Consider the following 144,179-nt stretch of genomic DNA (forward strand, 5'->3'; position numbering starts at 1 on the left):
ATACGGTGGACGGTGAGCGCCGCTGATTTATCACCAACGCCAGAACTGGTATTACTGGTCAGAGCTGCTCCCAGGAATCCCGTAATGTGGGGAGGGGGAACCCAGAGAGTTGGGGGGTCCACAGAGCCTAAGGCTGCGACCCCACCTTACACCGCAGAGGTGGAGTATACTGCAGTCCGCACATGTAGGCGACCGACCGCAGCAAAATCTGCCGCAAAACCACGTGGATTGTCCTGTACACACTTTAATGGTGAAAGCCACTGAGATGTTCTGCAGACGTCAGAGTCCATGTCCAGCATGTGGAGGTAAAATCTCTCCTAATTAGTGGCTACTGCGCAAATCTGCGCCAATTAGACTAAACGTAGTGAGAAATCCACGTAGAAAGCGGCCACGGTTTTGACATTTTTGTGTTTTGTGTCTTTTTCTTTGTTTCTGCTTCATCTGATTCCAAAGTAATGCCAGTTTCACACATCAGTGGCTCCGGTACGTGAGGTGACAGTTTCTTCACGTACCGGAGCCACTGACACACGTAGACACAGTTAAATCAATGCATCTGTGCAGATGTCATTGATTTTTTGCGGACCGTGTCTCCGTGTGCCAAACACGGAGACATGTCAATGTTCGTGGGAGTGCACGGATTACACAGACCCATTAAAGTCAATGGGTCCGTGTAAAACACGTACCGCACGTGGACGTTGTCCGTGTGCAGCCCGTGTGCCGTGCAGGAGACAGCGCTACTGTAAGCGCTGTCCCCCCCACTGGTGCTGAAGCCGCGATTCATATCTTCCCTGCAGCAGCGTTTGCTGTAGGGAAGATATGAATAATCGTGTTTTAAAATAAAGATCTATGTGCCCACCCCCCTCCCACCCCCTGTGCGCCCTCCCCCCCGCTGTTATTAAAATACTCACCTGGCTCCCTCGCTGGCTGGCGCTGCTTCCTGTCCTGGCCGCACCTTCTACTGTATGAGCGGTCACGTGGGGCCTATTACAATCATGAATATGCGGCTCCACCTCCCATAGGGGTGGAGCCGCATATTCATTACTGTAAATGAGCGGCCCCACGTGACTGCTCATACAGTAGAAGATGCGGCCCCACGTCTACACATAGTATAGGGATATATATATATATATATATATATATATATATATGTCAGTGAGACACATATATATATACATGTATTTATATTTCATATAGCGCTAAATAGCAGAAAAGCCGGCTTCTGCTATCTCCTTCCCAAACCCGACAGGATATTAGACATGGTTTGCATACAGTAAACCATTTCATATCCCTTTTTATTTGCATATTCCTCACTATTAATGTTAGGAGAGTGTGAGTGCAAATTTGGGACTCTAGCTGTTAAAATAAAGGGTTAAATCGCGGAAAAAACTGATGTGGGCTCCCGCGCAATTTTCTCCGCCAGAGTGGGAAAGCCAGTTACTGAGGGCAGATATTAATAGCCTAGCACCTATTCTGGCACTCAGCCTCTCTCTTCCCACTCCCAAGTAGCGGTGGGATATGGGGTAATAAGGGGTTAATGTCACCTTGCTATTGTAAGGTGACATTAAGCCTGGATAATAATGGAGAGGTGTCAATCAGACACCTATCCAATATTAATCCAATAGTAGTAAATGGTTAATAAAATACACACACATTAGGAAAAAAGTATTTTATTGAAATAAAGACACAGGGTGTTGTAATAGTTTATTATACTCTCAATCCAAATGACGACCCTCGTTCTGTAAAAAATGAAAAATAAAAAAACAACAATATCACATACCTTTCCGCCGTTACAGTCATGTCCCACGATGTAAATCCATCTGAAGGGGTTAAATAATTTTACAAGCAGTGCAGCTGCCCCTGCCTGTAAAAACTGGGGAATGAATTGAAAGCAGGGGAACGTAGCTACCTAGACTTGTGGTGCTGCGCCCCCTGCTGGCATAACCTCATATGAACTCTAGCGTGAGAAAATATTCAGAAAAATTCCCACGCTAGAGTTCATATGAGGTTATTCCCCAGTTTTTACAGTCAGGAGCACAGCTGCATTAGCAGAGCTCCTGCTTGTAAAATTAGTTTTACTAAATTGGAAGTTTTCAGTATCAAAACAATTTTTTAAATACTAGTGGGAACGAGGCCTAACATGCTGCATTTTCTGACTATGAGAACTTAGCAGAGGGCCGGGGACACATGAGCGTATGTTGTCTCGTATGAGAGTGGAGCGCCCCCACGTCAGGGCAAGGGGGTTACTCAGAGCCGGGCCCTTTGGTTCTCGTCAAAGATGTCACGGTGGCTAGACCCGGTCCGTGGCCCTTTGAGGGGTGTCCAATAAAAGGACAAAAGTTTATAGGATAATGTTCGTGATGCCACCTGTGGTATTCGGTCAGGGTGACCGACGCTGCTTGGGAGTCTGCTGGGGTGATGTTATGGCAGCTAGGTGGTATACCTTCCCACAGGTGAAGTATGTCCCCAGGGCTTCCCAGAGTGTAGATGGTGGAGGATGTAAGGCGCAGTGAATAACGAAGACACAAGGTTGCAGTCTCTTTACCTTTACTGAAGGCTTCAGCATCCAGAGTCCAGGGTAGGGACCACAGGGCAGATAGAGTCCGGCCGGTCTGAAGGCAAATCCAGAGTCCCCTTATCCAGGTGGAATTCAATAGCCTTCCTCTAGCACCTGGGCATTGTAGTACCTCCCCGCTGAGCAACTCGGTAAGGTCCTCACAACTATTGCAGATGTTAAGTCTCTTTCTCTCTCTGTCCCCCTGACAGATAGGACAAACCCGTATGACTGGTGGCCTGAGGCTTTTTATAGGGACCCTAGAGACGCCCCGGCCCCCACAAGTTGCCACCCTGCCTCCTGGGTATATGGTCGGACAGCCAACGTGAAATCAACTGTCCTGCCAGTCTCTGAAGTAACGGCATAGAGATCCTTACTCCCTCGGTGTTCTGGCTACCTTTACTGCGCTTCAGAAGGAGGCAGCCTGCTTCTAGCTGGTCTCCCGCTGATATCCCTCTCCTTTTGCTATGACTTCATGTCTCACTCACTGCAACACAATTCCTTTCAATGTCTCTTTCGTAGGATGCTGCCGCATGGGATGCAGGCGCAGTTCCGTGTACCCTCGCCTTCCGCAGGCCGCAGTCTGGAGCTGGCTGGAACCCACTCCAACTCACTGACTATCTCCTACTCCCTCCAGTCAGCTTCTGTCTAACTTCCTAACCAACCCACCAGTTTTACCTTAGTGTGAGGAGTGCCCTAGTAGATAGAAGCATGGCTCCCCCTGGCGGACTGGAGTGTAAAGTGTGCATTGTGGTTGTGATACATGGACAGATGATTTCCTTCATTGCCTTCAGACGTAACATCACTCCCCCTGGTGGAAGAATAACATTACTGCAACGACCAGGACTCTGGGGCGCTGCAAACCCGACCCCCCTCCCCCCTTCCTTCCCCCCCTCCTCCCCCCCCCCCCTGTTAAATCCAGCACTCCCGGACTGGGAAAAAGAAAACAACAATACATCAGCAAAAGACATGCAAAATTTTTGAAATGCTATAAAACAAGTTAACCCCTTAATCCCATATGACGTACTATCCCGTCGAGGTGGGGTGGGCCTTAATTCCCACCGACGGGATAGTACGTCATACTGTTTAATGCGACATCGCGACTTAAATCGCGGTGATCGCATTAAATTTCCGGCGCCATCTTACCTGGAGGAAGATGGCGCCGACATCCCCGGGCCTGGCTCCGCCCCCAGGCCTCTGGATCGCTGTGATTGGCTGTTCAATTCTGAACAGCCAATCACAGCGTTCCTCATTGTTTCAGCCAATCGTTGCGGCTGAAACAATGAGGTCGCAGGCTAGGATCGAGTACCGATGTACTCGATCCTAGGGCCGGTGCCTGGCAACGCCAGGCACTGTCAAAACTCCCCTGGATTGGCGCGATCGCCGATCGTATCGATTGCGCCAATCGCAGGGCACAGCGGCGGTATTACCGCCGCTGTGCCCTGCTGTACTGGCCTGGATCGGTGCTGCAATAGCACCGATCATAGTTCGGAGCCTAGTGCAGGCCCAGCAGGGCCTGGAGGAGCTGATTGGCGCGATCGATGCGAACGACGATTGCGCCAATCACAGGGCACAGCGGCGGTATTACCGCTCTGTGCCCGGCTGTACCATACTCCCTGCCCCCTGCTGTCCCCTGCTGTAGCGGCCTGGATCGGTGCTGCAATGGCACCAATCACAGACCAGTGACCAGTGCAGGCCCAGCAGGGCCTGCAGGAGCTGATTGGCGTGATCGATGCGATCGACAATCGCGCCAATCACAGGGCACAGCGGTGGTCACATTGTGACCGCTGTGTGTCCTGCTGGTGACCTGGCAGTGACCTGCCTAGGATTGGAAGGATCCTAGGCAGATGCCATGGTCACCAAGCCCTGCAGGGATTGGTGGGATCGATGTTATCATTCGATCCCACCAATGACAGCTCACAGCAGCGGTGTGACCGCTCTGTGACCTGTCTGTCACCTGCAGGTGACCTGTATGACCGCTTTGCAGGGGTCCTCACTCTAGCTGAGGGACTCCTGCTGAGCGGTCACACAGCTAGATCCTGTCTTGCTGGGCCTTGTGGTGCTACGGAAGCCTGTAACACCACAATCCCCTGCGATACAAAAAAAGCGAAAGAAAGAAGAAAGAAAACCAAAGAAAGAAGGAAGAGAGACTACAAAAGGTAAGTGCTAACAGCCCCTACCCGGTCTCATTTCACCCCCCCATCCACCCATTCCCCCCTTCTCCCTTCTTCCCCCCTCTTTTTTACCCCCTCCGTCCCTCTTTGCACCGCCTCCGTGCGCACGTTTAGCAGCCGCCGAGCGTTGATTGGTGACGCAGTTCACCGATCAACACTCGTGCTCGCTTTTTTTTCAGCAGCCCCCTTTGCCCAATTCCGTACACCCATCCCGCAGCCGCCAAACTTTGATAAGTGACGCAGTTCACTTATCAGAGCTTGTGCCTGCCGTTTTCCTTTTTTTTTTTTCCCACACCTGTGCGCACACCGAGCAGCCGCAGAACTTTGATAAGTGACGCTGTTCAATTATCAAAGCTCTCGTGCCTGCCGTTTTCTTTTTTTTTTTTTTTTTTTACACATCCCCGTGCGCTCACCCAGCCTCCGCATCTGATCCTTGCCTTCCTTTTCTTTTTTTTCCCACACATCTCCGTGCGCTCACCCCGCCGCGTCTAACCCGTGCTTTCCTTTTTCTTTTTTTTTTCTCACATCCCTGTGCACGCACCCAGCAGCCGCTGAACTTTGATAAGTGACGCGGTTCATTTATCAGAGCTCTCGTGCCTGCGGTTTTTTTTTTTCACATCCCCGTTCACACACCCAGCAGCCACTGAACTTTGATAAGTGACGCGGTTCATTTATCAGACCTCTCGTGCCTGCGTTTTTTTTTTTCACATCCCCGTTCACACACCCAGCAGCCACTGAACTTTGATAAGTGACGCGGTTCATTTATCAGAGCTCTCGTGCCTGCGTTGTTTTTTTTCACATCCCCGTTCACACACCCAGCAGCCACTGAACTTTGATAAGTGACGCGGTTCATTTATCAGAGCTCTCGTGCCTGCGTTTTTTTTTTTCACATCCCCGTTCACACACCCAGCAGCCACTGAACTTTGGTAAGTGAGGCGGTTCATTTATCAGAGCTCTCGTGCCTGCGGGTTTTTTTTTTCACATCCCCGTTCACACACCCAGCAGCCACTGAACTTTGATAAGTGACGCGGTTCATTTATCAGAGCTCTCGTGCCTGCGTTTTTTTTTTTCACATCCCCGTTCACACACCCAGCAGCAACTGAACTTTGATAAGTGACGCGGTTCATTTATCAGAGCTCTCATGCCTGCGGTTTTTTTTCACATCCCCGTTCACACACCCAGCAGCAACTGAACTTTGGTAAGTGACGCGGTTCATTTATCAGAGCTCTCGTGCCTGCGTTTTTCTTTTTCACATCCCCGTTCACACACCCAGCAGCCGCCAAACTTTGATAAGTGACGCGGTTCACTTATCAGAGCTAGGGCCTGCTGTTTTATACTTTTCTTTCACAGGTATTTTTTTCCTTTAGCTTTTTCTTTTCAGAGTAGTTTGCACCAAGCACTATCCCCCCACACTTACACATAGTTACCAATAAAGTACACCCAAGCACCACACTTACAAAAAAAATGTCTCGCTCGTCCCGTTCGTCCCAACAGCGCTATTCAGCGGAGGAGGCATATGCTTTCCTTGCCTCCGACACTGATAGCGAGGGAGAGGATCCCACTTTTCTTTATTTTTCTGATTCTTCCTCATCCTCTTCCCACTCCTCATCTTCCTCCTCCGGCCCTGCGGAACCGCCACGCAGACGCCGCAGGACAGAAGATGAGGCTAGGCCCATCGTTGATGAAGATGAAGCGCCCACCATTGCTGAAGACGGACCAGCGCACCCCACTGCGGACCCCATATGGACCTCGCCAGCCGAAAATTACGAGCCACTGATTCCTGATTTTGTGGCAGAATCAGGAATCAAGTTTGACACCACCGGCCTCACAGAACTAGACTTTTTCAAAGTCTTTTTCTCTGAGGCTTTCATCAACCTCATGGTGGAGCAAACTAATCTGTATGCTCGGCAATTTTTGGACCAAAACTCGGGTTCATCATATTCTAACTGGTCTCCTGTAGACGCAGTTGAAATGATGCAGTTTTGGGGCCTGGTCCTCCACATGGGATCCTGAAGAAGCCTGAACTTCGGCAATATTAGAGTGTGGATATTTTATATAACACTCCAGTATTCAGAATGGTCATGACCCGGACGCGTTTTGAGGCCATCCATAAGTTCCTGCATTACAACGATAATGCACAGTGTCCCGCACGAGATGACCCCAACTTTGACCGTCTGTTCAAAGTTCGGCCGGTCATCGAACACTTCAACAAAAAGTTTGCAGAAGTGTACGTGCCTCAAAGGGACATCTGCGTGGATGAGTCCTTAATTCATTTTAAGGGGCGGCTCGGATTCCGTCAATACCTGCCCAGCAAGAGGGCCAGGTACAAAATCAAACTCTACAAGCTGTGTGAGAGGACCTCAGGGTACACCCACAGCTTTAGAGTCTACGAAGGGAAGGACTGCAGGATTGAACCGCCTGAGTGTCCTTCTATCCTGGGAGTGAGTGGGAAAATTGTGTGGGATTTGGTGCACCCACTGCTGGATAAAGGTTATCACCTCTATACCGATAACTTTTATTCCAGCATCCCACTCTACAAATCTCTCTTTGCGCGAGGTACCGCAGCCTGCGGTACTGTCCGCAAAAATCAGAGAGGCCTCCCGAAGACGCTACTTGGGCAGATTCTCAGAAAAGGTGAGAGCAAAGCCCAATGTAGCGACCACCTGCTGGTTGTCAAGTACAAGGACAAAAGGAATGTCCTTCTGTTGACCACCATACACGGTGATAGCAGCGCCCTCAGCACTGTACGGGGTACCTCTGCACAGGTCTTCAAACCGGACTGTGTACTTGGGTACAACAAAAACATGGGGGGCGTTGATCTCTCCGATCAACTCCTCCAACCGTACAGTGCTTTGAGAAAGGCCAGGGTGTGGTACAAAAAGCTGTCCGTGCACATCGTACAAATGGCAATGCTCAACGCTTTCCTGCTCTCACGATGTGCACGCAACACCGATACGTCGTACCTTCATTTCCAGGAGGTAGTGGTTAAGGCCCTGATGTTTGGCACGAGGGAAGGAGTGGGCCCCAGTACTTCTGGAACTGAAGGTGCACGTATCGTACCAGGCCAGCATTTTCCTGGGGTGGTCCCGCCAACTGAAAAAAAAGGTAAGCCGCAAAAAAGGTGCCGAGTGTGCTACAAAAGAGGAATTCGAAGGGACACCATCTATCAATGCGACACCTGCCCCGACAAACCTGGCCTGTGTATGAAGGATTGCTTTAAATTGTACCACACCTCCATGCACTACTAATTTACTTTCCAAGAAATAGAATAATTCCAAAGTTGGCACATCTACGTAAGTTCTCTGGGGGTCTACTTTCCAAAATGTTGTCATTGTGGGTTTTTTTCCTGTTTAGGCACATCAGGGACTCTGCAAACGGAACATGACGCCCGCAGACGATTCCATCAAAGTCTGCATTCAAAAACGTCAGTACTTCCCTTTCGAGCCCCAACGTGTGCCCAAACAGTTTTTTCTCACATGTGGGGTACCAGCGTACTCCGGGCAAATTGGACTACAACTTTTGTGGTCCAATTTCTCCTGTTACCCTTGGGAAATTAAAAAATTGGGGACGAAAGGATAATTTTTGTGGGTAAAAAATAGGATTTTTTATTTTCACGCCCGGGAGCGTTATAAACTTTAGTGAAACACTTGTGGGTTCAAAGTTCTCACCACACATCTAGACAAGTTCCTTAGGGGGTCTAGTTTTCAAATTGGGGTCACTTGTGGGGGGTTTCCACTGTTTAGGCACATCAGGGGCTCGTCAAACGGAACGTGACGGCCGCAGATGATTCCTTCAAAGCCTGCATTCCAAAACGTCACTACTTCCCTTCCGAGCCCTGACGTGTGCCCAAACAGTAGTTTTCTCCCACATATGGGGTACTAGCCTACTCAGGACAAATTGGACAACAACTTCTGTGGTCCAATTTCTTCAGTTACACATGGGAAATTAAAAAATTGGGGACTAAAAGATCATTTTTGTGGGCAAAAAATAGGATTTTTTATTTTCACGCCCGGGCAGTATAAACTTCTGTGAAGCACTTGGGGGATAAAAGTGCTCACCACACATCTAGATAAGTTCCTTAGGGGGTCTAGTTTCCAAAATGGGGTCACTTGTGGGGGGTTTCCACTGTTTAGGCACATCAGGGGCTCACCAAACACGACATGGCGTCCAATCTCAATTCCAGCTAATTTTAGCTTGAAAAAGTCTTATGGCGCTCCTTCCCTTCTGAGCCCTGCCATGCGCCCAAACAGTGGTCCCCCCCCACATATGGGGTATTGGCTTACTCAGGACAAATTGGACTACAACTTTTGTGGTCCAATTTCTTCAGTTACCCTTGTGAAAATAAAAAATTGGGGACTAAACGATCATGTTTGTGGAAAAAATACTTTTTTTATTTTCACGTCCGGGCGGTATAAACTTCTGTGATGCACTTGGGGGATAAAAGTGCTCACCACACATCTAGATAAGTTCCTTAGGGGGTCTAGTTTCCAAAATGGGGTCACTTGTGGGGGGTTTCCACTGTTTAGGCACATCAGGGGCACACCAAACACGACATGGCGTCCGATCTCAATTCCAGCTAATTTTAGCTTGAAAAAGTCTTATGGCGCTCCTTCGCTTCTGAGCCCTGCCATGCACCTAAACAGTGGTTCCCCCCCACATATGGGGTATCAGCGTACTCAGAACAAATTGGACAACAACTTTTCCAGTCCAATTTCTCCAGTTACCTTTGGGAAAATAAAAAAATTGTTAGTAAAAGATCGTTTTCATGACTAAAAAGTTGAATTTTAATTTTTTCCTTCAACATTGCTTTAGCTCTCATGAAGCTCCAGAAGGGTTAATAAACTTCTTGAATGTGGTTTTGATCAGCTTGAAGGGTGTAGTTTTTAGAATGGTGTCACTTTTGGGTATTTTTTGCTATATAGACCCCTAAATGTGACTTCAAATGTGAGGTGGTCCCTAAAAAAAATGGTTTTGTAAATTTTGTTGTAAAAATGAGAAATTGCTGGTCAACTTTTAACCCTTATAACTCCCTAACAACAAAAAAATTTGTTTCCAAAATTGTGCTGCTGTAAAGTAGACATGTGGGAAATCTTACTTATTAAGTATTTTGCGTGATATATCTCTGTGATTTAAGGGCATAAAAATTCAAAGTTGGAAAATTGCGATATTTTCAAAATTTTCACCAAATTTCCATTTTTTTCACAAATAAACGCAGGTAATATCAAAGAAATTTTACCACTATCATGAAGTACAATATGTCACGAGAAAACAATGTCAGAATCGCCAAGATCCGTTGAAGCGTTCCAGAGTTATAACCTCATAAAGGGACAGTGGTCAGAATTGTAAAAATTGGCCCGGTCATTAACGTGCAAACCACCCCCGGGGCTTAAGGGGTTAATATATACTAAGCTTCCCTTTATGGGAGGTGGGAACACTGGAACTTTGCAAACAATAACATATTTACATTGCGCGCGCGCGTCTTCTTAATGGCAAATTGAAAACAATTACTATCTAACTATAAAACACAATTACCCGTACAGGTATTCTATCTTTCTATCTACTTAGTGCAAGTAACCTCTAAGGGTATACTATCATTAACCCTTAAAGTGCAAATCAACATTTTCTTTATCTCTCTTCTACACATGCAGGACTATCTGTCTACCCCCACGGGCCTACTGCATTTCCTTTCCTAAAACCTATCATTTTTATTTAAAGTACATCATTTAACATTTTATTCTCAAAGTACATCAAACGTGCTACTAGGAGCTACAGACTCCCACACCTGTTCAGCTATTCTCCTTACGTACCAGGTCCGCCTAGCTGATGTTTCATGACAAGCTCCACTTATTTTATTCAAAAGTGCCTTATCAAACATTTTACTATTATCTAACTTTCTAGCTACATACTATCAGCTATGTAAACATTATTACTATCTAACTTCTTAAAGCAACATTATCAAAATGCAACAGGTAAACATTCCCTTTAAGGGTATACTCGAGTTTCCTCTGAGGTAGTGCAAAGTATCAACAAGTCAGTCATCGACGATGAAACAAGAACTTTCACGCTGTCATCAGGAACAGTCTCTTTGAAAAGCTCTTCTTGTAAAACCAGTAGAGAGCACCTTTAAGAAGGTGCAAACTATATACAAGCAGTTTGTGATCATGCACAGTTCATGATTCTGCAGTTCTTTTGAAACAATGATGAAACTTGTGCAAAGACTGAGGATCCCCTTAACGCGGGACCCCTTTAAGAAATAACCCTAGACGGGTTTTAAAGCAGCAAAAAGGAAATGTATTTAAGAACTATTTACAGTCTTCAGGTCCTTCGAGGTTTATTTATGCCACTCTGGGAGTAATACCGGTGGGGGTAGTCCTTTTGGATATTGGCTACCACCAGGTACTACGTAGAGTGCGTCTGCACTCCGGATAGGGGTCTGTGTACTCACAGTTCTCCGTGCTACTGAGGTCTGGGTGCACTTCGAACACATGGTGACCGGTGCAGGGGTCACCTGTTTGGGTGGGACTTGCAGAGTTTCTCTGGGTGCTCGATCAGGAATGGCGGCGGTTATTGTTTCCCTCACCTGGCAAGATGAGGGCAGTGTTGGGCAATGTGGAGCCTCTGGTGACAACGGCTCCGAGTCTCTAGGTGGCGATGGCAGGGAGTCGATGGGCACTAGGAGGGTCTCGTCGGTGGCCGGGGCAGGTTCGGATTGCTTACCTGCGGCCGTGGCGTCTCCGGTGCCGGTTTCCTCCTCTGCAGGCTGGGGTTCGAGCGGCCGACTGCATCGCTGCTCCTCGCTGACGGCGGACGCGCGTTGGTACAGGCTCCTGAGCTGACGACACAGCTCCTCCACTTCCGCTCCGAGAACCTCCGGGTTCATACATGGCGGCGGGGCCTCTGCAGCTTCTGATTGATGGACAGCACTGTGGGTGTTCTCCCCCTCCTCCTCTTCTGGAGGGCGGTTCCTTCTTACTCCACCATCCCAGACTAGGAGGTGGACTCCTTTGGTTGATGGGCATATTTTTCTGACGTAGTAGTAACTGTGAGGGGCTGGCTCCATTTTTGTGCCATTCTTCCGGGCTACGCCCACGATGACACGCCCCACTCCTCCTTCATGCCGCATGGCGCTGTAATGGCGGTGGTTTTGGCGGGAATTTTTGGAGGCAAATGGCAGTACACAGTCTTTAAGCAATTCACAGTTCAAATACGATTCTGGCACAGTTCTTAGACGCACATGACCTGAATTTCAGGCTTAAGTAGATCCTGTTTGTGACGCCATAGTTGGAGCGCCCCCACGTCAGGGCAATGGGGTTACTCAGAGCCGGGCCCTTCGGTTCTCGTCAGGGATGTCACGGTGGCTAGACCCGGTCCGTGGCCCTTTGAGAGGCGTCCAATAAAAGGACAAAAGTTTATAGGATAATGTTCGTGATGCCACCTGTGGTATTCGGTCAGGGTGACCGACGCTGCTTAGGGGTCCGCTGGGGTGATGTTATGGCAGCTAGATGGTATACCTTCCCACAGGTGAAGTGTGTCCCCAGGGCTTCCCAGAAGTGTAGATGGTGGATGATGTAAGGCGCAGTGCATAACAAGGACACAAGGTTGCAGTCTCTTTACCTTTACTGAAGGCTTCAGCATCCACAGTCCAGGGTAGGGAGCACAGGGCAGGCAGAGTCCGGCCGGTCTGAAGGCAAATCCAGAGTCCCCTTATCCAGGTGGAATTCAATAGCCTTCCTCTAGCACCTGGACAGAAGATTTCCTTCATTGCCTTCAGACGTAACATCACCCCCCCTGGTGGAAGAATAACATTACTGCAACGACCAGGACTCTGGGTCGCTGCAAGAGAATCGGGTCAATTATGTTAATCATGGTCAGATGAGGGTATGACCAGGGTGTGATCAGAGCGTGACCTGGGTGGGATCACAGCGTAATCACAGTGTGACCATGGTGTGCTCAGAGCGTGATCTCAGTGTGACCAGGGTGTGATTGGGTTGTGACCAGGGTGTGATCAGAGCATCATCACAGTGTGATCAGTGTGTGACCGGGGTGTGGTTGGGTTGTGATTAGGGTGTGATCAGAGTGTGACCTGGGTGGGATCAGGGTATGTGCACACGTTGCGGAAAGGTGTGCGGATTTTTCCGCACTGATTTTGGTAAATCTGCAGGAAATACGCACTGCGTACTTACTACGTTTTTTCCGCAGTTTTTGTGCGGATTCCACTGCGGTTTTACACCTGTGAATTCCTATTGAGGAGCAGGTGTAAACCGCTGCGGAATCCGCACAAAGAATTGACATGCTGCGGAATAAACAATGCAGCATTTCCGCATGTTTTTTTCCGCAGCATGTGCACTGCGGATTTTGTTTCCCATAGGTTTACATGGTACTGTAAACTCATGGAAAACTGCTGCGAATCCGCTCGTGGATTCTGTGATTTTTTTTCTTTGTACAGACAGACGTGTGCACGACCCCATAGGATGATGTTGTTCAGAGTGCGATCTGATCTTCCCAAGTGTGATTTCCCTTTGAAGTGAATGGAAAGATTATTCCGGCAGCATTTGAAGCGCTTCTTCATGTGGATTGTAGAGCAGAATCTGCCCAAACTCCACGTCTAATAACTCCATGTGAACAGGCCCCAGATATCCCTTGTGAAGAAGTTACATAGAAGAAAAGCCCAAAAACAAAAAACTTTCCACCAACACTTTGCTGATGAGGATTTTGCAGTCACTGTGTGGATATAGCCTGACTTTGTAATTTGCTGTGGCTAAGACTGCTATCCCTGTGTCATCACTGAATGGCGGAGATGGGATCACCGCTGCTTGTGGCCCCTGATAGTTACTTTTGGGACTGAAGAAGTGATGCGGGGGCAGGGCTGTGATAACCGGCCATCACGATAAATGACAATCAGAGTGTAATGACGGCATTGTAGGGCCAGGAGGAGCAGGCGATGCGGCATCTGGGGTGGAGTTGCCCTTTAAAGCGCCGTCCGCTCTGTTCCCCCATACTTGTCTGCCTTTTGCAGCTGCTGCAGGTCTGAGCCCTCGGTGTCCTCCTCTGGCGGATATCCTGCGCTGCGGCTGACCTTGGTACATAATCCACCTCCACATCTTACATTTACATGACTTCAGCAGTATGGAAAGTTTACTTCTCGGCCAATCATGGCGTCCTGGCGTTGTATCTCGTGTGCGGTACTCGCAAAACCACTGAAGAGAAAGAAGCGCTCTGTCTGCGCAGTCGGGGGCTTCACTAAACCACGGGGTGTTATTAGAAACAGAGCTGAACCCAGAAGAAGGTTACAGAGACCCTCCAGATCTCCAGATATGATGGAGGGAGAAGTCTGAGGAATTGATGTTGGCGGCTTATGGGAAAAGCTACGAGTCAGCAAAGAAAAACGAAGGTCTGAAGACGAGAACAATACGAGTCTGTTCTGCCGCACAAATTGGAACCAGCGACGCCGGCAAAATAAAACAATGTTCTCCGACTCGCAATGAATAAAATATTTCCCATTTCCAATTACACGTTGACCCTCCGGATCGCAGCCGTCTGCAATGCGGGGGCATCCCAATTACATGGAGGAATGTGCTGCAGGCGATCAGTCCGGGGGGGGCGCTCTGCAGAGCGTTACACAGATCTAATGTCCACCTGTACAGAGCACGAGATATTAGCGGGGGGCACCGGCTCACCCCCAGTCCCAGATACTCTGCCCCTCATCCATTATGCAGGGTGCGATTATCAGGAGGACGCCTCCAGAGGTGACAGCTGTCAGTAATCTGAGCGCTTTCATGTCCCGGATCCCAAGGCGTCCAGAGGAAATATTGTACTTCATAGACATGGAGGATAGTGTGAACGGAAACCTCTAGCAGAGAGACAGTCATCCTCCCTGGGATCTTTAGGCCGCCGTCACACTTGCGAGTTTGAGCCCAGAAAATACGTCCGTAAAACTCGCAAAACAAACGGCCCAATTATTCTCTATGCCCCTGCTCCTATCTGCCGTATTTTACTGATCCGTATTATACGGCTTTCTACGGCCGTAGAAAATCGCAGCATGCTGCGTTTGTCATCGTACTGCGCAGGAAATACGTCAATGAAAGTCTATGGAAGCCTGAAAAATACGGATCACACACGGACCAGCAGTGTGACTTGTGAGAAATACGCAGCGGTGTTAGAGAGAAAAGCCGGTAATTCATTGCGGTGCACAGTAAAATCACACTGACAGCTTACAGAAGAATAGGTAGAATAAATGTGTACACATAGAATAGGTATATATATATATATATATATATATATATATGTCAGTGAGACACATATATATATATTAATATTCCTTCCAGCGCTAGATAGCTTTAAAGCCGGTAATTCAATTACCGGCTATTGCTCTCTCCTTCCTAAACCCGACATGATATGAGACATGATTACATACAGTAAACCATGTCATATCCCCCTTTTTTTGGCATATTCCACACTACTAATGTTAGTAGTGTGTTTATGCAAAATTTGGCCGTTCTATCTACTAAATTAAAGGGTTAAATGGCGGAAAAAATTGGCGTGGGCTCCCGCGCAATTTTCTCCGCCAGAGTAGTAAAGCCAGTGACTGAGGGCAGATATTAATAGCCTGGAGAGGGTCCACGGATATTGCCCCCCCCCCTGACTAAAAACATCTGCCCCCAGCCACCCCAGAAAAGGCACATCTGGAAGATGCGCCTATTCTGGCACTTGGCCACTCTCTTCCCATTCCCGTGTAGCGGTGGGATATGGGGTAATGAAGGGTTAATGCCACCTTGCTATTGTAAGGTGACATTAAGCCAAATTAATAATGGAGAGGCGTCAATTATGACACCTATCCATTATTTATCCAATACTAGTAAAGGGTTAAAAAATACACAAACACATTATTAAAAATTATTTTAATGAAATAAAAACAAAGGTTGTTGTAATATTTTATTCAATGCCCAATCCAATCACTGAAGACCCTCGTTCTGTAACAAAAATAACATAATAAACCAACAATATCTTTACCTTCCGCAGATCTGTAAAGTCCAACTATGTAAATCCATCTGAAGGGGTTAAAATATTTTGCAGCCACGAGCTTTGCTAATGCAACGTTGTTCGTGGCTGCAAAACCCCGGGGAATTAAGGTAAAGTAGGTCAATGACCTATATTTACCTGCATTTGCGGTGAGGCGCCCTCTGCTGGTTGTTCCTAGATCGTGGGAACTTTCCTAGAAAGCTCCCAGGCTCGAGTTCATCGCCCTCTGCTGGTTGTCCTCATATGAACTCGAGATGAAGAGTGAGACAGGCTGATTAATATATATATACAGTGGGGCAAAAAAGTATTTAGTCAGTCAGCAATAGTGCAAGTTCCACCACTTAAAAAGATGAGAGGCGTCTGTAATTTACATCATAGGTAGACCTCAACTATGGGAGACAAACTGAGAAAAAAAAATCCAGAAAATCACATTGTCTGTTTTTTTAACAATTTATTTGCATATTATGGTGGAAAATAAGTATTTGGTCAGAAACAAACAATCAAGATTTCTGGCTCTCACAGATCTGTAACTTCTTGTTTAAGAGTCTCCTCTTTCCTCCACTCATTACCTGTAGTAATGGCACCTGTTTAAACTTGTTATCAGTATAAAAAGACACCTGTGCACAACCTCAAACAGTCTGACTCCAAACTCCACTATGGTGAAGACAAAAGAGCTGTCAAAGGACACCAGAAACAAAATTGTAGCCCTGCACCAGGCTGGGAAGACTGAATCTGCAATAGCCAACCAGCTTGGAGTGAAGAAATCAACAGTGGGAGCAATGATTAGAAAATGGAAGACATACAAGACCACTGATAATCTCCCTCGATCTGGGGCTCCACGCAAAATCCCACCCCGTGGAGTCAGAATGATCACAAGAACGGTGAGCAAAAATCCCAGAACCACGCGGGGGGACCTAGTGAATGAACTGCAGAGAGCTGGGACCAATGTAACAAGGCCTACCATAAGTAACACACTACGCCACCATGGACTCAGATCCTGCAGTGCCAGACGTGTCCCACTGCTTAAACCAGTACATGTCCGGGCCCGTCTTAAGTTTGCTAGAGAGCATTTGGATGATCCAGAGGAGTTTTGGGAGAATGTCCTATGGTCTGATGAAACCAAACTGGAACTGTTTGGTAGAAACACAACTTGTCGTGTTTAGAGGAAAAAGAATACTGAGTTGCATCCATCAAACACCATACCTACTGTAAAGCATGGTGGTGGAAACATCATGCTTTGGGGCTGTTTCTCTGCAAAGGGGTCAGGACGACTGATCCGGGTACATGAAAGAATGAATGGGGCCATGTATCATGAAATTTTGAGTGCAAACCTCCTTCCATCAGCAAGGGCATTGAAGATGAAACGTGGCTGGGTCTTTCAACATGACAATGATCCAAAGCACACCGCCAGGGCAACGAAGGAGTGGCTTCGTAAGAAGCATTTCAAGGTCCTGGAGTGGCCTAGCCAGTCTCCAGATCTCAACCCTATAGAAAACCTTTGGAGGGAGTTGAAAGTCCGTGTTGCCAAGCGAAAAGCCAAAAACATCACTGCTCTAGAGGAGATCTGCATGGAGGAATGGGCCAACATACCAACAACAGTGTGTGGCAACCTTGTGAAGACTTACAGAAAACGTTTGACCTCTGTCATTGCCAACAAAGGATATATTACAAAGTATTGAGATGAAATTTTGTTTCTGACCAAATACTTATTTTCCACCATAATATGCAAATAAAATGTTAAAAAAACAGACAATGTGATTTTCTGGATTTTTTTTCTCAGTTTGTCTCCCATAGTTGAGGTCTACCTATGATGTAAATTACAGACGCCTCTCATCTTTTTAAGTGGTGGAACTTGCACTATTGCTGACTGACTAAATACTTTTTTGCCCCACTGTATATATATATGTGTCTACTGACATATATATATATATATATATATATATATATATATATATATATATATAGACAGTATATATATATATATTTTTTTGTGACACATGGATCCCTTCTATAGTGGTATGTTGTTTTTGCAAGCCTGCGAGAAAAAAACGCTGACACACCCTGCCTACGGAGGAGCTATGGACCACTATTTTGGGGACTTTTCAGCGTATTACGGCCGTAATATACGGACCGTATTGTTTTACGCTGTGTGTGACGCCGGCCTTACACTCATCGCTTATCCATGAGATAGGTCATCAATTTCCGATCAGTGGGGGTGGGACATCTGGCGCCCCCCGCTGACCAGCTGTTCCCAATGCCAGCCACATCCAGATGTGATCAGCTGTTTAGTGGAACTACACAGCTCCACCGACTGCTTAGTGGACATGGCCGGTACTGCACATCTACCTCTTATATCAATAGGAGGTGGGTGTACTGTACCTGGCTGCAGTCACTAAACAGTTGACAACTAATCACATCTGGCCAGCAGCGGTGGCACCGGGAACATCTGATCGGTGCGGGTGCGGAGTATCGCACCTTCTAGAGATCACATATTGATGACCAATCTAAAGGAAATACCTTTGGTATAAAAGTCCCCGACAACTCCTTTAATATTTCTAACAGTTGAAGATTTGTTACAATTGCTACTGTAAAGAATGCTCTGTGAGCTGAACAGCTGATTCCAGACTGATGTATTGTAACGCAAAGAATGCTCTGTGCGCTGAATAGCGGACTCCAAGCTGATGTATTGTAACCTAAAGAATGCTCTGTGAGCTGAATAGCGGACTCCAGGCTGATGCATTGTAATGTAAAGAATGCTCTGTGAGCTGAGCAGCGGACTCCAGACTGATACATTGTAATATAAAGAATGCTCTGTGCGCTGAATAGCGGACTCCAAGCTGATGTATTGTAACCTAAAGAATGCTCTGTGAGCTGAATAGCGGACTCCAGGCTGATGCATTGTAATGTAAAGAATGCTCTGTGAGCTGAGCAGCGGACTCCAGACTGATACATTGTAATATAAAGAATGCTCTGTGAGCTGAATAGCGGACTCCAGACTGATACATTGTAATGTAAAGAATGCTCTGTGAGTTTCATCTGTCAGAGTCCGGAGGCGTGATCTTCATACGAAAGTCCACCAATCAGCACACCGCCACATGGAGTAATAAACAATCCACTGCCAATCGGTTTCAAGCTCTTTTAGGTGTCATATAGCCTAGCGACGCCCTCAGACGAATCACATGTCCGGAAACCACCAATTGGGGAACCTGTAATAGAATCAGCAAAACACTACAGGCCGCTCAAAACATCTCAAGCCACCACCCACTCAAACCAGGGAGCGCCGGCGCCTACCCCTCTAGACACGCCCCCAATCGGGGACCCATCCAGAGCCGAAAGCGTCATGCACACACCCCCCGGGGGGGCGGGGCCAGACCGGAACGTTGCCACAGTAACCGCACCACAACCATGTCCTTAGCCGCAGTGCTCAACAACTGGCTCAGCCCAGCGATGCGATAGCGCGGATGTGCCTACGGAACACCCCGGAGTTAGCGTCCCACCAACCAGTGGACAAACCACCCCAGGGACAACCCCGCAGTATACATACCTCGCCCACCACATCGCATAAGCCACCATGTCGCTAGAACAACCGCAGCCAAGGCACAATGTGTGCAGAACCAGAAGCGATAGGATGGAAAATACAGCGACCTCCCAATTCAAAGTTTATAAACACCGAAAGGGGAACTAACCCTGTAGGGAAAAGAACACAACCTTTTAATAGAAATTAACAAAAAAACACAGACATTAATGCAAGGCCAGGAGAACTTATCACCATTCAATGAGTATCTCACCACCCCTAAATGGCCAATGGAAAACATAGATAAACAGACCCAATAAGGTCTCATATCAAAACTGGACCTGTCAATTATCATCTACCGTCGATTCTGACAGCATACACCCAAATTCGTCTGAAATAAAGGGATACACACATATATATTAACAACGCCTAATAAACCTGAGCAGCAAAGACATTAAAAACAAATACCAACAGTAATGGGACCGACCTCCTACCGAATACACCCATGTAGGTTGAAATCAATATTGAGGCCCTTAGGTTGTAATGACCCCAACATATAGATCCAGCGAAGTTCCTTAGCCTTAAGAATTTGTAATCTATTACCTCCCCTCCTGAGCAGTGGTACACTGTCAATCACCCTAAACCTAAGTTGATTCACAGAATGTTTATTATCAACGAAGTGTTTGGGCACTGGCAATTCCGTAATTCCTGTTCTTACTGTACTCTTATGTTTGGTAATACGGGCTCTTACCTCCATAGTCGTTTCGCCAACATAAGTGAGCCCACATGGGGTTCTCCTGGCCTTGCATTAATGTCTGTGTTTTTTTGTTAATTTCTATTAAAAGGTTGTGTTCTTTTCCCTACAGGGTTAGTTCCCCTTTCGGTGTTTATAAACTTTGAATTGGGAGGTCGCTGTATTTTCCATCCTATCGCTTCTGGTTCTGCACACATTGTGCCTTGGCTGCGGTTGTTCTAGCGACATGGTGGCTTATGCGATGTGGTGGGCGAGGTATGTATACTGCGGGGTTGTCCCTGGGGTGGTTTGTCCACTGGTTGGTGGGACGCTAACTCCGGGGTGTTCCGTAGGCACATCCGCGCTATCGCGTCGCTGGGCTGAGCCAGTTGTTGAGCACTGCGGCTAAGGACATGGTTGTGGTGCGGTTACTGTGGCAACGTTCCGGTCTGGCCCCGCCCCCCCGAGGGGGGGGGTGCGTGACGCTTTCGGCTCTGGATGGGTCCCCGATTGGGGGCGTGTCTAGAGGGGTAGGCGCCGGCGCTCCCTGGTTTGAGTGGGTGGTGGCTTGAGATGTTTTGAGCGGCCTGTAGTGTTTTGCTGATTCTATTACAGGTTCCCCAATTGGTGGTTTCCGGACATGTGATTCGTCTGAGGGCGTCGCTAGGCTATATGACACCTAAAAGAGCTTGAAACCGATTGGCAGTGGATTGTTTATTACTCCATGTGGCGGTGTGCTGATTGGTGGACTTTCGTATGAAGATCACGCCTCCGGACTCTGACAGATGAAACTCCTTTAGACTGTATCGTAGTTCTGTATACTAGTGGGGTACATTTATATTTTGTGCATGCGATCTATACCTGGGCGGGGAGATTTTTATTAGGTACATGTCTGATCTTTGTTTTTATTTTTGTATATATTGTTAAATTACGTGGGGGGGTGGGGCTTATTGATGATTGGTGCCCTGTGTGGCACCTATACTATTTATAGCCGGCCCTTTGCACTGTTAGACATGCTTGATAAAGACCTATTAGGTCGAAACGTTGCTGTCTGCTGTTTTTGTAATGTAAAGAATGCTCTGTGAGCTGAATAGTGGACTCCAGACTGATACATTGTAATGTAAAGAATGCTCTGTGAGCTGAGCAGCAGACTCCAGACTGATACATTGTAATGTAAAGAATGCTCTGTGAGCTGAATAGCAGACTCCAGACTGATACATTGTAATGTAAAGAATGCTCTGTGAGCTGAATATAGCATACTCCAGGCTGATACATTGTAATGTAAAGAATGCTCTGTGAGCTGAATAGCGGACTCCAGACTGATACATTGTAATGTAAAGAATGCTCTGTGAGCTAAGCAGCGGACTCCAGACTGATACATTGTAATGTAAAGAATGCTCTGTGAGCTGAATAGCGGACTCCAGGCTGATGTATTGTAACCTAAAGAATGCTCTGTGAGCTGAATAGCGGACTCCAGGCTGATGCATTGTAATGTAAATAATGCTCTGTGAGCTGAGCAGCGGACTCCAGACTGATACATTGTAATATAAAGAATGCTCTGTGAGCTGAATAGCGGACTCCAGACTGATACATTGTAATGTAAAGAATGCTCTGTGAGCTGAGCAGCGGACTCCAGACTGATACATTGTAATGTAAAAAATGCTCTGTGAGCTGAATAGCGGACTCCAGACTGATACATTGTAATGTAAAGAATGCTCTGTGAGCTGAATAGTGGACTCCAGACTGATACATTGTAATGTAAAGAATGCTCTGTGAGCTGAGCAGCGGACTCCAGACTGATACATTGTAATGTAAAGAATGCTCTGTGAGCTGAATAGCGGACTCCAGACTGATACATTGTAATGTAAAGAATGCTCTGTGAGCTGAATAGCATACTCCAGACTGATACATTGTAATGTAAAGAATGCTCTGTGAGCTGAATAGCGGACTCCAGACTGATACATTGTAATGTAAAGAATGCTCTGTGAGCTGAGCAGCGGACTCCAGACTGTTACATTGTAATGTAAAGAATGCTCTGTGAGCTGAATAGTGGACTCCAGACTGATACATTGTAATGTAAAGAATGCTCCGTGAGCTGAATAGCGGACTCCAGACTGATACATTGTAATGTAAAGAATGCTCTGTGAGCTGAGCAGCGGACTCCAGACTGTTACATTGTAATGTAAAGAATGCTCTGTGAGCTGAATAGCGGACTCCAGACTGATACATTGTAATGTAAAGAATGCTCTGTGAGCTGAATAGTGGACTCCAGACTGATACATTGTAATGTAAAGAATGCTCTGTGAGCTGAATAGCGGACTCCAGACTGATACATTGTAATGTAAAGAATGCTCTGTGAGCTGAGCAGCGGACTGCAGACTGTTACATTGTAATGTAAAGAATGCTCTGTGAGCTGAATAGCGGACTCCAGACTGATACATTGTAATGTAAAGAATGCTCTGTGAGCTGAGCAGCGGACTCCAGCCTGTTACATTGTAATGTAAAGAATGCTCTGTGAGCTGAATAGCGGACTCCAGACTGATACATTGTAATGTAAAGAATGCTCTGTGAGCTGAGCAGCGGACTCCAGACTGTTACATTGTAATGTAAAGAATGCTCTGTGAGCTGAATAGCGGACTCCAGACTGATACATTGTAATGTAAAGAATGCTCTGTGAGCTGAGCAGCGGACTCCAGACTGATACATTGTAATGTAAAGAATGCTCTGTGAGCTGAGCAGCGGACTCCAGACTGATACATTGTAATGTAAAGAATGCTCTGTGAGCTGAGCAGCGGACTCCAGACTGAGACATTGTAATGTAAAGAATGCTCTGTGAGCTGAGCAGCGGACTCCAGACTGATACATTGTAATGTAAAGAATGCTCTGTGAGCTGAGCAGCGGACTCCAGACTGATACATTGTAATGTAAAGAATGCTCTGTGAGCTGAGCAGCGGACTCCAGACTGATACATTGTAATGTAAAGAATGCTCTGTGAGCTGAGCAGCGGACTCCAGACTGTTACATTGTAATGTAAAGAATGCTCTGTGAGCTGAGCAGCTGACTCCAGACTGATACATTGTAATGTAAAGAATGCTCTGTGAGCTGAGCAGCGGACTCCAGACTGAGACATTGTAATGTAAAGAATGCTCTGTGAGCTGAGCAGCGGACTCCAGACTGATACATTGTAATGTAAAGAATGCTCTGTGAGCTGAGCAGCGGACTCCAGACTGATACATTGTAATGTAAAGAATGCTCTGTGAGCTGAGCAGCGGACTCCAGACTGTTACATTGTAATGTAAAGAATGCTCTGTGAGCTGAGCAGCTGACTCCAGACTGATACATTGTAATGTAAAGAATGCTCTGTGAGCTGAGCAGCGGACTCCAGACTGATACATTGTAATGTAAAGAATGCTCTGTGAGCTGAGCAGCGGACTCCAGACTGAGACATTAGACCAATCAGGACAGGAGAGAGATTTGCTCTGATGTGATCACTCTTCAGATGATGCAGACTGGTCGCAACTGTAACAAACCCTCTGCGAGAAGCACCAGCTCTATGCAGATTGTCTGTAGAGAAAATGTTGCGCTTTTTATTTACTGACAGCAATCACAGATCTCGAAAATGGTGAGAAATGAAACCGCGTATTGTAGGGGGATTTGTGCTGAAGCTTCATTCACGTTCACGGAGCCTGCAGACACGTCGCACCGGCCTCCGCAGCGTCTGGCCGCGCTCGCTTGTGGGGTTCATGTGCATGAAGGTGACTTGTGTCCGGATGCTCTGACAGGTCTCAGTAAGAGCCACAGCGCGGGAGCCAAGAAAGAGTCAGCTTAATGTATGGGATTCAAGGACAGAGCCTGAGGAGAGAAAATGGCCGGAGAAGCCTCCACTGTGTGGGTGATAAATACAGAAGTGGTGCATATGTTTCTGTTATACTTTTCCTTTAATTGTTCCACTCCTGGTTTTGGCTACAAATACTGATGTAAAATACTGACCAAATACTGCTGGTGTGACCGCAGCCTTACTGAGGATTACTGGCGCTTCTGGCACCCCACCGTTTGCTGCAGGACGTTCCCCGGATCTTGCACACATTCAGTCCTGCGGATGCAATAATTGGAGAACGATTTTCTGATGACGGACCTGGGGTGATTGGTGGCTTTATGATACTTTTGTATCACTTTACTCTCATATCACTGAGGGAAACGTTCAGTGGGAATATTAATGGCAGCAGGGGACCGCGCTTGCCGCAGCCTGGGGGGCGGGGAAGGGGATCGCAATAATGGGTCATGTAAGGACTCGTCCCCTATGCTGTACAGAACACCTAATTACAAGATCATGAAAAGTTCTGCACCTTCCGCTACACCTTGTGCGTCACTCATTATTAGCAAGAGCTCTGCTTGCTGTCAGTGAACAAAACACTCTTGTCTGCATCCAGAGGCTGAAAACCCAGCCTGGCTTAGTGACAGGAGGATGAGAACCTATATAACAGCAGAATAGTGACTGCAGCTCTGGAGGTGACTGGAGGACAGGTGCCCACAATCAGCCACACCCTGCTAGGAGCAGCACCTGTCCTGTGAGCTCCAGCACTTCCAGCAGGAGGCCCAGAGTCTGCCTCTCTTCTCCCCAGGGAGAGGCAGGCTTCCTGGGAGGCCGGCATGGCTTCCCAGGCTTCTGTTCCCCGGTCTGTGCCGGCGGGGGACAGAGAGCAGCAGCAGCAACCGGCCCAAGAGGGACTGAGGAGGTCGGGACGGGTGAGAAGAACCATACCCACCTACACCAACCCTGAGACGGCTCATCGTCCGCCCAGAGAGGGAGACAGGGGCACCCCAGGCCCCAGGAAGGAGAGCCCAGGAACATCCTGGGGGGAGAGGAGCTCCGGCGAGTCCTCGAGTACCTTCTCCTCCCGAGTGGTCGCCATGCTACATGAGTACGAGGACGCCGGCAAAGCACTGACCGAGCTGAAGGAGAAGCTGCGGGTGGCTCGGGTCCTGAACACCCAAGCCTCTAACAAAGAGAAACCCGCGACCTCCCAGAGGTTCAGAGCCCTCAAAGATGAGATGGTCCGGTTAGTGCTCCTCCAGGAGGGGATTGAGAAAAGCGCAGGTCCCTTCCTGGAGAGGTTTAAGAACCAGCGGCGGTTCTCAGAAATGAAGGGGTTAAATACCTCAGGAGAGCCGCCAGCCGGCGTCCTAAGCGACGAGGAGGAGGAGGAGGAGGACGACGACGTGGCTGTGACTGGAGTCCTACAAGCTGGAACCAGCCGGGAGAGTGAGTCGCAGAGCCGACAACAGGGGAGCGGCCTCCCGGCACGGCAGAGGACTCCGACAGCACAGGCTGGAATGTCAGCGGAGGAAGAGGAGGAGGGCGGTCTGCTAGAGGAGGAGGGCGGTCTGCTAGAGGAGATCCGACAACTGGAGTCTCCAGTGAACCTGGACCGCTTTTCCTTTGGTGAGGACGAGCCAGCAGAGGAATCCAAGAAGAGGAAGAAGACAAGGAAGGAGACCGCATGGGAGGTGGTGAGTTACAGATATGTACTGATGGATGATGTTACACCTACCGCCTCCTGTGTAAACCCCACCAAACCTAAAGGCACGGGCTCTGCAGTGGGTCCGGGGCATAGGCAAGGTGGGGAGAGGAGGAGGACGTCCGGCGGTGCTGCCGTCTGTGCGGGGAACAGTGCAGGGGGCGAGGCTGTGGAGGTACTCACGGCGCCGGACATAGGGGACCCCGAGGAGTTTCCCTCCCTGCCCTCTGCGGCTAAGCTGGTTATCACCGGGGCTGAGGTGGCGAGGGGGATGTCCACGCCGTTGTGAAAGGGGGACGGTGTGGGCAGACTCCATCCCTGCTCACTACAGCTGAGCCGGCCAACGCCGGGGCTGTGGGGGGCAGGTCCGAGAGACTTGGTGCGGCGAAAGGGCGGCGCACTGTTGTGACAGGGGCGCAGTGCGCCTCAACAGAGAAGAGGCATGCGGCTGCGACAGGAGAGCAGCGAGTCCAAAAAGGACAAAAAAAGCAGGACAAATCATCTGCAGGGAACACTGGGCGCCCTACAGTGACGGGAGGACAGAGTGCTCCTGCGCCCAAACGTGACACCAGGACCCCGAAGTCTGTGGATGCGGGGCAGGCGTCGCCCCCAACAAGCAGCAGGCCCAGAATAATAAAATACAAACTGCTGCAGTGGGGGGGCAAGGCGCTCCAGAGACACAACACAGCACCAATCAAGGGAAACCGGGTGTGGTGCTGCACCCCTCCCCCGGTCCAGCAGGTGTGAGTGCAGACAAGCCAGACACAAGTGAGGAAGGAATGGATGTGACTGTGGAAGGTGCACAGAACACTGGGAAAAATGGTGGTGAGAATACTGGTAATAAAGTGACGGGAAGTGGTGGCAATGGTAAGGGGAATGATGGGAGTAGTAGTGGAGTGAATGGTGGGAGTAGTGGTGGAGTGAATGGTGGGAGTAGTGGTGGAGTGAATGATGGGAGTAGTAGTGGAGTGAATGATGGGAGTAGTGGTGGAGTGAATGATGGGAGTGGTGGTGGAGTGAATGATGGGAGTAGTGGTGGAGTGAATGATGGGAGTAGTGATGTTGCGAATGATGGGAGTAGTGGTGGGGTGAATGAGGAGAGCATTACTGGTGTTGGTGGAGGGGAAGCAGGTAGTGGTCCCGCTGTTCCCCCAGCGGTGGCGGGGGCTTCAGCCCCAAGCTATTCAGGAGCTGTCACTGCTGGGGGTAGTAATGCGCCCTTGACTGGTGACCCTGAGGATGGTGACTTGCAACAGCGCTTCCTGGACGCCCTGAGGAGAGGGGAGAGTTCCATCAATGTAGAGGGGAGGGAGGTTGATCTGTCTTTCTGGATAGAGAGACACGGTCTTTCCGCCTTCCGAGATAGAGGGGCAGAGACTGTCTGGTCTCTGCCGACAACTGGGCAGAGGAGTAACCGTAAGAATGTGGCCCGTCTCCAGTGGGTAAGCAAGGATGCCTGTCCTGATCGGTCAAAGGTTGCTGAGCTCCTGCTGGGGATGGGCTTCGCGGCATATGACATCTTTGCCTTGATCCATCCCTATGGGACCTCCTACTTCGATGTCAGCTTCGTGAGACCGGAGGGCCTTGATCTTTTCTGGTCTCGCCACAAACTGGCTTGGGGTCGCCCCGAATGGCGGGGTTTCCTCGCTGTAGCAATATCCCGCCAGAACTCAGTCAGGAAGGTGACCGTTTTGACCAGTAACGAGTCACTTTCCTGTGTCGACATCTCCACCTGGGTTGGACGATACGGCGACATCGTCGGTATTCCCGAGAAGACCCTCGATGAGCATGGTATCTGGTCAGGAGCCTGGACCTTCATGGTGAAATTGAAGGTTTCAGGAAACACCATTACCCATATCCCTTCCTCCACATTTTTGGGGAGGGACAGGATCTTGATTTTCTACCGGGGGCAGCCTAAGGTCTGTCACAGGTGCGGCAGCCCCACACACTTCAGTGCGCAGTGTACCACCCAGAAATGTGCACTGTGTGGGGACCTCGGCCATCTCGCTGCGACCTGTGGCATTATTAGGTGTAACTTGTGTGGTGACCTCGGTCACCCGTTCAGTCGCTGTCCGCGTTCCTTTGCCAATGCGGTCCTGAAAGCGGCGAGTGCGGGACTGGCGAAAGCCGGGACCAATCTCGCCGGGGAAGGGACCAGCAGAGGCGGAGGAGGCAGGGAACCGGTGAGGAGCAGGCTGCCGCCATCCAATATCAGGCGGCAGGAGCAGCGCCATGGGAACAGGGGGCAGGGAGTAATGACCCTAAACTCTGACCCGGGTGCTTCACTTGCAGCTGGGGATCCTAAAGACAGCGAATTGAGCGAGGAAGTCAAGAGACTTGAAAGGGAGGAGCAAAAGGACGCCATGTCTGCCCAGGAACCTTCATCCAGTGACAGTCTGGATGAGGGAGAGGGCGAGTGGTCACAGCAAAAGAAAAAGGGTAACAGGAAAACAACTAAGGATAAGAGGGGGTCCGGGCCTCGAGCCTCCTCCTTGGAGTGCGACCCCTCTGACTCCGTAGCCCTGATCCAGGTGCCATTGGAAGGTCCAGCCGCCCCCCCCCCCCTCCTCTGGTGGATCTCTCTAACCGGTTCCGGGCCCTCCAGGACTCCCCTCCAGAGGGGGGCGATGGGGACCCGGGTCCGAGGTTGCGGACAAGGTTGTTGGGGCTCAGGAGGTCGCTGGGTCTTCTTCTCGGGGGGCAAATACAAAGCCTTCTGGGGGGGGATGACTACCTCAGGACCACCAGACAAGGGCCAGAGTGTATGTAAGGAGAGAATGGATGAGTCTGTTTGTCTTAAGCGCACTAAAAACTCATCATTGTCAGAGGAAGAGAGTGAAACTGTTGGGGGTGGGAAGAAAAAGGCTATCTAATTCAATCAATCATGATGGCGGCACCCACCCAGTTGACGCTGGCAACCATTAATGTTGCCAGCATAAAGTCAGAAGCGGCAAGGTACATGGCCTTTTATTTTCTCGGCCAACTTGACACCGACATTTTGTTTTTGCAGGAGACCAGGTTGACCAACCTATCAACCATGCATAAGGCAAGGCGGGAGTGGAGGCACGGGCCCTCCTACTGGTCTCTTGCGGCCGAGCCGTATAGCGGGGTGGCGGTCCTTTTTAAGACCGCAGCGGTTGAATGCAGACGATTGATCGAGTTAGAAATGGGGAGATGCTTGATCCTAGATGTCTCCATGGGGGACAGGAGCTTCGGCTCATTAACATCTGCGGTCCCCAGTCCAAGTGGGACCGCAAGTGTCTCTTCATGAAGATCAAACCTTTCTTATTTTCGAGCCGACAGGTGGTCTTTGGAGGGGATTTCAACAACGTCACGAGACCCTGTGATAGAGGAGGTTCCGGAGACCGGCTGGCTTACGATTGTGTCGCGCTAAATAGGATAGTAAGTGAGGCACGCCTGGTGGATGTCCACATCCGGCACAACACAGGCCACGCGGGGTTCACCTTTTTTAGAGGTAGTCAGTGCAGGTCTAGGATAGACAGGTTTTATTTGAAGGAGGAGGCCGTCTCCTCGCCGTTGTCGGTTGTGGAGGTGGAATTCTCCGATCACTGTTTGATTATGTTTTTTCTGAGCGTTACAGAGACTCCTCGGATGGGAAGAGGTTATTAGAAGCTGAATTTGTCACTCCTTGAGGAAGAAGCTGTAAGACGGTCCTTTGAGGAATTTCTTCAGAGCCAGGTACCGCTGCTGGGCCTAAGTAACACTAAGTCTGAGTGGTGGGAGATGTTCAAACATCGGGTAGCGAGATTCTTACGGCAACTCTCGAACCTCAGAAGCCTGAACAGGGATCGCCTGTATCAGAGCCTGAGGAGGAAACTCGAGCATCTTGTCTCGACTGGGGGTAGCCGCGAGGCGATCTCCAGTGTGAAATCCTTGCTAAAGAGGTGTCAGTACGATAGGCACGCATCTTTGGTTTTTGAGAGGGACTACGGGAAGTACTACTCACCCGACCCTTACAGAAGCTGCAAGATGTCAGTGAATAGTAAGATAGTGACAGGGCTGATGGACAGTACGGGATCCCTGAGAAGGTCCAGATCAGGGATCTTGGAGGTCGTCAGTTCATACTACTTGCACCTCTTGGGAAGGAAGGAACTGGATCGTGACAGGATGTCAGCTTGCCTGGCTGAAGCTGTTCCAGAGCCAGGGGCTGACCTCTCGCTGGGCGGTTTGACAGAAGCGATCAAAGTAGAGGAAGTGAGACTGGCGATCGATGGGCTCCGGCCCAAAAAATCGCCAGGTCCGGATGGCTTAACATCCGAGTTCTTTAAGACCTTTAGGGACTCCTTGGTCCCCCTCTTGACTCAGGTGTTTAATGAGTGTCTCTCCTCGGACACTCTGCCGAGATCATTAAGGAGGTCGGCTTTGATCATTTTGTCAAAGGGTAAGGATCCGTCACGCATTGAGAATTGGCATCCCATATCACTTCTCAATGTGGACAGGAAGGTTTTGGCTAAGATACTCTTCAACAGGCTGGTGAAGTTTGCGCCACGGCTCCTTTCGGAGGCCCAGCACTGTTGTGTTCCTGGCCGTAGCACTTTCAGTGCTGTTCTGGGTGTCCGAGAGGCCGTGGAGCGGGGCAGGGCAGGCCTTTGGAAGGGGTTCTTGCTGACCCTGGATCAGGCAAAAGCCTTTGATCGGGTCGACCACGAGTACCTCTGGTCCACTCTTTTGAGGTATGGTCTGCCTGGAGGGTTTGTGGACTGGCTTAAGACCTTATACGCAGGGGCTGAGACTTTCCCTCTGGTAAACGGGTGGATTGGACAACCTTTCGGGGTGGGATCTGGTGTCCGCCAGGGCTGCCCTCTTATCCCTTTGCTTTACGCGTTTGCGATCGATCCCTTCCTCAGAAGGGTTGATTGTGGACCATTGGCGGGGGTGAGGATGGGTGGGTTGGCGCCAGAGGCTATCCTGAGGGTAGTGGCCTACGCGGACGACGTTACCGTCCTTGTTTCTTCGCAAGAGGAGGCGATGGTGGCCATGTCAGAAGTGGAGAGCTACTCGGAGGCATCCGGGTCCAAGGTCAACCAGGACAAGTGTGAGAGTCTCTGGCTGGGAGGCGGGGATCCCACGTTTGATCTTCCGGACACCCTCCCCGAACCCCAAGAACATGCCAAAGTCCTAGGCATCGAATTTGGCCAGGGTGATTACCCCACGAAAAGCTGGGAAGGCAGAATCAAAGGTGTCGCCCAAAGAGTGGACCAATGGAAGGGTTGGTCTTTGACCCTGAGGGAAAGGGTTGACCTGTGCAAAGCTTTCCTGCTCCCCTTGCTAATCTACCTGGGCAGCGTCTGTGTCTTGCCGGAGCCTCTCTGGACACGGGTCTACAGTCTGTTCTTCCAGATGTTATGGGGGAATAGACTAAACCTAGTCAAACGGGAGGTCACTTATCGCACGAGGAGACTAGGGGGGTTGAATATGGTGAACCCCGTGGTGTTTCTAGTGAACACCTTTTTGAAAGTTAACGTGGCAAACCTCTGGAAAGAGAGGGCTCCTCCGTGGGTATTCTCCTGCAAAGGATGGTTTCAGCCTTTCTTCCAGGAATGGGAGACAGGGGGAAGATTGAAGGATCTTCGCACACCGCACGGGCATCTCCCGGCTTATGTTACCCCGGTTCTGAAAATGATGCGCCGGTGGGGTCTGGGAATGTGGGAAGTGAGGTCCCTCCCGAGGAAACTCCTCAACATGCGGGTCTTGCTTTCGCATTTTCAGAGAACATTGGTCCTCAAGGACTGCCCGAGTCGGAATCTAGAGGTTGAGTTGAGTATGTTAAATTCTAGCAGGATCCCCAAGAAATATTGGGACTTGACTTGGCGCTGCTTCCAAGGTAAGTTGTATGTGAGGGACAATTTGAAGCACAGGAGCTCCGTGGACAGGAATTGTCCCCGTGAGGCTTGCGCTACCATGCTGGAAAGCATGGAGCACTTCCTGCTTCATTGTCCCTTTAATACTGAGGTGTACAACAGGGTGGGCGCTTCCATTGGTTGGCCGCGGCTGGCCACTCTGTCCTATGCCGAGTGGGCTTTTGGAGCGTTCAGAGACCTCGGGAGAAGGGACCAAGCCACTTTATTCTTAGTCAGCGCAGTGGTCAGGTATTTCACGTGGAACGCACGAGTTTTAGTTTCGATGCAGAGTAAAATCCTCCATGTAGATGAAGTTTGTAGCAGCATCCGAGGTGCCCTGGTGAAGGTGCGTTCTCTGGAGTGCGAAAGACTGGGTGCCCGGAGGGCGGCCCATCTCTGGAGGGGTTTCTTCTTCAGGGTGCCTTAATCCATTAGCGCTCCTATATCCTGGTGGTGGGCTGATGTCTTTACACCCTAGATTTTTGTATTTCTGTTCCCTGAATAGAAGGTTTGCAGGCATCGAACATGAGCCTCAGGTGGTGAGAATGTAGGTTGTGTTCTGTGATGTTGGTTTATGTATATATTGTATATAGTGTATTGTATATATTGTACATAGTGTGTATAATAGAGGGTCTTAGTTAGGTTGGGTGGGGGGATTGGGGGGTTCAACGGCGGTGATAAGAGACTGATCTGGCATGGCCCAGGCCTCGCCTGGGGAACAACTTTGGGGCCTGATCCTAGCTCGGATGATTCCTAAACTTTGTGGCCAGAGCTGGATCAGGGGTGGCGGGATAGTTAGAGTAGGTGTGTGTATATATATTTAAAAAAAAATAAAAAAATAATAATAATAAAAAAAAAACGAATGTTAATGTTGTACACTGTGTTGTGTTTAGGTTTGTTGTAGGGTGAATGTGGTGGTGTAAGGGGGGGCTGTAAGGCAAGGCAGTGGGACCAGCAGGGTTTTGTTGTGTTTGTGGTGTTGTATAGTGTTTGGTTTAGTATAATGTGTTTATAGTGTATACTAGATTGTGGCCCGATTCTAAGGCTGGGTTCCCATTGCGTTATGGGACCGCGTTAAACGGACAGCGTTGCACGGCGAAATTAACGCCGTGCAACGCGGCCGTTAACGCGTCCATTCACGCTAATGGGAACGCGCTTCACTAGCGCGTGCTATGTTCGGCACGCGCTAGCGACGCGCCGGGGATTCCTGGCGCGCCGCGGACGCTGCTTGCAGCGTCCAAGGCGCGCCCGCGGTCCGTTCCCCGCTCTCGCAGATCGGGGATCTGCGAGAGCGGGGACGTTACCGCGACCCCGACCGCAGCCCCATAGAAAACATTGCGTTAGCGCAATCCGCTAGCGCTAAACGGATTGCACTAACGCAGTGTGACCCTAGCCTAACGCATCGGGTATTCTAGAATATGCATGTCCCCGTAGTATATGGACAATGATGATTCCAGAATTCGCGGCAGACTGTGCCCGTCGCTGATTGGTCGAGGCAACCTTTATGACATCATCGTCGCCATGGCAACCATTATGACATCTACGTCGATACTGTGCCCGTCGCTGATTGTTCGAGGCGAATTCGCGGCAGACTGTGCCCGTCGCTGATTGGTCGAGGCAACCTTTATGACATCATCGTTGCCATGCTGTGCCCGTCGCTGATTGGTCGAGGCCTGGCAGCCTCGACCAATCAGAGATGCAGGATTTCCAGGACAGACAGACAGACAGAAAAACCCTTAGACAATTATATATATAGACTAGATATATATTATGTGTATATATATATATATAGTGTATATATTGTATATAATATTGTATATAGGACGGTGTGAATGTAGTTGGGGTTGTATATAGTAGTATGAATGAAGCTGGGCCGGGGGTCTTACATGATTTTATACTATTTATTATTTATAATTTTTTACAGGTATTCACGTAAGTTATGAGTATTTGTTTGTTGTCTTTTAGTTTTGCTTTTTTTTTTATGTTAGTGGAATTTTTCTTTCTCGTCCCTGATTTGTAGGTCATGAACTTTCTCCATTTTTGTTCCATTTCCGGTTTATTTCTTTGTGGCTTTTGTCGTTTGTTGTCGTCTGATTGGAGCTTTGTGCTTATGTTCTGTTCTGTTGTGTTTTATTTGTAATGTATCACAGTTATTGTCATGTAAAGTATTTTTATTTTATTTAACCCCTTCCCGACCCATGACGCCACGTAGGCGTCATGAAAGTCGGTGCCATTCCGACCCATGACGCCTATGCGGCGTCATGGAAAGATCGCGTCCCTGCAGATCGGGTGAAAGGGTTAACTCCCATTTCACCCGATCTGCAGGGACAGGGGGAGTGGTAGTTTAGCCCAGGGGGGGTGGCTTCACCCCCTCGTGGCTACGATCGCTCTGATTGGCTGTTGAAAGTGAAACTGCCAATCAGAGCGATTTGTAATATTTCACCCATTATAACGGGTGAAATATTACAATCCAGCCATGGCCGATGCTGAAATATCATCGGCCATGGCTGGAAATACTAGTGTGCCCCCAGCCCTCCGATCTGGCCGGTACACTGCTCCGGCTCCCCTCCGCCCTGTGCTCCGCTCCCCCCCGTGCTCGTGTCCGCTCCCCCCGTGCTCCAATCACCCCCCCGTGCTCCAATCACCCCCCCTGCACTCCGATCCACCCCCCCCCGTGCTCCGTTCCACCCCCCCGTGCTCCGTTCCAGCCCCCCGTGCTCCGTTCCACGCCCCCCGCGCTCCGTTCCACCCCTCCCGCGCTCCGATTCCCCCCCCCGTGCTCCGATCCCCCCCCCCGTGGTCCCCCCCCACCCTATCATACTTACCGATCCAGCCGTGGTCCCGTCCGTCTTCTCCCGGGCGCCGCCATCTTCCAAAATGGCGGGCGCATGCGCAGTGCGCCCGCCGAATCTGCCGGCCGGCAGATTCGTTCCAAAGTGCATTTTGATCACTGAGATATAATCTATCTCAGTGATCAAAATAAAAAAAATAATAAATGACCCCCCCCCCTTTGTCACCCCCATAGGTAGGGACAATAAAAAAAATAAAGAAATTTTTTTTTTCCACTAATGTTAGAATAGGGTTAGGGTTAGGGGTAGGGGTAGGGTTAGGGTTAGGGGTAGGGGTAGGGGTAGGGTTAGGGGTAGGGTTAGGGGTAGGGGTAGGGTTAGGGCTAGGGTTAGGGTTAGGAATGTGCACACGTATTCTGGTCCTCTGCGGATTTTTCCGCTGCGGATTTGATAAATCCGCAGTGCTAAACCGCTGCGGATTTATGGCGGATTTACCGCGTTTTTTTCTGCGCATTTCACTGCGGTTTTACAATTGCGATTTTCTATTGGAGCAGTTGTAAAACCGCTGCGGAATCCGCACAAAGAAGTGACATGCTGCGGAATGTAAACCGCTGCGTTTCCGTGCAGTTTTTCCGCAGCATGTGCACAGCGATTTTTGTTTCCCATAGGTTTACATTGAACTGTACACTCATGGGAAACTGCTGCGGATCCGCAGCGTTTTCCGCAGCGTGTGCACATACCTTTAGAATTAGGCCATGTGCACACGGTGCGGATTTGGCTGCGGATTCGCAGCAGTGTTCCATCAGGTTTACAGTACCATGTAAACATATGGAAAACCAAATCCGCTGTGCCCATGGTGCGGAAAATACCGCGCGGAAACGCTGCATTGTATTTTCCGCAGCATGTCAATTCTTTGTGCGGATTCCGCAGCGTTTTACACCTGTTCCTCAATAGGAATCCGCAGGTGAAATCCGCACAAAAAACACTGGAAATCCGCGGAAAATCCGCAGGTAAAACACAGTGCCTTTTACCCGCAGATTTTTCAAAAATGGTGCGGAAATATCTCACACGAATCCGCAACGTGGGCACATAGCCTTAGGGTTAGGGTTGGAATTAGGGTTGTGGTTAGGGTTAGGGGTGTGTTGGGGTTAGGGTTGTGGTTAGGGGTGTGTTGGGGTTAGGGTTGTGATTAGGGTTATGGCTACAGTTGGGATTAGGGTTAGGGGTGTGGGGGGGTTAGTGTTGGAGTTAGAATTGAGGGGTTTCCACTGTTTAGGCACATCAGGGGTCTCCAAACGCAACATGGCGCCACCATTGATTCCAGCCAATCTCGTATTCAAAAAGTCAAATGGTGCTCCCTCACTTCCGAGCCCTGACGTGTGCCCAAACAGTGGTTTACCCCCACATATGGGGTACCAGCATACTCAGGACAAACTGCGCAACAATTACTGGGGTCCAATTTCTCCTGTTACCCTTGTGAATCTAAAAAAATGCTTGCTAAAACATAATTTTTGAGGAAAGAAAAATGATTTTTTATTTTCACGGCTCTGCGTTGTAAACGTCTGTGAAGCACTTGGGGGTTCAAAGTGCTCACCACATATCTAGATAAGTTCCTTGGGGGGTCTAGTTTCTAAAATGGGGTCACTTGTGGGGGGTTTCTACTGTTTAGGCACACCAGGGGCTCTGCAAACGCAACGTGACACCCGCAGACCATTCCATCAAAGTCTGCATTTCAAAAGTCACTACTTCCCTTCTGAGCCCCGACGTGTGCCCAAACAGTGGTTTACCCCCACATATGGGGTATCAGCGTACTCAGGAGAAACTGGACAACAACTTTTGGGGTCCAATTTCTCCTGTAACCCTTGGGAAAATAAAAAATTCTGGGCTAAATAATTATTTTTGAGGAAAGAAAACGTATTTATTATTTTCACGGCTCTGCATTATAAACTTCTATGAAGCACTTGGGGGTTCAAAGTGCTCACCACACATCTAGATAAGTTCCTTTCAGGGTCTAGTTTCCAAAATGGGGTCACTTGTGGGGGGTTTCTACTGTTTAGGCACATCAGGGGCTCTGCAAACGCAACGTGACGCCCGCAGAGCATTCCATCAAAGTCTGCATTTCAAAACGTCACTACTTCAATTCCGAGCCCCGGCATGTGCCCAAACAGTGATTTACCCCCACATATGGGGTATCACCGTACTCAGGAGAAACTGGACAACAAATATTGGGGTCAAATTTCTCCTGTTACCCTTGGGAAAATTAAAAAATTCTGGGCTAAATAATTATTTTTGAGGAAAGAAAACGTATTTATTATTTTCACGGCTCTGCATTATAAACTTCTATGAAGCACTTGGGGGTTCAAAGTGCTCACCACACATCTAGATAAGTTCCTTTGGGGGTCTAGTTTCCAAAATGGGGTCACTTGTGGGGGGTTTCTACTGTTAAGCCACATCAGGGGCTCTGCAAATGCAACGTGACGCCCACAGAGCATTCCATCAAAGTCTGCATTTCAAAACGTCACTACTTCACTTCCGAGCCCCGGCATGTGCCCAAACAGTGATTTACCCCCACATATGGGGTATCAGCGTACTCAGGAGAAACTGGACAACAACTTTTGGGGTCAAATTTCTCCTGTTACCCTTGGGAAAATAAAAAATTGCAGGCTAAAAGATCATTTTTGAGAAAATAATTTTTTTTTTTATTTTCATGGCTCTGCGTTATAAACTTCTGCGTTATAAACTTCTGTTTATCTAGATTAGTTCCTTTGGGGGTCTAGTTTCTAAAATGGTGTCATTTCTGGGGGATCTCCAATGTTTAGGCACACAGGGGCTCTCCAAACGTGACATGGTGTCCGCTAATGATTGGAGCTAATTTTCCATTTAAAAAGCCAAATGGCGTGCCATCCCTTCCGAGCCCTGCCGTGCGCCCAAACAGTGGTTTACCCCCACATATGGGGTATCAGCGTACTCAGGACAAACTGGACAACAATATTTGGGGTCCAATTTCTCCTATTATCCTTGGCAAAATAGGAAATTCCAGGCTAAAAAATCATTTTTGAGGAAAGAAAAATTATTTTTTATTTTCATGGCTCTGCGTTATAAACTTCTGTGAAGCACCTGGGGGTTTAAAGTGCTCAATATGCATCTAGATAAGTTCCTTGGGGGGTCTAGTTTCCAAAATGGGGTCACTTGTGGGGGAGCTTCAATGTTTAGGCACACAGGGGCTCTCCAAACGCGACATGGTGTCCGCTAACAATTGGAGCTAATTTTCCATTCAAAAAGTCAAATGGCGCGCCTTCTCTTCCGAGCCCTGCCGAGTGCCCAAACAGTGGTTTACCCCCACATATGAGGTATCGGCGTACTCGGGAGAAATTGCCCAACAAATTTTATGATCCATTTTATCCTACTGCCCATGTGAAAATGAAAAAATTGAGGCGAAAAGAATTTTTTTGTGAAAAAAAATTACTTTTTCATTTTTACAGATCAATTTGTGAAGCACCTGAGGGTTTAAAGTGCTCACTAGGCATCCAAATTAGTTCCTTGGGGGGTCTAGTTTCCAAAATGGGGTCACTTGTGGGGGAGCGCCAATGTTTAGGCACACAGGAGCTATCCAAACGCGACATGGTGTCCGCTAACGATGGAAATAATTTTTCATTCAAAAAGTCAAATGGCGCTCCTTCCCTTCCGAGCCTTACCATGTGCCCAAACAGTGGTTTACCTCCACATGTGAGGTATTGGTGTACTCAGGAGAAATTGCCCAACACATTTTAGGATCCATTTTATCCTGTTGCCCATGTGAAAATGAAAAAATTGAGGCTAAAAGAATTTTTTTGCGAAAAAAAAGTACTTTTTCATTTTTACGGATCAATTTGTGAAGCACCTGGGGGTTCAAAGTGCTCACTATGCATCTAGATAAGTTCCTTGGGGCGTCTAGTTTCCAAAATGGGGTCACTTGTGGGGGAGCTCCAATTTTTAGGCACACGGGGGCTCTCCAAACGTGACATGGTGTCCGCTAAAGAGTGGAGCCAATTTTTGATTCAAAAAGTCAAATGGCGCTCCTTCCCTTCCAAGCCCTGCCGTGCGCCAAAACAGTGGTTTACCCCCACATATGAGGTATCAGCGTACTCAGGACAAATTGGACAACAACTTTCGTGGTTCAGTTTCTCCTTTTACCATTGGGAAAATAAAAAAATTGTTGCTAAAAGATAATTTTTGTGACTAAAAAGTTAAATGTTCATTTTTTCCTTCCATGTTGCTTCTGCTTCTGTGAAGCACCTGAAGGGTTAATAAACTTCTGGAATGTGGTTTTGAGTACCTTGAGGGGTGCAGTTTTTAGAATGGTGTCACTTTTGGGTATTTTCAGCCATATAGACCCCTCAAACTGACTTCAAATGTGAGGTGGTCCCTAAAAAAATGGTTTTGTAAATTTCGTTGTAAAAATGACAAATCGCTGGTCGAATTTTAACCCTTATAACTTCCTAACAAAAAAAAATTTTGTTTCCAAAATTGTGCTGATGTAAAGTAAACATGTGGGAAATGTTATTTATTAACTATTTTGTGTCACATATCTCTCTGGTTTAACAGAATAAAAATTCAAAATGTGAAAATTGCGAAATTTTCAAAATTTTCGCCAACTTTCCGTGTTTATCACAAATAAATGCAGAATTTATTGACCTAAATTTACCACTAACATGAAGCCCAATATGTCACGAAAAAACAATCTCAGAACCGCTAGGATCCGTTGAAGCGTTCCTGAGTTATTACCTCATAAAGGGACACTGGTCAGAATTGCAAAAAACGGCAAGGTCTTTAAGGTCAAAATAGGCTGGGTCATGAAGGGGTTAATTAAAGACCTGCAGGAAACGACACAATGTAACAGCCAGTGACTGCAGCTCTGGTGGTGAATGGAGGATGAGACACGATGTAGCAGCAGAATAGTGAGTGCAGCTCTGGATGTCACTGGAGGATAAGGCAGGTTGTGAAATACACAATAATTACCGCTGTGGATTGCGCTTTCGGTTTTTACACCCAAAAAGACAAAAGTTTTCTGCTTCCTTCCTCCAGCAGCCGAGCAACTCAGCAGAAAAAGGTTCACGGGGCCACGCGCAGGAGGAGATGATTAATGTCACCGGAGATATTTGCATAAGTAATTATTGCCGGGCGGTGACGGCTCTGACAGGTATTGAGTCGGCAGCCAGAGAGGGAAGGACAAGTGGCGGGACGAGGCTGAACGGCTCTGCAGCAGCTGCTCAGGTGTTGTGTAAATGAAGACAAATCCGAGCGGCCGGTGTCTGCCGCCCTGTGTGACCGCGCCGCCACCAGCCTTAATGCCAGCTCCCATCCCGCTCTCATCACTCCTCCTAATTTGCTGCTTCAAGTGTGAATTTACTCAGATACAGGACATTAAGCTCCAGGATAAAGTCGTATTGTTCTGGCGGACAGCCGAGCATCTGCGCCATGAAGAGCGGGAGGAGTGGGCGAGCACTGTAGAAGGAGGCGAGCGCGGGAGAAGAGGGCGAGCGCGGGAGAGGGGGGCGAGTGCGGGAGAAGAGGGCAAGCACTAGAGCAGAGGGCGAGTGCTGTAGAAGAGGGCAAAAGCAGGAGAAGAGGGCGAGTGCTGGAGAAGAGGGCAGGTGCGGGAGAAGGGGGCGAGCACTGGAGAACAGGGCAAGTGCGGGAGAAGGGGGCGAGCACTGCAGAAGAGGGCAAAAGCTGAAGAAGAGGGCGAGTGCTGGAGAAGAGGGCAAGTGCGGGAGAAGGGGGCGAGCACTGGATAAGAGGGCAAGTGCAGAAGAAGGGGGCAAGTGCTGGAGAAGAGTGCCAGTGCAGGATAAGAGGGTGAGCTCGGCAAAAGAGGCGAGTACTGGAGAAGTGGGTGAGTGCAGGAGAAAGGGGTGAGCACTGGGGAAGAGGGCAAAAGCGGGAGAAAAGGGCGAGCACTGGAGAAGAGGGCGAGTGCGTCAGAAGAGGGCGAGAGATGGAGATGGAGGCGAGAGTGGGAGATGGGGGGTGAGCACAGGAAAAGAGGGCGAATGCGGAAAAAGAGTGGGAGATGGAGGCGAGCACAGGAGAAGGAGGTGTACGCCGGAGAAGGGGGCGAGAGATGTGGAAGTGCGTGAGAAGGGGGCAAGAGCAGGAGAAGAAGGTGTGCCCAGGAGATGGGGGTGAGAGCAGGAGATGGCACTGAGCGCAGGAGATGGAGGCGAGCGAGAGATGGGGTGAGCAGGAGAACGGGTCAAGAGTGGGAGATTGGGGTGAGCGAGGGATAAGGGGGCAGGCGCGGAACAAGGAAGCGAGCGCAAGATAACGGGGCAAGTGGGAGATGGGGTCCAGAGCAGGAGATGAGGGTGAGTGCAAAAGATGGGGGCAAGAGCGGCAGATGGGGTTGAGAGCAGGAGAAGGGGCTAATGAAAGATAGGGGTGAGAGTGGGAGAACGGCAAGTGCGGAATATGGGGTTGAGCCCTGAAGAAAAAGGCAAATGCTGGAAAAGGGGTTGAGCGCTGGAGAAGGGAGCAAGAGATGGAGAATGGGGCAAGAGAGGAAGAAGGAGGCGTGCGAGGGAGATGGGGGCGAGCACGGGAGATGGGGTGAGAGCGGTAGATGGTGTCGAGAGGGAGAAAGGGGCGAGTGGGAGATGAGGGTGAGTGCAGGAGATGGGGGCGAGAGCAGCAGATAAAAGCGGCAGAAGGGGGTGAGAGCGGGAGAAGGGAGCAAGCGCAGGGGATGGGATGATCCCACGAGAAGGGGTGAGCGCTGGAGAAAGGGGCGAGAGAGGAAGAAGGAAGTGTGCGAGGGAAATGGGGGCGAGCACGAGAGATTGGGTGAGAGCGGAAGATGGGAGTGGCAGAAGGGGGTGAAAGAGGTGAGAGCGAGAGTTGGGCGAGTGGAAGATGAGGGCGAGCGCAGGAGATTGGGCGAGAAGAGCAGATAGGAGTGGCAGAAGGGGATGAAAGAGGCAGAAGGGAGCGAGTGCAGGGGATGGGGCTAGCGGGAGATGGGGTCAAGAGCAGGGGATGGGGCGAACCCGCAAGAAGGGGGTGAGTGCTGGAGAAGTGGACGAGAGATGGAGAAGTGGGTGAGAGAGGGAGAAGGAGGCGTGCGTGGGTGATGGGGTGGGAGATGGGGCCAAGTGCAGGAGATTTGGGCGAGCTCAGGAGATGGGGCGAGAGCGGTAGATGGGGGCGAGAGCGGTAGATGGGGGAGAGAGCGGGAGATGGGGTCGAATAGGGGTTAAGAACAGAAGATGGGGCGAGTACGACAAGGGGCGAGAGCGACAGCCAGCATTAGAAGGGGCAGTGAACCAGCCTCATCTCACAGGTGGCTGCTGGGAAATCTATATGTGCGAGGGGGAAATTACTGTCTCCAATCCCAGAATTGTGCCAGCCTGTGGTTACCAAACCCGCTGTGTAAGCTCCTCCCTATTGTGGTTGCCCCTCCCCTTACCTATAAAAGGGAGGGCCAAGTTTAGCTGAGTGTTTCCTGTTGCTCGCGTGCCACCATCATACATAATGTCCAATAGAGGGATAGCCACGCCCCAATCTTAGGAGCCGCCAAATGTCAGGACTATGAGCAAGGAGCCATCATGCAGTGCCGAACTATCATTGCCAACAGCCCCATCAGGAAGAAAAGTGAGTGTACAGCGCCCCTCACACAGTGGCATCAGCACTGAATGTGCGCACGGGCGAATTGCCAACTCTAATAGTTGCTCGGATGATGTGGAAACTGAGCAAAGAGAAATCGCCCACATTAGTCTCTGACCCCCTCCTATCACACACTGTAGAACTACTCCCATTATCCCAGAGGCATAGCTAGGGTTTTGGTTCAGGGGGGCGAAGCTTCTGAGTGGGCCCCTAACCAGGTAACCTTCATTACAACTCAATGACGCACCCTAATAGTGGAGGAGAATCTCAGCAGATGACCGCGCTGTTACTGAAGATAATCTCTATATAAAGACCAACATGGATATTACCGCCATATGGTCAGTGGTAGATACCAGCCCTACAGAACATATAAGAGATCACAACACAGTTGCAGATAATGTCTTACCGTTGACGTTCTTTCTGATGGAATCGTTCACTTTTCCCGTCTTTTCCATCTGGCCCAGACCGACATGACAACTTCTTCCAGCCAGGACTCGGCTGCAGAGAATACAACAAAGACACATTTCACTTCTCATTCCAGCCCCATCACCATCTTTTCCCAACCTGCACAAACGCCTCATCCTGCTGATACCCCAATACTGAGCCGCTGCTGCCGTATGTGTCCCTAATACTGCACCTGATACCCCAATACTGAGCGGCTGCTGCCGTATGTGTCCCTATTACTGCACCTGATACCCCAATACTGAGCCACTGCTGCCGTATGTGTCCCTATTACTGCACCTGATACCCCAATACTGAGCCGCTGCTGCCGTATGTGTCCCTATTACTGCACCTGATACCCCAATACTGAGCCACTGCTGCCGTATGTGTCCCTATTACTGCACCTGATACCCCAATACTGAGCCACTGCTGCCGTATGTGTCCCTATTACTGCACCTGATACCCCAATACTGAGCCGCTGCTGCCGTATGTGTCCCTATTACTGCACCTGCTGTGTGATTCTCTGTGCCTTCTGAATTCTAAAGCAACCCTCTATAATATTGTAATGCCGGGTGCAAATGCCCTAGAAAACAGTGCCCATATTTTGCCCCACGTACAAAGTAATAATGTCCTGTGTGTGCCCCTTTCATTGTCACAGTAACCTGAGTTCCCCTATAGCAATAAGTGCCCACTTTACATTTAACAAAGTCCCGAGTCTCCCCCCTGTACAGCTCCCCTATACACAGTATGATGCTCTTTTATACACAGTATAATGCCCGCTCACTGTATAGTACCACTAACACAGTATACTGATCCCTAAGTAGCCCCAAACTGATGGCTCCAACACTGCATGATGGCCCCCTTACTGTAATCTCCACACTGTATGATGGCCCCCTAGATAGCCTTCATATAGTATAATGCACCAGATAGTCCTCAATATAGTATAATGCACTCCCCATATGCCTCCATATAGTATAATGCACTCCCCATAAGACTCCATATAGTATAATGCACTCCACGTAGGCCTATAATAATAATAATAATAATTTTTATTTATATAGCGCCAACATATTCCGCAGCGCTTTACAAATTATAGAGGGGACTTGTACAGACAATAGACATTACAGCATAACAGAAATACAGTTCAAAACAGATACCAGGAGGAGTGAGGGCCCTGCTCGCAAGCTTACAAACTATGGGGAAAAGGGGAGACATGAGAGGTGGATGGTAACAATTGCTTTAGTTATTCGGACCAGCTATAGTGTAAGGCTCAGGTGTTCATGTAAAGCTGCATGAACCAGTTACCTGCCTAAGTATGTAGCAGTACAGACACAGAGGGCTAATACTGCATAAAGTGTATGAGAACATGATGCGAGGAACCTTTTTTTTTTTTTTTTTTTTTTATTATAAATAGGCCACACAGGGATCGTTAGGTTAATGCATTGAGGCGGTAGGCCAGTCTGAACAAATGAGTTTTTAGGGCACGCTTAAAACTGTGGGGATTGGGGATTAATCGTATTAACCTAGGTAGTGCATTCCAAAGAATCGGCGCAGCACGTGTAAAGTCTTGGAGACGGGAGTGGGAGGTTCTGATTATTGAGGATGCTAACCTGAGGTCATTAGCGGAGCGGAGGGCACGGGTAGGGTGCCCTACCGTATAGAGTATAGAGGCCTATAGAGTATAGAGGCCTACTCTATATTGTATAATGCACCCCCATAGGCAGACTCTGTAGCATAATGCAGCCCCACTAGGCAGACTATAGCACAAGGCAGCACCCATAGGCAAACTCTTTAGTATAAGGTAGCCCCCCATAGGCAGACTCTGTAGTATAAGGCAGCACCCCATAGGCAGACCCTGTAGTATAAGGCAGCACCCATAGACAGACCCTGTAGTATAAGACAGCACCCCATAGGCAGACCCTGTGTATCAAGCAGCACCCATAGGCAGACTCTGTAGTATAAGGCAGCACCCCATAGGCAGACCGGGTAGTATAAGGCAGCCCCCATAAAAAAAAACAATAAATAAATACCTCTCTTCTTCCCAGTTCCTCCGCTGCTCTGAGGGGGATTATGAGAGAGGGAGCGTAATGCTCCTCTCATCAAAGTGGTCAGCTGTATCAGCATGTAGCCGATACAGCTGAACCTGCGATGACAGGCGGGGGGCCCACTGCTGGCACCATGGCACCAAGACCCCCCCTGCTTAGGGACCCCATAGCGGCCAGGCGGCATTGCAGGGAGATCAACTCTCCCTGCTCTGCCGCATAATGTAACTGCATCGGCGCGCTGCACACACCGATACAGTTACAGTAGAGTAGCTCCGGGTGGGGCCCCTCAGAGTGCGGGGCCCGGGGCGATGGCCCCCTCTGAACCCCCCCCCCCCCCGGTAGCCACGCTACTGCATCATCCCTGACCTCAGAACTCACAATCTAGTCTATCACACAATGGATCACTACTCCCATCATCCCTGACCCCAGAGCTCACAATATAGTTTTATCATACAATGTAGCACTACTCCCATCATCCCTGACCCCAGAACTCACAAACTGTCACACAGGGAGCAGCAGATCATACTGAAGATGACACTTTGCTGCTCCTGTCACTGGATGGCGTTGGCAGGTGCAGCGCTGATTCTGGAAGGAAGCTGCCATGTTCTCCTCCTGGACATCCCCCTTTAATGGAGAGACGTGACCCCTCATCTTCGGGGTTAATACACTGTACTGGGAATTAATAGATGTCTCGTTATCGGGAAATAACCCGAGATTTCAGCTAATTAACACTTTTCTTCCTGTCGGGGCAGAGGCCAAGCAGTATGGTGGCTCCCGGCGGACGCTGCGTGCGGAGATTAACCTCATCTGAGGGAAGATGTCAGGATATCAGAGTTCGATTACTGGTAATTATCTCCATGTCATCCTCAGAACTATCACATCCATCACGATCGTTCTCAAAAGTAGTTGTATCATCACCTCCATCATCATCGTTCTCAGTAGTACTTGTATCATCACCTCCATCATCATCATAATCGTTCTCAGTAGTACTTGTATCATCACCTCCATCATCATCGTCGTTCTCAGTAGTAGTTGTATCATCACCTCCATCATCATCGTCGTTCTAAGTAGTAGTTGTATCATCACCTCCATCATTGTTGTTCTCAGTAGTAGTTGTATCATCACCTCCATCATCATTCTCAGTAATAGTTGTATCATCACCTCCATTATCGTTCTCAGTAGTAGTTGTATCATCACCATCATCATTGTTGTTCTCAGTAGTAGTTGTATCATCACCTCCATTATCATCATGATCATTCTCAGTAGTAGTTGTATCATCACCATCATCATTGTTGTTCTCAGTAGTAGTTGTATCATCACCTCCATCGTTGTTCTCAGTAGTAGTTGTATCATCACCTCCATCATCATCATTCTCAGTAATAGTTGTATCATCACCTCCATTATCATCATGATCGTTCTCAGTAATAGTTGTATCATCACAATCATCATTGTTGTCCTCAGTAGTAGTTGTATCATCACCTCCATTATTTTTCTTAGTAGTAGTTGTATTATCACCTCCATTATTGTTCTCAGTAGTAGTTGTATCATCACCTCGATTGTTGTCCTCAGTAGTAGTTGTATCATCACCTCGATTGTTGTCCTCAGTAGTAGTTGTATCATCACCTCGATTGTTGTCCTCAGTAGTAGTTGTATCATCACCTCGATTGTTGTCCTCAGTAGTAGTTGTATCATCACCTCGATTGTTGTCCTCAGTAGTAGTTGTATCATCACCTCGATTGTTGTCCTCAGTAGTAGTTGTATTATCACCTCCATTATTGTTCTCAGTAGTAGTTGCGCCATCACCTCCATCATCGTTCTCGGTAATAGTTGTAGTATCACGTCCATCATTGTTGCTATCAGTGGTGGTTTTAAATGATAAATGTGAGGACATTTAGAATGTGCTAGAGAGGGGCGGTCACGTTGGCTTTGGGGGCTCACACTTGGTTGCGTTGTCACCCTCCATGATGCCTTGTTACGTACCCGCTGACAAGTTATTGCGCACTGTGCGGCTCCTCACTCTGACAAGGTGAAAAACTATTTTTGCAGCAGACTCGCCGCTTCTATCCGTCTCCGCTCCGTCAATACATTGATTCATCATAAAAACTGCAAAACACAAGAAATACCTATTGATCGAGGAGCCGATGGATTTTTACTCCACGTTCTCCGTCTTTTTCTTATCACTTCAGGTGGAAATTATGTCAGTCAGCGAAGAAACAACCAACTGTTCAGCGAGGACGAGAGAGGACGGCCGGGAATTGCGGCAGAGTGGAGAGCGACGGCATAGACACGGGACTGGGAATGCAAGTGTCCGGAGTGTGCAAACCAGCAATGATATATACTGGTATCAGACATCACACCCGCAGAAGCCAGGACAACAGCACTGAGTGTTACAGCAGAGGGTGGCCACAGCACCATCATTCTTGTATGAGATAATGTGGGTTAGGCCGGCGTCACACTGGCGTTTGAAACGGCCGAGTGCAATGCGATAAAAAATCGCATTGCACTCGGACCAATATTAACCCCTTCCCGACCCATGACGCCACGTAGGCGTCATGAAAGTCGGTGCCAATCCGACCCATGACGCCTATGTGGCGTCATGGAAAGATCGCGTCCCTGCAGATCGGGTGAAAGGGTTAACTCCCATTTCACCCGATCTGCAGGGACAGGGGGAGTGGTAGTTTAGCCCAGGGGGGGTGGCTTCACCCCCTCGTGGCTACGATCGCTCTGATTGGCTGTTGAAAGTGAAACTGCCAATCAGAGCGATTTGTAATATTTCACCTATTATAACTGGTGAAATATTACAATCCAGCCATGGCCGATGCTGAAATATCATCGGCCATGGCTGGAAATACTAATGTGCCCCCACCCCACCCCACCGATCGCCCCCACAGCCCCCCGATCTGGCCGGTACACTGCTCCGGCTCCCCCCCCGTGCTCTTGTCCGCTCCCCCCGTGCTCCAATCACCCCCCCGTGCTCCAATCACCCCCCCTGCACTCCGATCCACACCCCCCGGTGCTCCGTTCCACCCCCCCGTGCTCCATTCCAGCCCCCCCGTGCTCCGTTCCACGCCCCCGTGCTCCGTTCCACCTCTCCCACGCTCCGATTCCCCCCCCGTGCTCCGATCCCCCCCCCCGTGGTCCCCCCCCACCCCATCATACTTACCGATCCAGCCGGGGTCCCGTCCGTCTTCTCCCTGGGCGCCGCCATCTTCCAAAATGGCGGGCGCATGCGCAGTGCGCCCGCCGAATCTGCCGGCCGGCAGATTCGTTCCAAAGTGCATTTTGATCACTGAGATACATTATATCTCAGTGATCAAAATAAAAAAAATAATAAATGACCCCCCCCCCCCCTTTGTCACCCCCATAGGTAGGGACAATAAAAAAATAAAGAAATTTTTTTTTCCACTAATGTTAGAATAGGGTTAGGGGTAGGGGTAGGGTTAGGGGTAGGGTTAGGGTTAGGGGTAGGGTTAGGGGTAGGGTTAGGGGTAGGGGTAGGGTTAGGGCTAGGGGTAGGGCTAGGGTTAGGGGTAGGGTTAGGGGTAGGGTTAGGGCTAGGGTTAGGGGTAGGGTTAGGGTTAGGGTTTCGGTATGTGCACACGTATTCTGGTCCTCTGCGGATTTTTCCGCTGCGGATTTGATAAATCCGCAGTGCTAAACCGCTGCGGATTTATGGCGGATTTACCGCGTTTTTTTCTGCGCATTTCACTGCGGTTTTACAACTGCGATTTTCTATTGGAGCAGTTGTAAAACCGCTGCGGAATCCGCACAAAGAAGTGACATGCTGCGGAATGTAAACCGCTGCGTTTCCGTGCAGTTTTTCCGCAGCATGTGTACAGCGATTTTTGTTTCCCGTAGGTTTACATTGAACTGTAAACTCATGGGAAACTGCTGCGGATCCACAGCGTTTTCCGCAGCGTGTGCACATACCTTTAGAATTAGGCTATGTGCACACTGTGCGGATTTGGCTGCGGATTGGCCGCTGCGGATTCGCAGCAGTGTTCCATCAGGTTTACAGTACCATGTAAACATATGAAAAACCAAATCCGCTGTGCCCATGGTGCGGAAAATACCGTGCGGAAACGCTGCGTTGTATTTTCCGCAGCATGTCAATTCTTTGTGCGGATTCCGCAGCGTTTTACACCTGTTCCTCAATAGGAATCCGCAGGTGAAATCCGCACAAAAAACACTGGAAATCCGCGGAAAATCCGCAGGTAAAACGCAGTGCCTTTTACCCGCGCATTTTTCAAAAATGGTGCGGAAATATCTCACACGAATCCGCAACGTGGGCACATAGCCTTAGGGTTAGGGTTGGAATTAGGGTTGTGGTTAGGGGTGTGTTGGGGTTAGGGTTGTGGTTAGGGGTGTGTTGCGGTTAGGGTTGTGATTAGGGTTATGGCTACAGTTGGGATTAGGGTTAGGGGTGTGTTGGGGTTAGTGTTGGAGGTAGAATTGAGGGGTTACCACTGTTTAGGCACATCAGGGGTCTCCAAACGCAACATGGCGCCACCATTGATTCCAGCCAATCTCGTATTCAAAAAGTCAAATGGTGCTCCCTCACTTACGAGCCCTGACATGTGCCCAAACAGTGGTTTACCCCCACATATGGGGTACTAGCATACTCAGGACAAACTGCGCAACAATTACTGGGGTCCAATTTCTCCTGTTACCCTTGTGAATCTAAAAAAATGCTTGCTAAAACATAATTTTTGAGGAAAGAAAAATGATTTTTTATTTTCACGGCTCTGCGTTGTAAACGTCTGTGAAGCACTTGGGGGTTCAAAGTGCTCACCACATATCTAGATAAGTTCCTTGGGGGGTCCAGTTTCTAAAATGGGGTCACTTGTGGGGGTTTCTACTGTTTAGGCACACCAGGGGCTCTGCAAACGCAACGTGACACCCGCAGACCATTCCATCAAAGTCTGCATTTCAAAAGTCACTACTTCCCTTCTGAGCCCCGACGTGTGCCCAAACAGTGGTTTACCCCCACTCATGGGGTATCAGCGTACTCAGGAGAAACTGGACAACAACTTTTGGGGTCCAATTTCTCCTGTAACCCTTGGGAAAATAAAAAATTCTGGGCTAAATAATTATTTTTGAGGAAAGAAAACGTATTTATTATTTTCACGGCTCTGCATTATAAACTTCTATGAAGCACTTGGGGGTTCAAAGTGCTCACCACACATCTAGATAAGTTCCTTTCAGGGTCTAGTTTCCAAAATGGGGTCACTTGTGGGGGGTTTCTACTGTTTAGGCACATCAGGGGCTCTGCAAACGCAACGTGACGCCCATCAGCATTCCATCAAAGTCTGCATTTCAAAACGTCACTACTTCAATTCCAAGCCCCGGCATGTGCCCAAACAGTAGTTTACTCCCACATATGGGGTATCACCGTACTCAGGAGAAACTGGACAACAAATATTGGGGTCAAATTTCTCCTGTTACCCTTGGGAAAATTAAAAAATTCTGGGCTAAATAATTATTTTTGAGGAAAGAAAACGTATTTATTATTTTCATGGCTCTGCATTATAAACTTCTATGAAGCGCTTGGGGGTTCAAAGTGCTCACCACACATCTAGATAAGTTCCTTTCGGGGTCTAGTTTCCAAAATGGGGTCACTTGTGGGGGGTTTCTACTGTTAAGCCACATCAGGGGCTCTGCAAACGCAACGTGACGCCCACAGAGCATTCCTTCAAAGTCTGCATTTCAAAACGTCACTACTTCACTTCCGAGCCCCGGCATGTGCCCAAACAGTGATTTACCCCCACATATGGGGTATCAGCGTACTCAGGAGAAACTGGACAACAACTTTTGGGGTCAAATTTCTCCTGTTACCCTTGGGAAAATAAAAAATTGCAGGCTAAAAGATCATTTTTGAGAAAAAAAATTTTTTTTTTTACTTTCATGGCTCTGCGTTATAAACTTCTGTGAAGCACTTGGGGGTTCAAAGTCCTCACCACACATCTAGATTAGTTCCTTTGGGGGTCTAGTTTCCAAAATGGTGTCATTTCTGGGGGATCTCCAATGTTTAGGCACACAGGGGCTCTCCAAACGTGACATGGTGTCCGCTAATGATTGGAGCTAATTTTCCATTTAAAAAGCCAAATGGCGTGCCATCCCTTCCGAGCCCTGCCGTGCGCCCAAACAGTGGTTTACCCCCACATATGGGGTATCAGCGTACTCAGGACAAACTGGACAACAATATTTGGGGTCCAATTTTTCCTATTATCCTTGGCAAAATAGGAAATTCCAGGCTAAAAAATCATTTTTGAGGAAAGAAAAATTATTTTTTATTTTCATGGCTCTGCGTTATAAACTTCTGTGAAGCACCTGGGGGTTTAAAGTGCTCAATATGCATCTAGATAAGTTCCTTGGGGGGTCTAGTTTCCAAAATGGGGTCACTTGTGGGGGAGCTCCAATGTTTAGGCACACAGGGGCTCTCCAAACGCGACATGGTGTCCGCTAACAATTGGAGCTAATTTTCCATTCAAAAAGTCAAATGGCGCGCCTTCCCTTCCGAGCCCTGCCGAGTGCCCAAACAGTGGTTTACCCCCACATATGAGGTATCGACGTACTCGGGAGAAATTGCCCAACACATTTTATGATCCATTTTATCCTACTGCCCATGTGAAAATGAAAAAATTGAGGCGAAAAGAATTTTTTTGTGAAAAAAAAGTACTTTTTCATTTTTACAGATCAATTTGTGAAGCACCTGAGGGTTTAAAGTGCTCACTAGGCATCTAAATAAGTTCCTTGGGGGGTCTAGTTTCCAAAATGGGGTCACTTGTGGGGGAGCGCCAATGTTTAGGCACACAGGAGCTATCCAAATGCGACATGGTGTCCGCTAACGATGGAAATAATTTTTCATTCAAAAAGTCAAATGGCGCTCCTTCCCTTCCGAGCCTTACCATGTGCCCAAACAGTGGTTTACCCCCACATGTGAGGTATTGGTGTACTCAGGAGAAATTGCCCAACACATTTTAGGATCCATTTTATCCTGTTGCCCATGTGAAAATGAAAAAATTGAGGCTAAAAGAATTTTTTTGTGAAAAAAAAGTACTTTTTCATTTCTACGGATCAATTTGTGAAGCACCTGGGGGTTCAAAGTGCTCACTATGCATCTAGATAAGTTCCTTGGGGCGTCTAGTTTCCAAAATGGGGTCACTTGTGGGGGAGCTCCAATTTTTAGGCACACGGGGGCTCTCCAAACGTGACATGGTGTCCGCTAAAGAGTGGAGCCAATTTTTGATTAAAAAAGTCAAATGGCGCTCCTTCCCTTCCAAGCCCTGCCGTGCGCCCAAACAGTGGTTTACCCCCACATATGAGGTATCAGCGTACTCAGGACAAATTGGACAACAACTTTCGTGGTTCAGTTTCTCCTTTTACCATTGGGAAAATAAAAAAATTGTTGCTAAAAGATAATTTTTGTGACTAAAAAGTTAAATGTTCATTTTTTCCTTCCATGTTGCTTCTGCTGCTGTGAAGCACCTGAAGGGTTAATAAACTTCTTGAATGTGGTTTTGAGTACCTTGAGGGGTGCAGTTTTTAGAATGGTGTCACTTTTGGGTATTTTCAGCCATATAGACCCTTCAAACTGACTTCAAATGTGAGGTGGTCCCTAAAAAAAATGGTTTTGTAAATTTCGTTGTAAAAACGACAAATCGCTGGTCAAATTTTAACCCTTATAACTTCCTAACAAAAAAATTTTTTAACTATTTTGTGTCACATATCTCTCTGGTTTAACAGAATAAAAATTCAAAATGTGAAAATTGCGAAATTTTCAAAATTTTCGCCAAATTTCCGTTTTTATCACAAATAAACGCAGAATTTATTGACCTAAATTTACCACTAACATGAAGCCCAATATGTCACGAAAAAACAATCTCAGAACCGCTAGGATCCATTGAAGCGTTCCTGAGTTATTACCTCATAAAGGGACACTGGTCAGAATTGCAAAAAACGGCAAGGTCTTTAAGGTCAAAATAGGCTGGGTCATGAAGGGGTTAAGTTATGGGGCCGCTCCCAGCAGCCGACTTTTTGTCGGCCGTTTTCCTCGGTCCGAGACCATCGCAGCATGGTCTCGGACCGAGGAAAACTCGCGGCTCACTCGCACCCATATAAGCCTATGGGTGCGAGTGAGACAGCGCACACCACTCGGATAACATCCGAGTGATGTGCGCTATAAGCGGACCCCAGCAATGGAGGAGATGGAGAAATTCATTTCTCCGCCTCCTCCGCAGCTGTGCTCCGATCCTCCCTGTGCGGGAGAATCGGAGCACAGACGCATGACACTCGGCTCCTGCTCTGCTGCGAGCAGGAGCCGAGTGTCATTAGCATATCGCATCCGATGCTCATGCATCGGATGCAATACGCAAGTGTGACGCCAGCCTTACACAAAAAAGCAGAGAATCACAACTACAGATGTATCAGTGTTAATGGTGGTCATCACAGGGGTCAGGTCACACACAGGGGCCAAATGAGTATTCTTGGGGCCCCATACCAAACATCCAAATTGGACCCAATTCTATTACGACCTCTGCAACGTTAGCAGATTGAATGCTCAGAACTTTTATGGTCTCCCTAATGCAGAAGATTACACACAGTGATACCACCCAGTACAGGGATAATGCACACAGTGATATCACAGTACAGAGATAATGCACAGAGTGATGTCACAGTACAGGGATAATACATACAGTGATATCACTGTACAGAGATAATGCACACAGTGATGTCACAGTATAGCGATAATACACACAGTGATGTCACAGTACAGAGATAACACGCACAGTGATATCACAGTACAGAGATAATGCACACAGTGATGTCACAGTATAGGGATAATACACATAGTGATACCACACAGTACAGGGATAATACACACAGTGATATCACAGTACAGAGTTAACGTACACAGTGATGTCACAATACAGGGATAATACACACAGTGATATCACTGTACAGAGATAATGCACACAGTGATGTCACAGTATAGGGATAATGCACACAGTGATATAACACTTCAGGAATAATGCACACAGTGATATCATACTGCAGGAATAATGCACACAGGAGTGTCACAGTATAGGGAGAGAGTCCTGCTCGCTCTCTCCTACTTGCTCTCCATAGTGGCATATCTTCTGCTCATTCTCCATAGTAACATGTCTTCTGCTCGCTCTCTACAATGACATGTCTTCTGCTCTCCACAATGGCATGGCTTCTGCTTGCTGTCCACACTGACAGGTCTTCTGCTCGCTTTCCTCATTGAAATGTCTTATGCTTGCTCTCCACATTGACACGTCTTTTGCTTGTAGTCCACAGTGGCATGTCTTTTGCTCATTCTCCATAGTGACGTCTTCAGCTCGTTCTCTACAGTGGCATGTCTTCTTTCTGCTCATTCTCCACAGTGCCATGTCTTCTGCTCGCTATCCACAGTGGCATGTCATTTGCTCGCTTTCCACAGTTGCATGTCATTTGCTCGCTTCCACAGTGGCTTGTCTTATGCTCGCTATCCACAGTGGCATGTCTTATGCTCACTATCCACAGTGGCATGTCTTATGCTCACTATCCACAGTGGCATGTCTTTTGCTCGCTATCCACAGTGGCATGTCTTCAGCTCATTCTCCACAGTGACATGTCTTCTGCTCGCTATCCACAGTGGCATGTAATTTGCTCGGTCTCCACAGTGGCATGGGTTTTGTTCACTATCCATAGTGGCATGTCTTATGCTCGCTATCCACAGTGGCATGTCTTATGCTCGCTATCCACAGTGGCATGTCTTATGCTTGCTATGTACAGTGGCATGTGTTTTGCTCACTATCCACAGTGGCATGTCTTCTGCTCATTCTCCACAGTGGCATGTCTTCTGCTCGCTCTCTACATTGGCATGTCTTTTGCTCGCTATCCAAAGTGGCAGGTCTTCTGCTTGCTATCCGCAGTGGCATTTGGATCGCCCCCAGACGCAGGGCCACGAGTTCTCAGTACCGGGCCTCTCTGGTTCGGTTCTGAGGCTGTTCGGTTCTGAGGCTGCTAAGGGGCGTCCAATAAAGGTGATGCAGTCTGTCAGGGGTTCGTGACGCCACCTGTGGTGTTCGGTCAGGGTGACCGACGCTGCTGTGGGGTCCGCTGGGGTGATTGAATGGCAGCTGCATGGTATACCTTCCCACAGGTGAAGTATGTCCCCAGGGCTTCCCAGTAAGGTGGATGGTGATGGTGTGAGGTGCAGTCAATAACGAGGACACAAGATTGCAGTCTCTTTACCTGTTTACTGAAGACTTCAGGATCCTCAATCCAGAGCACGTTTAACAGGGCTATCAGAGACCGGCCGGTCCGATGGGCACTTCCAGAGTTTCCTTCGCAGATGGAAATCGTTGCCTACCACTAGCGCCTGTGTGTTGTAGTCCTACCCTGCTGAGCATTCGGAATAGTCCTCACAACTGCTGTTCTCATTCGTTCGTTCTCTACAGCTCTCTCTCTCTCTTTAGTTCCAGATGTTACTAGTTTCTCGTCCCCCAGATATGTTATGGCTAGGACGCACCCGTATGACGGGAAGGCCTGGAGGTCTTCCGGGACCCTAGAGACGCCCCTCTCCCACTGTTGCCCCCTATGTCTTCGTAGGAAATGTAAGGTAGACAGCCAACCTATAATTAACTGTCCTGCGGAGTTTGAAGTAAGGCCTAGAGTCAGTTACAACCGCGGTGTTCCGGCCACCGGCTACGTGCCTCAGTAGGATGTTGCCTCGGTCTCACGGCACGACTCCTACTGGTACTCCTTTGTGCTTGATCTCGTTTACACTGTTCCACAATATCCTTCCCTTCGTGTCTCTTTCTTAGGATACCGCCGCAAGGAAGTGCAGGCGCGGTTCCGTTACGTTCTGTTCTGTTCGCTAGGCACCTGCCAGGTTCCCACGCCTGACAGGGACCCCCCTGTGTCTTCTCCCTACAACACCCCCTGCCACGGGATGTTGCCTGAGTCCAACCCAGTCAGCTTCTGACTAACTTCCTCCCCAACCCCTAGTTTTACCAGTGTGAGTGGCCCAATAAATAAAGCCTTTTTCTCCCCCTAGTGGCCGGAGTGTGAAGTGTAATGTGTTCTGGTGATACCTGGTCAGGAGAACTCCTTTAGTGCCATCAGACGTACCATCACTCCCCTTAGTGGCAGAGCGTCATACTGCAACGACCAGGTCTCTGGGGCGCTGCACATGTCTTTTGCTTGCTATCTATAGTGGCATGTTTTCTGATTGCTATCCACAGTGGCAGGTCTTCTGCTCGCTTTTCACAGTGACATGTCTTCTGCTCCCTTTCCACAGTGACATGTTTTTTGCTTGCTATCCACAGTGGCATTTTGTGACGACACAGCATTAAATCTTAATTATCCAGAAGTAAATTCAGTAGGCCAGGAGACAAACGTTATTATTTTTATATTGACTTTTGAATTTATGTGTCTTTATTTGGTTGGTCAAGGAACACAGACTGTTGTTTGTACTAGCCTGAATGTGACTCTGGAGTTGCTGTTTACTGCAAGCTCATTGTCTGCTATTTTTGATAAATAGAGACTTGGAGTAATTGAAGAATGAATGTTTGATAATATGTTGATTGACTATTGTGTGGGACCATGTGGCTTGTTGACTTGCAAAACAGAGGAGTAAAAACTATGCAAATTGATTAAATAGTCAAACAATGCAAGTTCATCTAATCACACCTTCCTTTTGACCTCTGGAGGATGGCTTGAAGGAAAATGGTGAACTATATAAAGGGGATATGCCTCTGTAACAAGAGAACCAGATATTCTTTACAAAACCACAGCCAGGAACACTCTACAAGACAGCAGCCAGGACATCATGGCTCCATCACGAGGGACATAGATTTGACATTCTACAGGATGCCAGCCTAGGGGACAACTGCTCCGGCTGAACAAATACAGATCTGCTCCATTGACCATCAATGAACACATGAATACATTTGGGGAAGCCAGGATTTGGACCCACTGGTCACATGAGCCACAATGTTTTACCCTCACTCTGTATTTTGCCCATGGTAAAAGGAGAGCGGGCATTCAGTGCCAGTGGTCCATGCGGTTTCGGACATGTGGACTAGAGCACCTGCTGATCTTCACACGTCTTCTACTCGCTCTCGACATTGACATGTTTTCTGATCGCTCTCCACATTGGCATGTCTTCTGCTTGCTCTCCACAGTGCATGTCTTCTGCTCATTCTCTATGGTGGCATGTCTTCTGCTCGCTATCCACAGTCGCATGTCTTCTGCTCGCTCTCTACAGTGGCATGTCTTCTCGCTATTCACAGTGGCATGTCTTTTACTTGCTATCCACAGTGACATGTCTTCTGCTCGTTATCCACAGTGGCATGTCTTCTGCTCATTATCCACAGTGGCATGTCTTCTAAAGCTCTCCACAGTGGCATGTCTTCTACTCGCTCTCTACAGTGGCATGTCTTCTGCTCATTCTCTACAGTGACATGTCTTCTGCTCACTCTCTACAGTGGCATGTCTTCTGCTCATCCTCTACAGTGGCATTTCTTCTGGTCATTCTCTACAGCAGCGGTCCTCAACCTTTTTGACCTAGAGAGCCACATTCAGCACTGATAGAGTGTCGTGAACCACATTCAGCTCTGAGAGGGGGTCACGAGCAACATCTGGTAGTGCCAACCAGTGAGAACTCACTCCAAAGCAGTACACTGAGATCCAGAGGTTACCACAATGCCCCAATTCAGTATTCTCCAATCAAGGACTCCCAACACACTGACGTATCCAGCTTCACGAACCTCGTCTAACAGGTAACATCATCCCCCATACCTAAAACATCTCTAATCCCCTAAGACCAGTATATGTGCATCCAGATCTGCTCTTCTGTGCAGGGCTACTCAAAAATTCACCATTTTGAGATGTGCTCTTCATACCTGTTTGCTAGACTTGGAGCTAATGCACTGGCAGACAATCGTGAGCCACTTCATGGGACTGCGATCCACATGTGGCTCCCGAGCTACAGGTTGGGGACCTCTGCTCTACAGTATCGTCTTCTGCTTGTTCTCCACATTGCTATGTCTACTGTGTTCTCATTGCTATAACACATTTTCTGTTCACTCTCTGTCTTTGCACAATTTATCAGAAGAAAACTTTCTAATTAGTAGAGAATAATTAGGTTAAAGAAGAGAAAACAGAAAACTTGTAATTATGTTTAGTTCGTGTGAAGTTCCTCCTGTGATGCGCTGATCTGTACATTCCCGTAAATTGCGCACTCGCAGTGGCAGCCATTTTACTGAAGTTAATTGAAGTCTCTTGTTTATTCTGAAATAATTAATGTCTAATTTTAAACCTGATTATGAACAGAGACACAGAGGACTGATAATCCAATTATCAGTCCTCCAGTATTATTACATGGCTGGGAAACTGAAGCAGTTAGAGAAATGATGAGGGGAGTAGTGCGGCTTGTTGTCACTCATGATATGCTTAGATACGACTGCCCAACGTGCTTAGATACATCAACTAAGAAGTCAACAAGTCTCATAGACCATTCATAACATAAAGGTTTAATGCAGAATAAGAGGATATAAACCCATCAGCTGTATATGACCAACTTGTTGATGTTTTCCTGCTAACAAGACCCTTTCATTTTCTCTGCTCATACTAGAAACAAGCAAAAATAAAGTTTACTTTCACTGCAAGGACACCATTGCAGGATCCAATATACTCAGTATCATTTATAATTAAAATATATGATACAATTCCTGTAATTTAGTCTGATTGGTGGAGAAACCAGTTGACTGTTTCCAGCTTTTGATGCTGATATTGTTCAGAGTCGTGCACGATTCTGCTGATCCTGTCGCTGGTATGGGCTTTGCTGTGGTTATTGCATCAGTGAACATGATGAGTGTTATAGAAGGGGAGTGATGAGGCTCGAACTGCACAGCTACATTTGTCATGGGACTGCTAGAGGCATACATTCTGTGTGACTAAGAAATATGCACAATATGTCTGGAACTTACGGTTTCTGAACTGTGAGCAATTAAGGATTTGCGACATCCACTGTAAATAAAGAATGCAAATATGTCACTAGCCTGTCGCATTCATGGGTAACTTACATTGGAATCTTTACAGCTGGCAGAAGATCAAAAATCCAGCAGGTTTACATGTTTTGCTACTGTCTCACTACAGTGCATTGTATCGCATGATGCAACGCATCAACATGTATAGTAATTGCTTGTAATTAGTGTTGAGCATTCCGATACTGCAAATATCGGGTATCGGCCGATATTCGCTGTATCGGAATTTCGATAGTGAGTTACGATATTTTTGCGATATCGGATACCGGAATCGTAAGTTCCCATAGTGCAATGATGTACTATAATTGAGTGTGGGCGGTGCGTGGGCGGAGACTGCATGTGTGTGTGCGGGCGGGGTCTGTGCGTGACCGTGGGGGGTCTGTGCGTGCCTGCCGGGGCTCTGTGCGGCTTTCGGGAGCTCTGCGGGCTTGCCGGGGCTCTGTGCGGCTTGCGGGGGCTCTGTGCGGCTTGCGGGGGCTCTGTGCGGGCTTGCCGGGGCTCTGTGCGGCTTGCAGGGGCTCTGTGCGGCTTGCAGGGGCTCTGTGCGGGCTTGCCAGGGCTCTGTGCGGCTTGCGGGGGCTCTGTGCGGGCTTGCCCAGGATCTGTGCAGGCTTGCCAGGGCTCTGTGTGGCTTGCAGCGACTCTGTGTGGGCTTGCTGGGGCTCTATGCGGGCTTGCCGGGGCTCTGTGCGGCTTGCGGGGGCTCTGTGCGTGCCTGCCGGGGCTCTGTGCGGCTTGCGGGAGCTCTGCGGGCTTGCCGGGGCTCTGTGCGGCTTGCGGGGGCTCTGTGCGGGCTTGCCGGGGCTCTGTGCGGGCTTGCCGGGGCTCTGTGCGGCTTGCAGGGGCTCTGTGCGGGCTTGCCAGGGCTCTGTGCGGCTTGCGGGGGCTCTGTGAGGGCTTGCCCAGGATCTGTGCGGGCTTGCCAGGGCTCTGTGTGGCTTGCAGGGGCTCTGTGTGGGCTTGCTGGGGCTCTGTGCGGCTTGCAGGGGCTCTATGCGGGCTTGCTGGGGCTCTGTGCGGCATGCGGGGGCTCTGTGCGGGCTTGCCTGGGCTCTGTGAGGGCTTGCCTGGGCTCTCTGCGGGCTTGCTGGGGCTCTCTGCGGGCTTGCCGGGGCTCTGTGCAGCTTGCGGTGGCTCTGTGCGGCTTGCGGGGGCTCTGTGCGGCTTGCGGGGGCTCTGTGCGGGCTTGCCGGGGCTCTGTGCGGCTTGCGGGGGCTCTGTGCGGGCTTGCCGGGGCTCTATGCGGCTTGCGGTGGCTCTGTGCGGGCTTGCCGGGGCTCTGTGCGGCTTGCGGGGGCTCTGTGTGGGCTTGTGGGGTCTCTGTGCGGCTTGCCCAAGAGGGCTGAGAGTGAAGAAAATTCCTAATACTGTGTTTTCTAATACCTTTGTTCAAGAGTGGAATACAATTCTATCTGATTGTTCGTTGAAATTAATTGCCCTGATAGTGCAATATGAGGAAATTTCTCTGATCCAACTGCAACAAGATATTGAAACTATGACCAAGGAGGCAAAGGATAAAATGACATCGGCACAATTTGACGAGTTCATTAACACCAGCAACTCTAAAATTTCCAAAGCAGAAGAAACCATCATGGATATGAAGAAACGCAAGCTGGATCGGGACCTTTATGACTATGCCAATGATCAGGTTTATGAGTGGGGGAGGTGGGATAAAACGAATCAACCGTATAAATCTATTTTAAAACCCCACAGAAACCGCACCTACAGAAATCGTATGCGGAGACAGGTCACCTTTAGTTCGTCTGATCTGGACACTTCAACTGGAGTCACAGAAGACTCAGATTCTGAACCTGCACAGAGGGCAAAAAACTCCTATTTCAAGAAAAGCAAACCCCCATTTATCAACAGAAGAAGGTCTATCGAAGAAAAGGAAGGAAACATCGAAGTAAACAGAAATCCTCCGAGATATCATCTCAGACGTCAACGTTAGGACATTTTAATGTTGTTAACATGTCTTCCTTTTCCCTTACAGATGACCAATTAGAACTCTTATCACATGGTCTTAATTTTGTACCAAGCTGCAATTTTGATCTTTTTTCCACAATTTGTGATGTGAATAGATTTATGAGAAATATTGCTCTCAAATTGCATTTTAAGGATGATACAACAGAGAAAAAATGTAACATCAACCCCCAAAGTAATGATTTCAGGTCTCTCGATTTTTCAGATCAACTGTCACTCATGTGTCTATCAGATTTACAGGATGAAAGTTTAGAGGCTAATGCAGATTCATTTACTCCTAAAAATATAATTAAAGTGCCTAATCCTAATTATTATCCTGTTCAGGCACGTAAACCTGCCATGGACAGATTCCAAAATGTGATAGAGTCTCAGTTGAGGAGCCTTTCTGAAAGTGTGTGGAATAGACGCTTGCACAGTAGTAATCTCAAACCTAGGCTACAGAAGGCATTACAGGAACTACAAAATAATGATGACCTTGTCATAAAAAATTCTGACAAGGGTGGGTCAGTTGTTGTGATGGATAAGGCTAATTACATCACCTGGGTCAATGATATGCTTACAGATCCTACTGTGTATAAGCGCTTGTCCACTAACCCCACTGCACTAATACAGAATAGAATTTTCAATCTTATAGATGAAGGGTTCAGTATGGGTTTTTTCAACAAAAAAGAAAATGACTATCTCAGGGTGGCTAACCCAGTAACTCCAATTCTGTATGCCTTGCCTAAGACCCATAAAAACTTGTACCCACCTCCCATGAGGCCGATTGTGTCGGGTATTGGGTCTCTGGGTGAGAGGCTGGGAGAGTGGCTAGATCTGCTCCTCCAGCCTCTCGTCCAGAGAACACCTGGGCACCTTAGGGATAGTGCCGATGTCCTGAATTTCATGGAGGGGTTTATATGGCAGTCTAATTTTTCTTGGATCACTTCAGATGTCACCTCGTTATATACTTCTATACCACATGAAGTGGCTGTATTTGCTCTTAAATTTCACATGCAAAAGTACAGTGATTTTTCCGTAGATTTACAGTCTTATGTCATAGAGGTCACGTCTTTTCTCATGACTACAAACTTCTTTTGCTTTAACCAAATATATTTCATGCAAACCAGTGGTGTCTCAATGGGTGCCAAATACTCACCTTCCATTGCCAATCTGTTTATGAGTTGGTGGGAAGAATCTTACATATATAATGATGAGAATCCATTTAAAGACTGTATACGTTGGTACGGTAGATACATTGATGACCTGATATTTATCTGGAGTTCTGATGTATCTACCGTACATGATTTAACAAACTATCTCAATCACAATCCATTCAATCTTAAATTTATTTCACGCCAAGACCACACGTGTATAGAGTTTCTAGATTTAAAACTAAAGGGGATACCTAATACCCCAATTGTTACTTCTACTTTCCGGAAAATTACAGCAGGGAATACAATATTGCGTGCTAACAGTCACCATCCCAAACATACTATTAAAAGTATCCCTGTAGGGGAGATGGTAAGAGCAAAACGTAATTGTAGCACACTGGAAGATTACTCCCAAGAGATCGAGGGCATAAAGGATAGACTTGTGCAGAGAGGCTACAGTGACTGGCATCTAAAAAGAGCAGAAAAAATTGTCGCTCGACGACCTCGTTTCCATAGTAAACAAAATCAAAGTTTATCTCCTCAAAATCCAATCACTGTGGTCTTCCAGTACAGTAATCAATTTAATACAATCAGGAAAATTTTGACTAATAATCTGACTATTCTGAAGGAGGATGCTGATATAGCTCAAATTTTGAGTAATGGATACAGAATTGTGTCCAGAAGAGCCCCCTCTTTAGGCTCGAGCTTATCTCCGAGTTCTCTTCATGCCCACTCTGCGCAACCCTCTCATTGGCTCAGCACGAAAGGTTTCTTTAAATGTGGTGCGATGGCATGTAAAACTTGCAAATTTTCGGGTAAATGCCATAATTTCACTGATGCCAGTAATCAAAATGTTTATCCCATTAAGACTTTCATGAACTGTAACACCAAAAATGTGGTATACATCATGGAATGCATGGCATGCCATCTTAAATACGTGGGGAGTACCATACGGTCTTTAAAAATACGTATTCGTGAACATATTTATGATGTTGAAAATATTAGTGCTAATAGGAACACCTCACAAGTTTCACAACATTTTATTAATTATCATCACTCTAACCTTGAGTCACTTAAAATTTATGCGATAGAAAAAATTCATAAACCATTTAGAGGAGGAGACATTGAGGTGACCCTGAGAAACAGGGAATCATGGTGGATCTTTAAACTTGGTACAAGAATTCCACATGGTCTAAATAAAAGGAAAGATCTTATGCTCTTTTATTAGTTTTCTGAGGGTTCACAAACAATGAAGTTACTATTCTGACATCTAATAATTAAATTTGTAGTTTATATTTCCCATATAATAAATGACTCTTTTTTGAGGCTAATAGCTATCTACTCGCCCTTTTACATTGTCACGGCGTCTTCAGCTGTGCTTCTACCCATTTTGCTCCAACCTACTTTGGCTGTTTCAGCTCTCTGTTTGAGAGATTTCTGCCATAGATTGTTTTGCTTTTTCATCCATAGCTGCTTGTGAGCCCGCTACTTTCAAAGATATTAAGGAATTTTATTAGTATTCTGAGGGTTCACAAATAAGGATGTTGTTTTTCTAACATCTAGTAACCAAATTTGTAGTTTATACTTTCTGCATAATCAATAACTTTTTTGTGAGGCTAATAGCTATCTATTTTCCCTTCCGTTCCCTCTTGTTTGCCGGCCGCTGTTACATTGTTACGGCGTCTTCAGCTGTGTTTTTACCTATTTGCTCCTACCTATTTCGGCTGTTTCAACTCCCTGTTTGGGAGATCTCTGCCATTGATTGTTTTGTTTTTCCATCCATGGTTGTCTGTGAGCTTGCTACTTTCAAAGGTATCAGGGAATTTTATTAGTATTCCGAGGGTTTGCAAACAATGAAGTCGCTTTTTTGACATCTAGTTACTAAATTTGTAGTTTATATTTCCCGCATAATTATCGACTCTTTTGTGAGGCTAATAGTTATCAATCTGCCCTTTTGTTTCCCCCTGTTTGCCGACTGCTGTTACATTGTCACGGCGTCTGCAGCTGTGCTTTTACCTACTTGCTCCAACCTATTTTGGCTGTTTTCATAGTTGTTTGTGAACCCGCTATGTATAAAGGTACTAGGGCATTTTATTAGTATTCCGAGGGTTTACAAATAATATCTAGCAACTCAAGCTTTATATTGTTATGTGGGTTCACAACATATGACACTGTACATATTATTTTACCATTATATTTTTGGATTTATTCAATGATTATGGTAATGTTATTTCATTTTTCATTTTGTATATAGTTTTTGTATCTTATGCTATTTCTGTTTTCTCTGCTTTTTTGTTTAACTTAAACATTTGTTTTTGTGCTTCTATCAAGAAAGGCCGTACTGGGGGCCCACGGCACGTAAAGGGAGGCCGCCATGACGGGGTTACGTGGGACCTGGGGAGCTGGAGCAGTTAGAAGGGATACGGTGGTAAGGGGTTAACTGGGAACTTGAGGGGTGGCTTTAGGGGCATTTTTTGAAAATAAGGGGTGGAACTAGGGGACTGTGGGGAGGGGGCACATAAAAAGGGGCACGCTCCTCACGCAGGCATCCATTTTAGGTGCCTGCGTGACAAGTGAGGAATCTCCCGCCCACCCTCCCTTTTTTGGTTAGGGTAATGGGGGGGGTGAAGTCGGCATATGTGGGCTTTTGGAGTATTGTTTTAAGAGGCGTCTAAATGTATTTATTTTGTTATGTGAATGCTGTCAGGGTATTGTCACGGCAGTTGGCGGGGGTGGAGGTCCTTGAAGTCGGTGGAAATGGTAAATCGTGGTTCAATGGGGTGGGGATCTTGAGAGGTCCTGGACACCCCATGAGAGAATTTAACAAGGCGCGGTACGGTTATTCCGCGTGAGGTGGATTTATGGACCCCTGGCATGGGGGTGGGTTCGGTGGACCAGGATTGGTTGTTATCTATCCCTGAGCTGGTGCTTTACGGCTGGGGGTAAGACTCATCCTGGGCTGAACATTGTGGAGTTTTTGGGATACTGAGTTTTTTATAACTTTGGGGCTTCGAGGACCGCCCCTCCTATTCTGGGTTGTCATAAAAGTTCTGTTATCTTTTATTTAATAAAATGGCTGCTGTGGCCAATTAAATCCAACATATGTCTCCGTCTGCTGTTTTGAGTACGTTAGTAGTTTATTCTTTAGATTGTTAAGAGATCTGTTTAAGGGGGTTGGGGTAATTTTTTTCCAGGTCACGGAACTCACGTATACCCTATTATATGTCAAGCTTGTCTTGCTTCCATTATCATGTGTGTCTATTTTTGCTTGATTAGACAATTCCACCAATTGCAGCACCGGAGCGATAACCGGATACTAGTATAAAAGTATAGACATGTCTTGTACCAGGTATCATGATTAAGGGTGCTTAGTCACCGGAAACGCGTTGACCTTGGTTTTAAAATATTTTTTTGTATGCTGATGTTTTGTCCTTTCACTATATTTTAAGTGAAATAAACTATGGATTTTTCACTATTTCGTTGAGCTGGATCTCCTTCTCTTTCTTGTTCGTCTACGCCCTGACACAGCGGTTCCGTGCTCCGAGCTCTTGGGAATGTCGGTATGGTGAGCTGGATTTTGTTTTTTCGGGGGTTCTGTGCACCTTGCAGGGGCTCTGTGTGGGCTTGCTGGGGCTCTGTGAGGGCTTGCCGGGGCTCTCTGCGGGCTTGCGGGGGCTCTGTGCAGCTTGCAGGGGCTCTGCGGGCTTGCGGGGGCTCTGTGCGGGCTTGCGAGGGCTCTGTGCGGGCTTGCTGAGGCTCTATCCGGGCATGCCGGGGCTCTCTGCGGGCTGCCGGGGGTCTGTGCAGGCATCGTCCAATGGGACTACAAGTCCCATCAGACGATGCCTGCAACAGTGACAGCGATTGACACATTAGCCAATGATGGGACAGTAGTAGTCCCATCATCCGGCTAATGTGTTGAATGTAAAAAAAAAAAATACTACATACATACTACATCAGGGGTGTCAAACTGCATTCCTCGAGGGCCGCAAACCATGTGTGTTTTCAAGATTTCCTTAGCTTTGCACAAAGTGCTGTAATCATTATGTGTGTAGGTGATTAAATTATCACCTGTGCAGTACAAGGAAATCTGGAAAACATGACCTGTCTGCAGCCCTTGAGGAATGCAGTTTGACACCTCTGTACTACATACATACAATACATTCATACATTACATACAATACATACATACAGACATACAGTACATTAAACATAGAGTTCATACTCACCATTACTTGTCACTTTGATCCCCGAAGCCAGTGTCATCTGTAAAAAAAGATTAAAATAACAAACAACCAATATGCTCCCTGTCCGCAGAAATCCACGAGTGTCCCACGACAATCTCCCATAGAGAATGGCAGCATCAGCTGCTGCGACCGCTCTCTAGGGGCTCCAGGAACACAATGACGGGAGGAAGGTATCCTATCGCACTGTATTCCTCCGCCGCTGTAAAAAAATAGTCCCTAGTCTCACTTTTGGCATTGCTGTATGAGAAATTTTCCCACGCAGGAATTGCCGTAAAGTGAGACTTTGTCCTAAGGTAGCCTCTCAGTGATGCACTGCAGGAGCCATTGTCTCCTGTTAGTGTGTCACTGAGGGTCCTATAGAACAGTGACATCACCCGATGTCACTGTTCTATAGGGGAGATCGTCGTGGGACACTTGTTATTAATAAGACTACGGCGGACAGGTAGTATACGGTTTATTATTATACGTTTTAAGCAGGCGCTGAAGTATGGTAAGTATGGTTAAATGAAGAATATTAAAATACTTTTTTCCTAATGTGTGTGTTTTATTAACCCTTTATTACTATTGGATTAATAATGGATATTCGTCTTATTGATGCCTCTCTGTTATTAACCCGGCTTAATGTCACCTTACAATAGCAAGGTGACATTAACCCCTTATTACCCCATATCCCACCGCTACACAGGAGTGGGAAGAGAGGGGCTAAGTGCCGGAATTGGCATTTCTGGGGCGGCTGCGGACTGGTAATTGTAGCTGAGGGGGGGGGGGGGGCAATATCCATGGCCCCTCTCTAGGCTACGAATATCAGCCCGCAGCTGTCTGCGTAGTCTTTCTGGCTATAAAATATAGGGGGACCCCACGTCATTTTTTGGTGGGTCCCCCTATTTTAATAGCCAGTAAAGGTTACGCAGACAGCTGCGGCTGATATTCATAGCAGGCTACAAATATTGGCCCCTGGCTGTCGGCTTACCCCCTCTGGCGCAGAAAATTGCGCGGGAGCCCACAACATTTTTTTCCTTTTTTTTTTAAATTCAACGCTCATTAAGGCCTCTTTCACACTTGCGTCGGTACGGGTCCGTCGCTATGTGTCGGGCCAACGTAACAACGCACATTGTGAAATTTGTGCACGACGTGGGCAGCGGATGCAGTTTTTCAACACATGCACTGCCCATTCTGAAGTTCGGGGAGGATGGGGCGGAGTTTCAGCGGCGCATGCGCGGTAGAAAATGGCAGACTCGACGGACAAAAAAATGCTCACTTGAACGTTTTTTCGTGCCGACGGTCCGCCAAAACACGATGAATCCGTTGCACGATATTACAAGACCATGGGTAAAAAATGCATCCTGCGAGCACATTTGCAGGATCCGTTTTTTCTGCCAGATCTGTTTTTTTTCTCATAGAGTGGTATTAGCGGATGGCACCTGATGGCCACACGTTTCATCCATTTTTTGCTGGATCCGTCAAAAAAGCTATTTCCGCCGGATGGAAAACACATCCAGAGGAACGGTTTTTCTGTCCGGCGAAAAAACGCACAGCGATGGATCCGGCAAAAAACGGATGAAACTGAGATGTGAAATGATGAATCCGGCCTCCGAATCCATTTTTTTCATGCATGTTTCCATTCAAATCATGCACATTTTCCGTTTATTTCCAAAACCTGCATCAAAAACTGCACCAAAAACTGCATCAAAAACTGCATCAAAACCTGCATCAAAAAATGGAGTAGATTTGATGCAGTTTTTGGTGCGGTTTTTTTATGCAGTTTTTGTTCCATTTTTTTGTGCAGTTTTGATGCAGTTTTTGGTGCAGTTTTTGAAGCAGGCTTTTGGTGTGGTTTTTGGTGCAGTTTTTGATGCAGGTTTTTGGTGTGGTTTTTTATGTTGTTTTTGGTGCAGTTTTTGATGCAGGTTTTTGGTGTGGTTTTTGATGCATTTTTTTATGCTGTTTTTGATGCAGGTTTTTGATGCAGTTTTTGGTGCAGTTTTTGATGCAGGTTTTGGTGCAGTTTTTTGATGCTGTTTGTTTATGCAGTTTTTTTGGTGCAGTTTTTGATGCAGGCTTTTGGTGTGGTTTTTGATGTGTTTTTGAAGCTGTTTTTGGTGCAGGTTTCTGGTGTGGTTTTTGATGCTTTTTTAATGCTGTTCTTGGTGCAGTTTTTGATGCAGGTTTTTGGTGTGGTTTTTTATGCTTTTTTGATGCTGTTTTTGGTGCAGTTTTTGATGCAGGCTTTTGTGGTTTTTGATGCGTTTTTGAAGCTGTTTTTGGTGCAGTTTTTGAAGCTGTTTTTGGTGCAGTTTTTGATGCAGGTTTTGGTGCAGTTTTGATGCTGTTTTTGGTGCAGTTTTGATGCAGGTTTTTGGTGTGTTTTTTTTAATCCTTTTTTATGCTGTTTTTGGTGCAGGTTTTGGTGCAGTTTTTGATGCTGGCTTTTGGTGTGGTCTTTGATGCGTTTTTCAAGCTGATTTTGGTGCAGGTTTTTGGTGTGGTTTTTGATGCTTTTTTGATGCAGTTTTGGTGCAGGCTTTGGTGCAGGTTTTTGGTGTGGTTTTTGATGCTGTTTTTGAAAAAAACGGATCCAGCGGAAGAAACGGATTCTGCGGAAAAAAGCAGATCCTGTGGAAAAAAACGGATGCGGTGAATAAAAACAGATCCGGTAGAAAACAGATCCAGCAGGAAAAAAAATGGATCCGGTGGAAAAAACGGATCCTGTGGAAAAAAAGAGGATTCGGTAGAAAAAAAACTGATCGGTGGAAAAACTTACCGGATTGTGCCTGACGGCAAAAATCAAATCTGATGTGTGAAAGCAGCCAGATGTATGGATAGATACATCTTTGTATCTATAGATATATCTATCTATATATATATCTATAGATAGATATATCCATAGATATATAATAGAAAGGCCAATGTTTCTAAGGCTACTTTCAAACTTGCGTTTTTAGCAATCCGTCGCAATCCGTCGTTTGGGGAAAAAAACGGATCCTGCAAATGTGCTCGCAGGATGCACTTTTTTACCCATAGTCTTGTATTAGCGACGGATCGCGACAGATGGCCACACGTCACGTCCATCGTGCAACGGATCCGTCATGTTTTGGCAGCCTGTCGGCACGAAAAAACGTTCAAGTGAGCGTTTTTTTGTCCGTCGCGTCCGCCATTTTCTACCACGCATGCGCCACTGAAACTCCACCCCGGACTTCAGTATGGGCAGCGGATGCGTTGAAAAACTGCATCCGCTGCCCACATCGTGCACAAATTTCACAACGTGCGTCAGTACGTGGGCCCGACGCATAGCGACAGACCTGTACCGACACAAGTGTGAAAGAGGCCTTAATGAGCGTTGAATTTTTAAAAAAAACAGAAAAAATGCAATTTTCTGCACCAGAGGGGGAAAGCCGACGGCTGGGGGAAAAATGATGTGGGGTCCCCCATATTTTATAGCCAGAAAGGCTACGCAGACAGCTGCAGACTGATATTCATAGTCTAGAGAGGGGCCATGGATATTGGCCCCCTGGGCTACAAATACCAGTCCGCAGCCGCCCCAGAAATGGCGCATCTGTAGGTTGCGCCAATTCCGGCACTTAGCCCCTCTCTTCCCACTCCCTTGTAGCAGTGGGATATGGGGTAATAAGGGGTTAATGTCACCTTGCTATTGTAAGGTGACATTAAGCCGGGTTAATAACGGAGAGGCGTCAATAAGACGCCTATCCATTATTAATCCAATAGTAATAAAGGGTTAATAAAACACACACACATTAGGAAAAAGGTATTTTAATATTCTTCATTTAACCATACTTACCATACTTCAGTGCCTGCAAAAGAAGTGAAATAATAAACCATATACTACCTGTTCGCTGTAGTCCAATTAATAACGAGTGTCTCACGACGATCTCCCCTAAAGAACAGTGACATCGGGTGATGTCACTGTTCTATAGGACCCTCAGTGACACACTAACAGGAGACAATGGCTCCTGCAGTGCATCACTGAGAGGCTACCTTAGGACAAAGTCTCACTATATGGCAATTGCTGCGTGGGAAAATTTCTCATACAGCAATGCCAAAAGTGAGACTAGGGACTATTTTTTTACAGCGGCGGAGGAATACAGTGCGGAAGGATACCTTCCTCCCGTCATTGTGTTGCTGGAGCCCCTAGAGAGCGGTCGCAACAGCTGATGCTGCCGTTCTCTACGCGAGATTGACGTGGGACGCTCATGGATTATTTTGGTTGTTTGTTATTTTAATCTTTTTTACAGATGACACTGGCTCCGGGGATCAAAGTGACAAGTAATGGTATGAACTCTATGTTTAATGTACTGTATGTCTGTCTGTATGTATTGTATGTAATGTATGCACTCTCCCATCATTGGCTAATGTGTCAATCACTGTCACTGTTGCAGGCATCGTGCGATGGGACTTGTAGTCCCATCACACAATGCCTGCACAGACCCCCGGCAGCCCGCAGAGAGCCCCCGCAAGCCGCACAGAGCCCCGGCAAGCCCGCACAGAGCCCCCGCAAGCCGCACAGAGACCCAGCAAGCCCGTACAGAGGCTCAGCAAGCCCGCACAGAGCCCCGGCAAGACCACACAGAGCCCCCACAAGCCCGCACAGAGCCCCCGCAAGCCGCACAAAGCCCCCGCAAGCCCGCACAGAGCCCCGGCTAGCCCGCACAGAGCCCCACAAAGCCCTCACAGAGCCCTGGCAAGCCCGCACAGAGCCCCGGCAAGCCCGCACAGAGCCCCAGCAAGCCCGCACAGAGCCCCGAGACGCCCATACAGATCCCCGGCAGGCCCGCACAGACCCCGCCCGCACACACAGACATGCACAGTGTCCGCCCACGCACCGCCCACACTCTTCCCCCCTCCGGAACAGGATGTAGAAGGACAGAAAGGGTTTATTTACATTCCGATATACAAACGTTTCTTAATGATTCTGATTATGGAAAAATGGGTGCCGGAACCCGTTTCTTAATGATTCTGACTCTGGAAAAATGGGTGCCGGAACCCGGGTATGTCCTCACGAATGGTCTGGGGTGCCTCCTCTGTGCCTGCCTCTGCTGTGTGGATACTTCAGACGCAGTGGGTGCTCCTGGCTTTCTGTTGTGATCAGTCTTTCATCATCGGTCAGTGTTTGCTGATTCTCATCTCACGTCTTGTGAATAGTGATGTATTTATTGTGTTGAGCTTCTAATCATTCATTTCCATGAGTTGCTGTGTCACTGATACTGAGGATGCTGTTGTAACAACCCTACAGCTTATCACCAGAACCTGTGTACTAACATTTATCTACAACTAGCTGAAGAGCCCGGCGTTGCCTGGGCATAGTAAATATCTGTGGTTAGTTATAGCACCTCACTTCTCTTATTTTCCCATCACGCCTCTCATTTTCCCAATCACATCTTTCATTTTCCCCCTCACATCTCTCATTTTCTCCCTCACACCTCTCATTTTCTCCCTCACTCCTCTCATTCCCCCCTAACACTTGTCATTTCAACCTCACATCTGTCATTTTCTGATCACTCCACTATTTTTCCTCACTTCTCTCATTTTGCACTCACACCTTTTCATTTTCACCTCACACCTCTCATTTTCACCTCATCACCTCAGTATATACATGTTTGTCATCTCCCTTATATATAGTATACATCTGTATGTCATCTCCTGTATATAGTATATACCTGTATGTCATCTCCCCTGTATATAGTATATGCCTGCTGTGTGTCATCTCCCCTATATATAGTATATACCTGTATGTCATCTCCTCCTGTATATAGTATATACCTGTGTCATCTCCCCTATATATAGTATATACCTGAATGTCATCTCCTTCTATATATAGTATATACCTGCATGTCATCTTCTATATATAGCATATACCTGTATGTCATCTCCTCCTGTATATAGTATATACCTGTATGTCATCTCCTCCTCTATATAGTATATACCTGTGTGTCATCTCTCCTGTATATAGTATATATCTGTGTGTCATCTCCCCTGTATATAGTATATACCAGTGTGTCATCTCCTCCTGTATTAGACCTCGTTCACACGTTATTTGCTCAGTATTTTTACCTCAGTATTTGTAAGCTAAATTGGCAGCCTGATAAATCCCCAGCCAACAGGAAGCCCTCCCCCTGGCAGTATATATTAGCTCACACATACACATAATAGACAGGTCATGTGACTGACAGCTGCCGTATTTCCTATATGGTGCAATTGTTGTAGTTTGTCTGCTTATTAATCAGATTTTTATATTTGAAGGATAATACCAGACTTGTGTGTGTTTTAGGGCGAGTTTCGTTTGTCAAGTTGTGTGTGTTGAGTTGCGTGTGGCGACATGCATGTAGCAACTTTTGTGAGATGAGTTTTGTGTAGCAACATGCGTGTAGCAACTTTTTGTGTGTCGAGTTACATGTGACAGGTTAGTGTAGCAAGTTGTGTGCAGCAAGTTTTGCGCATGGCGAGTTTTGCGCGTTGCGAGTATTATGTGTGGTGCCTTTTGAGTATGTGCAAGTTTTGTGTGAGGCAACTTTTGCATGTGTTGCAACTTTTGTGCATGTGGCAATTTTTCCGCATGTGCAAGTTTTGCGTGTGGCGAGTTTTTCATGAGGAGAATTTTGCACTTGTGGCGAGTTTTGCAAGAGCCTAGTTTTTGCATGTGGCGAGTTCTGCGCGTGGCGAGTTTTGAGTGGCGACTTTTGTGTTTTGACTTTTATGTGGCGAGGTTGGTGTATTTGTGGTGAAATGTGTGCTGAGGGTAATATGTGTTCAAGCACGTGGTAGTGTGTGGCGCATTTTGTGTGTGTTCATATCCCCGTGTGTGGTGAGTATCCCATGTCGAGGCCCCACCTTAGCAACTGTACGGTATACACTCTTTGGCGCCATCGCTCTCATTCTTTAAGTCCCCCTTGTTCACATCTGGCAGCTGTCAATTTGCCTCCTACACTTTTCCTTTCATTTTTTCCCATTATGTAGATAGGGGCAAAATTGTTTGGTGAATTGGAAAGCGCGGGGTTAAAATTTCACCTCACAACATAGCCTATGACGCTCTCGGGGTCCAGATGTGTGACTGTGCAAAATTTTGTTGCTGTAGCTGCGACGCTTCCAACACTTTTCCTTTCACTTTTTCCCCATTATGTAGATAGGGGCAAAATTGTTTGGTGAATTGGAACGCGCGGGGTTAAAATTTCACCTCACAACGTAGCCTATGACGCTCTCAGGGTCCAGACGTGTGACTGTGCAAAATATTGTTTCTGTAGCTGCGACGCCTCCAACACTTTTCCTTTCACAATTTTCCCCATTATGTAGATAGGGGCAAAATTGTTTGGTGAATTGGAAAGCGCGGGGTTAATATTTCACCTCACAATATAGCCTATGACGCTCTCGGGGTCCAGACGTGTGACTGTGCAAAATTTTGTGGCTGTAGCTGCGACGGTGCAGATGCCAATCCCGGACATACACACATATATACACACACACACACACACACACACACACACACACATTCAGCTTTATATAGTAGACTAGCTGAAGAGCCCGGCGTTGCCTGGGCATAGTAAATATCTGTGGTTAGTTATAGCACGTCACTTCTCTTATTTTCCCATCACGCCTCTCATTTTCCCAATCACATCTTTAATTTTCCCCCTCACATCTCTCATTTTCTCCCTCACTCCTCTCATTCCCGCCTAACACTTGTCATTTCGACCTCACATCTGTCATTTTCCGATCACTACACTATTTTCCCTCACTCCTCTCATTTTGCACTCACACCTTTTCATTTTCACCTCACACCTCTCATTTTCACCTCAGTATATACATGTTTGTCATCTCCCTTATATATAGTATACACCTGTATGTCATCTCCTGTATATAGTATATACCTGTATGTCATCTCCCCTGTATGTAGTATATACCTGTTGTGTGTCATCTCCCCTGTATATAGTATATACCTGTATGTCATCTCCTCCTATATATAGTATACACCTGTATGTCATCTTCTATATATAGTATATATACCTGTATGTCATCTCCTCCTGTATATAGTATATACCTGTGTGTCATCTCCCCTGTATATAGTATTTATCTGTGTGTCATCTCCTCCTGTATATAGTATATACCTGTATGTCATCTTCTATATATAGCATATACCTGTATGTCATCTCCTCCTGTATATAGTATATACCTGTAGGTAATCTGCTCCTGTATATAGTATATACCTGTGTCATCTCCTCCTATATATAGTATATACCTGTATGTCATCTCCTCCTGTATATAGTATGTACCTGTATGTCATCTCCTCCTTTATATAGTATATACCTGTGTGTCATCTCTCCTGTATATAGTATATATCTGTGTCATCTCCCCTGTATATAGTATATACCTGTGTGATCTCCTGTATTAGACCTCGTTAACACGTTATTTGCTCAGTATTTTTACCTCAGTATTTGTAAGATAAATTGGCAGCCTAATAAATCCCCAGCCAACAGGAAGCCCTCCCTATATATTAGCTTACACATATACATAATAGACAGGTCATGTGACTGACAGCTGCCGTATTTCCTATATGGTACATTTGTTGCTCTTGTAGTTTGTCTGCTTATTAATCAGATTTTTATTTTTGAAGGCTAGTACCAGACTTGTGTGTGTTTTAGGGCGAGTTTCGTTTGTCAAGTTGTGTGTGTTGAGTTGTGTGTGGCGACATGCATGTAGCAACTTTTGTGAGATGAGTTTTGTGTGGCAACATGCGTGTAGCAACTTTTTGTGTGTCGAGTTGCATGTGACAGGTTAGTGTAGCAAGTTGTATGCAGCAAGTTTTGCGCATGGCGAGTTTTGCGCGTGGTGAGTTTTATGTCTGGTGCCTTTTGAGTATGTGCAAGTTTTGTGTGAGGCAACTTTTGCACGTGTTGCAAATTTTGTGCATGTGGCAATTTTTCCGCATGTGCAAGTTTTGCATGTGGCGAGTTTTCCATGAGGTGAGATTTGCACTTGTGGCGAGTTTTGCGTGAGCCTATTTTTTGCATGTGGCAAGTTTTGCGCGTGGTGAGTTTTGAGCGGCGACTTTTGTGTTTCGACTTTTATGTGGCGAGGTTGGTGTATGTGTGGTGAAATGTGTGCTGAGGGTGGTATATGTGTTCAAGCACGTGGTAGTGTGTGGCGCATTTTGTGTGTGTGTTCATATCCCCGTGTGTGGTGAGTATCCCATGTCGGGGTCCCACCTTAGCAACTGTACGGTATATACTCTTTGGCGCCATCGCTCTCACTCTTTAAGTCCCCCTTGTTCACATCTGGCAGCTGTCAATTTGCCTCCAACACTTTTCCTTTCACTTTTCCCCATTATGTAGATAGGGGAAAAATAGTTTGGTGAATTGGAAAGTGCGGAGTTAAAATTTCACCTCACAACATAGCCTATGACGCTCTCAGGGTCCAGACGTGTGACTGTGCAACATTTTGTTGCTGTAGCTGCGACGCTTCCAACACTTCTCCTTTCACTTTTTTCCCCATTAGGTAGATAGGGGCAAAATTGTTTGGTGAATTGGAACGCGCGGGGTTAAAATTTCGCCTCACAATATAGCCTATGACGCTCTCGGGGTCCAGACGTGTGACTGTGCAAAATTTTGTGGCTGTAGCTGCGACGGTGCAGATGCCAATCCCGGACACACACACACACACACACACACACATTCAGCTTTATATACAGGTCTTCTCAAAAAATTAGCATATAGTGTTAAATTTCATTATTTACCATAATGTAATGATTACAATTAAACTTTCATATATGATAGATTCATTATCCACCAACTGAAATTTGTCAGGTCTTTTATTGTTTTAATACTGATGATTTTGGCATACAACTCCTGATAACCCAAAAAACCTGTCTCAATAAATTAGCATATTTCACCCATCCAATCAAATAAAAGTGTTTTTTAATAACAAACAAAAAAACCATCAAATAATAATGTTCTGTTATGCACTCAATACTTGGTCGGGAATCCTTTGGCAGAAATGACTGCTTCAATGCGGCGTGGCATGGAGGCAATCAGCCTGTGACACTGCTGAGATGTTATGGAGGCCCAGGATGCTTCAATAGCGGCCTTAAGCTCATCCAGAGTGTTGGGTCTTGCGTCTCTCAACTTTCTCTTCACAATATCCCACAGATTCTCTATGGGGTTCAGGTCAGGAGAGTTGGCAGGCCAATTGAGCACAGTAATACCATGGTCAGTAAACCATTTACCAGTGGTTTTGGCACTGTGAGCAGGTGCCAGGTCGTGCTGAAAAATGAAATCTTCATCTCCATAAAGCATTTCAGCCGATGGAAGCATGAAGTGCTCCAAAATCTCCTGATAGCTAGCTGCATTGACCCTGCCCTTGATGAAACACAGTGGACCAACACCAGCAGCTGACATGGCACCCCACACCATCACTGACTGTGGGTACTTGACACTGGACTTCAGGCATTTTGGCATTTCCTACTCCCCAGTCTTCCTCCAGGAGCTAATGTCCGGAGATAAGTGACGTCAACAGTGTCCAGTGTCTGATTGGTTGCCGCCTGCTGCGAGCGACCAATCAGAAACGTGCCGTACTGTGACACACTCCGCCCGCCATTTTGGTGTGATTTTTGAATTTTTACCTCACAGCAAGTTTCTACTGCGTGGAGGCGGGCCCAGTGACGTTGCTCTTCAAGCTCCTGCCGAATTTCGTCAAAAAAATGATAATACCATTTACCAAAACTATATATATTTAGTTGTGAAGTGGTTCAGTGACATTTTCACACCAATTTTGAACTTTTGTTTGGTGTTTTCTCCATATACTGCCTATTATTCACTGACTGTTATACTGAGAGACTGCCGTTTATTAACCTCTTCTTTGCCACATTGGGTATATTGCTCTATTATTTGCCACATAAGGACATTGTCCATTATTGCCCAGCAATTTCTCTGCAATATAAACTGCCTATTTATTAATATCTGCATTCCTGCAAAGAACTATTGCCTATTATTAACTGGCTATTTTCCTACTACCTGACACTGCCTCTTATTAACCTGTTGTTTGCCACCACCACGCTTAAAGCTGTTTAGCTTAGCCAACATGAGCTCTAATAGTAAGGATACTAATGACACAGAGCCCAAAGCTGCTGATGGCGCACGTAAGATTAGGTCTGATAGAAAGTATACTAATAATGCAGAGCAAAAAGACGCCGATGCCGCACGTAAGCGCAAACAGCGTGCTAACAAGAGTACAGAGGATAGATGCAAGCGCATGGACACTGTTAAGTATACTAATGACACAGAGTCCAAAGCTTATGATGGCGCACGTAAGATCAGGTCTGATATAAAGTATGGTAATGATGCAGAGCGAAAAGCCGTCGATGCCGCACGTAAGCGCAAACAGCGTGTTAACAAGAGTACAGAGGATAGATGCAAGCGCCTGGATACTGTTAAGTATACTAATGACACAGAGTCCAAAGCTGCTGATGGCGCACGTAAGATCAGGTCTGATATAAAGTATGGTAATGATGCAGAGCGAAAAGCCGCCGATGCCGCACGTAAGCGCAAACAGCGTGCTAACAAGAGTACAGAGGATAGATGCAAGTGCCTGGACACTGTTAAGTATACTAATGACACAGAGCCCAAAGCTGCTGATGGCGCACGTAACATCAGGTCTGATAATAAGTATACCAATGACGCTGAGCGAAAAGCCGCCGATGCCGCACGTAAGCACAAACAGCGTGCTAACGAGACTACAGAGGACAGACATAAGCGCCTGGACACTGTTAATGCTGCTTGCAATAAACGCATTACTAATGAGTCTTTTGAGGACAAAACTAATCGATTCAGTAATAAAGCTGCTGCTGCACGCTCTCAACGTTGCAAACATAATATTTCCACGTCCTCAGTCATAGATTCTGCCCACAATACAGCTTCTTTGTCTCCATTCATAGAATGTGTGCAGCTTGAAGCTCCTTTAACCGTTGGTAAATCTGCACGTAAGCGCAAACACTGTCCTACTTACACTCCAAATGATAAACGCCGTCGCCTGCACACTGTTAAGTCTGCTTATAAGACATGCTTCACACCTGACTCTTCTAAGGCAAAAAACAAACCATTACCAAATGCACGCATTGAATGGCGCAAAAAAAACGCTTGCACCTCCATATTAATAAACTCTGACCACGATACACCTTCCAACTCCTCAGTGATTGAATCTGTGGACAGTGAAGATCCTCTACCAGGTCCACGCTTTATATATGTTGGCTTACAGAAACATTCCAATGCTCCGTTATCACAACCTGTACCTCAACATCCTACAGGTTTTACTAATGATGACAGTACCATAGTAGAACACTCCTGTGGTCCTATGAACTATTTATGTGAACATTGTCAAGCATTACATTTTAATGCTGAGATACCAGCAGATAAAAATTTTACTCTGTGTTGTCACAAGAGTAAAGTGCATATACCTATACCCCAATATCGAGTGCAGCCATTTTTTGTTCTTTCTTACTATTATTTATTAATTGTATTATTCTTACATTTGAATAAATAAAGTATATATGGATTCTAGACTCCCGATTCTTTAGAATCGGGCTGCCATCTAGTAATATATGAAAGTTTAATTGTAATCATTACATTATGGTAAATAATGAAATTTAACACTATATGCTAATTTTTTGAGAAGGACCTGTAGTAGATTTACTTCCCTTTTCAGGAGACACAGTTAAAGCAAAAGGTATAATCCGGATTTAGTAAGGGGAAAATATGTAATAATTGCAATGATTGAGCATTGGGATGGGAATTTGATGACTGGGGTCTCATAAAGAAACACTCAGATTTTATCGTCAGACCACTAAATTCATCGCACATCTTTAGATCTAGTAGAAGACCAAATCCATAGACAACACTAAGGGTGAGAGGGGACTACCAGCTTACAGAAATGCATAATAAGTTTCTATCTGCAGCCAATAATAGGAGGAGCTCCCTGTATGAAGAGATATGTGTTAAGATCCTGTCTGCAGCCACCATTAGGGGGAGCTCCCTGTATACAGAGATACATGACAATATCCTGTCTGCAGCCACCATTAGGGGGAGCTCCCTGTGTACAGAAATGCATGATAAGATTGTGTCTGCAGCCGCTAATAGGAGGAACTCCCTGTATACAGAGATACATGAAAATATCCTGGCTGCAGCTAATAATAGGAGGAGCTCCCTGTATACAGAGATACATGATAAGATCCTGTCTGCAGTCACCACTAGGGGGAGCTCCCTTTTTCCAGAGATACATGATAAGGTTCTGTCTGAAGCCACCACTGGGGGGAGCTCCTGTATATAGAGATTCATGATAAGATCCTAAGTGCAGCCACCACTAGGGGGAGCTCCTTGTATACAGAGATACATGATAAGATCCTGTCTGCAGTCACCACTAGGGGGAGCTCCATGTATACAGAGATACATGATAAGATTCTGTCTGCAGCCATCACTAGGGGGAGCTCCCTGTATACAGAGATACATGATAAGATGCTGTCTGCAGTCACCACTAGGGGGGAGCTCCCTGTATATATAGAGATACATGATAAGATCCTGCCTGCAGTCACCACTAGGGGGAGCTCCCTGTATACAGAGATACATGATAAGATGCTCTCTGCAGCCACCACTAGGGGGAGCTCCCTTTATGCAGAGATACATGATAAGATCCTGCCTGCAGTCACCACTAGAGGGAGCTCTGTGTATACAGAGATACATGATAAGATCCTGAGTGCAGCCACCACTAGAGGGGAGCTCCCTGTATACAGAGATACATGATAAGATCCTGAGTGCAGTCACCACTAGGGGGAGCTCACTGTATACAGAGATACATGATAAGATCCTGTCTGCAGTCACCACTAGGGGGAGCTCCCTTTACACAGAGATACATGATAAGGTTCTGTCTGCAGCCACCACTAGGGGGAGCTCCCTATAAACAGAGGTACAAGATAAGATACTGTCTGCAGTGTGAGGCATTGACTGGTGTTACATGTGAGAGTCACTGTATGTTCCCCCCAGGATGCGCACAGAGGCATATTGAGGCCATTGGAGTACATCGCAGTCACAGGCATAGCTGTGATTGCAATGCAGAATAAAAGTGAGTGTTGGTCTTGGGCAAGTTATTTGTCCAAGACAGATGTGAGAAAACCTGCTCTGGGCTTTTGTGTTTTGAAACATGCTACAGGACGGTACAGGTGCAGTCCGTTTTCTTCCTGGCCGGGTTTTTCATGTGTCTGAAGGCCACATATTCCAGTTAAAAACACTGCAGTATAGGATTTGGGTGTGTCAGTGTCAGTGTTTCAAGGAGTACAGAACTGAAGCCTCTACAGAGCTCCACCTGTGTGAGGCAACACAGGCAAGCGGAGCTAAACAGCCAAGGCAGCTGGAAGGTGCAGTCGCCCACGGCAACTGGTCTAAGAGATGGACTGGCGTGTTTATCGGCTGCAAACTGGAGGATATGGTTCCTGGCTGCGATTCGTAGGATATTGTGTGCTGTGTTTTTGTGAGTTGAACATTAAAGAGATGTTTTGCTTTGACATTTGCTGGGTCACTGCCTCATCACTGCACAGAGTGCTACCGCTGCACTACAGCAGCCACCACTAAGGGGAGCTCCCTGTATAAGGAAACACGTGGTAAGATTCTGTTTGCAGCCACCACTAGGGGAAGCTCCCTATTTACTGAGATACACGATGAGATCCTGTCTGCAGCCTCCACTACGGGGAGCTCCCTGTATACAGAATTGCATGATAAGTATACAGTGATACATAAGACCCTGTCTGCAGCCACCACTAGGGGGAGCTCCCTGTATACAGAGATACATGATCAGATCCTGTCCACAGCCACCACTAGGGGAGCTCCCTGTATATATAGATACATGATAAGATCCTGTCCACAGCCACCACTAGGGGAGCTCCCTGTATACAGAGGTACATGATAAGATCCTGTCCACAGCCACCACTAGGGGAGCTCCCTGTATATATAGATACATGATAAGATCCTGTCCACAGCCACCACTAGGGGAGCTCCCTGTATACAGAGGTACATGATAAGATCCTGCCTGCAGTCACCACTAGGGGGAGCTCCCTGTATACAGAGATACATGATAAGATCCTGTCTGCAGTCACCACTAGTGGGAGCTCCCTGTATACAGAGATACATGATAAGATCCTGTCTGCAGCCACCATTAGGGGGAGCTCCCTGTATACAGAGATACATGATAAGATTCTGTCTGCAGCCACCATTAGGGGGAGCTCCCTGTATACAGAAATACATGATATGAATCTGTCTGCAGCCACCACTAGGGGAAGCTCCCTGTGTACAGAATTGCATGATAAGATTCTGTCTGCAGCCAAGCTACCACCAAGGTGATCTCCCTGTAAACAGACAAATATGAGATTCTGTCTGCAGTCACCACAAGAGGTAGCTCTCTGTAAACAGATACATAAGATTCTGTCTACAGCCTCCACTAGGTGGAGCTCCCTGTATACAGAAATACATGATATGATTATGTCTGCAGCCACCACTTTGTGAAGCTTCCTTTATACATAGATACATAATAAGATTCTGCTGTCTTCAGCCACCACTAGAGGAAGCTCCTTGGATACAGAAATACCTGACACGAATCTGTCTGCAGCCATCACTAGGGGGAGCTCCCTGTATACAGAGATACATAATAAGATCCTCTCTGCAGCCACCACTAGAGGGAGCTCACTGCATATAGAATTGCATGATAAGATTATGTCTGCAGCCAAGCCACCACTAGGGGGAGCTCCCAGTATACAGAATTGCATGATAAGATCCTGTCTGCAATCACCACTGGGGTGAGCTCCCTGTACATAGATAAATATCACGAGATTCTGTTTGCAGTCACCACTAGAGGGAGCTCCCTGTATACAGAAATACATGATACGACTCTGCAGCCACCATTATGTGGAACTTCCTTTATACATAGATACATAATAAGATTCTGCTGTCTTCAACCACCACTAGAGGGAGCTCCTTGAATACAGAGAAACATGATAAGATCCTGTCTGCAGCAACCACTAGGAGGCGCTCCCTGTATGCAGGAATACATCAGATCCTGTCTGTAGCCAGTATAAGAGGGAGCTCCATGTATACAGAAATGCATCATAAGATTCTGTCTGCAGCCACCTCTAGGGGGAGTTCCTGTATATAGAGATTCATGATAAGACCCTGAGTGCAGCCACCACTAGGGGGAGCTCCCTGTTTACAGAGATTCTTGATAAGATTCTGTCTGCAGCCACCACTAGGGGGAGCTCCCTGTATACAGAGATACATGATAAGATTCTATCTACAGCTGCCACTAGAGGGAGTTCCCTGTAAACAGAGATACATAAGATTCTGTCCACAACCACCACTAGGGGGAGCTCCCTGTATACAGAGATACATGATAAGATCCTGTCTGCAGCCACCACTAGGGGGAGCTCCCTGTATAGAGAAATACATGATAAGATCTGGTCTGCAGCCACCACTAGAGGGAGCTTCCTGTATACAGAAATACATGATATGATCCTGTCTGTAGCCACCACTATGGGGCGTCTCTGTATGCCAGACATACAGGATAAGGTTATGTCTGCAGCTAGCAATTAGGGGAGCTCCCTGTATACAGAGATACATGATAAGATCCTGTCTGCAGCCACCACTAGGGGGAGCTCCCTGTATAGAGAAATACATGATAAGATCTGGTCTGCAGCCACCACTAGAGGGAGCTTCCTGTATACAGAAATACATGATATGATTCTGTCTGCAGCCACCACTATGGGGCGTCTCTGTATGCCAGACATACAGGATAAGGTTATGTCTGCAGCCAGCAATTAGGGGAAGCTCCCTGTATACAGAGATACATGATAAGATCCTGAGTGCAGCCACCACTAGAGGGAGCTCCCTGTATATAGAGATACATGATAAGATCCTGAGTGCAGCCACCACTAGGAGGAGCTCCCTGTATACAGAGATACATGATAAGATCCTGTCTGCGGCCACCACTAGGGGGAGCTCCCTGTATACAGAGATACATGATAAGATTCTGTCTGCAGCCACCACTAGGGGGAGCTCCCTGTATACAGAGATACATGATAAGATCCTGAGTGCAGCCACCACTAGGGGGAGCTCCCTGCATACAGAGATACATGATAAGATCCTGTCTGCAGCCACAACTAGGGGGAGCTCCTGTATATAGAGATACATGATAAGATCCTGTCTGCAGCCACCGCAAGGGGGAGCTCCCTGTATACAGAGATACATGATAAGATCCTGTCTGCAGTCACCACTAGGGGGAGCTCCCTGTATACAGAGATACATGATAGGATTCTGTCTGGAGCCACCACTAGGGGGAGCTCCCTGCATACAGAGATACATGATAAGATCCTGTCTGCAGCCACAACTAGGGGGAGCTCCTGTATATAGAGATACATGATAAGATCCTGTCTGCAGCCACCGCTAGGGGGAGCTCCCTGTATACAGAGATACATGATAAGATCCTGCCTGCAGCCACCACTAGGGGGAGCTCCCTATATACAGAGATACATGATAAGATCCTGTCTGCAGCCACCACTAGGGGGAGCTCCCTGTATACAGAGATACATGATAAGATTCTGTCTGCAGCCACCACTAGGGGGAGCTCCCTGCATACAGAGATACATGATAAGATCCTGTCTGCAGCCACAACTAGGGGGAGCTCCTGTATATAGAGATACATGACAAGGTTCTGTCTGCAGCCACCACAAGGGGGAGATCCCTTTATACAGAGATACATGAAAAGGTTCTGTCTGCAGCCACCACCAGGGGGAGCTCCCTCTTTACAGAGATACATGACAAGGTTCTGTCTGCAGCCACCACAAGGTGAAAGGTGAAAGGAAGAGGAACTACAAAGGAAAACACACATACTGCAGGAATTTAACTGCAGGTAAACCCCTTTGAGTATGTTTCCACGTTCAGGAAACGCGGCGTGTTTGATGCTGCGTTGAGCCACAGCGTCAAAAACGCAGCGTCCAGATGTTACAGCATAGTGGAGGGGATTTAATGAAATCCCGTCTCCACTATGCATTAAAAGATGCAAGCGGCATACCTGCGAAAACGCACATGCGGCACGTCTTTTAAGAACGCAGCATGTCCTTACATTGCAGAAAAAACGCAAGGACAGCGCAGGTGACCTGCCAGTGATCTCAGGTGCAGATTTGGTCAAGATTTCACCTGCATAAAATCCTGACCTAATCCTGATGCAATCCTGAACGTGGAAACACACCCTTAGGGCTCATACTCGCATGAAATGTGGCCGAGTCTCGCAGGTTAAAACCCGGCTCTGCCGCCGGCACTCCAGCGCGGAGCGTGCAGCCGCACAGCAATACATGGAGCTGCACGCTCCCCTCCCAAGTGTCGGTGGCAGAGTCGGTTGTTACCATGCAAGACTCGGTCGTATTTCACGTAAGTGAGTATGAGTCCTTTGTGGAAGGGTTGGAACTTCTAAACCCAAGTCCACTTAGAGGTATAGCCATCAAAGAATTGCAGTGAAATGTGAACATATAAAACCCAATGCAGAATGTGATAGGGCAGACCATAAAGGGAAGATGGAAAACACCTGGAGAGAAGCAAACCAAGAAGGGGGAACAAAGACAATTGCAACAATCAGCATGTGGAAACAGGGAAGAAAATTAAATAACTCAGCAGACAGGGCTGAACATCCCTGAACAGTGATCCGTATGGCAACTGACTACACAGCAACAGGTGTGTAGCGGGCTGAATCCCTAAAAGAGCCATGACAGACTCTACATGATAAGATTTGGTCTGCAGCCACTACTAAGGCCGGCGTCACACTTAGCATAGGAAAATACGGTCCGTTTTTTACAGACCAAATGCAGAAATGTTCCCTGAACAGTGATCCGTATGTCATCCGTAGGCAGGGTGTGGCTGCGTATTTTGCGCATGTAAACCTCCTTATGTAATCCGTATGGCATCCGTCCGTACAGCGAGATTTTCTCGCTGGCTTGCAAAATGGACATAGAATGGATCCATGGGCTCAAATATTCGTGAAAACACACATATACAGTTATATATATATATATACTGTATATATATATATATATATATATGTATATATATATCAGTGAGACACTGGCTGGGGCAGATGTTTTTAGCTGGGGGGGTACCCTCTCCAGGCTATTAATATCTGCCCTCAGTCACTGGTTTTCCCACGCTGGCGGAGAAAATGGCGCGGGAACCCACTCCAGTTTTTTCCGTGATTTAACCCTTTATTTTAACACCTAGAGCCCCCAAATTTTGCACACAGACACTTCTAACATTAGTAGTGAGGAATATGTAAAGAAATAAGGAATATGAGATGGTTTACTGTATGTTAACCATGTCTCATATCATGTCGGGTTTGTGAAGGAGATAGCAAAAGCCGGCAATTGAATTACCGGCTTTTAAGCTATCTAGCGCTGTATGAAATATAAATATATATACATATATGTGTCTCAATGACAATATATACAGTATATATATGTATATATATATATATATATATATATATATATACACCGCATAGAACTATAAAGCAGGACGGCACTAGAACAATACCACTTGCAATAGGCAGGACAAAAATGTAGGATCCAGAGAGCTAGGCGTCACGCTTGCTAGGGGGTATTGGTGCTCAGCATACTAAATGAAAACCAACAGTTCGTGTATGCACATAAGAAAGAAAATATGCGGCACTCAACCCAATTCAGCAGTGGAAAGCGTGAATTTTAATGGAAAACATAGACAGATAAAAATCCGTTACAACATCAGGTAAGCAGGAGGGTGCGGTGTATGGAGCTTGGACGACGGCCGTTTCGCAAAGCAGGTGGACCCGTTGAAGCACCTGCTGTGCGAAACGGCCGTCTTCCAAGCTCCATACACCGCACCCTCCTGCTTACCTGATGTTGTAACGGATTTTTATCTGTCTATGTTTTCCATTAAAATTCACGCTTTCCACTGCTGAATTGGGGTGAGTGCCGCATATTTTCTTTCTTATGTGCATATATATATATATACCCCTATACTATGTGTAGACATTTATCTTAGCTATTCTAACCTGTCGTGTGATTTTACTGTACACCGCACTGAATTGCCGGCTTATTTCTCGCAAGTCACACTGTTGGTCGGTGTGTAATTCGTATTTTTCTCGCCCCCATAGACTTTCATTGGCGGATTTTTCTCGGAATACGCTGACAAACTCAGCATGCTGCGATTTTCTTAGCCCGTAAAATACGGCTGCGAAATATATGGCAGATAGGAGAATCATTGGTCCGTGTACAATGCGTAGTTTTTGCGCCTCTCATACGTCCGTAAAACTCTCCAGTGTGACCCTGGCCTAAGAGTAATTTCCTGAGTTTTACCATGGCGTGACTGCCTGAAGTTTGTCATTTAACTGTACAATATTTCTCTGATATGTGGAATGTATGCTTCATTATATAATACTAAGTAGACATTTATTCCTTTACTGGCAGTCTTAGGTGTTAGCAGCGGGTTAATCAGCGTGATGTCCACAACGAGCAACAGAGAATGTTCATTTATTAAGAATTAAGAATATCCAGCTTAAAACATGAGAACAGGATCAATCTGGTTTCTGAGAGAGACAGATCTGCTGTGAGTCCTTCTGCTTCAGCTCCACACAAGAAATGTGCTCACAGGGAAGGGGAGGAGGAACATCCTGTCTGTAAATGAAGACTCTTTTTTTTTTAACTTTGTTGACATGTGAACAATATGCATGCAGATTATAAATCACATCATATTAAACAAACAATAGTTGTTGCAATACATACAGATCAATATGCATTAGGCCAACACCCCCACTCAACAACTACTTATTCTGTCAGTCCCATAGTGGTTCTCAATTTTTGGAACCTAGGTCGTGGCAATGGCTTGGTCAAAGTATCAGCTAACATTTTATCAGTTTCACAATAAACAAATTGAATTACGCCACGATCTATTAAATCACGTAGATGATGACATCTGACGTCGATGTGCTTAGTTCTAGCACTGATCTTTTCACTGCATGCAAGTTTAATGCATCCTTGGTTGTCCTCATATATCACTGTTGGCTGAGTTAACGGTTTACCAAGATCGTCCATCAGTTGTCTTAGCCAAATGATCTCCTGACTTGCATAGGCTGCGGATACATACTCAGCTTCTGTAGATGACAAAGCAACAGACACTTGTTTTCTACTAGACCAGGAGATCGAACTTTCTCCAAGTTTAAATACATATCCGCTTGTGGATTTACGATCTTGCGAATCACCAGCCCAATCTGAGTCAACATAGCCGGTGAGTTTTAGATTTCCTGCTGCAGATATTTTTAAATTTACACCTTGTGTCCCTTTTAAATATTGGAGAACTCTTTTAACGGCATTCCAGTCCTTTTGGCGCGGTTTCTCCACATATCTGCACAATATTCCAACTGCTGTTGTAATATCCGGTCGAGTCGTAGTTGATGTACCGTATATACTCGAGTATAAGCCAACCCGAGTATAAGCCGACCCCCCTAATTTTGCCACAAAAAACTGGGAAAACTTATTGACTCGAGTATAAGCCTAGGGTAGAAAATGCAGCAGCTACCGGTGAATTTCAAAAATAAAAATAGATGCTCCATACCGTTCATTATTGCCCCATAGATGCTCCATATACAACTGTGCTATATAGAATGCTCTGCACCGTTGATTATGGCCCCATAGATGCTCCTTATAATGCTGTGCCATATATAATGCTCTGCACCTTTGATTATGGCCCCATAGATGCTCCTTATAATGTTGTGCCATATATGCTCTGCACCTTTGATTATGGCCCCATAGATGCTCCTTATAATGTTGTGCCATATATGCTCTGCACCTTTGATTATGGCCCCATAAATGCTCCTTAGAATGCTGTGCCCCATATATGCTCTGCACCTTTGATTATGGCCCCATAGGTGCTCCTTAGAATGCTGTGCCATATATGCTCTGCACCTTTGATTATGGCCCCATAGGTGCTCCTTAGAATGCTGTGCCCATATATGCTCTGCACCTTTGATTATGGCCCCATAGGTGCTCCTTAGAATGCTGTGCCATATATGCTCTGCACCTTTGATTATGGCCCCATAGGTGCTCCTTATAATGCTGTGCCCCATATATGCTCTGCACCTTTGATTATGGCCCCATAGGTGCTCCTTAGAATGCTGTGCCATATATGCTCTGCACCTTTATGGCCCCATAGGTGCTCCTTAGAATGCTGTGCCATATATGCTCTGCACCTTTGATTATGGCCCCATAGGTGCTCCTTAGAATGCTGTGCCATATATGCTCTGCACCTTTGATTATGGCCCCATAGGTGCTCCTTAGAATGCTGTGCCCCATATATGCTCTGCACCTTTGATTATGGCCCCATAGGTGCTCCTTAGAATGCTGCCCCATATATGCTCTGCACCTTTATGGCCCCATAGGTGCTCCTTATAATGCTGTGCCCCATATATGCTCTGCACCTTTATGGCCCCATAGGTGCTCCTTATAATGCTGTGCCCCATATATGCTCTGCACCTTTATGGCCCCATAGGTGCTCCTTATAATGCTGTGCCCCATATATGCTCTGCACCTTTATGGCCCCATAGGTGCTCCTTATAATGCTGTGCCCCATATATGCTCTGCACCTTTATGGCCCCATAGGTGCTCCTTATAATGCTGTGCCCCATATATGCTCTGCACCTTTATGGCCCCATAGGTGCTCCTTATAATGCTGTGCCCCATATATGCTCTGCACCTTTATGGCCCCATAGGTGCTCCTTATAATGCTGTGCCCCTTATATGCTCTGCACCTTTATGGCCCCATAGGTGCTCCTTATAATGCTATGCCCCATATATGCTCTGCACCTTTATGGCCCCATAGGTGCTCCTTATAATGCTGTGCCCCATATATGCTCTGCACCTTTATGGCCCCATAGGTGCTCCTTATAATGCTGTGCCCCTTATATGCTCTGCACCTTTATGGCCCCATAGGTGCTCCTTATAATGCTGTGCCCCATATATGCTCTGCACCTTTATGGCCCCATAGGTGCTCCTTATAATGCTGTGCCCCTTATATGCTCTGCACCTTTCATTATGGCCCCATAGGTGCTCCTTAGAATGCAGCTGGTGCTGCCATAAAAAAAAAAAAAAATCCCATACTCACCTCTCTTCTCCGGACGCCGGCGCTTTCAATAATTACCTGCTCCTCATGCGGCTCCATCTCCAGCACTGACGCTCAGCAGAGGGCGCGCACTGACTACTTCACAGCGCCCTCTAACCTGAGCGTCACTGCTAGAGGACGCTGCAGACGGAGCCGTACCGGAGCGAGGAGCAGGTAAATATAGCGCAGCGCTGCGCTCCCCTTACCTGCTGCGGCGCGGTCCCTGCAGTCCCTGGCTTCTCCGGCGCTGCAGCTTCTTCCTGTAATTGAGCGGTCACATGGCACCGATCATTTACAGCAATGAATATGCGGCTCCTCCCCTATGGGGGTGGAGCCGCCTATTCATTTCTGTAATGAGTGGTGCCATGTGACCGCTCAGTACAGGAAGAATCTGCAGCGCCGGAGAAGCCAGGGACTGCAGGGACCGCGCTGGGAGCAGGTAAGTATGACTACACAGCCCCCGCTCCCCCTCCCCTGCTGGCACCCGGGTATATGACTCGAGTATAAGCCGAGAGGGGGACTTTCAGCCCAAAAAAATGGGCTGAAAATCTCGGCTTATACTCGAGTATATACGGTATATAGAAGTGCCCCCACTGCCTGTCGATATTTCTCGTTGTTAGGCAACAGGTCATCTTCTTCCAGTTTCAGGTAGGATGATTCCATTGGCGTTGATACACCTTTGGCTTCCGTCCTTCCGAACTGATCCAAAATTGAATTAATCTTTGCACTTTGATTTAAAAGAAAACTTCCATCTTCCTCTCTCTGGATGTGGATTCCTAGATAATATGTCACATTTCCTAGGTCTTTCGTTTCAAAATGCTGGTTCAAAATTTTAGTAATTTTCCCAATTTCAGCTTCTTCTTGATGAACTACAATTACATCGTCCACATATAAGAGAATATACATCCATTTTCCATCTGTATATCTCGTGTACAGGCATGGATCCGCTTGACCTCTTTTAAATCCTTCTTCTAACAAGACTTTGTTCATTTTAGAGTTCCATGCTCTCGCCGATTGCTTAAGACCATAAAGAGATTTTTGTAGTTTGCAAACAAGATTCTGTTCACCTTCTTTTACATAACCTTCAGGTTGAGTCATGTATAAGTCCTCCTCAATGCAAAGAAGAAAAAGAAGACTGACAGCACTCACTTATTGGGGCGCCAGGTCCACATCCAGGGAACCTTCCTGGAACATCCACATAGTCCAAAGAGAAACAAAAGACCAGCGCTCCATCCGGGTGTAATATTCCAAAGTGCAAACTTTATTGGGCCATGTTACAGCAACGTTTCGACCCGAAGGTCTTTGTCAAGCATATCAAAACATGCAGGGGAGCGGCCTTAAATAGTGTGGATGCCACATATTGCACCAATCACCATCAGGTCCGCCCCCTGTCTCATAATACCACATAGAAATAACAAAACACGCATCAGATACATATCATAAAAAAGTCCACCACCGCAGATACAAACACCATAGAGGAGACATGGAAAAGATCTATATTATATATAATGTATAAGTTGTTTACCATTACATCCACCAATAAGATAGATGCATCAATCGTTGCTATAGAGATGTGAACCAATCATAAATAAAGCAGACTCCACCAATACCTAGCTGTTATAAACGGCGCCTAAATATATAAATAGCCTATCCGATAGTCCAAGCTAAATGAGCGTACAACTAACCACCAACCGGCCACCCTGTTGCATGCCGCACCACTCACGTCATATCCCGCTCTAGTCTCCACAGCTTACTGAGCCGATCACCGTAGCCGGCGATATCAGCGTCATCACAGCAACGCGCATGCATACATCAAGCCGCAAGAACACCTCGCGGAGAACAGGGAACCAATCAGCGGAGGTGACCGCCCATACCTCAAGTCACATGACCTGAGGAAAACGTGTAACCAAGGTGACATAAACAAAGAACAATGCTCCTGAGCTGCCTCATCCAAAGCAGCCCAGTTAAAAGTCCTACATGCAGCCTCTGTATGAGTGAGCGTACCCGCAACTGGCACTGCCAGTGCACCGCCACCAGGCAGTGCAACCCGCCGGCCAGCGCGCGCACCTCCACAAATAACAGAGGCGCAGTAAGGACACAATCAGGAACAACAAACGCTAATATCCTCACTATAAACAGGAGCCAAAAGTCTATGACACCCTGGAGAACTATAGGGGACCAAGAAAACCCCAACTATGGTAAACAACTTATACATTATATATAATATAGATATTTTCCATGTCTCCTCTATGGTGTTTGTATCTGCGGTGGTGGACTTTTTTATGATATGTATCTGATGCGTGTTTTGTTATTTCTATGTGGAATTATGAGACAGGGGGCGGACCTGATGGTGATTGGTGCAATATGTGGCATCCACACTATTTAAGGCCGCTCCCCTGCATGTTTTGATATGCTTGGCAAAGACCTTCGGGTCGAAACGTTGCTGTAAAATGGCCCAATAAAGTTTGCACTTTGGAATATTGCACCCGGATGGAGCGCTGGTCTTTTGTTTCTCTTTGGACTAAGTCCTCCTCAATGTCACCATTTAAAAATGCAGTTTTGATATCCAAATGTCTGACAAACATCCTGTGACAATCTGACTGCACTCTGATGAAATCTGAGCGCAGTCCTATAGTGACCGTGAGGACGGAAGACTGAGACAATCTGACTGCACTCTGATGAAATCTGAGCGCAGTCCTATAGTGACCGTGAGGACGGAAGAACCGGACAGAGAGTGGACCCTCTGGGTCACGGTACTGATACACCCAGGGGCGAGCGAACCCGAGATGACAACCCCTATACAGGGATAGTTGGGGAGCAGGCCCGAGGGGAACAATACCACAACAGCTGGCACCAAGAGGGACGGCTCTGGAAAGGACAGAAGGGAAGGACGGAAGTGGAGGAGAAATCCTGGGAATGAAAGTAAAAGGGAGAGGGGAGGAAGGGACGAACCAAGGGAGACAGGCTGGGAAAACGGAGGGAAGACAGGAGGAGAATGAGCTTGAGAAAACGGACCAGACCGGAGCAGAAAAGGATCTGAACCAGACAGGGCCAAACGAAGGTACAAACTGCACACAACAATCAGGCACCTCCATTATGGAGGCGAGGCCTGATATAGCCCAAAGAAGTACCTGATTGGAGGAGACAGGAGCAGGGAGGGTCCGAAATGGTTAACTGGAGGAAGAAGTGCACGACCGCGTCCTAAGGCGCATGTGTGGAGCAGGTACAGGACGGGAGGGAAGAGGAGCGCGCACCCAACGCCGAAATCCCCAAGCAGCAGGAAGAGGACGCGGGGAACCGGCGCGACACTGAGAGCGGCGAGGAGAAATGGAGAGAGCGGGACTGATAGGAGAAGCGGCCGCAGCGTCAGAGGAGGCCGGTATGACAGTACCCCCCCTCCTAAGACTCCCCCCTCCGAGACTGGCTGTGAATCTTCTCAGAATCCGTGGAGCATTAACGTTCTCCCGAGGCTCCCACGACCTCTCCTCAGGACCAAACCCCTTCCAATCAATAAGATAGAAGACCCTTCCTCTAACCCTCTTCATGGCCAGAATATCCTTTACTTCAAAATCATTGTCAATGCTAAAGGGCTGAGGGGAGTCCATGGGTGCAGGAGAGAATCGATTAAGAATGAGAGGTTTCAAGAGCGAGACATGGAAGACGTTAGGGACTCGGAGAGAAGCCGGCAATCTCAATCTATAGGCCACGTTGTTAATACGTCCCAAAATCTCGAAGGGACCGATGTATCGAGGACCCAACTTGTAGGAAGGGATCTTCAAGCGAATGTGTTTAGTCAAAAGCCAGACCTTGTCACCAGGATGATACGGTGGAAGATCCCTCCTCCTTTTGTCGGCGTGTCTCTTCATCTGGGCTGCAGTCCGAACGAGAGCCTCCTTGGTCTCTCTCCAAATTTGGGAAAATTCAGAAGAAAAAGCGTCTGCTGCAGGCACTCCAGAAGGGGAAGACATAGGAAGAGGTATTCCCGGGTTCAGACCAGAAACCACAAAGAATGGAGATTTAGAAGTTGCCCCACTAGGATGATTATTATGGGCAAACTCAGCCCAAGGAAGAAGAGTTACCCAGTCACCATGATGAGCGTTGGTAAAATTGCGGAGGTAGGAGGTCAAGATTTGATTTATCCGTTCCACTTGCCCGTTGGTCTGAGGATGATAGGCGGAGGAGAAATCCAACGAAATGCCCAAGAGCTTACAAAGTGCTCTCCAGAACTTGGAGGTAAATTGGACCCCTCGATCCGACACAATTCGCTGAGGAAGTCCATGTAATCTGAAGATCTGATGCATGAAAATTCTTGCCAATTCTGGAGCCGAGGGTAATCCAGGCAATGGAACGAAATGGGCCATCTTGGAGAACCGATCCACCACCACCAGGATGGTTGTGCATCCAGAGGAACGAGGCAAATCTGTAACGAAATCCATAGCTATTTGTTGCCAAGGGGCCTCGGGAACGGGTAACGGATGCAGGAGACCAGAAGGTAGCTCTCTAGGTACTTTGTTTTTAGCACAAGTCGTGCAGGAGGCCACAAAATCCGAAGTATCTTGTCGGAGAGACGGCCACCAATAGTACCGGGAGAGAAGAGCGAGAGTCTTCTTGGTGCCGACATGTCCAGCAACTTTGGAAGAATGTCCCCAATGCAATACCTCTGTTCTCGTCACACGGGACAAAAGTTCTGCCAGAGGGAACAGAGAGGAGGTTAGAGGGAGCCACCATGATGATTTTGGCAGGATCAATAATATGTGAAGGACCTTCTTCTGTCTCGGGAGATTGCAAGGATCGGGAAAGTGCATCCGCTTTAGAATTCTTATCTCCGGGTCGAAAATGAAGCTTAAAATCAAAACGAGAAAAGAACAAAGACCATCTGGCCTGTCTGGAATTAAGTCTTTGGGCGGATTGAATGTAAGCCAAGTTTTTGTGGTCTGTGAAAATTTTAAAGGGATGAATGGCCCCTTCCAAGAGATAACGCCACTCCTGTAGAGCCATCTTTATAGCTAGTAATTCTCGATCTCCAATTGAATAATTGCATTCCGCGGGCGAAAATGACTTCGAGAAGAACCCACAAGGAACCAGACGACCGGAGAGAGATCTTTGGGAGAGAGTTGCCCCAGCACCCGAAGAGGAGGCATCCACTTCAAGGATGAAAGGCCTGCTGGCCACAGGCCGATGAAGAACAGGAGCAGATGTGAAGGCCCTTTTTAGGGAGAGAAAGGCGTCTTCTGCCTCCGGAGCGGCGAGAGGCTTGGTCACAGAAGAGAAATGCGGAATTAATTGTCTATAGTAGTTAGCGAAGCCCAAAAATCGTTGGATGGCCTTCACTCCAATAGGACGAGGCCACTTAAGTACAGCAGATAGTTTCTCAGGATCCATCTTCAACCCCATGTCAGAAATAATATATCCCAAGAAAGGCAAAGAAGTCTGTTCAAACAAACACTTCTCGATCTTTGCGTAGAGGCGATTCTCCCGAAGACGCTGTAGAACCAGACGAACACTTCTTCTGTGAGAGGACAAGTCGGGTGAAAAAATAAGGATGTCATCAAGATACACCACCACACAAGAATACAGTAGATCACGGAAGATCTCATTCACAAATTCCTGGAAGACCGCTGGAGCGTTACAGAGACCAAAGGGCATGACCAGGTATTCATAGTGGCCATCCCGGGTGTTAAAGGCAGTCTTCCACTCGTCTCCAGCGCGAATTCGGATCAAATTATGGGCTCCGCGTAAATCTAGTTTGGAGAAAATTCGGGCTCCTCTCAGTCGGTCGAAGAGTTCAGGAATCAGCGGTAGGAGATACCTATTCTTGACTGTGATGGCTGTTGTGAATTCTGTGGCCAAGCTCCCTCCTGTGGTCGAGAGTGGTACTTTGGCTGGTTCTGTCTATGAGCTTCCTTTGGTGGATGAGAGTGGTACTGCGGCTTCTGAGTTTCCTTCCTCAGGTGATGAGGTTAAGTCGTTAGGTGCTGCTCTATTTAACTCCACCTGGTGCTTTGATCCTGGCCTCCAGTCAATGTTCTAGTATTGGTCTTGCTTCCTCCTGGATCGTTCCTGTGGCCTGTCTATCCTGCATAGCTAAGTTTTGCTTGTGTTATTTTTGTTTGCTATTTTTTCTGTCCAGCTTGCTATATTGGTTTTTCTTGCTTGCTGGAAGCTCTGAGACGCAGAGGGAGCACCTCCGTACCGTTAGTCGGTGCGGAGGGTCTTTTTGCCCCTCTGCGTGGTTGTTTGTAGGTTTTTGTGTTGACCGCAAAGCTATCTTTCCTATCCTCGGTCTATTCAGTAAGTCGGGCCTCACTTTGCTAAATCTATTTCATCTTTGTGTTTGTATTTTCATCTTTACTCACAGTCATTATATGTGGGGGGCTGCCTTTTCCTTTGGGGAATTTCTCTGAGGCAAGGCAGGCTTATTTTTCTATCTTCAGGGCTAGTTAGTTTCTCAGGCTGTGCCGAGTTGCATAGGGAGCGTTAGGCGCAATCCACGGCTACCTCTAGTGTGGTGTGATAGGATTAGGGATTGCGGTCAGCAGAGTTCCCACGTCTCAGAGCTCGTCCTATGTTTTTGGTAATTGTCAGGTCACTTTGTGTGCTCTGAACTTCAATGTCCATTGTGGTTCTGAATTACCTGTTCATAACAGTACTGGAGGCCCAAAGTACTAATGCTTCTCAATAGAGGGAAAAGAGAAGTTCTGAGACCATTTTTTTTCCTTCGCACCGTGTTCTGTCTTTCTTTTCCCCTTTACATCAGGGTGGTTCAGAACACAGGTGTGGACATGGACATTCAAAGTCTGTTCTCTTTGATGGATAATCTCGCTATAAATGTACAGAATATTCAAGATTTAGTGGTTCAGAATCCTATGTTAGAACCTAAAATTCCTATTCCTGAGTTATTTTCTGGAGATAGAGCTAAGTTTTTAATTTTAAAAATAATTGTAAACTATTTCTGGCTTTGAAACCCCGCTCCTCTGGTGACCCAGTTCAACAAGTTAAGATCATTATTTCTTTATTACGTGGCGACCCTCAAGACTGGGCATTTTCCCTTGCGCCAGGAGATCCTGCATTATGTAATATTGATGCGTTTTTTCTGGCGCTCAGATTGCTGTACGACGAACCTAATTCGGTGGATCAGGCAGAGAAAAATTTGCTGGCTCTGTGTCAGGGTCAGGATGAAATAGAGATTTATTGTCAGAAGTTTAGAAAGTGGTCCGTGCTCACTCAATGGAATGAATGTGTGCTGGCAGCTATTTTCAGAAAGGGTCTCTCTGAAGCCCTTAAGGATGTCATGGTGGGATTTCCTATGCCTGCTGGTCTGAATGAGTCTATGTCTTTGGCCATTCAGATCGGTCGACGCTTGCGCAAGCGTAAATCTGTGCACCATTTGGCGGTATTATCTGAGCATAAACCTGAGCCTATGCAGTGCGATAGGACTTTGACCAGAGCTGAAAGGCAAGAACACAGACGTCAGAATGGGCTGTGTTTCTACTGTGGTGATTCCACTCATGCTATCTCCGATTGTCCTAAGCGCACTAAGCGGTTCGCTAGGTCTGCCACCATTGGTACGGTACAGTCGAAATTTCTTTTGTCCGTTACTTTGATCTGCTCTTTGTCTTCCTATTCTGTCATGGCATTTGTGGATTCAGGCGCTGCCCTGAATTTGATGGATTTGGAGTTTGCTAGGCGATGTGGGTTTGTTTTGGAGCCCTTGCAGTGTCCTATTCCATTGAGAGGAATTGATGCTACGCCTTTGGCCAAGAATAAGCCTCAGTATTGGACCCAGCTGACCATGTGCATGGCTCCTGCGCACCAGGAGGATATTCGCTTTCTGGTGTTGCATAGTCTGCATGATGTGGTCGTGTTGGGGATGCCATGGTTACAAGTCCATAACCCAGTATTAGATTGGAAAACAATGTCTGTGTCCAGCTGGGGTTGTCAGGGAATACATGGTGATGTTCCATTTCTGTCTATCTCATCACCCACCCCTTCTGAGGTCCCAGAGTTCTTGTCTGATTACCGGGATGTATTCGATGAGCCCAAGTCCAATGCCCTACCTCCGCATAGGGATTGTGATTGTGCTATCGATTTGATTCCTGGTAGTAAGTTTCCTAGGGGTCGACTGTTTGGTTTATCTGTGCCTGAGCACGCCGCTATGCGGAGTTACGTGAAGGAGTCTTTGGAGAAGGGTCATATTCGCCCGTCATCGTCGCCATTGGGAGCAGGGTTCTTTTTTGTGGCCAAGAAGGATGGTTCGCTGAGACCTTGTATTGATTACCGCTTTCTAAATAAAATTACGGTCAAATTTCAGTACCCCTTGCCGCTGCTGTCTGATTTGTTTGCTCGGATTAAGGGGGCTAGTTGGTTCACCAAGATAGATCTTCGTGGTGCGTATAATCTTGTGCGTATTAAACGGGGCGATGAATGGAAAACAGCATTTAATACGCCCGAAGGCCATTTTGAGTACCTGGTTATGCCATTCGGACTTTCTAATGCTCCATCGGTGTTTCAGTCCTTTATGCATGACATCTTCCGAGAGTACCTGGATAAATTCCTGATTGTATACTCGGATGATATTTTGGTCTTCTCGGATGATTGGGAGTCTCATGTGAAGCAGGTCAGAATGGTGTTCCAGGTCCTGCGTGCTAATTCTTTGTTTGTGAAGGGGTCAAAGTGTCTCTTTGGTGTTCAGAAGATTTCATTTTTTGGGTTCATTTTTTCTCCTTCTACTATCGAGATGGACCCTGTTAAAGTTCAGGCCATTTATGATTGGACTCAGCCAACATCTCTGAAGAGTCTGCAGAAGTTCCTGGGCTTTGCTAATTTTTATCGTCGCTTCATCGCTAATTTTTCTAGTATTGCTAAACCGTTGACTGATTTAACCAAGAAGGGTGCTGATGTGGTCAATTGGTCTTCTGCTGCTGTGGAAGCTTTTCAGGAGTTGAAGCGTCGTTTTTCTTCTGCCCCTGTGTTGTGCCAACCAGATGTTTCGCTTCCGTTCCAGGTCGAGGTTGATGCTTCCGAAATTGGAGCAGGGGCTGTTTTGTCGCAGAGAAGTTCTGATTGCTCGGTGATGAAACCATGCGCCTTCTTTTCCAGGAAATTTTCGCCTGCTGAGCGAAATTATGATGTTGGCAATCGAGAGTTGCTAGCCATGAAGTGGGCATTCGAGGAGTGGCGTCATTGGCTTGAAGGAGCTAAGCATCGCGTGGTGGTCTTGACTGATCACAAAAACTTGACTTATCTCGAGTCTGCCAAATGGTTGAATCCTAGACAGGCTCGTTGGTCGCTGTTTTTCTCCTGTTTTGACTTTGTGGTTTCGTACCTTCCGGGCTCTAAAAATGTGAAGGCGGATGCCCTGTCTAGGAGTTTTGTGCCCGATTCTCCGGGTTTGCCTGAGCCGGCGGGTATTCTCAAAGAGGGGGTAATTTTGTCTGCCATCTCCCCTGATTTGCGGCGGGTGCTGCAAAAATTTCAGGCTAATAGACCTGACCGTTGCCCAGCGGAGAAACTGTTTGTCCCTGATAGGTGGACGAATAAAGTTATCTCTGAGGTTCATTGTTCGGTGTTGGCTGGTCATCCTGGAATCTTTGGTACCAGAGATTTGGTGGCTAGATCCTTTTGGTGGCCGTCTCTGTCGCGGGATGTGCGTTCTTTTGTGCAGTCCTGTGGGATTTGTGCTCGGGCTAAGCCCTGCTGTTCTCGCGCCCGTGGGTTGCTTTTGCCCTTGCCGGTCCCGAAGAGGCCTTGGACACATATCTCTATGGATTTTATTTCGGATCTCCCCGTCTCTCAAAGAATGTCGGTCATTTGGGTGGTTTATGATCGCTTCTCTAAGATGGTCCATTTGGTGCCCTTGTCTAAATTGCCTTCCTCCTCTGATTTGGTGCCGTTGTTTTTCCAGCATGTGGTGTTAGGAGTCGAGTTTCCTCTGCTGCACAGGGGGAATCTCGATCCGTCTCCGCTGCGGTCTCCCATTCTCCTCCAGCCGCAGTGGAGTCTGCTCAGCAGGGACGTCGCTCCCAGTGTCTTGCTCGCTCTCACTCTGTACAGAGAGTTACTGCTGCTTCTTCAGCTCCTGCCATTAAAGTCAGTGCTGGTCAGCGGCGAGCGGACTTCCCTGGGACTAAGCCCTTGTTTGCGCACACTGAGCATGCCCAGAGCAAGATCTCCCGTTGGAGATCGAGGGTCATGTGCTCTAGCTCTGCAGCGCATTCCATTGGTCCTCTTGGCAGGTCTTGGAAGGGCAAAGTTTCTGTGGCCACTTCCTGTCCTGCAATTATTTAAACTGCGCATGACCGCACGGCCATGCGCTAGTGTACAATTGAATACGTGTGTTTGTTGTGAGTGCAAGTCGTTCATTAAATACCCCTACCCTATTGTATGACTGTTCGCGTATGGAGTATGGCTGCTATCTAGCGCCCGACAAATCACTCAACGTGTCACACACGTATCAGCGTCTATTGCTGTGACCGCCAGTGCGGCGCCACACGCCAGTAGTGCGCTTCCTGACCCACGTCTGGGTGCTTAGTGGTGCCTGCCAGCACGGCACAGTTCGCACTTCGGTGCTCTAATTATAAGAGTTGCCTAACACACCCTGTTGCGGTGTTGTGTCAGCAAGTGGTCTAATCGGACTTCAATCCTAGTTGGGGTTAAGTTTGCTGACTGCTTGCTCGCCTTCTATGTGCGGTACCGCGATCCTGTGACGCAACAGGTTCGCTTCCTTCACGTTGGGTGAAGTTTAACCCACGCGAGTATACTTATGAGTACCGCCATATAGTCCGTCATTACTCAGCAGCAGGTTCCATCTCTGCACGGTGGACCCCGGGCTACGAACGCACCGTACACTATCAGTCTTATTATTTGGTGCGTTCCGCTAGCCCTAACATTACACTAGCGCCAGGGTCTGGCTAGTGATGACGGACAAACAGCAATCCCTGCGGTATATACAGCAGCTGGAGGGTAGGTTGGCGGCTCTCGAGAGCGCAACCTCAGCTGTGGATGTTACCGCAGTTGCTGTACAGGCTGCCAGCGTGGCTGCAGCAACTTTGTCCATTGCCACCCCTGTTCCGACATTTTCTCGCCTCCCGCTGCCAGAAAAATTTTCTGGTAATAGCAAATTTTGTAGGGGATTCGTGAGTCAGTGCTCTATTCATCTCGAGCTTCTGGCTGCACGTTTCCCCACAGAGCGGGCTAAGGTGGGATTTATTGTGTCTCTATTGTCGGACAGGGCGTTGGAATGGGCTACGCCGCTGTGGGAGCGTGGCGATCATGTGGTGCAGAGTGCTCCTCTGTTTTTGAGCACTTTAAAACAGGTCTTTTTAGGACCTCAAGTCACCCATGACACTGCGCTCCAACTGCTGGCATTAACTCAGGGTGAGTCCTTGGTCAGTCATTTTGCCGTCCAATTCCGCACTTTAGCATCTGAGCTGGAATGGTCGGATAAAGCTCTTATCCCCATATTTTGGAGGGGCTTGGCTGACCATGTAAAGGACGCTCTGGCCACTAGGGAGATTCCTGCCACACTGGAGGAGTTAATAACAGTCTCCACTCGAATTGACCTCCGTTTTAATGAGCGGAGGTTAGAGCGAGCCCAGTGTAGGCAGAGGTTTCGGCTGGCTCCTACTTTCGCCAAACCTCTGGAATCTCCGGTCCTGGTTCCTGAGTCACATGAGGCCAGGGAAGTGTCACAAGCGGGACCTAAGTCCCGGACCGCTTGTGCACTCAGGGTCTGTCATGTTTGCCAACAGTCTGGACATTTAGCCACCAGATGTCCTCAGCGGTCGAGGAAACGTCAGCGTCTAGTGGTCGTAGGTGGAGGTACACTAGACACGGCGACGTTTGCCTCTAAATTGTCCTTTAAGGGGACAATTACTATAGGCTCATTCTCCCACTCGGTAGAGCTCTGCGTGGATTCTGGGGCGGAGGGCAATTTTATGTCTTCTGCCTTCGCCCAACGCCACGCAATACCTCTGGTTATGCTAGCTCAGCCTGTAACGGTACGAGTGGTGAATGGGTCGACTCTGCCCTCACAGATAACTCACCAGACCATCCCTTTTACTCTGTCCATGTCGCCATCTCATCAGGAGATTATTTCTCTGCTCGTCATTCCAGAGGGAATTGATGAGGTCCTGTTGGGAATACCTTGGCTACGGTACCACTCTCCTCATATCGAGTGGTCCTCAGGCAGAATTCTGGGATGGGGTGAATCTTGTGGGGGTAGGTGTCAAAGGGAGTGCGTTCAGGTAGCTACAACTGAGGTACCCGCAGATCTTTCCTCTCTCCCCAAGCATTATTGGTCGTATGCAGACGTATTCTCCAAAAAGGCGGCGGAGACCCTTCCGCCCCATCGCCCCTATGACTGTCCTATTGACCTCTTGCCTGGTGCTGAGCCTCCCCGGGGTCGAGTCTATCCGCTATCTCTCCCGGAGACGGAGGCAATGTCACAGTACATCCAGGAAAATCTGGCAAGAGGGTTCATCAGGAAGTCAGTGTCACCTGCTGGGGCAGGGTTCTTCTTCGTGCAGAAGAAGAGTGGGGAATTGCGTCCATGCATAGACTACAGGGGTCTTAACGCCATCACCGTTAAGAATAAATACCCTTTGCCTTTGATATCTGAACTGTTCGATAGGCTTCGGGGAGCAAGGGTATTTACTAAATTAGATCTGCGGGGTGCTTACAACCTGATTCGCATCCGTGAGGGGGACGAATGGAAGACGGCTTTTAACACCAGGGATGGGCACTATGAATATCTGGTGATGCCCTTTGGGCTCTGTAATGCCCCAGCCGTTTTCCAAGACTTTGTGAACGATATCTTCCGGGATATGCTTTCCACTTCGGTCGTAGTCTATCTGGATGATATTCTCATCTACTCTCCAGATATTGACTCCCACCGGAGAGATGTTTGCAAAGTCTTCGACCTCCTACGGGCAAACTCCCTCTATGCCAAGTTGGAGAAGTGTATGTTTGAGCAGGAGTCCTTACCTTTCCTAGGCTACATCATCTCAGCCCAGGGATTGGCTATGGATCCTGCCAAACTACACGCTGTGATGGACTGGCAGGAACCCCATTCTCTTAAAGCGGTGCAGCACTTTATGGGGTTCATCAATTATTATCGCCAGTTCATCCCGCATTTCTCAACTTTGGTAGCTCCCTTGGTTGCCCTCACCAAGAAGGGGGCGAATCCCAAATTGTGGTCTGAGGAGGTCTCCAAGGCCTTTATCTCTATAAAGTCACACTTCGCTAGCGCTCCCATTCTTCATCGCCCCGATGTTGATAAGCCATTTATCATGGAGGTGGATGCCTCTTCTGTTGGTGCTGGAGCAGTCCTCTTCCAAAAGGATGCTCAAGGTCGGAAGCATCCTTGCTTCTTTTTCTCCAAGACCTTCGCACCAGCAGAGAGGAATTATTCCATCGGGGACAGGGAGTTGCTAGCCATGAAGTTGGCTTTCTCGGAGTGGAGACATCTCTTGGAGGGAGCACGTTTTCCCTTCCAAGTCTTCACAGATCACAAAAATTTGGTGTATCTGCAGACAGCTCAGCGGTTGAATTCTCGCCAGGCCAGATGGTCCTTGTTCTTCTCCCGGTTTCATTTCACCCTCCATTTCCTTTCTGGGGAGAAGAACATTCGGGCCGACGCTCTCTCTCGCTCCGTTGTGTCATCTGCGGAGGAGGAGGAGGAGCCTCGGCTTATTGTCCCCGAGAGTTTGAGAACCGTGGCCCCGGTTTCGCTGGAGTCTGTGCCCCCGGACAAGACTTTTGTTCCATCTAGTTTGCGACCGGAGGTTCTCTCTTGGGCGCACTCGTCCAGGGTGGGTGGACATTTTGGTACTAAAAGGACATCAGAGTTACTGGCGAGGACATACTGGTGGCCGCATATGGCTCGTGATGTCGCGGAGTACGTTCGGGCGTGTGTCTCTTGCGCCAGGAACAAGACTCCTCGGCAACGGCCAGCTGGTTTGCTTTATCCTCTGCCCGTGGCTGACAGGCCCTGGGAGATGGTCGGGATGGACTTTGTGGTTGGCTTACCCAAGTCTCGTAATTGCACCATTATCTGGGTGATCACCGATCATTTTTCCAAAATGGTGCATTTGGTGCCTCTTCCACAGCTACCATCTGCACGGGCGTTGGCTGTCTTGTTTATCAAGCATATCTTTCGCTTACACGGTATGCCAGACAAAATTGTTAGTGACCGGGGTCCCCAGTTTGCGTCTCGATTCTGGAGGGAGCTATGTCGTCTACTCAGTATTGAGTTAAATCTCTCTTCGGCATATCATCCCGAGACGAATGGGTTGGTAGAAAGGGCCAACCAGACCTTGGTCACATATCTGCGACATTTTGTTTCTGCCAGACAGGATGACTGGGCATCCTTGCTACCGTGGGCAGAGTTTGCACTTAACAATGCCGTAGCCGACTCCACCGGTCAGACTCCATTCCTCTTAAATTACGGCCAGCATCCGCGTGTTCCTGTGCCCATGCCTGTGTCTTCCGCTGATCCCAGGGTGGCAGACTGGGCTGTGGAGGCACGGGACATTTGGGATCGCACGCAGGATGCCATTCGGGCCTCCAAGGAGAGAATGAGGTCCTCCGCCGATGTTCATCGGCGCCCCGCTCCGACTTTTGCCCCTGGCGACTTGGTGTGGCTCTCCGCCCGTAACATCAGGCTGCGAGTTGAGTCCACTAAGTTTGCTCCTCGCTACTTGGGTCCCTTCAAGGTTCTCGAACAGGTTAATCCTGTGGTCTACCGCCTGGCTTTTCCTCCACGCTTGGGTATCACCGACACCTTTCATGTGTCCCTCTTGAAACCCGTATACATGTCCCGGTTTTCCGAGTCATCTGCCGGGACATCGGGTTCATCTACGGACGATTACGAGGTGAACGCTATTTTGGGGTGCAAGGTGGTACGCAGCAAAAAGTTTTATTTGGTGGATTGGAAGGGTTATGGTCCAGAGGACAGGTCTTGGGAGCCTGCTGAAAACATTCGGGCCCCACAGCTCATTGCTGCCTTCGAGCGTAGCGAGGCCCAAGGAGGGGGGGCCCTAGGAGGGGGGGTAATGTTAGGAGTCGAGTTTCCTCTGCTGCACAGGGGGAATCTCGATCCGTCTCCGCTGCGGTCTCCCATTCTCCTCCAGCCGCAGTGGAGTCTGCTCAGCAGGGACGTCGCTCCCAGTGTCTTGCTCGCTCTCACTCTGTACAGAGAGTTACTGCTGCTTCTTCAGCTCCTGCCATTAAAGTCAGTGCTGGTCAGCAGCGAGCGGACTTCCCTGGGACTAAGTCCTTGTTTGCGCACACTGAGCATGCCCAGAGCAAGATCTCCCGTTGGAGATCGAGGGTCATGTGCTCTGGCTCTGCAGCGCATTCCTTTGGTCCTCTTGGCAGGTCTTGGAAGGGCAAAGTTTCTGTGGCCACTTCCTGTCCTGCAATTGTTTAAACTGCGCATGACCGCACGGCCATGCGCTAGTGTACAATTGAATACGTGTGTTTGTTGTGAGTGCAAGTCGTTCATTAAATACCCCTACCCTATTGTATGACTGTTCGCGTATGGAGTATGGCTGCTATCTAGCGCCCGACAAATCACTCAACGTGTCACACACGTATCAGCGTCTATTGCTGTGACCGCCAGTGCGGCGCCACGCGCCAGTAGTGCGCTTCCTGACCCACGTCTGGGTGCTTAGTGGTGCCTGCCAGCACGGCACAGTTCGCACTTCGGTGCTTTAATTATAAGAGTTGCCTAACACACCCTGTTGCGGTGTTGTGTCAGCAAGTGGTCTAATCGGACTTCAATCCTAGTTGGGGTTAAGTTCGCTGACTGCTTGCTCGCCTTCTATGTGCGGTACCGCGATCCTGTGACGCAACAGGTTCGCTTCCTTCACGTTGGGTGAAGTTTAACCCACGCGAGTATACTTATGAGTACCGCCATATAGTCCGTCATTACTCAGCAGAAGGTTCCATCTCTGCACGGTGGACCCCGGGCTACGAACGCACCGTACACTATCAGTCTTATTATTTGGTGCGTTCCGCTAGCCCTAACATGTGGTTTGTTTACATGGCATTCCAGAGAACATCGTTTCTGACAGAGGTTCCCAGTTTGTTTCAAGGTTTTGGCGAGCCTTTTGTGCTAGGATGGGCATTGATTTGTCTTTTTCCTCGGCTTTCCATCCTCAGACAAATGGCCAGAATGAACGAACCAATCAGACCTTGGAAACATATCTGAGATGTTTTGTTTCTGCTGATCAGGATGATTGGGTGTCCTTTTTGCCTTTGGCTGAGTTCGCCCTTAATAATCGGGCCAGCTCGGCTACTTTGGTTTCGCCGTTTTTCTGCAATTCTGGGTTCCACCCTCGTTTCTCTTCAGGGCAGGTTGAGTCTTCGGACTGTCCTGGTGTGGATACTGTGGTGGATAGGTTGCAGCAGATTTGGACTCATGTAGTGGACAATCTGACTTTGTCCCAGGAGAAGGCTCAACGTTTCGCTAACCGCAGGCGCTGTGTGGGTCCCCGACTTCGTGTTGGGGATTTGGTTTGGTTGTCATCTCGTTATATTCCTATGAAGGTTTCCTCTCCTAAATTTAAGCCTCGTTTCATTGGTCCATATAGGATTTCTGCGGTTCTTAATCCTGTGTCTTTTCGTTTGACTCTTCCAGCTTCTTTTTCCATCCATAACGTGTTCCATAGGTCATTGTTGCGGAGATACGTGGCACCTGTGGTTCCATCTATTGATCCTCCTGCTCCGGTTTTGGTTGAAGGGGAATTGGAGTATATAGTGGAGAAGATTTTGGATTCTCGTGTTTCGAGACAGAAACTCCACTATCTGGTTAAGTGAAAAGGTTATGGTCAGGAAGATAATTCCTGGGTCTTTGCCTCTGATGTCCATGCTGCCAATCTGGTTCGTGCCTTTCATGTGGCTCATCCTGGTCGGCCTGGGGGCTCTGGTGAGGGTTCGGTGACCCTTCCTCAAGGGGGGGTACTGTTGTGAATTCTGTGGCCAAGCTCCCTCCTGTGGTCGAGAGTGGTACTTCGGCTGGTTCTGTCTATGAGCTTCCTTTGGTGGATGAGAGTGGTACTGCGGCTTCTGAGTTTCCTTCCTCAGGTGATGAGGTTAAGTCGTTAGGTGCTGCTCTATTTAACTCCACCTGGTGCTTTGATCCTGGCCTCCAGTCAATGTTCTAGTATTGGTCTTGCTTCCTCCTGGATCGTTCCTGTGGCCTTTCTATCCTGCATAGCTAAGTTTTGCTTGTGTTATTTTTGTTTGCTATTTTTTCTGTCCAGCTTGCTATATTGGTTTTTCTTGCTTGCTGAAAGCTCTGAGACGCAGAGGGAGCACCTCCGTACCGTTAGTCGGTGCGGAGGGTCTTTTTGCCCCTCTGCGTGGTTGTTTGTAGGTTTTTGTGTTGACCGCAAAGCTATCTTTCCTATCCTCGGTCTATTCAGTAAGTCGGGCCTCGCTTTGCTAAATCTATTTCATCTCTGTGTTTGTATTTTCATCTTTACTCACAGTCATTATATGTGGGGGGCTGCCTTTTCCTTTGGGGAATTTCTCTGAGGGAAGGCAGGCTTATTTTTCTATCTTCAGGGCTAGTTAGTTTCTCAGGCTGTGCCGAGTTGCATAGGGAGCGTTAGGCGCAATCCACGGCTACCTCTAGTGTGGTGTGATAGGATTAGGGATTGCGGTCAGCAGAGTTCCCACGTCTCAGAGCTCGTCCTATGTTTTTGGTAATTGTCAGGTCACTTTGTGTGCTCTGAACTTCAATGTCCATTGTGGTTCTGAATTACCTGTTCATAACAGATGGCATTCAGACCTCGGTAGTCTGTACATGGCCGAAGGGATCCATCTTTCTTCCGAACGAAGAAAAAACCGGCTCCAGCTGGAGAAGAGGACTTCCGGATGAAACCCTTGGCTAAATTCTCTCGGATGTATTCTGACATGGCTAAGGTCTCTGCCGGAGATAATGGATAGGTTCTTCCCTTGGGAAGGGTAGATCCAGGAATTAACTTGATAGGGCAGTCGTAGGCTCGGTGTGGAGGAAGAGACTCCGCCTCCTTTTTATCAAAGACATCGGCAAACGAGAGATAGGCAGAGGGAAGACTAGGAAGATTGACGGGTGCTTGGGGAAGACCTGGACGGGAGACGGACAGCAGACAACTTTCATGACAACCATGACCCCAGCGGAGTATCTCTCCAGAGCGCCAATCAAGAACTGGCTCGTGAGACCTGAGCCAGGGTAGACCCAAGAGCAGAGCGTGAGAAAGATTAGGCAGAACATAAAATGCTATCTTTTCCTGGTGTAGAGCTCCAATCTGCATGTCCAACTCGAGAGTGACCATCTTGATGGAAACAGGTAGGGGTCTGCCATCCACTGCAGAAATAAAACGCGGAGTCTCAAGAGTAACCACAGGTATCCGAAATTTGTTCACCTCCTCCTGCCGAATGAAATTACCAGCGGCACCCGAGTCCACATACGCCTCCACAGACCTACGCTCAAGACCTACAGAAATCAAAGCTGAAATAGTTAGGGGTAGAGAGGAATTTGAATCACCTAGGAAGGCCTCTCTTACCTGGCCTAGGTGGAGGAGTTTCCCGGCCTCTCTGGACAGGAACGCAGGAAATGATTTACCCCTCCACAATAAAGACACAAGCCCTGTGCCAACCTCTCCCTGCGACGCTGCTCCGTCAACCTAACTCGATCCACCTGCATAGGTTCAGGATCGGAAGAAGCAGAGGACTTGACCGAGGAGGAACCAGGCCCCCAATTAGTCCTAAAGGATCTCCTCTCCCTGACTAATTCTCGAGAGCGCTCCTGGAAACGTAAATCAATACGTGTGGCCAGGGATATAAGGTCCTCCAGGATAGTAGGGGTATCCCGACCTGCGAGCTCATCCTTAATCTTGGACGAGAGCCCTCTCCAAAAAGCCCCTACCAGTGCCTCGTTATTCCACCCAAGCTCAGAAGAAAGTGTCCGGAAGCGGATGGCGTATTGTCCAACAGTAAGATTCCCCTTTTGAAGATTAAAGAGGGATTCAGTGGTAGATGCCACCCGACCTGGCTCATCAAAGACCTTACGAAATGTGTCCAGAAAAAATCTGTATACTGGCAACTACCGGGTCATCCCGCCCCCATAAGGGGTTAACCCAGGACAGAGCTTCTCCCTCGAGATGGGACACAATAAAGGCCACCTTAGCACGATCAGAGGGATATTGCTGGGGTAGGAGCTCGAAGTGTAGACGGCACTGGTTCAAAAAACCCCGACACAATTTGGGATCGCCGCTGTATCGAGGGGGCTTTCCCAACCGAGGAGGAAGGGGTACAGGATCTCGATAAGAGGCAGAAGCAGCGGCGGCAGACTGAAGAGAGTGAAGGCGGTCGTCGACCGATGCCATGTAAGTAAGAATATGGGACTGGGTATCTCGCTGCTGTGCGAGCTCCTGCTGGAGTCCCACCAGCAGAGGGGCGTTACCAGGATCCGAAGTCTGTAGGGTGGTTAAACGAGAGTCCATAGACTTCATAACAGACATAATACGGGTCTGATTCTCCTGTAAGAACAACTCCTTCTGGGTTGCTGCGGAGGCACCAGCGGGGTCCATGGCCTGATTGTACTGTGACAATCTGGCTGCACTCTGATGTAATCTGAGCGCAGTCCTATAGAGACCGTGAGAATGGAAGACTGAGACAATCTGACTGCACTCTGATTAAATCTGAGCGCAGTCCTATAGTGACCGTGAGGACGGAAGACTGTGACAATCTGACTGCACTCTGATGAAATCTGAGCGCAGTCCTATAGTGACCGTGAGGACGGAAGACTGAGACAATGTGACTGCACTCTGATGAAATCTGAGCGCAGTCCTATAGTGACCGTGAGGACGGAAGAACTGGACAGAGAGTGGACCCTCTGGGTCACGGTACTGATACACCCAGGGGCGAGCGAACCCGAGATAACAACCCCTATACAGGGATAGTTGGGGAGCAGGCCCGAGGGGAACAATACCGCAACAGCTGGCACCAAGAGGGACGGCTCTGGAAAGGACAGAAGGGAAGGACGGAAGTGGAGAAATCCTGGGAATGAAAGTAAAAGGGAGAGGGGAGGAAGGGACGAACCAAGGGAGACAGGCTGGGAAAACGGAGGGAAGACAGGAGGAGAATGAGCCTGAGAAAACGGACCAGACTGGAGCAGAAAAGGATCTGAACCAGACAGGGCCAAACGAAGGTACAAACTGCACACAACAATCAGGCACCTCCATTATGGAGGTGAGGACTGATATAGCCCAAAGAAGTACCTGATTGGAGGAGACAGGAGCAGGGAGGGTCCGGAATGGTTAACTGGAGGAAGAAGTGCACGCCCGCGTCCTAAGGCGCATGTGTGGAGCAGGTACAGGACGGGAGGGAAGAGGAGCGCGCACCCCACGCCGAAATCCACGAGCAGCAGGAAGAGGACGCGGGGAACCGGCGCGACACAGAGCGGCGAGGAGAAATGGAGAGAGCGGGACTGATAGGAGAAGCGGCCGCAGCGTCAGAGGAGGCCGGTATGACACATCCTTTGTACTGCAGCTACCGCCAACAATGCTCTAAATGTTGTCTGCTTAGCGACCGGGGAAAAAGTAGCATCACAGTCTTCGCCATATTTTTGAGAATATCCTTTTGACTACTGCGGGCCCCCCGACGAAGCTGTGGGCGAAACGCGCGTAGGGGCGCGTGTTGTGGACTATGGATAAGGAAAAGGGTAAGATGGGGATATGGGTTTAGTTTACTCCTTGTTTACCGTGGTTGTGTTGAACTATAGGATATTTTCCTTTTACTTGATTTAATGTTCACACTCCATATAGCTGTGAGGGGATAGATTGAGCACTGAGCATTCTATTTTAGTCCTGTGGCAGCGTTCTTCTCATGTTAATAGGTCTTATGACCCCCCATTATATCAATCCCCCCCCCCCTGCCTTCCTATATCCATGGTGCAACACTGTTTTTATTGCACTCATTCTCTATACTCAAATATTTCTGTCTTTTCTTGTATATATATCTGGATGTTGTGTTTTTTGAATATTTTAGTGTTGCTTACGTTGCACCAATAAACATACTATTTTATATAATATATTCTTCTGAGTCTATATACTTCATGTCCTTTGGTTAGTTAGATTTGAGGAAGTATCTCAGGGTATTTACCCTATCAGTCCTGTGGTGTCCAGACGGGACTGTATTGTACTGTAATGGTATCTGTATCTGAGGTTTTGTTTCTGATTGTATGGTACAGTAGTTTGAAATATGATTCCATTTTTCTTTAAAATGCTCTGTGTTTCATTACTTGTATACTCAGTTCCATTATCTGCACGTAAAGTTTTTGGCATTCTTCCAAACTTGTTGTGTACTTCAGCTAGATATATTCCGAGTTTCTCTGGAACTTCATTTTTTCTGTGAAGTAAATAGACAACTGTATATCTTGAATTGTCATCAATAAATGTAAGAAAATATCTCTTCTTTCCAGGGGTCTGAGTACGCATTGGACCACAGATATCCGTGTGTACTAAATCTAGTGGTTGCTCTGTTCTTGTAGTACTTTTCTTAGGAAAGGCCTTTCTGGACATTTTCCCTTTGATACAGCTGGAACACCTCATTGTCTGATTACATGAATCAATTGTAATATTCTCAGCTAATTGTTCTTGAAATAACTTTCTTATTGCTTCTGGGTCTCTATGCGCAAGCCGCCTGTGCCATACATGAATACAGTTCTTGTGCAGTTCTTGCTTAGCTGTGCATACACACTCTTTACATTTCAACTGATACAGTTCATCTCTGATTTTTCCTTTTGCTAATGTGTGACCCTCCTTTAAGATGATGCAGCTATCTTCCTTAAATGTAACTTCATTACCTTGTTTTGTGAGCTTTTTCACAGATAATAGATTACTTTCAAGACTAGGCACATATAGTACATCCTTTACATGGATCCTTCTACTTTGTGTTGCAGAGATGTTACAATCAATATAACCGTCTCCTATGCCTTCTGAGTTCATGCACTGACCGTTTGCCATTATCACTTTCTCTGACTTATTTTGGTTAAGCTTGATAAAGAAGTCTGTGTCATTGGTCATGTGACTGGTTGCACCAGAATCTATACACCACGCATGCTTTGATTTAAATGCATTGACTGATGTGAATGCAGCTTCAGTATTTGCCGAATCATTGTTTCCAGATACAGCACTCTTAACTCTCTGTTCGCTGTTTTGCTTTTTCAACTGACTCATTTTAGCTTTCCAGACTCTGCATTCAGCTTTTAAATGACCTGGCTTCTTGCATACAAAACATTCACGTGTCTCTTTAGGGTGGGTTCTGCTGGTGGGCACATCATGTGTTTGTAAAGCAGTTTCCTTGTTACATATCTTGCTGCTCACATTTTCTGTCTTTCTCTTATATTCATCTACAAGCTTTCCCCTGACGTACTCCAATGTCAGCTCATCATCTGGGCGTGCATCTAGTGCAGTTACCAGAGTGTCATAGCTTTCTGGGAGACCACTAAGTAATAGTGCTGCTACATGGAAGTCCTTCATATCTTCCCAATGCCCCGCAGGCGCTCTACGGTCTCCAGAATATTTCTAATGTAGTCCTGCATGTCCTGGTCATTGTGTAGCTTAGACTGATACAGCTTTCTCCTTAGATAGAGTTTATTACTTAAATTTATTCTCTCATGTACTTTCTGCAACTGCTCCCACATTTCCTTTGCAGATTCACACTTACACACATGCACAATCTGATCATCCTCTATACTGAGTGATATAGTGCTCTGTGCTTTCTGATCCATTTCTAGCCATTCCTGTGGTACTGGGTCAGGCTTAGGGTCCTGAGTGTATTTCCTCGTACCTTCTCTTAGCAGCAGCATCTTCAACTTGAATTTCCAGGATTGGTAGTTCTGGTTATTCAGGCTTGGCACTGTAAACTTTGTTGAGTTGCTGCTGGTGGCCATTTTACTTCTTCTCAGTTTGCTGTTGTCTTTCTATCTCTGTGCTCTGGAGGTTTGGGATTGCTTTGACTCCTGGGCCCATAACCTGTTAGCAGCGGGTTAATCAGCGTGATGTCCACAACGAGCAACAGAGAATGTTCATTTATTAAGAATTAAGAATATCCAGCTTAAAACATGAGAACAGGATCAATCTGGTTTCTGAGAGAGACAGATCTGCTGTGAGTCCTTCTGCTTCAGCTCCACACAAGAAATGTGCTCACAGGGAAGGGGAGGAGGAACATCCTGTCTGTAAATGAGGACTTTTTTTTTTTTTTTTTTTACTTTGTTGACATGTGAACAATATGCATGCAGATATATAAATCACATCATATTAAACAAACAATAGTTGTTGCAATACATACAGGTCAATATGCATTAGGCCAACATTAGGGTATGTGTCCACGTTCAGGATTGCATCAGGATTTTACGCAGGTAAATTCTGCACCAAATCTGCCCCTGAGGTCACTGGCAGGTCACCTGCGTTGTCCTTGCGTTGTTTCTGCAATGTAAGGACATGCTGCGTTCTGAAAAGATGCGCCACATGTCCGTTTCCGCGGGTATGCCGCATGCGTCTTTTAATGCATAGTGAAGATGGTATTTCATGAAATCCCCTCCACTATGCTGTAACATCTGGACGTTGCATGTTTGACGCTGCGGCTCTACGCAGAGTCAGACACGCAGCGTTTCCTGAACGTGGAAGCATACCCTTATTGTCTTTTATATTGGTTGTCTTTTTGTCTATGCTCCATTAACACACAGCCATGATGCACAATCTATTGAAATCTGATGAGGTCAGTACTACAGATGTTTGGGCTCTTCTCCATCCTCCATGCTTTATACTTCAGCTATTTGTGTTCAAGTTTGCTGTTCTGTATAGGCAGAAGCTCAGCAGAAATTCAGTGGATGGAAAGATACCGTAATTAAAATACAATAAGAACACATGAGATTATTAACTATCCCAGCAGGAAATCAATGATTATTGAGGAACTGCACCAAAAATGAAGAGAGGAGTCATGAGAAACATTTACCAAAAAAATGTCATTGTTACTTTGCAACCATCCAGATTCCGAGCGTCACTGCACAGAGTGGAATATAAAATATGTAGATGGACCTGTAAGAGCCGGCGGCTGCCCATATGTGTAATATCCCCCTAATGCCCATAATCACATAGGATACAGCGGATTACGGGCAGCTGATAACAGGTAACCAACTGGCGGTAGCGGGGAAGAATGGGAAGTCGTCTGTCACCTCCAGAAAGTTTCTTGTCACATTATTAAAATGTTTTTAATGGATTTTTAGCTGGAAATGCATCGGAAGCCGCGGCAGCCGCACTTAACGTGCTTATCGGATGGGTCCTCGCTGCGTACAAGACTCATTTGTAAACATGATTTATTCAAATGTGTTTGGAGGTCGGAGGAAATATGGCGCGAATCATTCACGGTGCGCTCAATGCTTCTTAGCAAGAGCCGCCCTCCGGGGGAAGGATTTATCTGCTGCACAGAATCCCAACAATCTGACGGATAGATTTCATTTATAGTCAAAGTTTTATTAAGCAACCAAGGCCCAGAAATTGTAGGGCCACTGATGGCAGGATCAAGAGACACAGCAGCATTCACTGGCAGCAGGATCAGGAGACAAGACCAGCAGCCATAGGCAAAAGGATAAGGGCACACGACCATTGTCCACAGCAGCTTTATCAAGGGACATGACCAATGGGATCAGGGGACACGACCCGCTTCCTCAGGTAGTGGGATCAGGGGACACGACCTGCGTCCTCAGGTGGTGGGATCAGGGGACACGACCTGCGTCCTCAGGTAGTGGGATCAGTGGACACACCTTGCGTCCTCAGGTAGTGGGATCAGGGGACACGACCTATGTCCTCAGACAGAGGGATCAGGGGGCACAACTCGCATTCACAGCAGCGGGATCAGGGGACCCTCAGGTAGTGGGATCAGTGAACACGATCTGCCTCCTCAGGTAGTGGGATCAGGGGACACGACCTGTGTCCTCAGACAGTGGGATCAGGGGGCACGACCCGCATTCACAGCAGTGGGATCAGGGGACCCTCAGGTAGTGGGATCAGGGGACACGACCTGCGTCCTCAGGTAGTGGGATCAGTGAACACGATCTGCCTCCTCAGGTAGTGGGATCAGGGGACACGACTTGCGTCCTTAGACAGTGGGATCAGGGGCCACAACCTACGTCCTCAGGTAGTGGGATCAGTGAACACGGACTGCCTCCTCAGGTAGTGGGATCAGGAGACACGACCCACATTCACAGCAGCGGGATCAGGGGACCCTCAGGTAGTGGGATCAGGGGACATGACCTGAGTCCTCAGGTAGTGGGATCAGGGGACACGACCTGCGTCCTCAGGTAGTGGGATCAGAGGACACGACCTGCATCCTCAGGCAGTGGGATCAGGAGACACGACCTGCGTCCTCAGGTAGTGGGATCAGGGGACACGACCTGCGTCCTCAGGTAGTGGGATCAGTGGACACAACTTGCGTCCTCAGGTAATGGGATCAGGGGACACGACCTGTGTCCTCAGGTAGTGGGATCAGGGGACACGACCTGCCTCCTCAGGTAGTGGGATCAGGGGACACGACTTGAATCCTCAGGTAGTGGGATCAGGGGACACGACCTGCATCCTCAAGCAGTGGGATCAGGAGACACGACCTGCATCCTCAGGCAGTGGGATCAGGGGACACGACCTGCGTCCTCAGGTAGTGGGATCAGGGGACACGACCTGCATCCTCAGGCAGTGGGATCAGGAGACACGACCTGCGTCCTCAGGTAGTGGGATCAGGGGACACGACCTGCGTCCTCAGGTAGTGGGATCAGTGGAAACAACTTGCGTCCTCAGGTAATGGGATCAGGGGACACGACCTGTGTCCTCAGGTAGTAGGATCAGGGGACACGACCTGCCTCCTCAGGTAGTGGGATCAGGGGACACGACTTGAATCCTCAGGTAGTGGGATCAGGGGACACGACCTGCGTCCTCAGGCAGTGGGATCAGGGGACACGACCCACATTCACAGCAGCGGGATCAGGGGACCCTCAGGTAGTGGGATCAGGGGAAATGACCTGAGTCCTCAGGTAGTGGGATCAGTGGACACAACCTGCATCCTCAGGTAGTGGGATCAGGGGACACGACCTGCGTCCTCAGGTAGTGGGATCAGAGGACACGACCTGCATCCTCAGGCAGTGGGATCAGGAGACACGACCTGCGTCCTCAGGTAGTGGGATCAGGGGACACGACCTGCGTCCTCAGGTAGTGGGATCAGTGGACACAACTTGCGTCCTCAGGTAATGGGATCAGGGGACACGACCTGTGTCCTCAGGTAGTGGGATCAGGGGACACGACCTGCCTCCTCAGGTAGTGGGATCAGGGGACACGACTTGAATCCTCAGGTAGTGGGATCAGGGGACACGACCTGCATCCTCAAGCAGTGGGATCAGGAGACACGACCTGCGTCCTCAGGCAGTGGGATCAGGGGACACGACCTGCGTCCTCAGGTAGTGGGATCAGGGGACACGACCTGCATCCTCAGGCAGTGGGATCAGGAGACACGACCTGCGTCCTCAGGTCGTGGGATCAGGGGACACGACCTGCGTCCTCAGGTAGTGGGATCAGTGGAAACAACTTGCGTCCTCAGGTAATGGGATCAGGGGACACGATCTGTGTCCTCAGGTACTGGGATCAGGGGACACGACCTGCCTCCTCAGGTAGTGGGATCAGGAGACACGACCTGCGTCCTCAGGTAGTGGGATCAGGGGACACGACCTGCGTCCTCAGGTAGTGGGATCAGTGGACACAACTTGCGTCCTCAGGTAATGGGATCAGGGGACACGACCTGTGTCCTCAGGTAGTAGGATCAGGGGACACGACCTGCCTCCTCAGGTAGTGGGATCAGGGGACACGACTTGAATCCTCAGGTAGTGGGATCAGGGGACACGACCTGCGTCCTCAGGCAGTGGGATCAGGGGACACGACCCACATTCACAGCAGCGGGATCAGGGGACCCTCAGGTAGTGGGATCAGGGGAAATGACCTGAGTCCTCAGGTAGTGGGATCAGTGGACACAACCTGCATCCTCAGGTAGTGGGATCAGGGGACACGACCTGCGTCCTCAGGTAGTGGGATCAGAGGACACGACCTGCATCCTCAGGCAGTGGGATCAGGAGACACGACCTGCGTCCTCAGGTAGTGGGATCAGGGGACACGACCTGCGTCCTCAGGTAGTGGGATCAGTGGACACAACTTGCGTCCTCAGGTAATGGGATCAGGGGACACGACCTGTGTCCTCAGGTAGTGGGATCAGGGGACACGACCTGCCTCCTCAGGTAGTGGGATCAGGGGACACGACTTGAATCCTCAGGTAGTGGGATCAGGGGACACGACCTGCATCCTCAAGCAGTGGGATCAGGAGACACGACCTGCGTCCTCAGGCAGTGGGATCAGGGGACACGACCTGCGTCCTCAGGTAGTGGGATCAGGGGACACGACCTGCATCCTCAGGCAGTGGGATCAGGAGACACGACCTGCGTCCTCAGGTTGTGGGATCAGGGGACACGACCTGCGTCCTCAGGTAGTGGGATCAGTGGAAACAACTTGCGTCCTCAGGTAATGGGATCAGGGGACACGACCTGTGTCCTCAGGTACTGGGATCAGGGGACACGACCTGCCTCCTCAGGTAGTGGGATCAGGGGACATGACTTGAATCCTCAGGTAGTGGGATCAGGGGACATGACCTGGATCCTCAAGCAGTGGGATCAGGAGACACGACCTGCGTCCTCAGGCAGTGGGATCAGGGGACACGACCCACATTCACAGCAGCGGGATCAGGGGACCCTCAAGTAGTGGGATCAGGGGAAATGACCTGAGTCCTCAGGTAGTGGGATCAGTGGACACAACCTGCATCCTCAGGTAGTGGGATCAGGGGACACGACCTGCGTCCTCAGGTAGTGGGATCAGGGGACACGACCTGCATCCTAAGGCAGTGGGATCAGGAGACACGACCTGCGTCCTCAGGTAGTGTGATCAGTGGACACGACCTGCGTCCTCAGGTAGTGGGATCAGGGGACACGACCTGCGTCCTCAGGTAGTGGGATCAGGGGACACGACCTGCATCCTCAAGCAGTGGGATCCGGAGACACGACCTGCGTCCTGAGGCAGTGTGATCAGGGGACACAACCTGCATCCTCAGGTAGTGGGATCAGGGGACACAACCTGTGTCCTCAGACAGTGGGATCACGGAACACGACCAGCATCTTCAGGTAGTGAGGTAAGGGGACACAACCTGTGTCCTCAGGTAATGGGATCAGGGGACACAACTTGCGTCCTCAGGTAGTGGGATCAGGGGACACGACCTGCGTCCTCATGTAGTGGGATCAGGGGACATGACCTTCATCCTCAGGTAGTGGGATCAGGGGACATGACCTGCATCCTCAGGTAGTGGGGTCAGGGGACACGACCTGTGTCCTCATATAGTGGGAACAGGGGACACGACCTTCATCCTCAGGGAGTGGGATCAGGGGACACGACGTGCATCCTCAGGTAGTGGGGTCGGGGGACACGACCTGCATCCTCAGGTAGTGGGGGTCAGGGGACACGACCTGCGTCCTCAGGCAGTGGGATCAGGGGATACGACCAGCACCCTCAGGTAGTGGGATCAGGGAACACGAGCAGTGGGATCTGGGAACATGACCTGCGTCCTCAGGTAGTGGGATCAGGGGACACGAGCAGTGGGATTAGGGGACGCGACCTGCGTCCTCAGATAGTGGGATCAGGGGACACGACCTGCATCTTCAGGTAGTAAGATCAGGGGGCACGACCTGCATCCTCAGGTAGTGGGATCAGGGGACATAACCTGCATCCTCAGGTAGTGGGATCAGGGGACACGACCTGAGTCCTCAGGTAGTGGGATCAGGGGACACGACCTTAGTCCTCAGGTAGTGGGATCAGGGGACACGCGTTACACAGCATCCGTGGAGGTTGCACTTTTGTTGGATAGTTGGATGACTATTTTTCGTGTTGAGGACGCCATTGTTTAAACACTTGAGCAAAGTAAAATGTGGACTGTTTGCTCAGCTACCTGATCCCACAGGACGGAAAGGGACGTAAGGACAGCGCCATGACTTGTTAATGAGGGGAGAACATGTCAGCTCATACATCACCCCGGCTGACGGTGACGGGCTGAGACGTTACGCAATGCTCTGCATAGGATTGAGAGGTGATACCTGAGCCGGTCGCTGTTTATACTGCCATGTTCCCCAGCTGTGCCTCAATGTTATGTTATATGCAGAGTTGCTATATTATCTGCAGTCACGGCCCCGATGCCCGGGTCCCATTGGGTTCTAACATATAATGACCGGACTGAATGAGGCTCTCGTCATCTTTCCCAAACATTTCACAGCATGACAACCAGCAGTGATAGGCCGGGGTCACACCTGCGAGTGTGATGCGAGAAACTTACGTGAGTCTCTCGCATCAATACCCAGCACTGCCGCCGCCACTCGGGACCGGACCGTTCAGCTGCATGTATTTCTATGTAGCTGCACGCTCCGGTCCGAGTCCCGGCGGCAGTGCTGGGTTTGATGCGAGAGACTCACGCAAGTTTCTCGCATCACACTCGCAAGTGTGACACTGGCCATATACAGCAGTCTGCATGGCGCTGCTTATACACTGCGCTGCCTGTGGAAGTGTCAGTCATCACTGCGGGATTGGTATTCTATTTGGAGCGCCCCCAGACACAGGGCCACGCGTTCTTGGTACCGGGCCTCTCTGGTTCGGTTCTGAAGCTGTCACGGTGGCTACACCCGGTCCGTGACCCTGCTAAGGGGCGTCCAATAAAGGTGGTACAGTCTGTGAGGGATTCGTGACGCCACCTGTGGTGTTCGGTCAGGGTGACTGACGCTGCTGTGGGGTCCGCTGGGGTGATGGAATGGCAGCAGGATGGTATACCTTCCCACAGGTGAAGTATGTCCCCAGGGCTTCCCAGTAAGGTGGATGGTGATGGTGTGAGGTGCAGTCAATAACGAGGACACAAGGTTGCAGTCTCTTTACCTTTTTACTGAAGACTTCAGGATCCGCAATCCAGAGCACGCTTAACAGGGCTATCTGAGACCGGCCGGACCGATGGGCACTTCCAGAATTCCCTTTGCAGGTGGAAATCGTTGCCTACCACTAGCGCCTGTGTGTTGTAGTGCTACCCTGCTGAGCATTCGGAATAGTCCGCACAACTTCTGTTCTCGTTCGTTCTTTCTAATGTGTTCCAGATGTTTCTAGTTCAACGTCCCCCAGGTATGTTATGGCTAGGAAGCACCCGTATGACGGGAAGGCCTGGAGGTCTTCCGGGACCCTAGAGACGCCCCTCTCCCACTGTTGCCACCTATGTCTTCGTAGGTGTTTAGGTGAGACAGCCAACCTATAATTAACTGTCCTGCGGAGTTTGAAGTAAGGCGTAGAGTCAGTTACTCCCTCGGTGTTCCAGCCACCGGCTACGCGCCTCAGTAGGATGTTGCCTCGGTCTCACGGCACGACTCCTACTGGTTCTCCTTTGTGCTTGATCTCGTTTCTCACTGTTCCACAATATCCTTCGCTTCGTGTCTCTTTCTTAGGATACCGCCGCGGGGTGTGCAGGCGCGGTTCCGTAACGTTCTATTCTGGTCGCTAGGTGCCTGCCATGTTCCCACGCCTGACAGGGACCCCCCTGTGTCTTCTCCCTGCAACACCCCCTGCCACGGGATGTTGCCTGAATCCAACCCAGTCAGCTTCTGACTAACTTTCTATCCAACCCCTAGTTTTACCAGTTTGAGGAGGGGCCCAATAAATAAAGCCTTTTGCTTCCCCTAGTGGCCGGAGTGTGAAGTGTAATGTGTGCTGGTGATACCTGGTCAGTGGAATTCCTTCAGTGCCATCAGACGTACCATCACTCCCCTTAGTGGCAGAGTGTCATACTGCAACGACCAGATCTCTGGGGCTCTGCATATTCATGAATCAGAAGGCACTGGATGCACAGATATATTACAAAAAATATACACAATTCCCGCATCTTACAATCCTTTTATTTGCACTTTATTTTCCCTGCATCTTATCTCCATCTCACGCTGCTCTGATTTATTAATGAAGCCGCTAATTCAAAGCAACAGGACATTGGATGAAAAGTGACAAGATGTCATAGGGATGAGTGATCTTGCACCGATCTCACAGACCTGACCACACGTGGATATTCCGGTCACCCACTATATCAGGAGGATTTATGCATACACCGCGTCTTACGCTCCAGTAACAAACAGCTGCAATTACAATTCTGATAGATTCATATTGGGTTCACAAGGTTCAGAGTTTTTGTTTTGTTTTACAATTTTTTGGGTGCACATTCTGCACAAAAATCAAGTTTAAGACACAATGTAAATCTGCTTGCAACAAGTTTCCAATTGTCACATTGCTTTCATTGAAGTTTTTATGGGAGATAGAAAATATGTCTTTGTAAGCCATTAGTAAAACCCATGCTTTTCTCTCAGCGTACATTGTGCGTTTTTAATGTATTTTTGGCTAGGATTTAGCAGCAGAATCTACACAAAAAACGCACAACATTGCTGCACTTCACACAATTAAAAATACAATAAAAAAAACCCTAAAGAACCACATCGAAACAGATAGAAAAAAGACTGCTCTTAGTAAACTGGGCGAAAAGCCATGTGTCTTCTAAAGCACACCTTTAATTAGCAGGTTGCACGGCCTCATAGTTCCCTTGGACACTGCTGGTTGGGTGCATTCTGGTACCTGAGGTGTTTTACCTGCGGATTTTGCAAAAACGGTGCGGAAAAATCCGCACACGAATCTGCAACGTGGGCACATAGCCTAAATCCTATTATGTGTTTTTTTTTCCAATTATGAGTAATATAGATTGTTTATAAATTACACATTACTAGGCCACCTGACTATGTAAAATCTCAATGAACTTTTTGATCCACTGTGCGCAATGTCCTTATACATTATTATTGTCTGACATTACAGTGGAAGATGTTATGAGACGCTGGCGCAGCATCCGCGACCAATACAGGCGGGAACGTCAGCAGCGGGCCAGCAGCACCGACCAAGCGCAAGTACATCTATTTTGACCACCTGGCATTTCTGGCTCCCATTATGGATCTCAGACCGTAAGTTCATACATCACCCCACATTACACTTATGTCTTTTTAGGGTCATATGTCTAAGTTTTTTATTGTATAACTAAATTTCCTAACAGAACTCAGTCCAAGCTCATTGAGAGGGAGACAGGGTCGGATTCTGTGGCCATTATAGATCCGGAAGGTGAAGAGGTGGCTGGCCCATCTTCTCAGCCTTACCAGCAGCTGCACCTGCACCCGGCAGCCTTGATGAATCAGGCAACAGCAGCAGCCCTACAGTTCGTCTTGAGGGCTACCCCCAGCCTGCTGTCATATCCCGCCAATGGGCGACGAAGGCAGAATTCCTGCGTTTTTTGTGCAGTATCAGGCCGGCTTCACACTCAGCGTATGAAAATACGGTCCGTATATTACGGCCGTAATACGCTGAAATGTCCCGAAAATAGTGGTCCGTAGCTCCTCCGTAGGCAGGGTGTGTCAGCGTTTTTTGCGCATGGCATCCTCCGTATGTAATCCGTATGGCATCCGTACTGCGTGGTTTTCTCGCAGGCTTGCAAAACCAACATACCGCTATAGAAATGATCCATGTGTCCCAAAAAGAAAAAAATATATATATATACTGTCTATATATATATATATATATATATATGTCATTAGACACATATATGTACATATATTAATATTTATTCCAGCGCTATACAGCTTGAAAGCCGGTAATTCAATTACCGGCTTTTTCTTTCTCCTTCCTAAAAGCCGACATGATTTGAGACATGGTTTACATACAGTAAACCATGTCTTCTCTCCATTTTTTTTGCAGATTCCACACTACTAATGTCAGTAGAGTGTATCTGCAAAATTTGGCCGTTCTAGCTCTTAAAATAAAGGGTTAAATGGCGGAAAAAATTGGCGTGGGCTCCCGCGCAATTTTCTCCGCCAGAGTAGTAAAGCCAGTGACTGAGGGCAGATATTAATAGCCTGGAGAGGGTCCATGGTTATTGGCCCCCCCCTGGCTAAAAATATCTGCCCCCAGCCACCCCAGAAAAGGCACATCTGGAAGATGCGCCTATTCTGGCACTTGGCCACTCTCTTCCCATTCCCATGTAGCGGTGGGATATGGGGTAATGAAGGGTTAATGCCACCTTGCTATTGTAAGGTGACATTAAGCCTAATTAATAATGGAGAGGCGTCAATTATGACACCTATCCATTATTAATCCAATTGAATGAAAGGGTTAAATAAAACACAAACACAATATTTAAAATTATTTTAATGAAATAAAAACAATGGTTGTTGGAGTATTTTATTCTACGCCCAATCCAGTCACTGAAGACCCTCGTTCTGTGAAAGAAAAAACATAATAAACCAACAATATACTTACCCTCCGCAGATCTGTAACGTCCAACGATGTAAATCCTTCTGAAGGGGTTAAAACATTTTGCAGCAAGGAGCTTTGCTAATGCAGGCTGCTCCTCGCTGCAAAACCCCGGGGAATGAGTCTAAATATAGATCAATGAGCTATATTTAGCTTCATTTGCGGTGAGGCGCCCTCTGCTGGCTGTTTATAGATCGTGGGAACTTGCCTAGAAAGCCTGGGAGCTTTCAAGGAAAGTTCCCACGATCTATGAACAGCCAGCAGAGGGCGCCTCACCGCAAATGAAGCTAAATATAGCTCATTGATCTATTTTTAGACTCATTCCCCGGGGTTTTGCAGCGAGGAGCAGCCTGCATTAGCAAAGCTCCTTGCTGCAAAATGTTTTAACCCCTTCAGAAGGATTTACATCGTTGGACGTTACAGATCTGCGGAGGGTAAGTACATTGTTGGTTTATTATGTTTTTTCTTTCACAGAACGAGGGTCTTCAGTTACTGGATTGGGCGTAGAATAAAATACTCCAACAACCATTGTTTTTATTTCATTAAAATAATTTTAAATATTGTGTTTGTGTTTTATTTAACCCTTTCATTCAATTGGATTAATAATGGATAGGTGTCATAATTGACGCCTCTCCATTATTAATTAGGCTTAATGTCACCTTACAATAGCAAGGTGGCATTAACCCTTCATTACCCCATATCCCACCGCTACACGGGAATGGGAAGAGAGTGGCCAAGTGCCAGAATAGGCGCATCTTCCAGATGTGCCTTTTCTGGGGTGGCTGGGGGCAGATATTTTTAGCCAGGGGGGGGGCAATAACCATGGACCCTCTCCAGGCTATTAATATCTGCCCTCAGTCACTGGCTTTACTACTCTGGCGGAGAAAATTGCGCGGGAGCCCACGCCAATTTTTTCCGCCATTTAACCCTTTATTTTAAGAGCTAGAACGGCCAAATTTTGCAGATACACACTACTGACATTAGTAGTGTGGAATCTGCAAAAAAAATGGAGAGAAGACATGGTTTACTGTATGTAAACCATGTATCAAATCATGTCGGGTTTTAGGAAGGAGAAAGAAAAAGCCGGTAATTGAATTACCGGCTTTCAAGCTGTATAGCGCTGGAATAAATATTAATATATATACATATATGTGTCTCACTGACATATATATATATATACCTATTCTATGTGTACACATTTATTCTACCTATTGGACTGTAAGCTGTCAGTGTGATTTTACTGTACACCGCACTGAATTGCCGGCTTTTCTCTCTAACAGCGCTGCGTATTTCTCGCAAGTCACACTGCTGGTCCGTGTGTAATCCGTATTTTTCACGCTTCCATAGACTTTCATTGGCGTATTTCTTGCGCAGTACGGTGACAAACGCAGCATGCTGCGATTTTGTACGGCCGTAGAAAGCCGTATAATACTGATCAGTAAAATACGGCAGATGGGAGCAGAGGCATAGAGAATAATTGTGCCGTATTTTTTGCGAGTTTTACGGACGTAGTTTCTGCGCTCTTACGTCCGTAAAACTCGCAAGTGTGAAGCCGGCCTTACTCCTGCGGATTCCTATAAAGGAATAGGTGTAAAACGCTGCGGAAGCCGCACAAAGAAGTGACATTCTGCGGGAAATACAATGCAGCGTTTCCGCACGGTATTTTCCGCACCATGAGCACAGCGGATTTGCTTTTCCATAGGTTTACATGGTTCTGTAAACCGCACGGAAAACAGCTGCGAATCCGCAGAGGCCAATCCGCTGCAGACCCGCAGCCAAATCCGCAACGTGTGCACAAACCCTTAAGGGGTTAGTGTGAAAACCTGTTATTTTGTGCAGTTAATATGATTTTTAAAGCATTAGAGAACTTACTAATTTGTTGCTGTCCCTCACGTGGACGGTCCACAAAACCGCCAAAAAGTAGCCCACAGATCCTCCTCCATGCCGCCTCTTTTCTGGCCCGGTCGGAGTAATGTGCATTCCACTGGTCCCATAGCTCTGGCCTTTCTTGGACCAGAACAATTAGCATTTATGAATGTAGACATGCTGCAGGACGCTGTGGAGGTGTTCTTCCAGGATGTCTGGCTCGGTTTTAGAGCTACTTAGCATGTCTGAGCTTCCTGATAATGGCTTGGCCCATTTCCTGTCACCTGGAAAAGTCTTGCATATTTCTCGCAAGTCACACGCATGGTCAGTGTGTAATCCGTATTTTTCTCGCCCCCATAGACATTCATAGGCGTATTTTTGGAGGAATACGCTGACAATCGCCGCATGCTGCGATTTTCTCAGCTCATAAAATATGGCCGAGAAATATACGGCTGATGGGAACTGCCCCATAGAGAAACATTGGTCCGTGTGCAATGAGTTGTTTTTGCGCCTCTCCCTCGTCCATATTTCTCTCTAGTGTGATGCCGGCCTTACTGTTATCATTGCTGCAGCTTCAGCTGTGAACTTTTATCTCACCCTTCTGTGTATATAATGAATATTTTATCTCAATTGTTTACACAAATGAAGACAAATATTTGTTACTTTGTAGCAGTGAGTTTCCTCTGGGAGCTCTGATGCCCAGGAATATAACTAAAGTTCCTGTAAATAACTCAGGAGCTGCAGGATGCCAGGGATGAGGGTCCGCGCCAATCACTCACATATGTGTAATTAATGCAATGTGCTCTGATTATATTAATAACAGTATGGACAGAATAACAAAGATCTAGCACCACAGCAAGGACAACAGCAAATGTTATATACAGTGTTCTGTTTGATGAATCCTGTCATAAATCACACTCTGTGAGTATCTCCAGGCTCTTTATTCACATCATGTCTCAACCTCCATTACATGAATTCCGAGTACAACAACATCCAACAAGTTCCAAACAAAGAATATAGAACACACATAAACGTAGTGAGACCCCTAGAGGCCACATGAACATATAACATATTGCTACATCCTTTCTCTTTTAACTAGAGGAACAATAAAAGATACTAAACTAATGTATACTATGACAAAGTTAGAAATTAACCTAGTACGTCCAGTTAGATATAATCTTTGAGGTGCTCCGGCTTTTTGCTAATTCTGCCAGCTCTGGTAATATAAGATGTGTCACTTTCTACATCTGGTACATCTGGTAGTTCTTCTGATATTGTCTGTCTCTGGCCAGAGTCCTCACCCTGATGGTCAGCTGTCACTGTTGGTGCCTGACTTGTACTTGCTGCCTCGTTGTCTTGGGTGTCTGGATACTGTTCAAAAGGCCATGAATCATCTCTTTCTTGCGTTTTCCTCAAATATCTTCGATTCCTCCTTAGTCTTCTTCCGTCGTCTGTTAGAATTTCGTAAGACCGAGGTCCCAGTTTCTGGACAACCTTTGCCTTTTGCCAGTGTTTGTCAAATGTGGTGCTTGGCTGCAGCCGAATGTTGTCATTTCTCTGGAGCTCAGGCAGATCCTTTGCAGATTTATTGTAATAGAAAGCTTGCCTAGCTTGATTCTTCTGTAATTTAGCTTCGATGTTTCCCAGCAGCTTTGGCTCTAACAGATGACACGCAGTTGGTACTAGTGTCTTTGTACGCCTACTCATGAGCCTCTGTGCCGGACTGCTGTCTAGGCCTTGGGTGGGTGTGTTTCTATGATCCAGTATAGACAGATATACATCAGCACCCGCCTGGTTTGCTTTCTGCATGAGTCTTTTGGCCGTTTTTACTGCTGACTCTGCTTTCCCATTACTCTGAGGATATCTTGGAGAAGACGTCTGGTGTTCAAATTCCCATTTCTTACTGAAAGTTTTGAATTCTTCCGACGTAAACTGTGCCGCATTGTCAGAGAAAACGATATCTGGAATGCCATACCTGGCAAAATGGGCCTTGAGTTTTTTAACCCCTTCCCGACCTTTGACGCATACGCTGCGTCATGAAAGTCGGTGCCATTCCGACCCATGACGCAGCATATGCGTCATGGAAAGATCGCGTCCCTGCAGATCGGGTGAAAGGGTTAACTCCCATTTCACCCGATCTGCAGGGACAGGGGGAGTGGTAGTTTAGCTCAGGGGGGGTGGCTTCACCCCCTCGTGGCTACGATCGCTCTGATTGGCTGTTGAAAGTAAAACTGCCAATCAGAGCGATTTGTAATATTTCACCTAAAAAAATGGTGAAATATTACAATCCAGCCATGGCCGATGCTGCAATATCATCGGGCATGGCTGGACACACTAATGTGCACCCACCCCACTCCTCCGATCGCCCCCCAGCCCCCCGATCTGTGGTCTGCTCCCCTCGGTCCTGTGCTCCGCTCCCCCGTCCTCCTGCCCGCTCCCCCCGTGCTCCAATCACACCCCCCGTGCTCCAATCAACCCCCCCGCACTCCGATCCCCACCCCCGCACAGCGATCCCCCCCCGCACAGCGATTCCCCCCCCGCACAGCGATTCCCCCCCGTGCTCCGATCCACCCGCCCGCACAGCGATCCCCCACTCCGTGCTCCAATCCACCCCCCCGTGTTCCGATCCACCCCCCCGTGCTCCGACGCCCCCCCCCCGTGCCCTGATCTCCCCCCCCTTATACTTACCTGGCCTCCCGGGGACCGTCCGTCTTCTTTCCTGGGCGCCGCCATCTTCCAAAATGGTGGGCGCATGTGCAGTGCGCCCGCCGAATCTGCCGTCCGGCAGATTCGTTCCAGAGTGAATTTTGATCACTGAGATAGGTTATATCTCAGTGATCAAAATAAAAAAAAAAAGTAAATGACCCCCCCCCCCCCCTTTGTCACCCCCATAGGTAGGGACAATAAAAAAAATAAAAAATTTTTTTTTTTCACTAAGGTTGGGGTAAGAGCTAGGGTTAGGGTTAGGGTTAGGGGTAGGGTTAGGGGTAGGGTTAGGGGTAGGGGTAGGGTTAGGGGTAGGGGTAGGGGTAGGGTTAGGGTTTCGGTATGTGCACACGTATTCTGGTCCTCTGCGGATTTTTCCGCTGCGGATTTGATAAATCCGCAGTGCTAAACCGCTGCGGATTTACCATGTTTTTTCTGTGCATTTCAATGCGGTTTTACAACAGCGATTTTCTATTTGAGCAGTTGTAAAACCGCTGCGGAATCCGCAGAAAGAAGTGACATGCTGCGGAATGTAAACCGCTGCGTTTCCGTGCAGTTTTTCTGCAGCATGTGTACAGCGATTTTTGTTTTCCATAGGTTTGCATTGAACTGTAAACTCATGGGAAACTGCTGCGGATCCGCAGCGTTTTCCGCAGAGTGTGCACATACCTTTAGAATTAGGCTATGTGCACACGGTGCGGATTGGCCGCTGCGGATCCGCAGCAGAGTTCCATCAGGTTTACAGTACCATGTAAACATATGGAAAACCAAATCCGCTGTGCCCATGGTGCGGAAAATACCACGCGGAAACGCTGCGTTGTATTTTCCGCAGCATGTCAATTCTTTGTGCGGATTCCGCAGCGTTTTACACCTGTTCCTCAATAGGAATCCGCAGGTGAAATCCGGACAAAAAACACTGGAAATCCGCGGTAAATCCGCAGGTAAAACGCAGTGCCTTTTACCCGCGGATTTTTCAAAAATGGTGCTGAAAAATCTCATACGAATCCGCAACGTTGGCACATAGCCTTAGGGCTAGGGTTGGGTTGGAATTAGGGTTGTGGTTAGGGGTGTGTTGGGGTTACGGGTGTGTTGGGGTTAGGGTTGTGATTAGGGTTACGGCTACAGTTGGGATAAGGGTTAGGGGTGTGTTGGAGTTAGAATTGAGGGGTTTCCACTGTTTAGGCACATCAGGGGGTCTCCAAACGCAACATGGCGCCACCATTGATTCCAGCCAATCTTGTATTCAAAAAGTCAAATGGTGCTCCCTCACTTCCGAGCCCCGACGTGCACCCAAACAGTGGTTTACCCCCACATATGGGGTACCAGCATACTCAGGACAAACTGCGCAACAATTACTGGGGTCCAATTTCTCCTGTTACCCTTGTGAAAATAAAGAAATGCTTGCTAAAACATCATTTTTGAGGAAAGAAAAATGATTTTTTATTTTCACGGCTCTGCGTTGTAAACGTCTGTGAAGCACTTGGGGGTTCAAAGTGCTCACCACATATCTAGATAAGTTCCTTGGGGGGTCTAGTTTCTAAAATGGGGTCACTTGTGGGGGGTTTCTACTGTTTAGACACACCAGGGGCTCTGCAAACGCAACGTGACGCCCGCAGACCATTCCATCAAAGTCTGCATTTCAAAAGTCACTACTTCCCTTCTGAGCCCCGACGTGTGCCCAAACAGTGGTTTACCCCCCACACATGGGGTATCAGCGTACTCAGGAGAAACTGGACAACAACCTTTGTGGTCCAATTTCTCCTGTAACCCTTGGGAAAATAAAAAATTCTGGGCTAAATAATTATTTTTGAGGAAAGAAAACGTATTTATTATTTTCACGGCTCTGCATTATAAACTTCTATGAAGCACTTGGGGGTTCAAAGTGCTCACCACACATCTAGATAAGTTCCTTTCGGGGTCTAGTTTCCAAAATGGGGTCACTTGTGGGGGGTTTCTACTGTTTAGGCACATCAGGGGCTCTGCAAACGCAACGTGACGCCCGCAGAGCATTCCATCAAAGTCTGCATTTCAAAACGTCACTACTTCAATTCCGAGCCCCGGCATGTGCCCAAACAGTAGTTTACCCCCACATATGGGGTATCACCGTACTCAGGAGAAACTGGACAACAAATATTGGGGTCAAATTTCTCCTGTTACCCTTGGAAAAATTAAAAAATTCTGGGCTAAATAATTATTTTTGAGGAAAGAAAATGTACTTATTATTTTCACGGCTCTGCATTATAAACTTCTATGAAGCACTTGGGGGTTCAAAGTGCTCACCACACATCTAGATAAGTTCCTTTCGGGGTCTAGTTTCCAAAATGGGGTCACTTGTGGGGGGTTTCTACTGTTAAGCCACATCAGGGGCTCTGCAAACGCAACGTGACGCCCACAGAGCATTCCATCAAAGTCTGCATTTCAAAATGTCACTACTTCACTTCCGAGCCCCGGCATGTGCCCAAACAGTGGTTTACCCCCACATATGGGGTATCAGCGTACTCAGGAGAAACTGGACAACAACTTTTGGGGTCAAATTTCTCCTGTTACCCTTTGTAAAATAAAAAGTTGCAGGCTAAAAGATCATTTTTGAGAAAATAATTTTTATTTTTTATTTTCATGGCTCTGCGTTATAAACTTCTGTGAAGCACTTAGGGGTTCAAAGTCCTCACCACACATCTAGATTAGTTCCTTTGGGGGTCTAGTTTCCAAAATGGGGTCATTTCTGGGGGATCTCCAATGTTTAGGCACACAGGGGCTCTCCAAACGTGACATGGTGTCCGCTAATGATTGGAGCTAATTTTCCATTTAATAAGCCAAATGGCATGCCATCCCTTCCGAGCCCTGCCGTGCGCCCAAACAGTGGTTTACCCCCACATATGGGGTATCAGCGTACTCAGGACAAACTGCACAACAATATTTGGGGTCCAATTTCTCCTATTATCCTTGGCAAAATAGGAAATTCCAGGCTAAAAAATCATTTTTGAGGAAAGAAAAATTATTTTTTATTTTCATGGCTCTGCGTTATAAACTTCTGTGAAGCACCTGGGGGTTTAAAGTGCTCAATATGCATCTAGATAAGTTCCTTGGGGGGTCTAGTTTCCAAAATGGGGTCACTTGTGGGGGAGCTCCAATGCATAGGCACACAGGGGCTCTCCAAACGCGACATGGTGTCCGCTAACAATTGGAGCTAATTTTCCATTCAAAAAGTCAAATGGCGCGCCTTCCCTTCCGAGCCCTGCCGAGTGCCCAAACAGTGGTTTACCCCCACATATGAGGTATCGGCGTACTCGGGAGAAATTGCCCAACAAATTTTATGATCCATTTTATCCTACTGCCCATGTGAAAATGAAAAAATTGAGGCGAAAAGAATTTTTTTGTGAAAAAAAAGTACTTTTTCATTTTTACAGATCAATTTGTGAAGCACCTGAGGGTTTAAAGTGCTCACTAGGCATCTAAATAAGTTCCTTGGGGGGTCTAGTTTCCAAAATGGAGTCACTTGTGGGGGAGCGCCAATGTTTAGGCACACAGGAGCTCTCCAAACGCGACATGGTGTCCGCTAACGATGGAAATAATTTTTCATTCAAAAAGTCAAATGGCGCTCCTTCCCTTCCGAGCCTTACCATGTGCCCAAACAGTGGTTTACCCCCACATATGAGGTATCGGCGTACTCAGTAGAAATTGCCCAACACATTTTAGGATCCATTTTATCCTGTTGCCCATGTGAAAATGAAAAAATTGAGGCTAAAAGAATTTTTTTGTGAAAAAAAAGTACTTTTTCATTTTTACGGATCAATTTGTGAAGCACCTGGGGGTTCAAAGTGCTCACTATGCATCTAGATAAGTTCCTTGGGGCGTCTAGTTTCCAAAATGGGGTCACTTGTGGGGGAGCTCCAATTTTTAGGCACACGGGGGCTCTCCAAACGTGACATGGTGTCCGCTAAAGAGTGGAGCCAATTTTTAATTCAAAAAGTCAAATGGCGCTCCTTCCCTTCCAAGCCCTGCCGTGCGCCCAAACAGTGGTTTACCCCCACATATGAGGTATCAGCGTACTTAGGACAAATTGGACAACAACTTTTGTGGTTCAGTTTCTCCTTTTACCATTGGGAAAATAAAAAAATTGTTGCTAAAATATAATTTTTGTGACTAAAAAGTTAAATGTTCATTTTTTCCTTCCATGTTGCTTCTGCTGCTGTGAAGCACCTGAAGGGTTAATAAACTTCTTGAATGTGGTTTTGAGTACCTTGAGGGGTGCAGTTTTTAGAATGGTGTCACTTTTGGGTATTTTCAGCCATATAGACCCCTCAAACTGACTTCAAATGTGAGGTGGTCCCTAAAAAAAATGGTTTTGTAAATTTCGTTGTAAAAATGACAAATCGCTGGTCAAATTTTAACCCTTATACCTTCCTAACAAAAAAAAATGTTGTTTCCAAAATTGTGCTGATGTAAAGTAAACATGTGGGAAATGTTATTTATTAACTATTTTGTGTCACATATCTCTCTGGTTTAACAGAATAAAAATTCAAAATGTGAAAATTGCGAAATTTTCAAAATTTTTGCCAAATTTCCGTTTTTATCACAAATAAACGCAGAATTTATTGACCTAAATTTACCACTAACATGAAGCCCAATATGTCATGAAAAAACAATCTCAGAACCGCTAGGATCCGTTGAAGCGTTCCTGAGTTATTACCTCATAAAGGGACTCTGGTCAGAATTGCAAAAAACGGCAAGGTCTTTAAGGTCAAAATAGGCTGGGTCATGAAGGGGTTAATCACTGTTCTCGCCCTTGTGTCCTGCACCAAATCAACCTCCCAGAAGTTAGAGAAATAGTCCACTGTAATCAGGTATTCTTTGTCATTCCATGTGAACAAGTCTGTTCCTATTTTTGACCAAGGCCTATGTGGAATTTCATGAGGTTGCAATGTCTCCTTTGGTTGCTTATCATTGCAGGATGCACATATTTCACATTGTGCTATGTAATTTTTTATGTGGTCATTCATTCCTGGCCAATAAACTGATTCTCGTGCACGACGTAGGCATCCTTCCATGCCTAAGTGAGAAGAGTCAATTAGCGGAGAACAAAGGAGCATTCAAAATACCAAATTAAAAATATACAAAATTTTATTGAATACAAAAAAACACATACAACCATATACTTAAAATAAGGACACTAAAAGGGCCACCCCTAACACCCGTAGCGGTCATGAAGAGTATCACACATATATAATACAAAAATGAGTGTGACACAAAAGTGTTACATAGTGATAACCACGTCCATACATAGCACCATGAGGTAATGGAGCTACAAACGTCACCACAATCTCTCTATGGTCCCCAGTATGGACCTATATGAGGCTATTTCACAAGGTGATATACCACTAAAGGTACACAATCCAAGACACGCTGTAAGAGACTAGTCAGATTGCCAGTGTCATAGAAACATATAGCGTAATAGACGCAGTAACCACAGTCTCCCAAAGCTCCTCTTACCCAGGTGAAGGGATGGATCTAGTTGGGCAGCCCAACTAGATCCATCCCTTCACCTGGGTAAGAGGAGCTTTGGGAGACTGTGGTTACTGCGTCTATTACGCTATATGTTTCTATGACACTGGCAATCTGACTAGTCTCTTACAGCGTGTCTTGGATTGTGTACCTTTAGTGGTATATCACCTTGTGAAATAGCCTCATATAGGTCCATACTGGGGACCATAGAGAGATTGTGGTGACGTTTGTAGCTCCATTACCTCATGGTGCTATGTATGGACGTGGTTATCACTATGTAACACTTTTGTGTCACACTCATTTTTGTATTATATATGTGTGATACTCTTCATGACCGCTACGGGTGTTAGGGGTGGCCCTTTTAGTGTCCTTATTTTAAGTATATGGTTGTATGTGTTTTTTTGTATTCAATAAAATTTTGTATATTTTTAATTTGGTATTTTGAATGCTCCTTTGTTCTCCGCTAATTGACTAGTGTTTTTTGGAGCTGGATTCGATAGTGTCCAGGACATGGTTCTTGGGCACGGTGTACTATGAGCCTGGGTTTATATGTACTAAGTGAGAAGAGTGCAATGTCTTCAATATGCCTCTTCTGAGAACTTCAGGTATAACAGCCCTGTCTCCTTTAAAGATGATTCCTTGCTGCACTGACAATTCATCTCTTATGTGGAAGAATGGTGAGACTTCCCTCGGAGCATGCAGCTTGTATTTTGGCCAGCCCTGCAAGATGACAGTCTTTAAACTCTGGAGACTTTTATCCTTCTCTGTAAAAGTCTGGATTTGCTTGACCTTTTCTTTTGACACTGCAAGGTAGTTACACATATTGATGGTTTCAATGTCTTCCTCATCATTTGTGATAGGAAGGTAAGCTCTGCTTAGCGTATCTGCAATCAGCAAGTCTCTTCCTGGACAGTACCCGATGTCAACATCATATTTCTGAAGTCGCAACAGCATGCGCTGCAGTCTCTTTGGGGCATTTAGTAATGGTTTCTTTGTAATGCTCTCCAATGGTTTGTGATCCGACTGCACTGTTACCCGTCGACCATAGGTGTACTGGTGAAACTTCTCCATCCCAAATACCACAGCCAGTAGTTCCTTCTCAATCTGCGCATATCCCTGCTCTGTTGTTGTAAGGGCTCTGCTTGCAAATGTAATTGGCTGTTTGTTCTGCATTAATGTGGCTCCAAGGCATTTTTCCGAAGCATCACATTGTACCACCACTTCTCGATCTGGATCGAAATACTTTAGGGTTGCTGTATCTGCAATGGCATTCTTTACTGCTCGGAAAGCAGTCTCCTGGCTTTCTGTCCATTCCCAGCGCACATCTTTGTGGGTTAGCTGTCTCAGTAGCTCACACATGTCTGACAGATGTCTGCAAAATTTTGAGAGATAATTCACCATGCCCAAAAATCGCTGTACTCCAGAAATATCAGTAGGGGTAGGCAAATCTTGTATTGCTCTCACCTTTTCAGGATCCACTTTGACCCCAGTTGAAGTCAGTCGATGACCAATATAGGCCACTTCTGTCATTTTCAATTTGAATTTGTCCAAATTCAGCTTTATGTTTTTTTCTCTGCATCTGTCCAAAAATTGTATCATCTTCTGATCGTGATCCTTGATTGCAGATTCCATATTTTCACCTTCTCCCACTACTAGGATATCATCCGCCATTGTCTTCACTCCAGTAAGTCCTTCCAAAGCCTGCATCAATTTCTGCTGGAATATCTCTGGAGCAGGTTTTAGTCCCATGGGCATTTTCAGCCATTTAAAGCGTCCAAATGGTGAAGAAAATGTTGTCAATAAACTTGAATCTTCAGTCAGGGCCACATGCCAGAATCCATTTTTTACATCACATACAGAAAATATTTTAGCCTTTGATAAATCTGGTAGAACATCATCTAATGTTGGCATTGGGTAATGATTTCGTTTCAGCGCCTTGTTGAGTGGCTTAGGATCAATACATATTCTTAACTTGCCCGATGGTTTCTGCACTATGACCAAACTGTTGATCCAATCTGTGCTCTTATGGACTGGTGCTATCATGCCTCTTCTCTGTAGATCTTGCAGTTCTACTTTCAGCGGTTGCATTAAAGCTACAGGCACTCTTCTTGTAGGTAATCTGGTGGGCTGCACTGTGTTGTCAATTTCTAGCCTATATTTACCTTCAAAGCATCCATCACCTTCAAATACATCAGCATACTCTGCTTTTATTTTCTGCATGTCCAAGTTGTGCTCTGCATTTAGTTTTGGATTTTGTATATCCTGGGCAACTTCAACAGACATAATGTTCTGAGACTGTACTTTTATTAAGTCCATTGCCTGAACTGCTTTTACTCCCAGTAATGGTACATGGTTACCACCCCGTAACACGGTAAATTCAACTCTATAACTCTTTCTGTTACATGGGTTTCGTATTTTTAGCTTACATGTCCCCATTGGTTTCAGAACACTTTTGTTGTACATCACCAGTACCTTGTCAGTTGGCTCAATAGAAACCTGTTTGTTTAGCAGATCAAATGAAATTACATTGCAGCTTGCTCCACAATCCAGCTGAAATCTAATGGGCTTCTCATCCAACAAGAATGTTGCATAAAGCTGCTTGGCATCCTTCACTACTGACTGCCCGACTACATTGACTTTCTCTGTTGTAGACTGCATTTGTAGCCATGTAATGTCCTCTGCACTGTCAGTGTCTGGTGTCACAGTGTGGAGCTGTCTGTACTGTTTGCCTCTTCCTTGCCTGCAGACAGCAGAGGAATGATTCTTCTTGCCATATGACCTGCAGGTTTCCCCATATGCTGGACACTTGGTTTTGTCTCTCTCATGTCTTTTCCCACAATACTTGCAGGGGACAGTGTTTATAGGGTAGTCTGGTCCTGTCTTTCCTTTCATAGATACTGCATGTACCTTGTCATCATCATTCTCACTGGTGCCTGCCATCATCTTCAGGTTGTGCTTTGTGAGCTCAGCAGCCCTGCAGATTTGCATACATTTCTCTAAAGTCATGCCTTCCTCTCTCAGTAATCTTTCTTTGAGATGACTGTCCTTTATGCCACACACCATTCTGTCCTTGATTAGACTGTCCCTGATCTCTCCAAAGCCACATGTTTCTGCAAGTCTCCTCAGCTCTGTCAGATATCTGTCCACATTTTCACCATCCTCCTGATGTCTTGTGAAAAACTTATATCTTTCCACTGTCTCATTCTTCTTTGGGTCACAGTATTTATCAAATGCCTGCACAATGTCTGCTAGGAGGAGGTTGTCTGTGTCTGGGAGCAAGGTGTGGGCTAATTCTCTGCCATTTTCCCCAATTAGGTAATAAAACAGCTTTACTTTCCGTTTGTCATCAGTGGGGCCCACAGTCAGATCCACATACAGTGTACACTCTTCCTTCCAATGTCTCCAAGTCTGGGACAGATTACATGAAGTGACATCCAGTCTCTGAGGGGGCTTCAGACCAGTCTCCATTTTTCTGTACTGTCAGGGAATCTGTACTTACAGTTGCAGTGATCTGTGCAGTTCCAGCCTCATAAAAGCTCTAAGAATTTGCAGATTCTGTGCCCGGCTGCCACCATGTTCTGTTTGATGAATCCTGTCATAAATCACACTCTGTGAGTATCTCCAGGCTCTTTATTCACATCATGTCTCAACCTCCATTACATGAATTCCGAGTACAACAACATCCAACAAGTTACAAACAAAGAATATAGAACACACATAAACGTAGTGAGACCCCTAGAGGCCACATGAACATATAACATATTGCTACATACAGATAAGATGGTGCGGACGGCGAAAAGAGATCAATCAGCGGAAACAATAATAATGTCAGATGCAAGTTCATAAGCTGCAAATAACAGAACATAAAGGGGGCAAATGGTTTACCAACAAACCTTACAGCTACTATGTAATGAGGGAGGGTAAAGTCTAGTGTTAACTAGCGAGTGTCCAGACAATTAAAACTACCAATATTGTATAATGATTTCAGAAGATATTTATCTATATAACTACTATATATACTATATAAATAGATATATAACTACTATAATACTGCTTCTATGTACAAGAATATAACTGCTATAATACTGCCCCTATGTACAAGAATATAACTGCTATAACACTGCTCCTATGTACAAGAATATAACTACTATAATACTTCTATGTACAAGAATATAACTACTATAATACTGCTCCTATGTACAAGAATATAACTACTATAATACTGCCTCTATGTACAAGAATACAACTACAATAATACTGCCCCCTATGTACAAGAATATAACTACTATAAGACTGTCCTCTATGTACAAGAATATAACTACTATAATACTGCTACTATGTACAAGAATATAAATACTATAATACTGCCCCTATGTACAAGAATATAACTACTATAATACTGCTACTATGTACAAGAATATAAATACTATAATACTGCCCCTATGTACAAGAATATAACTACTATAATACTGCCCCCTATGTACAAGAATATAACTACTATAAGACTGCCCCTATGTACAAGAATATAACTACTATAATACTGCCCCTATATACAAGAACATAACTACTATAATACTGCCTCCTATGTATAAGAATATAACTACTAATAGATGGTGGCCCGATTCTAATGCATCGGGTATTCTAGAATATGTATGTATCTATATAGCAGCCACATAGCATATAGCACAGGCCACGTAGTATATAGGAGTACTACGTGGCCTGTGGTATATACCATGTGGCTGCTATATACATACATATTGTAGAATACCCGATGTGTTAATATAGGCCACGCAGTAAATAACACAGACCACATAGTATATAACACAGCCCACACAGTATATAGCAGCCATGCAGTATATAGCAGCCCACGTAGTATGTAACACTGGCCACGTAATATATAGCACAGCCCACATAGTATCTAACAGTGGCCATGTAGTATATAGCACGCAGTATAGAACACAGCCACGTAGTATATAACACTGCCCACGTAGTATATAGCAGCCATGTAGTATATAACGCAGCCCACGGAGTATATAACACTGGCCACGTAATATATAGCACAGCCCATGCAGTATAGAACACAGCCCACATAGTATCTAACACTGCCCAGGTAGTATATAGCAGCCACGCGGTATCTAACACAGCCCACATAGTATTTAGCAGTGTGGGCACCATATCCCTGTTAAAAAAAATAATTAAAATAAAAAATAGTTATATACTCACCCCCTCGGATCCAGCGTAGATCCAGTGAACCTCTGGCGATGCGCGCGGTTGCCGCCATCTTGCGTTCCCAGGATGCATTGCAAAATTACCCAGATCACTTAGCGGTCTCGCGAGACAGCTAAGTCTTCTGGGTAATTTCGCAATGCATCTCTGGGACCGGAAGCAGGCGGGAGCGCATCGTCGGACTGCGGAAGGTGAGAATAGCAGGTTTTTTGTTTTTTTATAATTTTTAACATTAGATCTTTTTACTATTGATGCTGCTTAGGCAGCATCAATAGTAAAAACTTGGTCACACAGGGTTAATAGCGGCGGTAACGGAGTGATTTATGGAGCGGGCGCCGACTGCGGGGAGTATGGAGCGGGCGCTGACTGCGGGGAGTATGGAGCAGGCGCCGGGCACTGACTGCAGGGGAGTAGGGAGGGACTAATCAGACTGTGGCCTTCGCTGATTAGTCGCGGCAGCCATGACAGGAAGCTGGTGAGACCAATCAGCGACTTGGATTCCATGACAGACAGAGGCCGTGACCAATGAATATCCGTGACAGAAGGACAGACAGACAGAAAGACGGAAGTGACCCTTAGACAATTATATAGTAGATAATACTGCCTCCTATGTATAAGAATATAACTACTATAATACTGCCCCTATGTACAAGAATATAACTACTGTAATACTGCCCCTATATACAAAAACATAACTACTATAATACTACCCCCTATGTACAAGAATATAACTACTGTAATACTGCTCCTTCGTACAAGAATATAACTACTATAATACTGCTCCTATATACAAGTTGAGGTTGGAGTTGGAGTTGGAGTTGAGGCAGGGGTGAGACAGGGTTGCCCACTGAGTCCCCTCCTGTACGTTTTTGCCCTAGACCCGTTTCTGAGGTCACTGCAGGAGTGTGATTTTCAGGGGGTACCGGTCCCCCATTGCCTGCCTCTGAATGTTGTTGCCTATGCGGATGATGTGACGTTGGTGATCTCTAATCCTCGAGAGGTGCAGATGTTATCTGCGTCTATCAGAAGTTACTCAGAGGCCTCCGGGTCTCTGGTCAACCTTGAGAAGAGTCAAGCTCTGTGGACATTAGATACTGATCCCAGCTATGATCTGCGGCAGTTTGCCAAAGCCTCCACCCATATTAAGATCCTAGGGGTTAAATTTGGGAGGGATGATAATGCCACGCTAAATTGGGAGGAGAAATTGGAAGCCGGAAATGCAAAGGTTCAGCGATGGAAGAACTGGAGGCTGACCTATAGAGAAAGGGTCGCAATGTTGAAGACTTACCTGGTCCCTGTTTTCTTGTATGTCTCTGTCATTTTCCCTTTGCCAGAATCTTTCTCAGCGAGGCTCTTCAGCCTGTTTTTCCAGCTCTTGTGGGGGAATAGGTTGAACCTAATAAAGAGGGGAATAACCTACCTACGGCGGAGAGAGGGTGGGCTGGATATGTTGAATCCAAAGGTTTTCTTTGACTCCTTATTTCTAAAGGTAAATTTTGGGAACATGGACTCAAACAGTAGCTCTCTGTGGGTAAATAGTATCAGGTACTGGATATTGCCTTTTGCAGAATCTTGGGTGCGAGGCGGCAGTCTCAAGAGGAGGAGATGAACAGGTGACCACCTCCCCCAGTATCTGGACTATGGTCTAAAGTGTGTTAGGAGGTGGGGACTGGAGAAGTCTTACATTGAGAGCAGTACAAGAAGAGACCTGTATGCTCATGTATGTAGGACTTTCTTTTACTCTCCACTGGCCCTGAGAGATTGTGTCACCACCACCCTGCAGGAAAGCCTTAGGTTCCTAAACGGGAAAAGACTTCCTCCTAAACTGTTTGACGTCACTTGGCTTTCGCTGCATAGTCGGCTCTTTGTCAGGGGAAACCTGAAACATCTGAGTGTCTCCGATCGGAATTGTCCCCTTGGTTGTCAGCAGGAGGAGACTATGGAGCACTTTATATGTGATTGCTGGGGAGGGAGGAAGATCTGGGAGGAAGTGTCAGATAATCTAAAAATCCCCAGACTGCGGACTCTAAAGTATCCTGACATTATCTATGGTGTCCCCTCCACTGTTAGTAACATCGACAGAGAGACGATGTACATTATAATAAGTGTCATCAAATACTATCATTGGCACATGAGAACCCGGGTGTCACTGCACAATGAGCTGTTCGATCACACCGCTGCGGCTGCTCAGGTTATGTCAGAACTCCGGTGGATAAAATCGCTAGAAGTTGGAAGGAGTCCGAGAAATATTAAGTTATGGAGGAATGTAAAATTCAGTTAGAAAATATGATATGACTTTTTTTTTGTTTTTTTTTGTTTTGTTTTTTGTTTTTGTTTAATTTTCTTCTACCTCCAGGTGTGGACACTTTAATTTATGTATCAATATGATCTGATTATTTAGTACTTGTGTATATATGACCAAAGTGAATTGTGTTTTGTAATTCTTGTAATTCTGGGTGATTTTTGTTTTTATTATAATTGTATTTATGTTTGGTTTTTATAATAAAAATTGCCCCTATGAACAAGAATATAGCTACTATAATACTGCCACTATGTATAAGAATATAACTACTATAATACTGCTCCTATGTACAAGAATATAACTACTATACTACCCTCTATGTACAAGAATATACATACTATAATACTGCCTCCTATGTACAAGAATATAACTAGTATAATACTGCTCCTATATACAAGAATATAACTACTGTAATACTGCCCCTATGTACAAGAATATAACTACTATAATACTACCCCTATGTACAAGAATATAACTACTATAATACTGCACCTATGTACAAGAATATAACTACTATAATACTGCACCTATGTACAAGAATATAACTACTATAATACTACCCCTATGTACAAGAATATAACTACTATAATACTGCTCCTATGTACAAGAATATAACTACTATAATACTGCCTCCTATGTACAAGAATATAACTACTATAATACTGCTCCTATGTACAAGAATATAACTACTATAATACTGCTCCTATGTACAAGAATATAACTACTATAATACTGCCTCCTATGTACAAGAATACAACAACTATAATACTGCTCCCTATATGTAAGAATATAACTACTATAATATGGCCCTCTATGTAAGTTGACCTATATATTTGGAGCAGCCGTGTTATTAGCTCGGTGTCTCTGCACTTGTTGCCTTCTATATTTCTTCTGATATACTGCGATCAGCAATTGAGGCCATTATTAAGAGATAAAGTCCGTTTTGCGGCTGGTTAGGGTCGGTCTCCAGCCTGCTCTTATCTCTGCATCCAGAGGCTTCAGTTTAACGTCGCTTATCCTCGTGCAGATTCCGGTTCACGGCTGCCTACACCGTGGCTAATTAGCAGCAACGTCCTGCTGAGCCATCAATTACAGCAAATTAATACCTAATGAGTTTGTCCTGACACATGCAGAATGTGAGCTAAGCGCACCCGCCTCTTGACAGGAGCTCACCAGCGCTCACTGTGGGATCAATAATTATAATTTACATGATATGAGGCATTGCGAGCTCCCGTATCGATCAGCCATTGCCAACTTTGATCTCTCTTCAAAGGCCTGGCAGCTGGCGGATTCCAAGACAGAAAGCAAAGAAATGTTGAAGAAGCAGATTCCAACACACAGCCTCAACGAAAAATATTCACACCCTTGGGGAAATTTCCTTCGATGGCAACATTATTGCAAGCATGAATATCTGCATGATCACAGATCGGAGCAGAGTGGCAACAGCGCCAAAAACATGGGGGTCCTTACTTTTTCTCGATGTTTCCTACTAAGATGGGTGAAACTTAGTTGTTACATGAATGCAACTTACAACCTGAAGCTAAAGAAAGAAAGCAACCACAACTGGGCAGGAGAAGAGGTACTGTGCAGTGTATATATACAGGACAGGAGGAGTGGTACTGTGCAGTGTATATACAGGACAGGAGGAGTGGTACTGTGCAGTGTATATATACAGGACAGGAGGAGTGGTACTGTGCAGTGTATATATACAGGACAGGAGGAGTGGTACTGTGCAGTGTATATACACAGGACAGGAGGAGTGGTACTGTGCAGTGTATATATACAGGACAGGAGGAGTGGTACTGTGCAGTGTATATATACAGGACAGGAGGAGTGGTACTGTGCAGTGTATATACACAGGACAGGAGGAGTGGTACTGTGCAGTGTATATACACAGGACAGGAGGAGTGGTACTGTGCAGTGTATATATACAGGACAGGAGGAGTGGTACTGTGCAGTGTATATATACAGGACAGGAGGAGTGGTACTGTGCAGTGTATATATATACAGGACAGGAGGAGTGGTACTGTGCAGTGTATATATACAGGACAGGAGGAGTGGTACTGTGCAGTGTGTATATACAGGACAGGAGGAGTGGTACTGTGCAATGTATATATACAGGACAGGAGGAGTGGTACTGTGCAGTGTATATATACAGGACAGGAGGAGTGGTACTGTGCAGTGTATATATACAGGACAGGAGGAGTGGTACTGTGCAGTGTATATATACAGGACAGGAGGAGTGGTACTGTGCAGTGTATATATACAGGACAGGAGGAGTGGTACTGTGCAGTGTATATATACAGGACAGGAGGAGCGGTACTGTGCAGTGTATATATACAGGACAGGAGGAGCGGTACTGTGCAGTGTATATATACAGGACAGGAGGAGCGGTACTGTGCAGTGTATATATACAGGACAGGAGGAGCGGTACTGTGCAGTGTATATATACAGGACAGGAGGAGCGGTACTGTGCAGTGTATATATACAGGACAGGAGGAGCGGTACTGTGCAGTGTATATATACAGGACAGGAGGAGTGGTACTGTGCAGTGTATATATACAGGACAGGAGGAGCGGTACTGTGCAGTGTATATATACAGGACAGGAGGAGCGGTACTGTGCAGTGTATATATACAGGACAGGAGGAGCGGTACTGTGCAGTGTATATATACAGGACAGGAGGAGCGGTACTGTGCAGTGTATATATACAGGACAGGAGGAGCGGTACTGTGCAGTGTATATATACAGGACAGGAGGAGCGGTACTGTGCAGTGTATATATACAGGACAGGAGGAGCGGTACTGTGCAGTGTATATATACAGGACAGGAGGAGCGGTACTGTGCAGTGTATATATACAGGACAGGAGGAGCGGTACTGTGCAGTGTATATATACAGGACAGGAGGAGCGGTACTGTGCAGTGTATATATACAGGACAGGAGGAGCGGTACTGTGCAGTGTATATATACAGGACAGGAGGAGTGGTACTGTGCAGTGTATATATACAGGACAGGAGGAGTGGTACTGTGCATTGTATATATACAGGACAGGAGGAGTGGTACTGTGCAGTGTATATATACAGAACAGGAGGAGTGGTACTGTGCAGTGTATATATACAGGACAGGAGGAGTGGTACTGTGCAGTGTATATATACAGGACAGGAGGAGTGGTACTGTGCAGTGTATATATACAGGACAGGAGGAGTGGTACTGTGCAGTGTATATATACAGGACAGGAGGAGTGGTACTGTGCAGTGTATATATACAGGACAGGAGGAGTGGTACTGTGCATTGTATATATACAGGACAGGAGGAGTGGTACTGTGCAGTGTATATATACAGGACAGGAGGTGTGGTACTGTGCAGCGTATATATACAGGACAGGAGGAGTGGTACTGTGCAGCGTATATATACAGGACAGGAGGAGTGGTACTGTGCAGTATATATATACAGAACAGGAGGAGCTGTACTGTGCAGTGTATATATACAGGACAGGAGGAGTGGTACTGTGCAGTGTATATATACAGGAGAGGAGTGGTACTGTGCAGTGTATATATACAGGACAGGAGGAATGGTACTGTGCAGTGTATATATTCAGGACAGGAGAGGAGTGGTACTGTGCAGTGTATATATACAGGACAGGAGGAGTGGTACTGTGCAGTGTATATATACAGAACAGGAGGAGTGGTGCTGTGCAGTGTATATATGCAGGACAGGAGGAGTGGTACTGTGCAGTGTATATATACAGGACAGGAGGAGTGGTACTGTGCAGTGTATATATACAGGACAGGAGGAGTGGTACTGTGCAGTGTATATATACAGGACAGGAGGAGTGGTACTGTGCAGTGTATATATACAGAACAGGAGGAGTGGTGCTGTGCAGTGTATATATGCAGGACAGGAGGAGTGGTACTGTGCAGTGTATATATACAGGACAGGAGGAGTGGTACTGTGCAGTGTATATATACAGGACAGGAGGAGTGGTACTGTGCAGTGTATATATACAGAACAGGAGGAGTGGTACTGTGCAGTGTACATATACAGGACAGGAGGAGTGGTACTGTGCAGTGTATATATACAGGAGGAGTGGTACTGTGCAGTGTATATATACAGGACAGGAGGAGTGGTACAGTGCAGTATATATATACAGAACAGGAGGAGCTGTACTGTGCAGTGTATAT

Source organism: Ranitomeya imitator, chromosome 1 (genome assembly GCF_032444005.1).
Source record: "Ranitomeya imitator isolate aRanImi1 chromosome 1, aRanImi1.pri, whole genome shotgun sequence".
Lineage (NCBI taxonomy): Eukaryota > Metazoa > Chordata > Amphibia > Anura > Dendrobatidae > Ranitomeya > Ranitomeya imitator.